General features: G+C 54.4%; 4 protein-coding genes across 8 annotated transcripts in view; 1 reads left to right on the top strand and 3 right to left on the bottom strand.

The window, feature by feature from the left end:
• The first annotated feature begins 315 nt into the window (after nucleotides 1-315).
• On the top strand, nucleotides 316-17657 carry TMBIM6 (transmembrane BAX inhibitor motif containing 6). 2 transcript variants are annotated; one of them, XM_062203699.1, is made up of 10 exons: nucleotides 316-398; nucleotides 7172-7259; nucleotides 9746-9854; nucleotides 10950-11070; nucleotides 12873-12921; nucleotides 13003-13100; nucleotides 13263-13342; nucleotides 14183-14283; nucleotides 15013-15088; nucleotides 15925-17657. In XM_062203699.1, exons 2-10 carry the CDS (start codon nucleotides 7204-7206, stop codon nucleotides 15946-15948), a joined length of 714 nt encoding a protein of 237 aa, XP_062059683.1. In that variant the 5' UTR covers nucleotides 316-398; nucleotides 7172-7203; the 3' UTR covers nucleotides 15949-17657. The 2 variants fall into 2 exon arrangements, with proteins under 2 accessions (XP_062059683.1, XP_062059682.1); XM_062203698.1 differs by lacking the exon at nucleotides 316-398 and adding an exon at nucleotides 401-476.
• Nucleotides 17658-19767: 2110 nt separating this feature from the next.
• On the bottom strand, nucleotides 19768-59576 carry NCKAP5L (NCK associated protein 5 like). 4 transcript variants are annotated; one of them, XM_062203696.1, is made up of 13 exons: nucleotides 59480-59576; nucleotides 34710-34838; nucleotides 34299-34367; nucleotides 34148-34186; nucleotides 33478-33597; nucleotides 31357-31470; nucleotides 28097-30714; nucleotides 27271-27430; nucleotides 26951-27032; nucleotides 26464-26772; nucleotides 26238-26380; nucleotides 20324-20439; nucleotides 19768-19957 (listed from the first exon to the last, which is right to left on the bottom strand). In XM_062203696.1, the coding sequence occupies exons 1-12, from the start codon at nucleotides 59528-59530 to the stop codon at nucleotides 20371-20373; spliced, it is 3903 nt and encodes a 1300-aa protein (XP_062059680.1). In that variant the 5' UTR covers nucleotides 59531-59576; the 3' UTR covers nucleotides 19768-19957; nucleotides 20324-20370. The 4 variants fall into 4 exon arrangements, with proteins under 4 accessions (XP_062059680.1, XP_062059679.1, XP_062059681.1 ...); XM_062203697.1 differs by lacking the exons at nucleotides 19768-19957; nucleotides 20324-20439 and adding exons at nucleotides 25205-26044; nucleotides 36301-36362; XM_062203695.1 differs by lacking the exon at nucleotides 19768-19957 and having other exon boundaries at nucleotides 20198-20439.
• A 9944-nt stretch (nucleotides 59577-69520) lies between these two features.
• On the bottom strand, nucleotides 69521-74959 carry BCDIN3D (BCDIN3 domain containing RNA methyltransferase). The gene is made up of 2 exons (XM_062203693.1): nucleotides 74716-74959; nucleotides 69521-71112 (listed from the first exon to the last, which is right to left on the bottom strand). The coding sequence occupies exons 1-2, from the start codon at nucleotides 74950-74952 to the stop codon at nucleotides 70546-70548; spliced, it is 804 nt and encodes a 267-aa protein (XP_062059677.1). The 5' UTR covers nucleotides 74953-74959; the 3' UTR covers nucleotides 69521-70545.
• A 24180-nt stretch (nucleotides 74960-99139) lies between these two features.
• FAIM2 (Fas apoptotic inhibitory molecule 2) overlaps nucleotides 99140-121896 on the bottom strand; it is a 23504-nt gene continuing 747 nt past the window's right edge. The window contains exons 2-12 of the mRNA XM_062202220.1: nucleotides 120361-120556; nucleotides 118519-118622; nucleotides 118030-118094; nucleotides 117688-117741; nucleotides 112890-112940; nucleotides 112674-112713; nucleotides 112168-112205; nucleotides 111600-111687; nucleotides 111246-111341; nucleotides 109661-109714; nucleotides 99140-99289 (exon numbers count right to left, since the gene is read on the bottom strand). Of these exons, the coding sequence (XP_062058204.1) occupies nucleotides 99140-99289; nucleotides 109661-109714; nucleotides 111246-111341; nucleotides 111600-111687; nucleotides 112168-112205; nucleotides 112674-112713; nucleotides 112890-112940; nucleotides 117688-117741; nucleotides 118030-118094; nucleotides 118519-118622; nucleotides 120361-120556 (936 nt within the window). The remainder of the gene's footprint in view (nucleotides 99290-109660; nucleotides 109715-111245; nucleotides 111342-111599; nucleotides 111688-112167; nucleotides 112206-112673; nucleotides 112714-112889; nucleotides 112941-117687; nucleotides 117742-118029; nucleotides 118095-118518; nucleotides 118623-120360; nucleotides 120557-121896) is intronic.

The raw sequence follows: 121896 nt of genomic DNA, 5'->3' as shown, positions 1-121896 counted from the left end.
GAGAAGCTACATGCATGTAGCGCTAGCCCACCGCGCGTCACGGGCCTGCCCTGCTTCACTTTCTCCACTAGAGGCAGTGGCGGACAGCAGGGCTTCTTTACTACCGCGGAAGAAGGCGGAGACCTTGCGCTACGACTCCGGTTGGTGGTCAGAGCCTTGATCGACAAGGGAGCTAGCTAATGACTCTGAGGTAAGCGGCCGTTGTTTATGCACGTACAGCCAATGGAAAGACAAAAATGTAGCCAACGGCCAATGAGAACCGGCCTCGAGGGGGGCGCGGGGCGGGGCTTCTGTCGAGGGGCGGATGCTGCGTAAAGAGTCTGGAGCCAACGCTGGGAGGGTCAGAGCACATCCGGTGTTAGAAGAGCTCGTAGGCTCCTGCGAGGCGGGTGGAGAAGGTACGGCCGAACTTAGCAGTGGGCAAGCCGGGCGCGAGAAACGGAAAAGGAGCTAGGGACGTCCGAGCGAAAGTGGGCGTAGGCTCTGTTTTGAGACTGCACGCTAAGGGAACGGGGGCGACGAGACTCGGGAGACCCGGGCGGGTAGGGGAGCGGGGGGGGGGGGGTGTAGCGCCGCGCATGCGCACCGGCGCGGGGGAGGGGCGCGCGCGAGGCCCCGGTTCCGCGCCGGGGCGCCGGCGGAGGCCCCTGGTCAGCGCGGCTGCTATCCGCGCTCTCCGAGTGCCGGCTCCTCCCCCGCCGGCCGAGTGTAGACGCCGGGGCGCCTCGGCCCGGGCTCCCCCCGCCCCTTCCTTCCGAAGGTGAGTGGAAGGGAAACGGCCCGTGGGCGCCCCGCCCCGCTGATGGCGCCTGGGGCCGAGGCCCGCGCTCGGGCCTGGTCCGGCAGGCTGCCTCGTCACGCTGGGCGGGTGATGTCACACTCGAGGCTGCGTGGTGACCGGTGGGGAGGGGACACTGGGGCTCGGCCTGGCTTCGCGGGCGCTCGGGGGCAGCCCTGGTCCGGCTGCTCACCTGTGGACAGGTGAGGTCTCGGGCGTCGTTGGGCGGGGGTTGCCTCTTACCCTCTCCGGTCCGGCTGCTCACCTGTGGACAGGTGAGGTCTCGGGCGTCGTTGGGCGGGGGTTGCCTCTTACCCTCTCCGGTCCGGCTGCTCACCTGTGGACAGATGAGGTCTCGGGCGTCGTTGGGCGGGGGTTGCCTCTTACCCTCTCCGGTCTGGCTGCTCACCTGTGGACAGGTGAGGTCCCGAGCCTCTCGGGCGGGGGTGGGGGTTGTTTTCCTTTGGGGGCTAGGGTGTTTCTGTGTGTTGCTGGGTATAGACCTGTGGTCAGCCGCTGCCGGCCCGGGTTTGCCTCTCACCCCACAGCGGCGGAACCCGCTTTCAACCTGCGACTGGGCTCTAGCAGAAGTTAGCTTGTGAATGAGTAACCCCGTGGAAGTGCTGACTCTGCCCGGAGCGGGGGCCAGGGTTTTAAGGTTAAAGGCTAATTGGCTTTTCTAGTTAGCGATTGACATTTATTTATAGTTTTTTCTTTCGGCCTCACTGTGTAGTTTTAAGAATTCAGTTCCAGAATGATAATCCACCTCTTATAACCGCGTTTCTTGCGGTCTCTGTAATTTTTAGATTTACTCTATTCCTCTTTGCCTAGTCTTTCGCTGTGGCTTCGAGAGTACGTTGATATTTAGATTTTGTCCTATTTCCTTGTAGTAAGAACGGCATGGCTAAGTCCTTGAGAAATGCAGTATGATCTGGATCTAGAGTTGCCCTGCTCCGTTATTCGTCTTGTGGGAACGTGACTCTGCCCTTTCTTCTTTTCTCTCTCTTCCCCACTAGTGATCTCAATGAAGTCTTACTGTTCGAAGAGCAGGAAAGGCCAAATTAACCCACGAACTTCGCATATCCAGGTGTCCCCCCCAACCCATTTGTGCTCATTGTCGAAATGAATGCTGAAAAATACTGCAGAGTGTAACAGGAGTCATGTGTTTCAGTTTTTTTGTTCGCTTGCTTTTAAGACAGTTGGGACTGTTTTAATGAGAGCTTCCTTTCCTGTTGAGTGGAGCAGTGGGAAAAAAGCACCAGACGTGGATGTTAGCAAGTCTGAAATCGCGTTCTGGTTCTGCTTTTTGAACTTGCCGGTGTTGTTCCCAGATTTTCGCTCAGGCATTCTGTAGAGCAGGTTTAATCATCGTGCTTATCTACCGAGGAGGAAGCGAATGACCTTAGATGAAGTGATTTTTCTCAAGGTTGTGTGGTAGGAGATGGCTGGACTTGTAGCACAGCTGGTGTTCTCGCCACTGTTACACTGCCTTTTTGAACTTAAAAAATAAATAATAAAACAGCACTCTAAAGTTTCCCTTTGCTGGTGGATAGATTTGAAGATTAAAGGGGATAAAGTATGTAACAGCACATTGAAAGTTGTAAAACTTTGTGTAGGTGCAGGCCGTGAGGTTATTGTAGGAGGGACCGCTGCTGGTCGGAAGGGTTTCATTTTGTTTCATAAACTTCCCAAGGGTATTGCCGTCCCCTGGGGAGACCGCCAAAGAGTCTTGCGATGCTCTGGCTCCTGAATTTTCCTTTGCTGATTGGACTTGGCTGCAGAAGCTGGTAGAAGTGCCTTCCACTTCACCCTGTTTTGTTCTGCCAGAGTTTCGTAACCAAATTTCAGAGCTAGTTTTTATATTATATACTTTGTTGTTTCCCAAAGATTGTGTTCAAGATCAAGGGAACAGAGAGTGGCTTTTAGGGTAGGTTCCACTCTGAGCCTGCATGCAAATGTTGATTGGTGGCTGCGGCACTGACAGTAGAGACTCTCCATGTGCCTGAGTCTGGGGGCGGCCAAGGGGAGTCAGAGGTAAGCTCCGCTCCCAAGGTGAGAAGTTCCTACAGGATTAACTGGACTCAACACACTTGAAGGGTGAGAGTGAGTGTGCTTCCTTATCCTCATCTGGGCTTGCTAATATTGGGCTCAGCAGTTGGGGAGGGATTACTGATGTACTGGAAGACGATTATGTATTTAGGGTATTGGAGCCACCTTGTGAGTCAGTCTGTCAAGCAGTTGTGAGTGTAGGGAGGGAGATTCAGCGTGTTAAATTTGGTACAAAGGGTAATTTATGGAAGGCAGTAGACATTCCATGTCAGTTTACTGGTTTGGTTTTGAGGAATGGATCCAGCGTCAGCTGATGCAGAGAATTTGGTCGGAGTTAAGGGCCAGGCAGGGACGTCTAGGGTCCTGGTATGGGATGATCAGAGCCCAGCCCCAGTAGACACAGAATTCCAGGGATTATTCTGAAGTGGAACTGACTGGGGGTGGCAGGGAAAGCGTCAAGCTAGTGACCACTTAGCTCATCAGATTCTCTGCCGGATCAGATTATCACTGAGGGGTTATTAGGCTGTCTCAAAACAGGAGATGCTGTGTAGGTGTGTCAAAGAGAGACACGCCATTTAAACAGAAGTACCTTTGGCTGGTAATAAGATGCTTAAAATTCCCTTAAATTTCAATTTATACTTTTCTTTGTTACCACCCCCCATTTAATTTTACTCTTTGATTTGGATGAATAATGAGTTTTTATGATGTGGTTAGCTGTGAGTTAGTGATTGAGTAATATTTTCTAAGAAATTTACAAGGCTTGTGTAAACGAGACCTGGGATAAACATTTTCTAAAACTAGGCTTTTAAAATGAAAAGAGGACGAGAGAGTAATGAGTATTGATATCAGGAATGCTGGTTCATGGTACTGAGTGCATCCTATTGTGAAGCGCTGTTCTGAGCACTTTATTATCTGTTACAAATGTATGTCACCCAGTTAAGGAAGTAACAGCCATCTATTACAACATAATAGATAATGTAAAAGATACAGATGTCTCCTGATAGTGACCCCCCTGCCAGCTTCTTCTGTATCTTCCTCCCTAAGCAAGAACAGACCACAGAAATACCTAACTTACAACATGGTTGCTTTTTTTCTTAGCAAAGCTATGCAGAAAGCTCTTAGCTCTGTTTTGTTTTGGGTGGCTCTGGCAGAGACTGCTGACCTGGGGAACGCAGAATGACCGACAGAACTTAGCAGTATGTGTGTGAGACATCCTGGTAGATTCTGACAAGTGTTGGAGTTACTGCTCTCCTGAGGGTGATGGCATAAACTGAGGCTGTGAACCAAGTTGTAGGAGTCGGGTTGTAATGAACACCTAAACATTGATTTCTCATTGGCAGATGCAGCATAATCCCGTTTCTCACATCCCTCCTCCCTCTTTAGTATTTAAGAAACGGGGAGTGGCAGAGGATCCAGTTTGTAGATTTCTGTGTGAATTGGGGTCCACAGGAAGCCAGATTAGTGCTATAATCATTTTGTAATAGGCTTAGGTATATGTTAGGACTGCTATATTGTATTTTAAAGCAATGTGTAAAATATACATAATAGCATTTTAATGTACTTTTTCTTAAACAGATTTTCCCTTAGCTGTCTCTCAGAATGTTAGCTGAGTTACTTAGTGGTTTTGAGTATATTCAGGCTCTAAGTGCCGTCAGTTTCTGAGCCTGAACATACTTTTGGTATGAGAGTTGCTATTTTTGAGTTGAGTGCAATTTAATCTTGTTAAGCTGAGTGTGCATATTAGCCATTGAAAATGTAGGTATCTTTGCCATGTGACATCTGAGCACAACTAGTTGAGGTTAAGATAGAAACCTAGTAAGTTTATGTGATAAAACTTGAGGAAACATTTGTAATTATATATTAGTTATCTGTACATTAGTTTTGTCTGTTTGGAACAGACCTAAAGCAAACTATCATATTCCTTGATTCTAGGACTTATTTATTCTGATGGGACAAAGCCATAAGCCTCAGCTATTTTAGGTGCTTGTTCCCCTGCCTTCTTTCAAGAGATCAGTTCCATCCCCATACCCTGTATTGTTCCCCACCCCACCCCCTGCATTCTTCCCCAGGTTTGGAGCCAGTGGGCCAAACTTGAAGAACCAGTATGGAGAAGTTCACTTCCGCCTACTGCCCCCCCTCCCCCAAGATATTAAAAGGACCCAGCCTGCTGGGGTCTAGGTCTGCCACTTGTTCCTTGTGAGCATGCTGGCTGCGAGTTTGTATTCCGTCTCCTCTCTGTTCTGTGCCTCTTTTCCTTATATTTTGGTGCCTTGTGTGAGGGGGCACCAATCTACACTCTTTTCCTAACATTTTCCCTTCAAATTTTAATTTTTCTGTAATAGATTGTCATATCTATTAAGTCTGTTTTATTATTTTTCCCCAAAGCTGTTATTAAAACGACTATCTCTTTGGCAGCTGTAAAACCTGGTAATTAACTGCTTCAGTGAAATGTGTGGTCTAGTTTTGTTTTTGTGTGTATAATTCTCAGCTGCTAGTGAGTCAGGGTGAAGTTAGAGTTGTGTATCTGCCTCTCCACCCTGGCAGCCTTTGGAGGACTTGACTTGCTCATGAACAGTTGTTAGAGCCCCAGAAAGAGGCAGGCAGTGCCGCCGGGAAGTGCCAGCAAGCACACAAGCCTGCAGTTGCACCCTGTGGGGTCTGTTGGGTAGGTGCTGCCCCTTTCTGACTAATGAGCCTCTGGGCATTTGAGGATGTCCTGCCACCTCCCTGGTCTGATTCTTGAAATGGGAAGCAAGAAGTACTGCACGCTGCTGCCGTGAATACTGAGAAACGTGGCTGTGAAGGTTGCTTCAGCGGTGTTGCGTGTTCTGTCTGGGGACGTCATTAAGGCCTTAATGGAAGCCTTAGCAAAGGTACTTTGCAGGTACTGGATTCCACCCTCTTGTCAGTGTGCTCTCTGGAGGGCGTGTGCATCATGGTGTGGTAGGCAGCGGTTGCCCTTGCAACAGCCTGCAATAGTTGCACCATCTAGATCAAGAGGGCCCACGACCCCGTGACTGGGGAGGGGAGCGGCTTTGGTGGCTTCCTCAGCTCCTCACTGCTTTCTCCCTAAGAACAGAACTAACGGAAGAAGTGAGGTGAGTGAGCCTGCTGGTGAGGGAAGGGAACGGGAAGTCAGGGCGAGCACGACAGCCGTCATGCTTGTTCCGTGTGTGGAGAAAGCCCCAGCACACCAGTGGGGGAGAGGCCTAGGGACTCAAGGGCGGCGTCTTGGGAGGGTGTAACTAATGTTTGAGAGAGAGAGCGATCTCAGGGACTGGCTCTCCCCTCCATATATCCTCGACCAAAAGTCAGGAGCCAGGAACGCTATCCGCAGGACGCTGGAGTCAGGTGTTGAACCCAGGCTCTGTGATGAGGAACTTGAGAATCAAAACCACCAGGCCAGATGCTGGCTCCTGGGGGTGGTGCCTTCTTTGCCCAGAGTGGGTGTGCTGATTGTTGGCTGGGTGCGAGCAGTGCATCTTTCAAACAGCTCATCCTTGGTGTTTGAATCCCTCGCCTCTTTTGGTAGATTCGAATGGGTGGGCATTATGGATCTAGTTTACATTTAGAAAAGATGAAAACTTTTGATTAAATGTTTAGTTCTATAGAAGGGACGTGTTTATTTTAGAATGTGTGTGACATAGGGGAGGGAGCAGAACTCGTGGTACTGACATAATGCAGCCTGGGTGTAGCCGGTTAAAATGCCATTTCTCACGTAGTGGACAGTTAGCAAAATCTGAATCAGGCTTATAGACTGTGTCAGTGTGAATTTCCTGCTTTTGATCATTGTTTTCAGGATATAAAACTCAAATATTTAGGGGCATACTGTCTGCGTGGAAAAGTATTTTCAGAGGATAAAGCAAATACAGTGAAATACTAACGTTCAGTAAGCCTGAGTGAAGCATATACGGGGCTTCTTTGTGCTGGTCCACTTTCCTGCAGAAGGGCTCTGAAGGTGTCAGACGTGCAAAACAGGCCAATGGGGACTTTCCCCTCCCAACTCTAACGTGTGAATCCCTCTTAGTTCCTTTGTAACACATACTGAGTAAGCAGTCTTCTACTTGTATCTAAGAGGCACATTTTCTTCTGAAAGAGTAGAAAGCAAAGGCAGTCACAAAAAAGTTTGGGAGAGAAGAAAATGGGTTTGTATCTTCTGTTCCCTTTAAAATGGTTGGTTGAGCAGGAATCTGGGCATGTTCTAGAAGACCATGCACAGGCCCTTCAAAAAGTTTCTGGAAAGTGCAATTAAGAGATCATTTTTTCAACCTTGTGTGTTGCTGTTGCTTGGAAGGACGTTGTGTCACTTTACATGTTTAAGCAGGTCTCTTATTGATTCTGCAGAGCCGAGGCTGTGTCCCACAGACTCTGGAACCATGAACGTGTTTGATCGGAAGATAAACTTTGACGCGCTCTTAAAATTTTCCCACATGTAAGTGTTTTCACCTTGACTGCAGTTTCACCTTTCTTACCTGGTTTCTTCCCTTTTCTTAGCGTATTAAGTTTTTTTTTTAAGATTTATTTATTTATTTGAAAGTCAGAGTTAGAGAGGTCTTCCATCCAATGGTTCACTCCCCATTTGGCTGCAACGGCTGGAGCTGGGCCTATCCAAAGCCAGGAGCTTCTTCTGGGTCTCCTACGTGGGTGCAGGGACTTAAGGACTTGGGCCATCTTCTACTGCTTTCCCAGGCCATAGCAGAGAGCTGGATCGGAAGTGGAGCAGCCAGGACTAGAACTGGTGCCCATATGGGATGCCAGTGCTTCAGGCCAGGGTATTAACCCTCTGCACCATAGCGCTGGCCCCGTATTAGCTTTTGAGTAGATAAAACTAGCAAATTAATTTGGGTAAAACCCAGAGGAGCTGATAAAAGTACCCAGATTCTAAGGACTGCTATGTAGTATTGGGTACTAGTTGTTAATTTGGGGCTTTTGGCTCTTTTCCAGCTTTTTTTTTTTTTTTTTTTTTTTTTTTAAGATTTATTTTAAGGCCGGCGCTGTGGCTTAACAGGCTAATCCTCCGCCTTGCGGCGCCGGCACACCGGGTTCTAGTCCCGGTCGGGGCACCGATCCTGTCCCGGTTGCCCCTCTTCCAGGCCAGCTCTCTGCTATGGCCCGGGAAGGCAGTGGAGGATGGCCCAGGTCCTTGGGCCCTGCACCCACATGGGAGACCAGGAGAAGCACCTGGCTCCTGGCTTTGGATCAGCGCAGTGCGCCGGCTGCAGCGGCCATTGGAGGGTGAACCAGCGGCAAAAAGGAAGACCTTTTTCTCTGTCTCTCTCTCTCACTATCCACTCTGCCTGTCAAAAAAAAAAAAAATTTATTTTATTTGAAGGAGTAAGAGAGGTAGAGACAGAAGGAGAGAGCGAGCGTCTTCCATCCACTCTCATTCATTCCCCAAATTGGTTCATTCCCCAAATGCCTGTGGCGGCCGATGCTGAGCCAGCCCAGAACCAATAGCTTCTTCTGGGTCTCCTGTGTGGTTTCAGGGGCTAAGGACTTGGGTCATCCTCCGTTGCTTCCCCAGGCACGTTAGCAGAGGGCTGGATTGGAAGTAGAACAGCCAGGACATCCAGTGCCTATATGGGATGCTGTCCCTCTCTTTGCTCCAATTTTTAAGATTCTGTTAGGGGCAGGTGTGTAGCCTAGCAGTTTTAAGGTGCTTGTCTCGCTTAGCAGAGTACCTGGGTTTAATACTTGGCTCCAGCTCCTGCTCATGCAGACACTGGGAGGCAATGGTGGAGGCTAGTGTTTGGGCCCCCACACGCATATGGGAAACCTGGGTTGAATTCTTGGCTCTCAGCTTTGGCCCAGCTTGTTCTCAACCATTGCAGGCCTTTAAGGAGTGAACCAGAGGGTGACAGCTTGTGCTCTCTCTGCCTCTCAAATAAATTAATTAACTTTTAAAAGGGGGTGCCAGTATTGTGGTGTAGTAGGTAAAACTGGCAACTATGATGCTGGCATTCCATATGGACACTGGTTTATGTCCTTGGCTGCTTGACTTTTTTTTTTTTTTTAATATTTATTTATTTGAGAGACCTAGTTACAGAGAGAGAAGTCTTCTGTCCTGTGGTTCACTCCCCAAATGGCTGCAACAGCTGGAACTGGGCCAATCCAAAGCCAGGAACCAGAAACTTCTTTTGGGTCTTCCACGTGGGTTCAGGGACCCAAGCACTTCAACCATTTTCTGCTGCTTTTCCCAGGATCATTAGCAGGGAGCTGGATTGAAAGTAGAGCAGCCAGAACTCGAACCATCACTAATACGAGATGCCGGTGCCACAGGTAGAGGCTTAACCTATCACGCCACAGTGTTGGCCTCTGTTCCGCTTCTGATCCAGCTCCCCGCTAATGGCCTGGGAAAAGCAGTGGAAGATGGCCTAAGTGTTTGGGCCTCTGCCACCTATGTGGGACACCCAGATGAAGAAGCTCCTGGCTTTGGCCTGGCCCAGCCCTGGCTGTTGTGGCCATCTGGGGGAGTGAACCAGTGGATGGAAAATCCCTCTCCCTGTAGCTCTTTCAAATAAATAAATATTTAAAAAAAAAAAAAAATTCAGAGGCTGGTGCTGTGGCTCAGTGGGTTAAAGCCCTAACCCGCAGCACCGGCATCCCTGCTAATGTGCCTGGGAAAGCAGCGGAGGATGGCCCAAGTCCTTGGGCCCCTGCACCCATGTGGGAGACCTGGAAGAAGCTCCTGGCTTCAGATCGGCTCAGCTCCAGCCGTTGTGGCCATTTGGGGAGTGAACCAGTGGATGGAAGACCTGTCTCTTTGTCTCTGCCTCTCTCTGTTTATTTCAAATAAGTAAATCTTTTTTTTTTAAATCCCATTAACCTATTTGAGGCAATTTTTATGTTATTATATAGTCTCAGGCTATTTCAGACTGTCTGTAATACAGCTTTCACACATTCTTCTTTGCCTCCCAGAACCCCCTCGACGCAGCAGCACCTGAAGAAGGTCTATGCCAGCTTCGCCCTCTGTATGTTTGTGGCGGCTGCAGGGGCCTACGTGCATGTGGTCACACACTTCATCCAGGTAAGAACAGGGTCCTGTGCTGGTTGCTGTGGCACAGAAGAAACCAGCTCAGCAGTGTGTGTTGTGAGCCTGTGCCCCTCCTTCATCTGGATCAGTAGTTTGGGCCCTGTAGAGCCATTTTCATTTTTAGATACTGAAAACACCCTGTGTGAACCTTTGCACTGAGTGCTGTGTTTCTGACCACCCTGTAAGAAACCTGCCCGCTGAGGAGAGCCATGAGCGGGTGCTAGGGTCCTTTCTTTCCTAAATGACTTAAGTGAGTCATTTCTCAGGAGATGCAGAGTTGGGACCTCCTAGCCACTGTTTACTACACTGTGGTGGGGTGAAAACCTTCAACCACTTGTTTTCCTGTGTTTCGGAAGAGTTTGGGGTTGGCCAGTAGGATCAGGAATAATAATGTTTGAAGTTCGCACTGACGAAGCACCATCCATTTTCAGTGTCTTTTTTTTTAGCGTCTGCTTAGAGCGTGCCTGTATTGGTGTTTACCACTGTGAAAGAAAAACTATCCTTGTTGTTGTTCTGAGTGATGAGAAAAGAGTCATTTCTGCTTGCCCTGCAGACGGAATGTGCTTCAAGCACATGGTGTGTTGGTTCTTCTGTTTCCGTCTAGACGGGACTGACTCATAGTTTGACTTGGGTGTTTGTGCTATAGTTGACGGACTTCTTAAACCAGAAGAGCCTCCAGCATCCACTGTGCTCCTGACCCTGGCCTTCAAGGCTCTGGTTTCTCTTCTTAGTCCCACCCTGAGAAAACACTGCCTTTTCCCCCATGTCTGTATTAGGAAGATCAAATGACTACACGAAACTCAGTAAGGTCTCTTGCAAAATAAATTGGGAACTTTGAACTACATGTTCCTTGAAGTAGTGAAATTACATAAAAATCCCAATAAATTCAGTATAAGTTGAAAGTATTGTAGATCAAAGAGCATTTAGTACACCTCACTTTCTGAACATCCGGACTTAGCACACTGTGGAAGATCCGTTGTTCACTCTCGCGAGAGTGTCAGAATGAATAGCACTAGCCTGGGATCCCTCTTGCCCCGTAGGGAAGTCAGGGGACCATCTGTGTATAATTACTGACTCTGGCTCTGACAGGCTGGCCTGCTGTCTGCTCTGGGCTCCCTGGGGTTGATGATGTGGCTGATGGCAACACCTCATAGTCATGAAACTGAGCAGAAGAGACTGGGGCTTCTTGCCGGATTCGCTTTCCTTACAGGTACAACAAGGGATTGGTCTGATTTTGAGGGAGGGAGGAAGGCTGTGGAAGCTGTGTTTTTAGTATCGCTAGACTAATGCCCAATATTTATTTATTTATTTTAAAGACTTATCTTTGAAAGAGGGGCAGAAAGAGATCATCTCTCTGCTGGTGTACTCCCCAGATGGCCACAACAGCCTGGGCTGGATCAAGCCAAAGCCAGGAGCTGGGAACTCCATTCGGGTCTGCTGCATGAGTGGCAGGAACCCAGGCACTGTGATGGGATCCAGGTGTCCCAGGGGGCAGCTTCCACTGCAGTCAAGTGCCTGCTCTGGGATCTGTTTATTATTTCTGATTTACTCCAACTGGCGGACTTTGTGTGCACAGTTCCCTCAGAAGATTTCTCTTTGTGGGGGCTTCTCTGAAGCGTCTCCCTCTATCCTGATGTCTCCCTCTTAGCATCGTACTGGCCAGTCTTGAGTGTTTTGTGCCTTGCGCAGCTCTTCTGTCTGGTATGTGCTCATCCTACTTCCTGATCCGTAGGGCGACTGACAGCTGTGGCTTCTACTGTGGTGCACTAAGCAGGCAGTGAGTGCCGGGCTGAAGCAAGCCCGGGAGCCGAGGTAGTGTAACTTGTCGGTGGCAGTCATGGTTCTGAACTGATTCTCAGTTCTCAGAGTGAGTTTGACCCGCACTGGCAGCCATCACATGAGCATCCGTCCTCAGCCTTGCAAACGGTTAAAGCCGTATGTTGAGATCCATTGTGCAGGACACTTTGCTGATTCTGGAGAAAAATAAAAGTGGAGCTCTTCTAGAATTACCATGAAAGGAAGTGGGACTTAAGCTACATAATAAAAATACTTGCAAAGCAACATTTGAATTAGTACAACTTGCTCCGAGTGACAGTAATCTGTACAGTGTTGAAGAACTTTTAGCAAGGAAGAGATTTAGGGATTAAGGTTTTTGATCAGGGAAAGCTTATTTTTGAAGGCATTGAGCGGTGGGATTACCAGCAGGAGAGAGGAGAGTAGCCAGAGTAGGAGAACAGCCGGGGCCAGAACAGGTTGTCTTCCTGCTGGCAACGTCCACCTGCAGAACCTGTCTCACCTTCTTCCCTGCGAGAGTCAGTCCTGCACGACTGCCAAGGTCGCCGTCCGACTTGCTCTTCTATTCTGATTCTGGGCCTGGCTGCATCCTCCTAGATAAAAGTACTTGACTTGCCTGCTTCATTTTTCCCCTAATTTCTGTTCCTCCTGAGGTCAGCCATGAGAGGAGAGTTTTGGAGCTCTGTCTATACATGCTCTTGAAAAACGAGTGAGGAGAGGGAGAAAGAGCCTTCCCTGCTTTGGTCCACATGTTTTGTTTGTTTTGGGGGAAGCACGATCATGTCTGTGCTCTTAGTGGTCAGCTTTTGGGCAATGTACCTTTTGAAGAGTTGATGTGGTGGTGGGGAGTCTCGGTGGTGGTGCAGTGTGTTAAGCTGCCTGTTGGGACACCCGAATTCTGGATCAGAGTGCTGGTTTGAGGTGCTGCTCCACTTCCAGTTCCACCTTCCTGTTGTTGCACACCTTGGGAGGCAGCAGGTGATGGCTCAGGTACTTAGGTCCCTGCCACCCACTTGGCAAGACTTAGATGGAGTTCTTGGTTCCTGGCTGCAGTCTGGCCCAGCCCCGACTGTTGTAGCATTTGAAGAATAAACAGATAGAAGATGTCTCTTCGTTCTGTGTCTCTGTATTTCAAAAAAACAAAGTTAGTACTTTCTAATTAAAAAAAAAAAAGTGATGGTAATACTGTTTTCTGGGATTATTTTTTTTATTTTCTAGGAGTTGGCCTGGGACCTGCCCTGGAATTGTGCATTGCCATCAACCCCAGGTAATTATTTTCACAGTGTCATGTCTTCTGCGTGTGGGCTGTGTGTGTGTTGCCTGAATCCAGTGGGCTTTGTCTTGACAGCATCCTTCCCACGGCCTTCCTGGGCACAGCCATGATCTTCACCTGCTTCACCCTGAGCGCACTCTACGCCAGGCGCCGTACCTACCTCTTCCTGGGAGGTGAGTCTGGGTGGGGAGTGGGGTTCTCTCTGGCCAGAATTCCTGTTAGGATTCCTTCCCTATCCCGCTCCCCTCATTTTGGGGAAAGTGAAAAATGGCTTTACTGAGAGTGCTTTGCTTTGCTGCGGCTTCTCTGAAGGTGGTTTTTTCCCTGTCTCCCAGGTATCTTGATGTCGGCCATGAGCCTGATGCTCTTGTCTTCCTTGGGTAACCTTTTCTTTGGATCCATTTGGCTTTTCCAGGTGAGATTTGGCAGAGAATTTCCCAGCAGCCATTTCTTTTCCTTGCTGCTTTTCTTGCTTAACCCTAGAGTAAGATGAGACTGACAATCGGGGATGCCCACTGTTTTGGGCACTTGGCTCCCGTTTTAGGTACCTTTTAGTTAAAACAGCTAGAGTACCTGAGGTGCTCCGTCAGCATAAAGAAGGTTTAGCCCAGCTTCCAGTGTTGCCGGTTCACAGTCCCGTGTTGGGGCCCCCATCGGCTTGGGCATCTGGTGAGGCCAGAGGATGGTGCCTTTGTGAGTGGGGCAGCAGGGACGGACACAGGAAGCCCGCTCCTGTTAGGTCTGGTCTCTTTACAAAGCCACCAAGTGAATCATGAGACGCCGCCCTGATAGCCCAGCCAGTCCAGTCACTTCCTGAAGGTCCTGCCTTCGGACACCATAACTGGACTAAGTCCCATTGCAATCCATGAACATAAAGACTGGGCATCAGGCCTCTAGCACGTGGACATGTGGGAGACCCCCAAGCTGTACTCCAAAGCGTAACACCAGCTCACCCTCAGGTGAAGGTACAGGCTGTGCGTGATTGGCCCTTGCTAAGGAGAAGGTGTTTTGCTTAGAGATCATTTGCCTAAGGCAGGTCCAGCAGTGGTTCTTTGTTAAAATGGTTGAAGCTCTTCAGTGACCTAAAAAAATTGAAAGCAGAATGGGTATAACATGTGCGTCACCGGCCCGCTGCCGTGAGTGTTGTGTCTGTAGGGTTAGCTTTTGGTGGACTTCGCCGTGACCAAGAGCCAGAGTGTGACTGTCTTCTCCGCCACATCTGCTGTACGGTGACTTCATTTCAATCTTGTGTTAGGCAAACCTGTACATGGGGCTGCTGGTCATGTGCGGCTTTGTCCTTTTTGATACTCAACTCATCATTGAGAAGGCTGAGAATGGAGATAAGGATTACATCTGGTAAGTGTGAGAAATGGTCTTTATTTTTCAGGATTATATATTTATTGGAAAGGCGGGGGTCACAGAGAGGGTTGGGGTAGAGAGAGAAAGAGAGGTACCCACCAACCACTACTTCACTCCCCAGATGGCCTCAAAAGCCAGAGCTGGTCTGGGCCAAAGCCGGGAGTCAGGAGCTCCATGCGAGTCTCCCACAGGGTGACAGAGGCTCCAGGACCTGGGCCGTCTTCTGCTCCCTTCCCAGGTGCATTAACAGGGAGCTGGATCAGAAGGGGAACTCTGGTGTGGGGTGCCAGTGTCCCCAAGTGGCAGCTTAGCCTGCTGTACCACAGCACCAGTCCCTCATGCAACCTTTAACAGAAAAAAAATACATTTTTAAAAGTTTTGTTTTGTTTTTAATTCAAATGCATTGTCTTGTCTTTTTGATGATTTTAACACATAGAATTGTTGCGTATTCATGAGGCACCGTGTGCAGTTTTATTGTCTATTTCTGTAATGTAGTCATCCTCTCCAAGTCTCCTAAATAGTGAGTGGTGGCTCAGGGTTCAGACGTGGGCCTGTGCAGGCCCAGGCTGTTTTCCAGCCCTTGTGGCTTCAGTGAGTTGAAGACCCCAGAGCTTTCTCCCTTATAGGGGTGTGGTGTTGGAGAAGCTGACTGGGGGGTGAGGGTGGGTTCTGCACGCTCGGGGGTCTGTGGGGGTGCAGTTGGTTCACCTGCTGCTGCTCTCACAGGCACTGCGTGGACCTCTTCCTGGATTTCATCACTCTCTTCAGGAAACTCATGATGATCCTGGCTATGAATGAGAAGGTGAGTGAACTATCGCCTCACAGGCTCTGCCCTGTGACACCTTGGGTTGGAAACCAGAGAAGGGAACAAATTGAAACAGGTCTTTGAAAAAACAGGCCTCTGAGGTAGTAATGAAGGGAGGTGAAAAAGGGCCTGCAGCCGACAGCGTGAAGACCGCAGAGGCCTGGCGAGGCGGGATCCTGGCAGCCAGCGTTGGTCCGTCTTGGAAGCATTTGCTTGTTTTCAGAAGGACATCTTGGGGAGGGTTAGTGAGTGACGCGCGGTCCAGTCCGACAGTGAGGAAGCGAGTGAACGTCACAGATGCTGCTCTGGAAGAGCAGGTGACTGCCCGGGACTGGGGCTCCGTTTGGACTGAGCACCGGCAGGAGTCCCCATTTCAGTCGGGGCCCCTCACTTTGGTTCCTGAAACACGTCAGGCTTCTGCCTGAGGTGGTAGGAAGAGGCCGGCGTCCAGATTCCCTCGGAGGGTCGGCCGAGCAATGGCTCACTCTGCCCTCCAGGCGGGCAGTTCCCTGGCCGATGGAAAGCTGCTGGTCGCGGCCGCTGGCTCCCTTCTTTCTCTCTCTGCGCCTCACCACGTGCTCACTCCTTCTGGGTCTCCAGACCGCAGCCTGCACTCGTCGGGATCTGAGCTGTGGTGGCCGTGAGCGGCCAGCTGGCCTCCGTTCAGGTGGGGACAGGTCAGGCAGGATGGTCAGGATTCGGTTTTGCTGAGCCAGAGGGCCCGTTTCTTGTTTTTATCGTCTGGCCCGCTGGGTTCCAACCAGAGGCCGCCTCAGGAGTTGCAGCGTGAATGTCTCATGCCAAAAACTAATGGGCGGTGTCTGCGTTCCCAGGACAAGAAGAAAGAGAAGAAGTGAGTGACCACGCAGCCTCCCAGCTCGGCTCCCTCCGCCCGCCTTCCCTCCTTGCACACATACAGGTGGCGTGCTCTGTGATAATGAAAAGCATCAGAAAAGCTTTTGTACTTGTGGTTTTCTCTATTTTGAATTTTTTGATCAACAAACTGATTAGCAGAATATAGTTTGGAGTTTGGCTTCGTATTCCTGGGGTTATTCTTCACTCCCTTCCGTCAGCCCCGCCCTTAGCCTCTTTCTCCACTCAGCGACTGGGCCACCCATGAGAAGAGAGGGAGCCAGCTCCGGGAGCCCGCCTGCCACCCGCTGCGCCTCACCACGTGCGCCTGAACTCCTGGGCGGAGCCAGCTCCCCCCCTCCGCTGGCTGGTGGATTGTTTGATTTGCTCACTGTTCCCAGGGACTGGGCAATGTGTTTTTTATTGGAAAGAAGTTCACCCCATTGTTCACTGAGGCTCTTAACATCTGAGGCATCAGCCCCTACAGAGAATCAAGACCACCTCCGGGTGGGTGTTGGTTGCTTCTGGGCTGCCCAGGCTGGTCTGGCAAGCACTTCCTGCCTTGCAGTCCCTGCAGGAGCCTGCCTTTCTGTGGCCCTCGCCGGACCTGGAGGGCACATGCCGGCTCTGCACCCCTGGGGCTGGTGGATTTCAGCACAAAGTGGAGACATTCACGGAGAGGCAGAGGATAGCTTCCAGTTTGATTAAGCATTGGTCGTTGCCTCTGTCGGGTGGCTGTGATTAGCTGTGGCAAGAGAGGGAGGCTAGGGAAGGGGAGCGGGTGACCTCTGGTGGGAATTGTAACTAAGTGTGCGGGACGTGTAGATAAGGACTTCTGGGGCAGGGCGGACAGAATCCGCGAACAGCATTCCTGACAGTTTGTCCCCAGCTAGATGCTAGAAGACAGAGTGATGTCCATTTTCCAGATGCACTTTAGGTCTTGACCCGGTCGCCTGTTTCCAGAAGTGGCCAGCCCTCTAGGCAGGAACCAGGTGGCCAGGCCTAGGAGAGCCCAGTCCCACCGGTGGCCCTGGTGGGGATCATGGGGATCACCTGCCTGTCTCCTGTGTGCCGCGGCTGCTCACAGAGCCTCAGTGTCGGGACCACACTGCGTGCTGAGGCCGTGGCAGTAGACGCCATTCAGGGCTCTCCCATGCGCTGCATGGACGCCGCAGCTGCTGGCTCCCTGTGTCCCCTGCGAGTGCTGTCCCATGAAACTTTATTCCTGGGCTGTCTGTTCCTGGAGGGCCGTGTTCCCCAGAAAGTTCGCTCTCACCGAGGTGCCGCCCTCCCATCCAGCTGCCGCCTTAGCCCTGGCTCGAGACCTTCCTGAAGGGACTTCCTTCCTACCAGGCCCCATTAGCAACTCAGAAAATCCGGGGTTCTTGGCCAGGCTGAGAATCCGAGTTCTATCTCCTGAAGCCAAACTCCACCTCTTGTGCTTTTTTGCTTGGGATAAAGAAATTTTCTTTAGAAACAGTGCCAAGAATGATGAGATATTTAAAAAAAAAAAAAAAACTACTTTTAAAGAAAACGCCTAACAGGTTTTTAATACAGTTACCACTGTAATTACCACTTTGTTTTCTAGTTCTTGGTTTTCAGCTCAGGCTGCATTCTCTTAACTCATACTGTGAAGACAGAGGTGTTTGATTCAGAAGTATATGGAATCGACATAGTCTTAATTTGTAAAAAATAAAGGAAATTCCTAACCTTTGCGGGTGTTTGTGTGTGTGTGGATTCCAGGGCACAGTGGGCGTGGGGCTGGCTTGCTGGGGAGGGCCAGGCCAGGCCAAGGCCACATCTTGTCAGACCCCAACCTGGGCTCCCACTCCAGCCACAGACACTGGGGTCTTCTGTCAGGCGCGCAGCCCAGAGCCTTCCCCGTGCTCTCTCCCTGCCCTCGCCTGGACTGCCCATGCATGTGGTCACGTGGAGTCGGTTCAGATGTGACCAAGCTTTGCAATTCAGGGATGCAGATGGAGAAGGAGGTCATAATGTACCCACTCTGCGAGTATTTGGTTCATGAACAGCGGCCAGACCCGGTTGTAGGTGCACCAGTGAGTGCAATATAAAATTTCCTGTCCTTATGATTAAACCGGCCCCTGGTGGTCAGGTTACTCAGCTCTGGCGTTTATCTTGGTGGTGGTCCTTGAAGACTGACCTTCCTCATGGAGCTCTCACAGGTTGGCCTGTTTGGGTTCTGGGGCCCCATGCGGCTGGCATAGCCACCTTACCCCTTAGCAGGCACCAAGTAGGCATTTTGTTTCTCTTGTGACTTCGAGGTAAGGGTGCGTAAATCCAACCTTGACCTTGGATTGGTGGGAGGCACAGGACGCGGAGTGCTTCGATGGGTCGTTCAGTCTTCCCACATTATGAAAGTCAGTTTTGTCCCAGGTTTTCCTGGCAGATCTCTGCAGAAGGCATCCAGGCCCTGCTGTCTGAAGCCCCTGCTCTTTGTTTGGTTTTGTTTTTTAATTATTTGGAAGAGTTAGGGAGGAAGGGAGTGAGCTTCCATCCACTGGTTCACTCCCAAGGTGGCCACGACGGACAGCAGGCCAAAGCCAGGAGCCTCATCTGGGTCTCCCATGTGGGTGGCAGGGATCCCAAAGTGTGGACCATCTTCTACTCTCAGGCCATTAGCAGGGAACTGGATCAGAAGTGGAGCAGTTGGGGCTTGAACTGGCGCCCATACTGGATGCCAGCATTGCAGGCAGCACTTGACCCACCACAAAACCTGGCCCAGCCCCTACTCTGAGCTTGTGTAGGTAACACCAAGGTTAGACCACCTGGTCTGAGGTCATCCTGGCAGTGACCCCAAGTCTTTGCAACTAACAAAGAGGGAGCCCCCTGCCAGCCACCCTCACTGGTCCCCAATTACAAATTGGGTAGCAAACCAAATGAGTCTAGAGGACCACAGGTCCTGTGGCCTTGTGGTGAGATGAGGAAGACACATCCTGCCTGAGGGTGATCAGGTGTGGAGTTGCATCTAAGGAGGTGAGCATAAGTAAGCTGGTCCCTGCTTTGCAGTCACCTCCAAGCACCTCGGGGAGACACTACATTGGGAGACAACAGAGAAACTGCTCAAGGGAGTGGCCACCCTGGTGCCTGGAGGCGAGCCCAGGAGTGGGGGGACAGTGGAAACCACCCTAATGTCAAGTGTACGCTCCCATCGCCCTCCCCAGGTACCAGAGTGCCCTGGGGAGGTGGTGCTGGGAAGTGTGCACCGAAAGGCGCAGGCTGAGCCTGGATGGAACGGTCTGCCAGAAGGTGAGGCTTGTGGGAGGTCTCTGTCTCTGCCGCTGATGTTTTCAAATAAAGTGAATTCAAAAATTTTTAAAAGTTAATTTAATTGAAAGAGTAACGGAGAGAGACAGATCTTCCTTCCTTTTGCTGGTTCACTCCCAACTATGCTACCACGCTGGCCCCTCCATGAACTTTTTGAAGTCACCCCAGGTCTTGCTGCTGGTGAGGTACAATGGCACAGCCTCCCTGGAAAGCAGTTTGTCAGTTTCTTATTAAAAAGTTAACCCTGTAACCCAGCCATCACACTGGTAGGTACTTATCCTAGAGAAAATTTGTGTTCATGCAAAAGCCTACTGATGAATATTCAGAGGAACCTCATTTTGTAATAGCCTCAAGTGGAAAACAACCCAAATATCCTTCAACAGATGAATGAATAAAACGGGGGTCCCTCCACACACCAGCATATCGCCCTGCAATAAGAACAAACTGTAGACAGAACAACTCAGCACTGTTACAGTTTTCATGAAACTTGGGGACCCCAAGAGCCACTTCATTTTAGAAGAGAATGGAACCTTACACACACACACACACACGTTATTTGAGAGGCAGTGCACCTGCTGGGGCTGGGCAAGGCCAAAGCCAGGAGCTGGGAACTTCATCCAGGACTCCAAGTGGTTGTCAAGAACCCAAGCGCTTGAGCCGGCCGTGCTGCTTCCCAGGGTGTGCTTTAGCAGGAAGCCGGAGTTGGGAGCCAGAGTTGCAGCTTGAACCCTGGTGCGGGACGCAGGAGTCTTAATCCCAGCCACCACCGTCCAGCTGTAGGCCCTCCTGAATCATCTGGAGAATCGTTGGGCCTCTCCAGTCCACTCTCCATACTATCTAACGGAGAACTTTCCAGGGGCTCATCCTTGCCATCAGGATAAAACCTAAACCTTCGAGCCTTCAGCTTACCAACTGTCCTCTCCATTCAGTGCCCCAGCCATAAGCTCATGTTTGTGCTAGAAGGTCCCCCTTGCTCTCTCGCTGCTGTGCATTGGTGTTTTTTGTTTTTGTTTTTTTTTCTATCCAGAACTTTCACCCAACCTGCTACGCCTGACTCAGTTGCACCCACACAGCAGCTCTTAGATTTGTTCTCACCATGAACCCTGGAGCCTGAACTAGAAGAGCTCCCTCCAAGGTGCTGGTCACAGCTTCACCTTTCCTGGATCCCTCTGGATGCCTGAGTGCACGGTGAACCACAACGAGGTGGTTGCCTGAGGAAATGAAGGGAAAAGAGAGGAAGGTCGCCCACAGTACCCTGCCTTCAGAAGGGTCGGGAAGAGAGAGGCAAGCAGCACCCAGAGTCCCTTCTGCAGCCCTGCCAATGCCATCCAAGACCTTGGGGCTGGCGGCAGGAGTAGCGACCCCACTGTCCCAGGCTGGGGTGCGGGGGGCTGCTTCCAGGGGAAAACCATACAGACAGGGAAGAGCGGCATATTCTCCAGACTTGGTCCTAAGCTTGTAGTGGGTGTGGGGGATGAATGAGAAGGAAGAGAGGAGGTCAGCATTTGGTGCCTGGGTCACAAGAGGGTGGAACGAGGGCGCCCTGTACTTCTTATTCTTACCACAGGGTGGCAGTGCAGACTGTAAACCTCTCCCATGGAAGCCGTCTCCATGGCACCATCTAGTGGCCACATAGATTCTCAACTGCTCTGTAAAAATTTTTTTTCCTACGTTTAAAGAAACATGCATATAAGTTGTATGACAAATTTAGATTTGCTATTTTTTAATTAGAAATTTATTCTTGGAATTTTAAAATTCTTTAAAAGTTTACTTTTTATTTTAAAGTGATACAGAGATGGCTCTTCCATCCACGGGTTAACTCCCCAATTGCCACAACAGCCCCTCACTCATATTAACAATGTTGTGGGGTTGGGTGGGGGGCTGGATCATATCTACCTAAAGGGTGTGGTTGTTATGAATAAAGGCCTCAAGGGCTTAGATCACTGAGCAGCGCACTGCACCTGTTACATACTTCAAAAAACTCATGTATGAAAAAAAATCACACATGGACTTCAATTTCCTTTGCACCAAAACAAACTGACCTTTTAATTCCATTTTTCTACTCCCCTAGTTCACTCCCCCAAATGCCTGCAATTGCCAAGGCTGGGCCAGGCTAAAGTTAGGAGCCAAGAAGTCCATCTGGGTCTCCCACATGGGTGGTCGAGCCCCGAGCACTTGAGCTTCCCAGAGTGCACTTGAATGGGAAGAGGAGCCAGCACCCAAACCCACACACAGGGGTCCCAGATGGCAGCTCACCTGCTGTGCTGCTGTGCCAAATGCCTGCCCCTCCCCGCCCCTTGGGCCACCGTGAGTTGTGGCGGGTGCCCCCCTTGGTCCTCTGGGGCGGCTCTTGGCCCCTCTTATGCCGTCCGCTCGCAGCTCTGAATCTCGCGCCGAGTAGCCGCATTACCCTGGGTGCCCCCTTGCCGCGGCTACTCCCCCATCCTCAGTGTCGCCGTCTCTGATGCTGAGTCTGTCCCCAGTTTGCAGGTGCATCCCAGGTCTCTCTGCCTGGGCTTCTCCTGCGTGTGTGCTTCCATCCAATGTCCCCCTTTTAGAAGGACACCCGTGGGATTGGATTAGGGCCCAGCCAGATGACCTCGTGTTAACTTGATTCTTTCTGTACAGACCCCATCTCCAGTAGAGGCCACATTCTGATAGTTGGGGGGGTTGGGGGATCCCAACACATTTGGCCCATAGCATCTGCATGCCCTGCGTCAGCCATCATTTCTTCCTAATCCATTTCCGCTGCGCTCTGTTGCCCAAGTTTTAATGAAGATTTTATTTATTTATTTGAGAGAGTTACAGAGGGGGAAATAGAGAAAAGTTTTCCATCCACTGGTTCACTCCCCAAATGTCCACAACAGGTGGAGCTGGGCTGATCTGAAGCTGGGAGCTTCTTCCGGGTCTCCCATGTGGACCAGCACCGTGGCTCACTTGGTTAATCCTCTGCCTGTGGCGCTGGCATCCCATATGGGCGCCGGGTTCTGGTCCCGGTTGCTCCTCTTCCAGTTCAGCTCTCTGCTGTGGCCTGGGAGTGCAGTGGAGGATAGCCCAAGTGCTTGGGCCCTGCATCTGCATGGGTGACCAGGAGAAAGCACCTGGCTCCTGGCTTCGGATCGGCGCAGCACCAGCCATAGCAGCCATTTGGGGGGTGAACCAATGGAAAAGGAAGACCTTTCTCTCTGTCTCTCTCACTGTCTAACTCTGTCAAAAAAAACAAAAAAAAAAAAAGTAAAATTCTGAAATCCAGGTGTAGTTTCTCATAATACTCATTTTGTCATGAACTTTTTATAAACGCCTCATAATTTTAGAATTTGTATGTCTTTTTACATTTTAACAGTTAAAAAAAAGTTTTTCGGCCACTCCAGGATCACAGAAACGCTCACCTGCGTTTACCTGGAATTCCTGTGGCTTGGAGGCTTGGATGCACTCACCCAGGCCACAGGCAGGGGGCGCTGCATGCACAGCGCGGTGGTTTCTTTTTTGAGACTTTTTTTGATAAAGAAAACAAAACATACTATTTGTAGAAAGTCTTAGAAAAAAGAGTAAAGAAGAAAATTAAAAAAAAAAAAAAACCACTGGCAACCAAGAGGAAACCTCAGTTTACATTTTTGGGACAACCTTGGGGTTGGAGGGGGTTGGGTGGTCTGGACACGGCGGCCTCCTGTGCTTGGGAGGCAGCAGACAGACAGGGTCTTGCACAAGCGGGAGGCAAGCCCACTCGCCCTCTGTCCACAGACACAGGCGTGACGTCACTTGAATGCTGCCTGCAGATGCTGCGAGCCCAAACACGAAGGGTCACGTGGGTTTTAGCCAAGCCCTTCCTTGAGTCCAAGACGAAATTGGTTTCCCAGGACTCTTGAGGCTTGCCTGAGTGTCCCCCTAACACCCCAGCCCAGCCCCCGAATTATTGCAGATGAGACATCAGCCTGCGTGTTGGGCACACACTTGTGTGGTTGTGGGATGGTGGTCCAGGTCCCCGAAGGGCTTTGGCTGCACACTGGGGAATCAGCACGTGTGTGTGTGTGTGCACACGCGCGCTACATTAGACCACTGTGCTGGAAGCCCAGGGTGTAGTACTTCACGTGTGCCAACACCAGAGGGCAGCACAGGGCAGCAGGTTGCTGGGAAGAGGGCAGCTGGGCCCTTGGGTCTCAGCCGGGATGAAGTGGAGTGAGAGTCAGTCCCCAGGCCCAACTCCTTCCCGGAAAGGCCACAGAATTATCCTGCAGGCAAACAATGCCCAGTAGGAAATGAGGTAATCCTGCAGGCCCGAGCAGAGCAAAGCGCTTGAGAAACTCCAAGTTAGGAGGACGCAGACTTCCCGGCAGCTTTTGGGAAACCAGTTTCTTCTTGGCCCAGAAATCCAAAGGGCCGAGAGAGAGAGAGAGAGAGAGAGAGAGAGAGAGAGAGAGAGAGAGAGAGAGAGAGACACAGAGAGTGAGCATGACTGAGCGCGAGAGCGACCTGGAAATAGAATGACCTGAGGAGATGAGATTGGGACCTCTCAACGAAACCAGGCTGCGAGGCCAAGACTCCTGACTTCAGGTCAGGCGAAGTCAAGCCCTGGCTCTCAGGAAAGCTCCCAGGGAGGGAGTTCAAGTCCAGGCAGAAGACAAGCCGGCACTGTGGTGCCACCTGCAGTGCTGGCATCGTATAGCCCCCGAGCGAGCGCTGGTTCAAGCTAATGCACCTGGGAAAGCAGCAGGAGATGGCCCGAGTGCTTGGGCCCCTGCCACCCAGGGGGGAGACCCGGATGACCGGAGCTCCTGACTCCAGGGTGCCCCAGACTGCGTTGTAATAACTATTTGGGAAGTGAACCAGCAAACGGAAGCTCTGTCTCTCCTTCGTCTCCCGTCTCCCTCCGTGTCACTCTGCCTTTCAAGTCAACCAATCCATGTTTTTAAATAAATACATAGCAGTGCAAAGCTCACAGGCAAACAGCACCCCGCTGGGCTCCACCACATCTCAGCCACGGGCAGGCACTCACTGAGTGCCCCGCGCTGCCCTGGTCTACTCTGCATGGACGAGTGCCTTGGGAACCGTGGGGCTGCTTGAATCAGGTGTTGGAGGAGCAGTGTGTGCTGTCTTGCTCTCGGGTGCCCTGGGGGTTGGAGAGGCACTGCTGGAACGAGCTGGTGTGAAAGGAAGACCCACCAGCTCTCTGGTTGGCCACAGCACAGGCCGGGCCAGAGTTCTGAGTGGGCCCAGCCATCCTCCCTGCCCAGGGAATCCCCAAGCTGGGTCATAGGCCTTCGGTACCAACATAAAGTAGGACGTGTTCCCACAGGGACAACCCCCCCCCCCCCATGTTGCACACAAACTGTCCAGAGCCCTAGCCACACATCCAGGGCCTCCCAGCTCTGTCCCAGTGGCCTCCAAGTCAGCAGGAGGTGACGTGCAACAGGCTTTGTCACACTGCCACACCTTGCAACCCGGCCAGGAAGGAGGTCTTCCCAGTCCAACCTGCTGGCTGTTGTGAGATGGGCGGGTTGTCACCTGGCCACCAGTAAACCATTGCAGGACAGAGGACTGGAAACCCACAGTTCCCTTGTGCCACGACAAGGAAGCTTGGGCCCTTCCCAATAGCCCAATTTCCGATCCTTTCTTCCCAAACTGAATTCTCATGCCAGGGAACTTCTAAGATCTGAGCTAGGAATGTGGGGTGTGAGCACCTGGGAGACTGAGCAGAGGCTTGGAGGAAGTAGTGGATGAGGCCCCACCGAGGGAGGCCACACACAGCTGACCTGGCCTGAGGCAGCTTGGCCCCGCCCCGCCCAGAGCCCCGGGGTCGCTTAGTAGGCCTAAGCCACCCCGCTTCCCCAGCTTCTGCCCCTCTGAGTGTAACTCCAGCCAGCTCCACTTGCTGGCCGAGCAGTACAAAGGGAGCCCAGGTCCTTGGCCGGTCACAGACTGGCGATGCCAGCTGGAAGGGAGACACCCACCCCTGACACCCCCTGCCAAGTCCTCCCACATGACAGCCCAGCCAGAGTGCGAGGGGCTCCAGGTTTTATTAGGGATCCGGCAGAAGCAGAGGCTGGGAGCAGAGCAGCCATGTTTTGTAACGACAGATAAATTAACCGCAGTGCGGGGCTGGGGGAGGGGACCGGGCCGGGCGCTTATATATATATATATATATAAAAAACAGACAGACAAATCGACCCCAAGGACATGGGGCAATGTGGGGGTGGGGTGGGGTGGGGGCAGCACCATCCAGACAGCAGGGAGGACCAGGGCGAGGCAGAAGGCAACTTGTCCCCCGCACCCCACACCCCACCAGTGAGGGGTACTGGGACGACCCCACAGGGCCTTCGGGGCAGGGAGCAGCCAGGTTGGGCAGAGATGGCACAGCTGGTGGGCCAGAAGCCCAGCACCACAAGATGGCTCAGCCCGACGTGGGGGCTGGGGGCTGGGCCACGGAAGCCCCCGGCCCCTGCAGGAAGAGCCTTACTCTGGGTGAGAAGGGGCCGGGGCTGGGGGGTCTCTCCCTGAGCTGAGCATGGGCGGTGGGCTGTGCTGGGGACCCCCGTCACCTTCTTCTGATGCACCTGCCGCCTTGCGGCGTCTCAGGGCAGCACGGAGAGTGCAGGGGGCCGGCCCTCAGCCCTGACTCCCGCAGGAGGAGAGCGAATCATACAGTGAGTCGCTGAGAGACTCCGAGGTCTCCAAGCCCGGAGGGCCCCCGCTGGCCGCCCTGCCTTCCTCGCCCACGTCCGACGTGCTAGGGGTGCGGCTGCCCCCAAAGGCAGGGCCTTGTGGCGGAGGGGACGGGCGGCTGGGCTCTAGGCTCCGCTTCCGGTCCACCGGCAGGGCCTGCGAAGGAGATGTAGCTGGAGGACAGCCCGCCCCTTGTGTACCTGCTCACCTGGCCACGGTGGACGTGGTGTGAGGAACCGTGGTGGCGGGCACGTGGCCCCAGCAGCTGCCAGCGGAAGCCTCCTCATCCTCACCCCCTGGAGACACTGGCCTCCCCATCAGCCCCTGCTCCCCCCGCCCCGCCTCTCACCAGGGGGGTCCTGGGCAGCCCCTCCAGCTGTCGGGGTGAGCACAGGAAAGGGTCCACAGAGCTGCCCGCTGCCCTCGTGTTGGGGAAGGTCCAGTTCTTGGCCAGCTGCACGGAGGGTGTTGGGCCTGGGTCTTCACAGGGATCTGAACAGGACAACGGGAAGGGGGATGCGGCCGGCCGGCTCCCGGAGCACTCCAGGACCCCTGGCCAGCCTGCTGACACTCACCCTCGGGACACTTCTGATGGCCACGGTGGCTCGGGGCGGCCGGGAGCAGCGCCGGGAAGGCTGGCAAGCTGGGGTGCCGCCCACTCACCAGGAGCTCCTCTAGGCCCGGTACCTCCCGCTCCAGGGTGTGGGCGCGGCGCGGGACTTTGGTGAGGGCAGGGGGCCGGGCTGGGGGCACCCCGGGAGGGGGCTCCAGCCGTGGAGGCTTGGTCTTGGGAAGATTCTTGCTGGGCGTCCCGCAGCTGCCGTGGTCTGGGGGTGGGAAGGTGCCGATGCCACTGTCCAAGGTTCGGGTCAAGGAACCACAGGCTGGGAGGAGAGAGAGGGCACGTCAGGGGGTGAGTTGCCCGTCCCTGGGCTTGGGGAGGACAGGGAAGGCATTGTGCCCACTGGCTGCTTCATACTCAGGGCCTGGGACCTGCTACATGACAGGAGGGAGTGAGGGGGGTGGGGGCAGATCCCATCCGCAGGCCCCTCCCCTGCTGACCTGTGAAGTGGGAGGCAGGCACTGCCTCGGCCAGGCTGTCCTCCGAGGGGGTCTCTTCCCGCCGCCCCGGCTCGCTGCTTGGCTGCATGGGTCCAAGGAGGTCGGGGTCTGTTCCTAATCCACCCGAGCCCCCCCCCCCCCCGAGGGTCCCCGCAGCCTGTCAGCCCTCAGGAAGCACCCTCTGCTCCCCAGCGCTCCCCCCAGGGACCAGGAACGCACCCAGCCCTCCCAGGCCCCAGCCTAAGCGGAACGCAACAAAGGGTGGGTGGACCTGGCAGCCCACAGAGCCATGCCCTCGGCCACGCTCCCAAAGGACGTACCTTCCCAGGAGGTTTCCCACAGCCCTGGAGTGGGCCCACAAGGCCATTGCGGGGCCCGCAGGCCGGCCAGGGGTTCTTGGGGTCGGAGGCCACCGGCTGGAAGTCGTACTCAGGCCTGGGGTCCCTCCAGCTCTTCGGCGGCAGCTCCTTGCCATCCACCCTAGGGGCAATGGTGCACATGCAGCCTTGTGCCCCCTCCAGGGTGGCACTCACTGCTACCCACGCAGGGAAGGGGGGGTGGCTGGCAGTTGCCCCTCCCCCCAGCTCCTCCTGACACTGGCCATGGGCAGAGATCCCCCCCCCCCCGCCCAGTTCCCCTCTCCCCACTTAGAGACCTGCAAGGGAAGGGGGCAACATGAGAGAACTCCCCCAGAGCTCCCCAGGGCAAGTGCAGAGGGTGCTCACAGCGTGGTGGTTGTTACAGGTGGATCTACAGGCTCCGTGTCATCATGGTCCAGTTGTTAACACCACTGCCTGCTCCAACTGAGCCTCAGACACACCTGCTGGCTCGGTCACACGCCCGACCTGGAGCCGCACTCCCATGCACTTCCTACCCCACTGGCCCAGACTAGGCGATGGACGGCCCTGTAAGGCCTTTGCCCACAACAGGGACCTGCGCTAACAGCCATTTGCTCCTGGACAGGCTGCCTCATCTTCCTGCTGACCCTTCTCAAGTGAGAACAGGGTCCCGGTGACCCTGCCATCAGCCAGCCAACAGAGGCAGGTGGGCCAGGGTGCAAATCCAAGGCTTCCGATCGAAGACCCTATCTGTCCGCGGCCGCTCTGGGGAGCCCCAGCTCCAGGGCAAGGGGCCCCAGGCCCTCACCTGTTGAGCAACTGTTGCATGAAGGTGTCTGCGCCCTGGTACATGCCAGCCAGCTGGCCCTGCACCTGCCCGAGCCCTGTGCCGGGCCCCGGGCTGGGGCCCCCGGGCCGTGGGCGGGCCCTGCTGCTCAGGTAGGCTTTCTCTTCCTCCAGCGCCCGCCGCAGGTCTTCGGCCTTGGCCATCAGCTTGGAGATGTTGAGACTCTCGGCTTCCAGCTTCCGCGCTTCCATCTTAACCTCCTTGCGGAGTGGGGAGCCCCCGCCGGCCCCCTCCTTGCCCTTGGGGGCCTCCGTGCGGCGGTTCAGGGCTGGCAGTTTGCTCTTCTTCAGGCCGAACCAGCTGGCGATGCTACTGGTGTTGCGATGCTTGACCTCGGGGCCCGGGGCCCGGTCCTGGCCTTGGAGCCGTAACACGTTCTCCTCGATACCCTTCATCACCTTCTCCTCGATGGCCGAGTGTGGGGCTGGCGCCTCGGGGCCCTGGCCCGGCTCAGCGGGGCCTGATGCCGGGGCTGTGCCGCCGCCGCCGCCACAGTCCGCCCAAGGCGGGCCCTTGCCCTTGTCAGGCTTCGGGGGCTCCTTGGCGACCGGGGAGGCCCCAGACCGGGGCACCGCCTTGGTGGGGGTCTTGGAAGGCAGCTTCGTAGGGCTGCTGTGAGGGCTCTTATTGGGCTTGCCCAGGCTGGGGGCTGAGGCTGGCACTTTGGCAGGGGTACGGGGGACCTGGGGGCAGAGGGCCCCTGCCAGCCGGCTCTTGGCCAGCTCCACTTTGGTGAGGCAGCTCCTAGGCGAGACAGGCTCCAGGTCCACCCGGGCCCCCATGGAGTGCGAGGAGTAGACGCGGGCTCCGGGCTCCGCCACGAGTCCGGGCTCCTGCTGTCTCAGGCTGCTTGTGCCTAAGGCCACTGCCCCCCGCAGGACCCCCTTAGCTTCTGGCTGCTCTGCAGGCCTGGGGGACACCACGTCTCCAATGCTCTCCCCTGTCCTCGCCGGCCCCCGGGCCTTCTCGGTGCCAGGCCGGGCCCCGTTCTTCTCTGTGCCCAGGGGTCCCTCGGGCCCCGTCTTCAGCTTCCCCAGGGCCGCCAGTCTGTCCCGCAGAGGGGGGTAGCCAGGATCCCCGGGCCGACGCCCTGACCCCTGGCCAGGCTTCCTGGCTGAGCCGCCTGGGGTCCTGCGGCCAGGATGTGGAGACTCCGAGCCTGCCTTGTCCAGATTTTTCTCCTGGGTGCTCCCACAGGGACAGGATTCTGGGAGGCAAGGGCTGGGTGGGCCTCCGGGGCTTCTGAGGCCCTCGGGGGCCTGGGGTACCTCCAGAGTGAGTTGCGAGTAGGTGGGCACCTGCAGGGGGGTTGGAGGAAGCTCTGGGGAAGACCCCCTGAAGGTGCTCCGAGAGAGGTCCAGAATGTTCTCATAGCAGGGAGACCCTGCTGCTCCCGGGGACAGGGTGGCGGACAAGGCTGGCGGGGGCGGTCTGAGCTGTGCAGAGTCTGGGGCTGTGGAGCAGGCCGAGGGGCTGGTGGGCAGGCCCTGCGCTCCCTCCGGGGACAGCTCTCCCGCGCCCAGGCCCCTGCGTGCCAGCAGTGGGGAGGGGCTGCCGTCCGAGCCACTGTTCCGGCAGGGGATACGGGAGCTGCGGGGCAGCTGGGGGCTGAGCTGGGGGCCGGCCGGGCTGGGGACCTTCTCTGAGGTGGGAGGCAGCTTTAGAAACTTGAGACCTCTGGCCGGAGAGGGAAGGAGGGGTACCTGGGCCTCCCCAGGGGAAGGGGGCCCAATTTGGAGCTTGCTTTTGACCTGAGATGAGGAGTGGGGGTGGCCAGACTGTGAGCCCAGTGGGGCATCCCCTGCGCCCGTGAACATGCTGAAGAAAGGGAGTGGCCCCCGGCTCTCTGAGGTAGCACCAAAGCCCGGCCTGTGGGCCTCTGGGCTACCCCCACCCCAGGCTGACCTGGGGGTGCCTTTGGACTTGGATGCCTGCGGGGGGCCCTGGTCTGGGGAGGGCGGCTGCCCAGGCCCGGGGTGGTCCCCGTTGAGCGGGCCCGTGGCCCCGGCCAGGAAGGCCTGTAGGTAAGACTCCGTGTCCTCTAGCAATCGGCCCAGGTTCAGCTGCTTGCGAGCCAGCGCCCCGAGCAGGGTGTCGGGGCTGGGCGCCTCGTTGGGCTCGCCCGTCTCATCAGATGAAGATGAGGAGCTGCTGCCAGGGACACAGTGTGGGCCAGCACTGGGGCCCTGGGCTTGGGGGGCACTCCTGCTAGGACCCCAGGGACGCCCAGCGCCCTCTTCCTCCCCGGGGCCCCCCAGGAGGCGCTCCCAGTGCAGCAGGTTTCCCAGGCTGCCGGGGCCTGGCAGTAAGTAGGGAGCCCAGTGCGAGGGCTCAGGCTGAGGGGGGCCGCAGAGTTCACCATTGATGGGCTCTGGGGAGCCGGACCCCTGACCTGGAGGCCGCCAGGGGCTGGCAGGCGAGCAAAGAAGCAAGGGGTCCGTCTCTTCCAGGGCTCTCAGCACCTCCAGTATCTGGGCTTTCTTCCGAAGGAATGGGGACAGAGCATCCAGGGCTGGGGGCGGGGGCGGTGCGGCGGGGGGGCCCGGGCCTCCTGGCCGTAGCTGCTGCTCCCAGCACACCTGGAGGGGAGGAATGGTGTAAGGAGACAGTGCAGCTGGGATCTTGTTCCAGGCCCTTAGCTGAGGAATGCCAGGCACACGACCGGTCTGGACATGGCTGTCCCCACGGAATTCACAGCTCCTGGGACCGGAAGGCCCAGCGTCCTCCAAGGTGACTGAGGCGTGGTTAGCCCAGTTCGTCTGTCTGGTGCACTTGGGATGGGGTGGGCAGTCTCCATCCCCTTCCCCCTCTCGGCTAGTCCACTGTTAGCAGGGCCGACCACTGACAACTGACGCCTGTGCTCATCCCAGGGGAGGACAGGAAGGCCCGTCCACTTTTCAGCCTCCAGAAAGAACACGGAAATTCAAGAAGGGGCCGCGCTCCGTCACTGCCAGCCAGCCATGGCCTCCCCAGGGCAGACAGCCGAGCAGGAGCAGGGGACTGAGATGACCACGCAGCCCTCCCCTGCTGTGATCCAGAACCTTCTCACAGACAGGATAGTCTTGCAGACTGGCTACCTCTGCAGTCAGCCCATGGAAGTTTAGCTCCCAGGCCCCCGAGGGCTCCTGCGCCTGCGTCCAGCGTGGTCGCTGTGCTGGGAGCATTCCCCCCGCCCCAGCACTTGGGACAGAGCAGCTCCCCACCATGCCCGGCCCTCCTACCTCTCTCTGGCCAGTGCAGTGTCCCAGGGGCAGCGAGGTGGTTGGTTCTTCGGCGGAGCTTAGGGCCGGGGAGGCTGGGGGCTCGGCTGGCGGCCGGAGCGGAGTGAGAGGTATCTGTGGGGTGGGAGAGGCAGAGTTTAGCACAGCAGCTGCCTGGGAGCGGCGCCCAGCTCCCAAGAGACTTCTCTTGCTGGAGTGGGTGTGGCCAAGCTGCTGTGTCCCCACACACTGGCAAGAGGAGCCTCAAACCCATGGCACAGCTGGAACACAGTGCAAACCGGGGGCAGAGGGGGCACCCACTGCCGGTGGGCTTTGGAGAAAGAGAAGTGCCCTGTTGAGGGGCAGACGGCAGCCTTAACCCGGGGTACCCTTTCAGCTCTCGGCCTGCTTCACTTTCCTGTGGGGCTTCCTCCCCTTCTCCAAAGAGGCTACCTCCAAGGTCTCTTCCTGTTCCGGCCCCACCCACAGGGGGTCTGAGGATGGTGGGGATGGCTGAGTCTTAGAGAAGGGACCAGCAGGAGTCATCACTCGGTCTCTGCTCCCCCAGTCTCAGGGGAAACATCCACTCTGGGGACTGCACAAGTGCGATTTAAACCTGGGCCACTTCTCTCTCAGGCCCTGAGAACGCCAAGTTCCTTCTCCCTGGCATCTCCACCAGCTGTGAGTCGGCTTTCCCTGGGCCTCGCCCTGGGTCTCGACCCTGCAGCCCAGGGCTCCCCTTTGGGCACCTGCAGCAGCTCCTTTGGGCCAGATCTCCCTACCTCGGGCTCAGCATTTCCTTTGGTCTCCTAGACCCGGCTGGGAGGCCTTTTGCTCGCCACACACCAGGCAGCCTATATGACCCTGTCTCTTTGCTCTTCCTAGGGTACCTTTGAGCTCAAGTGCTTCCTTGGCCTGCCCACCAAACATGGAAACAAGGCCAGACTCCTTTGTGGGTGCAGCCAGCTCTTCTCTTGGCACTGTCCCTGGCTCCATCTCACCCACACATCCTCTGCTCCAGCCAAGCCTCTCTGCACTGGTGCCTTTCCTATGCGGTTGTCCACAGGGAATCCACTCTTCTTAAATCTCCCACCCATCAAGGCCCAGGTCCAAGTCATCTCTTTCAGGGCATCTTCCCCAGCCCGTCTCTGCTGGCCTCTCCCCACCCTGGGCAGCAGAGTCACCTCAGCTCCAGCAGCCCCAGATTTAGATAAAGAAGGAGCTGTAATTTGCAAAGCTGAACAATTTCCCCAAGGTCCCACAACTAGATAGATCCATCCCCTTGGGCCCCAAGAGGCCCTGAAATTCATTTAGGTAACAGAACAAGTGAATTAGCAGGCTGAGCTCCTCCGTGACCAGCGGTCACCAGCAAGGGTGTGGCGGCGAGGTTAGGCCTCTGAGAGTCCAAGGTGAAGCCCTGGGCAGCGGGCACAGACGTGGCGTAAGGGGCTGCTGTCACCACCGCCAACTCAGACCAGCACCGCACCAGCTCGGTGAGACGCGGGCTCCGGAAGCCATACGCCAAGGGGCATCCTGGGGGCCTGGCTCCATCAGACAGACACAAACTCACACGCATACACGGAAAGCGCCTCTCGTCTCTCCCAAGGAAGGGAAGGAGCTGGCTGCCCTCAGAAGTAGCCCTGGGCTCAGTGCAGGCACCTGCTCCTCCTGCTCCTTCCAGAAGCCACGTCTCACCTCCTCCTTGGGGGGTTCCCAATAGAGTGACCTCAAGTGACATCTTAGCTCAGGCCAGGATTCAGCCTCTGGGCCGAGGCAGGAATCAGAGCCAGCTGCAGGGACGACAGTCTGTGCATACAAGTGCGCTGGTGGTGGGTGCGCGCGCAGCGCACTGCCCACACATACACAGCAACTGGGAGTGAAGGGCCTGACCTCTCAGTGACACCCAGCCCTGGGCTGCCTTCTTCCCGGCCGCGCCCCTGGCCCTGGCCAAGAAGAGGCCATGTCAGTGGCCCAGTGGTCTCTTGGGAACTTGAAATAATTGCGTTCGCAGCTCCACCCATCTCCCAACACGGACAGGAGCGGCGAGAAGGGAGGCCAGCTGGGTGAGGGGCACTGCAAGGCAGGGACAGGCCTTGCCGGGATGGTCAGTCCCCAGCATGGAGCGGGAGGCGCTGTGCCCACCTGCGGGAGGGAGCCTGTGGTGAGCTGCAGTCTCTGCTGGAACAGGCTGCTCAGCAGCTGGTTCTGCCGTTCCAGGTCAAACACCCGCTTCTTCAGCTTGATGCATTCTTCCCGCAGGTCCTAGGGGCAGGACAGAGAGAGTGGAATGAGCAGCTCCCCCGGCCATGGAGCGGCCAGGGGACACCCATCTCCTGCGCCCTCCTCTGGCGAGGCACGGGACTGCCCGCACGTGCAGCGCTGGCATCTCTGGGGTTGGCAAGGCTTCCAGAGCTCCCCAGCCCTGCCCGGAGCAAGTCCCTTCTCTTTTTGCCACCTTTCCTTCTGACCCTGGGGTCAGAGTGGCCCCTGCAGGTGGGAGCGGACAGTGGGATGCCACTTAGGCTTCAGGGGGGCATCACAACCCAGGGGAACCGGCTGGGGCCAAAGCAAAGAGAACATTCGAGCCCAAGTCCTGGTTCCCACCGCTACAGGACCTGGTCCTCCCTAAGCCCCTCCCTGCCCCGCCTCCAGGTAGAACTGCAGGAATCTGCCCCAGGCCCACAGGGGCATCAAGCCCCTCCTCTACCTCTCGCCCTAGGGAAAGCTTAGCTGAGCAGGTGCAGGGGCCCCAGGAGGGCTCTCCCGAGGCATCTGGGCTTGGGGTGAGAACCCGTCTCCTCTGGCCGCTCACCTTCTGGTTCAACAGGGCCTGTACCACGTGGTTTGCAACCTGGAACAGAAAGCCCCCACTGTCAGACCACCCAGCTTCTGCGGGCAGCAGCCACGGCCCCCACCCTGCCCCCTTGCTCTCAGCCCAGCCCCCCGCTGACGATCCTGCAAACCTCATCCAGACAGCGCTCATAGGTCTCCCGCTGGTTCTCGTTGGCCTGGGCAAGCGCCGAGTTCTCTGCCTACAAGAGCAAAGGAGGAAGAAGGCAAGAGCTTGTCCCCCTCCCCTGGGCACGTTTCATCCCGGGCTTGGGTGGCAAGGAATCTTCTAGAACATCAGGAAGGCAGGGCTGAGACAGGCAGGGTTTCTGACCCACATAATTTACACCGCTCAACTCCTGGGCTCCAGGTCATCCGACCCCTTCCACCCTCGGGACCAGCGAGGAAAGAGGGCTTTCTCAGAATTCTGCTGAATTCTCTGGGTTGGCCAAGCAGGCAGAGAGGACAGGCTGCCCGCCCCCACCAGGCCCCCACTGAGCCCAGAGGGAAGGGACACTGCCCCCCACCCCCGCCCTGGGCCGCACCTCCAACTCCCGCAGGCGGTGCAGCAGCTCCTGACAGGTGCCTGACTCCATGCTGCCATCACCACTCTCTTCTGGCCTTGGGTTTCCAGGGCCTGTGGCCAGCTGCTCCATGGCCTCCGATGTCAGGCCCTGGGGAAAAGCAAGAGAGGCCCTGGAAGACTACTCCGGGGCAGGGGAGAAGGACACAGATGAAACTCTTTAGGGTCCTGGGACTTTAGATCTGCTGACACAGGGACCACGGACATTGTAACAAGTCAGGGACAGGCTGGGAAGCTCCAGGCACAGGACACACACACACACACACACACACAGAGAGAGAGAGAGAGAGAGAGAGAGAGAGAGAAAGAAACTGCCCTGACTTCTCTGCTGGGGTTGGCCTCCAAGGCCTGCAGGTGGCTGTGGGCCTCCCCCAAGCATCACCCAATCTCACTCAACGTTTTGCACACAGACTCTGTATGCAAAAGTGATTTGGAAAAATTTGAAAAAAATTACTTAAGGGGCCAGAGCTATGGCACAGTGGGGTAAAGCCTTGGCCTGCAGCTCTGGCACCCCATATGGGCACCGGTTCGAGTCCTGGCTGCTCCACTTCCAATCCAGTTCCCTGCTAACGTGCCTGGGAAAGCAGCAGAAAATGGCCCAAGTGCTTGGGTCCTCGCACCCGCATGGGAGACCCGGCAGAAGCTCCTGGCTTCGGATCAGCCCAGCTCCAGCAGCTGTGGCCATTTGGGAAATGAATCAGTGGATGAAGACCTCTCCCACTCTCTGTGCGTGTGTCTACCTCTCTTTCAAATAAATAAAATGCATCTTGAAAAAAATAAAAATTACTTAAGACACAAGACTATTACTGTTCAAGCAGTAGGAATAGCTGAAACCCACTGGGATTCCGTGCTGATGACCTGTGGTCCCTGCCTTGGCCAGGGGCACTATTTAAGTGGTGGAGGCAAACAGACAAAGCCCTGGCTCTGCACCGAGCCTCGGCCTGGCTGTCTGCAGGGAGCTCAGCGGACAGAGGAAAGGCTGCCTGGCTAGTTCATTCACTCACTCAGTCAACCAACCGGTCCTCGGTTTCCCAATTCTGAGAAATGGGCAGAAGGAGTCTTACTACCCAGGGAGGCGTGGCCACCTGCAGGAGAGCGCCCTGCAAACCGGCAGCTCAAGTGCTGTTGCTGTGACTCGCGCATGTGTAGAGCTGTGGCTGAGGCCTGCTTCCCATGCTCCCTTGCTGCCCGCAGCTCAGGACACAGCCCCTCCCCCGCCTCCTGGGCCTCATCTCGCCCTGTATATACTGGACCCCTCTCTGTGCATGGAGTCTCTGTGCTGGAGTCTCAGACACCACCCTTCCTCCTTGATAGCTGGCCCCTGTGTATCTCTCAGGGCTCCAGGTCAAGGGTGGGTCAGGGGCGGCTCCCTGCCACCTGCCCCCACTAGACAGAGCTTCTGGACCACGGGAAAGGTGGGCCCCAAGCAGCTGATGGCTCAGATCTGAACACGCACTGCTCAGACTCCATAGAGGGGTGCAGGGGATGCCTCCCCCACCCCCACCCTCTCTCCAGCCCCTGCCACCAGCACGCATGGGCCCGAAGCCCCTCACCTGTCTCTGCCCCCTGCCCCAGGCTGACGTGCTCACTCCCACAGCCGGAACAGTCACCTGGCCTGCGGAGACACAGAGGGGGATGACATCAGGCAGGCATTGCACAGGCACTGACCTGGCTCCTGCCGAGCCAAGCGCTGGGACATGGGGTCAACAAGACAGAGAGAGAGAGAGAGAGAGAGAGAGAGAGAGAGCGCGCGCGAGCCTTGCCTTTACGAGGCTTCTACTCCATTGTGCAAGGCAGACAAACCCTCAGCTGTGAAGTGACAATTAGGCAGAGGTGATGTCCTGGTGAAATCCCGTAATTAGAAAAGCAGGCAGAGCCAGCGCTGTGGTATAGTGGGTAAAGCTGCTGCCTGCAGTACCGGCATCCCACATGGGCACCGGTTCAAGTCCCGGCTGCTCCACTTCCAATCCAGCTCTCTGCTGTGGCCTGGGAACGTAGTAGAAGATGGCCCAAGGACCCAGATGGCCCACCCATGTGGGAGACCAGGAAAAAGCTCCTGGTTCCTGATCAGCCCAGCTCTGGCCGTTGTGGCCATCTGGGGAGTGGCAGTGGATGGAAGACATCTCTCTGTCTCTGCCTCTGCCTCTCTGTAACTCTTTCAGATAAATAAATAAATTCTTAAAAAAAAAAAAAAGAGTCCGGTGCCGTGGCTCAATAGGCTAATCCTCTGCCTTGCGGTGCCGGCACGCCAGGTTCTAGTCCCGGTTGGGGCGCCGGATTCTGTCCTGGTTGCCCCTCTTCCAGGCCAGCTCTCTGCTGTGGCCGGGGAGTGCAGTGGAGGATGGCCCAAGTGCTTGGGCCCTGCACCCGCATGGGAGACCAGGAGAAGCACCTGGCTCCTGGCTTCAGATCAGCGAGATACGCCGGCTGCAGCGGCCATTGGAGGGTGAACCAACGGCAAAAAAAAAGAAAAAAAAAAAGAAAAAAGAAAACCAGGCAAGGCAGAGAAAGCCAGCCCAGCCCGGAGCCAACAGGGTACAGATGAGAATGTAGTCTCCCAGCCACAGATGCAAAGGCCAACGTCCACATCCTGCACGAGGAAACAGAGGAACAGGAAGCTGCCTCTCCCACACAACGGCCGTGTCCCGAGTGCACTTTCTTCCTCTCCATCGCGTCCAACTCTCCTCTAACACCCTTGGAAAGGGGAGCCCTGGCCTGGGTGAAGAGCAGACCCGAGAGGCAAAAGACACTGCTCCAGTCCCAGGATGGGATCACTCAGCACACTGGACAGGCCCGGCTGTCCCCCTGCCCCGTGCGCGGTGAGCTCCGTGTGCTCCAGAGCCCGGGCGCAGGCTCCCCGGAGCTTTGCAGGTGGACCGGTCAGGGTTAGAATCCCGCTTCTCTTTCCTTGACTCTGAAGTTAGGGATTAGAATACGTAGTGCAGAGCGCCGCGGAAGGATGAAGCGAGATGATCGGAGCCCTGTCGCACGAGCACAAGCGGCCACAGACTCAGAGCCTGCGGAGTGGGTGCGGCGAGCCTGCCATCGCTGGCTCTGCTCATGCGCAGGTGGACTATGCGTCGGGCCCTCTCACCTGCAGGGGTCTCACGCCTTCAGCTGCAAGGGGTCTCGCTGCAGGGGCGGCTGAGGATCTCAGCGTGCGCCCCACCTGCTCTGTCCTGGCAGCACCCCCCAACTCCCCAGCTCCCAGGGCCAACCCCAGCCTTCTCTGCCCTCTGCCTCCCACCCTACGGGGTGGGGGTGGGGGGTGCAGCAGCTGGAGATCCTGAGACCAGAGGTGACAAAGGGGGAGCACTTCTTCCCGGTGTGAGGAGCACGGTGGCATGGGGTGGGGGTTCTGAAAACAATCGTTGGAGGAGACACTGTGCGAGGCTGACTTTTACCACTCCACAACAATCCAAAGTCCGTTGTTATTTTAACATCATAAAAATGTGTCATGCCCAACTTGGTGTGTGTTCACAACCTGATCGTGTTTGACACGTTTAGAAATGCACAGGCCTGGAAAATGAACTCATTGAAGAAATATCCTCCTTCCTTGAGGCCAGCGCTGTGGCGCAGTGGGTTAAAGCCCCAGCCTGCAGCGCTAGCATCCCATATGGGCGCCAGATCGTGTCCTGGCTGCTCCACTTCCGATCCAGCTCTCTGCTATTGGCCTGGGAAAGCAGTAGAAGACGGACCAAGTCCTTGGGCCCCTGTACCCGCGTAGGAGACCCGGAAAAAGCTCCTGGCTCCTAGCTTTGGATTGGTTCAGCTCTGACCATTTGGGGAGTGAACCAACGGAATGGAAGACCTCTTTCTCTGTCTCTACCTCTCTCTGTAACTCTGTCTTTCAAATAAATAAAATAAATCTTTAAAAAAATTCTCCTTCCAACACACAAATAGGGGTTAAACCAAAAGTGGCTTTAGGTTACCTCCCCACACTTAGCCAGCTCCCCGCCACCATCGGCACCCTAAACTCTGACCTCTGCGTGCTGCCATCACCCTAACCCCTGCCGGGGCTTCCCCGGCCCCCTGCCCGGGCAGCGGCTGCCCCTGTTGACCACTAGCTTTCCCCTCAATCCCTCAACATTTATTTCCCTAATGGAAACTTCCAGGGAGGGAAGGAGGTGGCCGGGGTGAGGTGTGTGGGGGGTGCTGTGGAGGAGGGGGAGGAAAAAGCTGGAGGGCAGGGTCTGGGATGAGCAGCACAAGGTGCATGGCCAAGAGCAGGACCAAGATAAAGATGGAGGCCGGCGCCATGGCTTAACAGGCTAATCCTCCGCCTTGCGGTGCCAGCACGCCAGGTTCTAGTCCCGGTCGGGGCGCCGGATTCTGTCCCGGTTGCCCCTCTTACAGGCCAGCTCTCTGCTATGGCCCGGGAGTGCAGTGGAGGATGGCCCAAGTCCTTGGGCCCTGCACCCGCATGGGAGACCAGGAGAAGCACCTGGCTCCTGGCTTCAGATCAGTGAGATGCGCCGGCCGCAGCGGCCATTGGAGGGTGAACCAACGGCAAAAAGGAAGATCTTTCTCTCTCTCTCTCTCTCACTATCCACTCTGCCTGGCAAAAAAAAAAAAAAGATAAAGATGGGGAGAGGGTGTGAGTGGGTAGGGGAAGCGGTGGCGGCGGGCTAGGGGAGGGGGAAGCAGGACTGGTGGTTAAGGCGCCCCATCCCACATCCTAGTGCCTGGGTTTGAGTCCCAGCCCTGGCACCGGATTCCAGCCTCCTATTCATCTGCACCCCAGGAGGCAGCAGTGAGGCTCAGGTCACTGTGTTCCTTCTCCTAGGTCCTGGCTCAGTCCAACCCTGACTGTTGGGGGCACGCGGGGAGTGAACCCTCCCTCTCTGTCTGGCTCTTAAATAAATAAACAGAAATTTGGAGAAACATTACATACACACACACACACACATATAAAGGTAGGGGGAGCCCGAGGTTCTGTGTTCTTCACTCAAAACCAGAAAGAAAAAAAAAGTGTGAGCATGGTTTAAAAATAATTTTAAGAAATGGCAAGGCATCCAGTTGGGAGGGAGGCCTGGACCCTGAGGCCTGGCAGGGACCACGGATGTTGCTCGGAGCGGTTCTGTGTTGAGGATGGAAGCCCACACTGGCGCCCTGACATGCAGAACCCCACAACTAGGGGAGCCCCTCCGGGCGGAGCCTGCTGAGGGAAAGCTGTGACTCAGGCCCTCGCCCTGCCTGTGTGTGCAGCGCTGCCCCCGGCCGGCAGCCTGGGCTCACAGGAGAGAGGCGGGGCCCGAGGGTGGGCTCCTGGTGGCTCAAAGACAACTTCCTGGGTCCTCCTCCAGGGAGCACCCACAGCCAGGACACCGCCCCTTGGAGCTCCAGACCCGACCCCAGCGGGAATCTGGCCCTTCCCTGGCTGGGAGCCGGCAGCCCCAGGCCAGGTGCACCACGGCTGTCCTGACGGATGTGGGCACCCCTCCCAGGCCCAGCACCCTCTTCCTCCCCGGGGACCCCCAACTCCTCCTACTCACAGTCTCCGTGCTCGGCAGACCCCGGGCTCCAGGAGTCTGCCCTGCACACCTCACACGTTGGGTCTGAAACACAGGACCCCAGACAGGGTGCGCAGGGCTGAGGGGCTACAGGGCTCCCCTTGCCTGGAAGCTTCTCCCAGCCACAGCGCCGCGGGGCCCCTCCCCCGCCAAGGCCTGATTCACAGGGAGGTGACCTCAGTGCTGAGGGGACCTTCAGGCCGCCCTCAGTTCGCCGGGTCAGGCCCCGCTGCCCCTCCCCCTTAAGCCAGGAAGGGACAGAAGCTTCCAGGGTCTCAGGCAGCCAGCTGAGAAAGAGGGGGTCTGCAGCTCCATCCCCCCAGCCAGGGCACAGGCAAGACCCCTCCCTGAAACAAGAGTCCAGGGACACAACAGCCAGTAAGTCTGTCCCCTGCCATCGCCCCCTCCCAGCTCCTCCGGCCCCTTAGGAGCCCCACTCACCAGCTGTTCTCCCTAGAGTTTCCTAGGGGCAGGGGTGGGGGAGGGACGGGCAGCTGTGGAAGGCAGCCCCAGCCCCTCCTCTCCCCTCCCCTCCCCTCCCCTCCCCAGCTGCCTTCTGGAATCTCTGCTCCCGTCCAGGTCCCAGGGTTGTCACACCCAGGAGTGCACTTGTAAACAGCAACTTCTGCGCCCACATCCAACTTCGTAGCCAGGAGCAGCCCTGGGCTTGCGGGGAGGGGTGCAAAGGCTCCCAGGGCCTGGGAGCGGCCCAGCCACTCAATCCCTGGCCCAGGGCATCCCAGCAGCCCTAAGCATTCCAGCTGTCTCCACCCCACAGGGAGGGAGGGCCGTGGATAATCTCCTTCCTTCCAGCAGGCCCTGGGAGACACAATAGCCCCTCTGAGAGAGGCAGGGGTCTTGGGGAAGGGGCCAGCTGCACACTCCTGCAACTTCCTCTTTGCGGGCACTCCAGGAACCTGGGTTACTGCGGTGTGGGTTTGTCCCAACCCGCAAAGACCTGTCCCCTGCCCTTCTGGGCTGTGGCTGTGCCCCTAGAGCCTTCCAGGTTTCCAGGTCCCCTCGCTAAGCCCTCCCATTCCCTGTCCACAGCATGATCCAACCACAAACATAGCAGCTGCTGGGGTGGGGAGAGGGGAAGGGCTCTGATACAATGGGTTTATTTATAGGGCCCCACACCAGGGGCTCTGCAGCCCAGCCGCCCAGCCAGCCCATCTTAGCCCAGCCTAGGGGACTGAGAAGGCAGAGGCCCTAGCATCTAAGTCCTAACTGCCATCTGTCGCGACTGGTGTGACTTCCGGCCCATGGCTCAGTCCCTTCAGGCTCTGACCAAGGGGGAGGCTGGTCTGGAACCACGTTTCCCAAAGTGGGGCCCAAATGATCGGCCTTGTGCATCAATGCACAGAGGCTGTGTTTTGTGACAACACAAGTAGCAATACAGAAGCAAACGCCAGAATCCAGCCGGCCACCTTCTGCTCAGTCAGACAGGGAAGATTTGCAAAAATGAAAAGCAAAAAATGAAAAGCAGTGTGGCCTACGCTGTGGCGCGGTGGGCTAAAGCCCTAGCCTGCGGTGCCAGCATCCCATGTGGGCACTAGTTCTCCACTTTGAATCCAGCTCCCCGCTAATGCACCTGGGAAAGCAGTAGAAGATGGCCCAAGTCCTTGGGCCCCTGCACCCACGTGGGAGACCCGGAGGAAGCTCCTGGCTACTGGCTTGGGATCAGGTCAGCTCAGCTCTAGCCATTGTGGCCATCTGGGGAGTGAACAAGAAGATGGAAGACCTCTCTCTCTCTCTCTCCCTGTAACTCTTTCAAATAAATAAAATAAATCCTAAAAACAACAACAAAATGAAGAGTAGTGATGGTCTTCTCACGTCTTCATTTTGGTTTTGGAAAATACATGTATATATTTACTTATATAAAATCTATATTATAGGTATTTATTTGAAAGGCAGAGAGACAGAAAGCAAAGGTCTCCTATCTACTGGTTCAGTCCCCAAATGGCCACAACAGCCAAGGCTGGGCCAGGCTGAAGCCAGGAGCCAGGAACTCCAGCCAGGTCTCCCACGTGGGTGCAGGGACCCAAGACTTGAATCTGTTGCCTTGTCCACGGTGCGCATTAGCAGGAAGCTGGAATTGGGAGTGGAGCCGGGACTCAAACCCAAGCGCTCTGATTTGGGACGCAGGTATTCCTTCCTTGCTATGCCAAACACCTATCCCGGAAAATAAATATGCTTTTCATAAAATGTGTTAAAGTGCAACGGGCCTTTTGATTGGTACTTTTAAACGAATTTACTAGTTGTTGGAAACTCTTCAGTTCCAGCTTAGGTCTGTAAGTCTGAGACACGGAAACAAAGTTTAAGAATTGCTCTTCTAGAACAGGGCTGTCCACGGAACTTTCTGTGCTGATGAAGCGTGTGGTCTCTGGCCGGTGTGGCGGCCAGGGGCTACACGTGGCTACTGAGCACCTGGAATGTGGCTAGTCTAAGCGGGGACTGAGCTCTGGAAAGCCACATGCAGCTGTCTACACCGAACTGGGCTGAACACTGCTTCTCACTCTCTTCTGCACCAGGGGAAAGGCCCCACCCCACCCCGCCCACCTGGCTCCCATGGCTTTCTGTGACAGTGGCTCTCTTGCACCCTTCTCCACTGTCCTCAAACTTCCCAGAGCCCTTCCTGCTTCCCCCAGAGGTACATGGCCAGTTGATGGGAACCCCTCCAGCCTCCTGCCACCATCCCCAACCCTCCACGGGCCCTCTACCCCTCGCTCATCTCTCATGACTGCAGGGAGTTGCCCTTGCCGCAGCCAAGGCCAGCTCCTCTGCCCCAGACCTCCCTTCTCCACGGAGGTCTCCACCCCGAGAAGGGGTCTCTGCCATTCGCCGTAACTTCTCAGGCATCTCTCACCTTGAAAGCAGTCATCCTGGGGCCGGCGCTGTGGCGCAGCGGGTAAAGCCGCCGCCTGCAGTGCCGGCATCCCATATGGGTGCTGGTTCGAGTCCCAGCTGTTCTATTTCCAATCCAGTTATCTGCTATGGCCTGGGAAAGCAGTAGAAGATGGCCCAAGTCCTTGGGCCCCTGCACCCACATGGGAGAACCGAAGAAGCTCCTGGCTCCTGGCTTCAGATCAGCATAGCTCTAGCCATTGTGGCCAATTGGGGAGTGAACCCGCGGATGCAAGACCTCTCTCTCTCTCTCTCTCTCTCTCTACGTTTAACTCTGAGTTTCAAATAAATAAATCTTTTTAAAAAATCATCCTGTGACGTTTCTCTAGATACTGTCGTCTTCTGTCCTCCAAAGACAAACTCCTCTGGATTTTTTTAAAACCATTTTTTAAAAAGATTTACTTTATTTATTTGAAAGACAGAGTTACAAAGAGAGGAAGAGCCAGAAAGAGAGGTCTTCCATCCGCTGGTTCACTCCCCAGATGGCCGCAATCCATTGGCTGTGCCAATCCAAAGCCAGGAGCCAGAAGCCTCCTCCAGGTCTCCCACATGGGTGCAGGGGCCCAAGGACTTGGGCCATCTTCTGCTTTCTTAGGCCATAGCAGAGAGCTGGATCAGAAGAGGAGCAGCTGGGACTAGAACCGGCGCCCATATGGGATGCCGGTGCTTCAGGCCATGGCTTTAACCCACTGCACCACAGCACGGCCCCTTAAAACCATTTTTAAATGAATTAATTTATTTGAGAGGCAGAGCTAGGGGACAGGCAGAGAACTTCCTTCCACTGGCTCACTTCCCAAATGCCCCCCAAGAATTAATTGGCGCTGGGCTGGGCTGAAGCTGGGAGCCACGAACTCGATCCAGGCTCTCACGCAGGCGGTAAACCCAAGCAATAGCTTTCTGTTCTCAGGCGTTAAGTGGCCACTGTATCGTGGACTGTGCAGAAAGCCTTGCAATATAGCTAACAATGCAGACAATTCTCCCATCTGAAGCCAACAGTTCAGTTCAGGGGGTTTGAGTGTCAATGGAAATACACATGCACAACAACATCACCATAGTCAACTTCAGGAGTGAAGTACTCCATTGGGTCTCCCACGTGGGTGCAGGGGCCCAAGCACTCGGGCCCATCTTCTGCTGTCTTCCTATGTGCACTAGTGGGGAGCTGGATCAGAAGCAGAGTAGCCTGGTCTCAAACCAGTGCTCTGATATGAAGTACTGGTGTGGCAAGTGCCAGCTTAACCCACTGCGCCATGACACCAACCCCTATTTGCCTGGTTTTCTGATTCCAGGCACCCCAGTAAGTGCCAAGTGGCATTTCACTGCGGGGTTACTGGTTCTGATGACCCAGGATGTTGAGCAAATAATGGATCTATATCCCTTGGAGGTGTCTACCCAAACATCACCCTTCTGTATACACACACACATGCACACACTTGAAGGAACACAGTAGCATGTCCTTCTCCCTGTTCTACATCTTTCTTTAGCAGAACCATTTTTAGAAAATGAAGCCATAGACTTTATTTGGATCTTAGCAGCTTTTTCCACTGAAGTTCTGTTCCAAGATCCAGGATGCCACATTGTACGGTCCCCAGGTCTCCTTGGTCTCCTAACATGAATTCATGACAGTCCCCCAACTCTCTCGACGTCCATCAACTTGATGCTGCTGGAGGGAACTTGTTGGCATTTTGGAGAATGTGGTCCAGTTCAAGTCTGAGGTTATGGATTCTGGGGGCAGGAAGGGGGGACTAGCACGGAGGTGAAGCGGTGCCCTTCCCCCTCCCTCTCCGGGGACACCCATGATGTCAAGACAGCGGATTACCGGTGATCCTTGTTGGGAGGTGTCTCCCATGGGGTTGGCCATTGTCAAGTTTACTGTTTTTCCTTCTGTAACTAACACATATTTTGAGGGGCAATACTTTGAGACCGTGCAGGTATCTTGCTTCTCCAATTTCTACCCGCTAATTTTAGGATTCATCCGTGGATCTTGCTGGTGGCAACTACCGTCAGTGTGCTAATGATAATTTTCCATTTCCCCCATTCCTTTTACATTTGCAAACTGGAAGTTTTCTGTAAGGAAGAATTGTGCCTCGACCTCTGTCCATTTGATTAGACATTCATATTAGCATGGACTCACTGGATATGGATTCTGTTGATAACCCAATGTTGTCATCACTTATTTCATGGCCTGAATTCCAGCTGTGGCCACTGGGAATTTGTTCAGATCGGTTCCGTGCGCTTCTCAGGCATCTCCACTGTCGCCTGAGTGCGTCCTTACTTTCTTTTCTTTAAGATTTATTTTATTTATTTGAAAGACAGAGTTACAGAGAGAGGTAGAGACAGAGAGAGGGCTTCTATCCGCTGGTTCACTCCCCAAATGGCCACAATGGCCAGAGCTGGGCTGATCAGAAGCCAGGAGTCAGGAGCTTCTTCCGGGTCTCCCATGCAGATGCAAGTACTTGGGCCATCTTCCACTGCTTTCCCAGGTACATTAGCAGGGAGCTGGATTGGAAGTGGAGCAGCCGGGACTTGAACCGGCGCCCTTATGAGATGCCAGTACTGCAGGCTGGGGCTTTAACGCGCTGACCCCTAGTCCTTGCTTTCTGACACCATAAGATATTCCATGCTTAGCTTGTGTTTTCTCTGCCATAACCACTCTACCAAGGAGTGTTACCAGAGCACACTTCTAAAACTATTGATCTGATTGTGTCCCTCTGACTTCAATCATCTGAGACCTCCTACTGTTTGGGAGTGACCAAGAAGTCTCACTGTGGTCTGACCCCAGAACGATTCTTTCACAAAAGCTTTCCTGGACTCAGGCAAAGCACACAGATCTCTCCTCTCCAAGTGCCTGTAGGACCTGCGTTTCAAAGCGGAAGGCATGCTATATGGGAGCTCCATGAAAAACGCCGTCTGTATTTTCGGATGCACTGTGCCAGCCAGTGCACCAGTCCTGACAAGGAGGCTGAGGCCCAGAGATCCCTGCCCCGCGTCCCTCTTCCCCTGCCCCGCGTCCCTCTTCCCCTGCCCCGCCCAGAGATGGGTGATCTGCTTTCATTCAAGCCAGAAAAAAAAAAACAAACAAACAGGAAGACGGGACAGCTAAGAGGACACAGTGGGCTCACGGGGCCCTCCTAGAGGTCCCCAGTCATCCCCCCATGACGACCAGGCTGAGGGACGGGCACGGGACATTTTCAGACCTGTCATTGACACTGAGATGGCCTTCTTGAAGCTGTTCACCCACTCCCACACCTTGCTGACCGTCCTGTGGTGTCTCCTAGATAGGCAAAGAGGACTAATTTACCCATTCTACAAATATTCCTGGACAAACAGCCCATATGAGCTACAATGCTGGGTGTTGGTGCAGGGAGCAATTCAGCGAAGGGGCAGCTCTTTTTTGGTTTCTTGGAGCTTTCAGTCTAGTAAGGGACTAAGACAGGCAGGTACAAAAAAAATCAGTAGTATTTCAGTGCAGGCATCTGAGCCAGTGTTGAGACATTGTTTGGGACACCCATATCCGCTGCCGGAGTGTCTGAGTTACAGTACTGGCTCCCGCTGAGGATTCTAGCTTCTTGTTAATGCAGACTCTGGGAGGCAGCTGCGAGGGCTCAAGTAACTGGGTTGCTGAGTTCCTGGCTCCTGGCCCTGGCCCAGCCCCCCCAACCCCAACCACTGCGGGCCTTTGGAGAGTGAACCAATAGATGAGAGTGAAGCAGTAGATGAGAGCTTTGTCTCCCCCCACCCCCGAGTGAACCAGTGGATGAGAGCTTTCTCTCTCTAATTTTTTTTAATTTGGAAAGAGAAAAGAATCAGTAGCATTCCCTATACATTAGCAATGAACTATTCAAAAAGCAATTAAGGGCCGGCACCTTGGCTTAACAGGCTAATCCTCCGCCTTGCGGCTCCGGCACACCAGGTTCTAGTCCCAGTTGGGGCGCCGGATTCTATCCCGGTTGCCGCTCTTCCAGGCCAGCTCTCTGCTATGGCCCGGGAAGGCAGTGGAGGATGACCCAAGTCCTTGGGCCCTGCACCCGCATGGGAGACCAGGAGAAGCACCTGGCTCCTGGCTTCGGATCAGCGAGATACGCCGGCCGCAGCGGCCATTGGAGGGTGAAACAACGGCAAAAAGGAAGACCTTTCTCTCTCTCTCTCTCTCACTATCCACTCTGCCTGTCCAAAAAAAAAAAAAAAAAAAAGCAATTAAGAAAATTCCATATAAAATAGCTACAAAGTAATAGTAAACTGAGAAATAAATTTAACCTAGGAGGCAAAAAATCTCAACATTGAAAACTGTAACAGAATGATGAAAGAAATTGGACAGGACACAAAGAAAGAAAGATATCCCATCTTCATGGATTAGAAAACTTATTATTGTTAAAATACTCATGCTATCCAAAGCAATCTACAGATTCAATTCAGGTTGTGTCAAAAGTCCCATGACATTTTTCACAGAAATGGAAAAAACAATTCCTAAAAATTTATACGGAATGGGGCTGGTGTTGGGACATAATGGGTTAAGCCTGTGAGGTCAGCATCCCATATGGGTTCTGGATCGTTTTCTGGCCACCCCACCTCCAATTCAGCTCTCTGCTTACACACTTGGGAAAGCAGCAGAAGGTAGCCCAAGTCCTTGGGCTCCTGCATCCACGTGGGAAACCCAGAAGAAGTTCCTGGCTCCTGGCTTTGGCCTGGCCTACACCTAATCCTTGGGCCACTTGGTGCAAACCAGCATATGGAAGATCTCTCTCTCTCTCTCTCTCTCTCTCTCTCTCCCTGTCTCCTCCTCTTTGTAATTCTGCCTTTCAAATAAATAAATAAATAAATCTTTTTTAAAAAAAATTCATAAGAACCATAAGAGACCCCAAACAGCTAAAGTAATCTTGAGCAAAAACAACAAAGTTGGAGGCATCATACTATTTGATTTGAAGTCTCGTACAAAGCTACAGTATCAAAGCAACATGGTGCTGGCATAAAAACAGACAAGGCAAATGAAAAAGAGTACAGAAGGCCGGTGCTGTGGCTCAATAGGCTAATCCTCCGCCTGTGGCGCCAGCACACTGGGTTCTAGTCCCGGTCGGGGCGCCGGATTCTATCCCGGTCCCTCCTCTTCCTGTCCAGCTCTCTGCTGTGGCCCGGGAGTGCAGTGGAGGATGGCCCAAGTGCTTGGGCCCTGCACCCGCATGGGAGACCAGGAGGAAGCACCTGGCTCCTGGCTTCAAATCAGCGCGGTGAGCCGGCCGTAGCAGCCATTGGGGGGTGAACCAATGGAAAAAATGGAAGACCTTTCTCTCTGTCTCTCTCATTGTCCACTCTGTCCAAAAAAAAAAAAAAAAAAAAGAGTACAGAACACACATCTACATTCAACTGATCTTGAACAGAAATGTCGAGAATACACAATGGGGAAAGAACCGTCTCTTCTACAAACAGTGCTGGGGGTGGGAGCATCTGGTGTAGCAGTTAAGTCACCACCTGGGATGCCCTTATCTCACGTGAGGGAGAGCCTGGATGTGAGTCCTGGTTCAGTTCCTGATTCCCGCTTCCTGCTAACTGTCACCCTGGGAGGCAGCAAGTGAGGGCTAGGTCCCTGCTACCTACAGGGAAGATCCTGACTCCTGGCTTTGGCCTGGCCCGGCCCTGGCTGTTGTGGACTTATGGGGAGTGAACCAGCAGATGGGAGATCTCTCTGTCTCTGTCTCTCTGTCTTTCAAATACATAAAAATAAAGTGTTGGTAAAACTGGATACCCAGATGCAAAAAACGAATTCAAAATGGATTAAAGACTTAAGAATAAGACTTGATACTGTAAAACTACTAGAAGAAGATATAGGAGAAATATTCCATGATACTGGCATGACCCCCAAAACACAGGCACTAAGCAAAAATAGACCAGTGGGATTATCTCAAACCAAACAGCTTTTTTCACAGCAAAGGAAACAATCAATAAGGTGAAGAGACAACCTGTGGAATGGGAGAAAATATTTGCAAGCCACACATCTGATAAACGGTTAACAGTCAACATTATATAAGGAACTCAACTCAATAGCAATAAATCAAATGACCCAATTTAAAAAATGGGCAAAGAACCTGAACTATAGACATTTCTCAAAAGACAACAAACAGGGCTTGCATTGTGGTAAAGCTGTCGCTTGGGAGGCTGACAACCCATACGGATGCTGGTTTGAGTCCCGGCTACTCCACTTCCTATCCAGCTCCCTGCTAATGCACCTGGGAAAGCAGCTGACGATGGCCCAAGTGCTTTTGCCCTTGCACCCACATGGGAGAACTGGAGGAAGTTCCTGGCTCCTGGATTCAGCCTGGTACAGCCCAGGCCATCGCAGTCAACTGGGGAGTGAACCAGTGGATAGAAGATATCTCTCTCTCTCCCTCTCTCTTCCCCTTTCAAATAAATAAAGTAAATTTTAAAAAAGAGAAAAACACAACAAATAGCCAACAGCTGTAAGAAAAAAAAAAGCTCAACATGCCTAATCACTAGAGAAATCAATTACAACCACAATGAGACATCACCTCCCACCTGTTTGAAGAGCTATCAACAAAAAGACAAAAGATAATTGTTGGCAAGAATGTGGAGAAAAGGGAACGCTTGCACATGGTTATTGGGAATGTAAATTAAAGCAGCCATTATGGGAAAAAATATGGAAGCTCCTCAGAACATATGACTCAGCAACCCCATTACTGGGTATACATCCAAAGGAATTGGAATCAGTACGTCAAAGAGATATCTACAGTCCCATGTTCAAGGCAGCATCATTCACACCACGGGAACCAACCTAAGTGCCTCCTGACAGAAGATGGAGAAAGAAAATGTGGTATACATGTCTCAGAGAATACTGGTCAGCTTTTAAAAAGAAGGCAATCCTGTCCTTTGTGACAGCATAGATAAAAAAGAAAATAAGACAAATACTGGTTACACGATCTCACTTACATATCCACGAAAGCCCAATTCAGCCTCAGAAGAGAGCAGAGTGACAGTCAGTCGCCAGAGGCTGGCAGTCAGATGGGGGAGACATTGGTCAAAGGCCACAAACTTTCAATTGGAGGTAAGTTCAAGAGATGCAACGCACAGCATGGTGAGCACAGTGAATGTGGAAGACACTTGAAAATTGCCAACAAACAAATTTTCCCTATTCTCACCACAAAAAAGTATATGAGAGAATAGATGTTATTATGTGGATTAGCTTGATTTAGCCATTGTACGATACACACATACATTTATATCAAAATATCAACATATATATGTAAATATACACAATGTTTGTCAATTTAAGAAAAAAAGGACATGTAAGTAAAGAGCTGTACTGTAAGGGAAGTTCTACAAAGGCAGGCATTGGGAGGATTTTTTAAATCGGGAAGGAAACAGAGCCCTTACAGAAAGACAGGGTTTAGATCTTTGTGCGAGAAAGCGGAAGGGGCCACTCCAGACAGAAGGAAAGGCAGACACAGAAAAAGGAGGCAGAAACCACGGGTTGTCATGGAAACACAGTGACTCAGGACAGCGGGATCTGAGGGCATTTCAAGGTGAGTGCTTCCTGCTCCATGGCTGGAGCCAGTATTCCTTCCTCTCCTATCCCCTGGTGGAGTCAGGGCTCCCACAACTTCTCCACGTTCTAGGTATAACCAGGGCTAGCTGCTGGGTCCCACGGTAGAGTCTGGGCAGAGGGTCTGTAGAGGCCGGACGGGAGAGGCGTCGGCTGGAGCTTCAGCTACCTGCTCTCAGAGCTGAGATCCAAAAAGGGCCTGTGGCCTGTCGGGCTGCACCTGCAGGCTCAGATCTGGGCAGATACTCTCCTAGTCCCCAACGCCTGCTCCCAGTACCCACTCCTCCAAGCTTCTCTCCCGCCAGGGTGCAGAGCCCAGCGGAGCCAATGGAGAGGAGCTCCTGGCTTTGATGCTGCCTTTCACACAAGGCCTGCAGGCTTCCCAGGAAGCCAGTGGGGGAGGAGAGAGGAAGGGACAGCGAAGCCAAGAGCCTTAGCCTTCTTCTCTCGCCTGGGGACAGGAAGTGAGGTGCAGTCTACAGGGGAAATGAGAAGCCAGCACTCTCCCCCAACTTCCCTTCGGTGGAGTGGAGAGCAAGGCTCCAGCTTCAGGAGGAGGTCCCAGGCCCGGAAGGCAGTACGGTGGGGGTGGGGGTGGGGGTTAGGGCGAAGGCATTATTAGCTGCCCTGGGGCAGAGAAAGGTGGGGGTCCTCTTGTTTTAGATGCAATAAAACTCAAGACCCCCCCAGCACATCCCACAAACTGCAGGCGGGGTTGGGGGTTGGAGATGGGAGAGAAACCACTGAAATCAGGTTGAGGGGCTGGCGCTGTGGCATAGCCAATAAAGCCGCCGCCTGCAGTGCACCGGTTCGAGTCTAGGCTGCTTCACTTCCGATCCAGCTCTATGCTATGGCCTGGGAAAGCAGCAGAAGATGGCCCAAGTCTCCGTATGTATGAGAGACCAGAAGGAAGCACCTGGCTCCTGGCTTCGGATCGGCGCAGCTCCGGCCATTGCGGCCATTTGGGGAGTGAACCAGCGGATAAAGACCTCTCTGTCTCTCTCTCTTTCTCTCTCTGCCTCTCCTCTCTCTAATTCCGCCTTTCAAATTAAATCAATAAGTCTAAAAAAAGAAGTCAGGCTGAGAAACAGCAGCGTTCCAGGTCACGTGGCACTGTCGACTCCAGCCCCGAGCCCGGGTGCGCCGTGCCACGCGCCTCACATGTGCACATACCCTAGGTGGGGCAGCTTCTCAGAGCACTCATGCAGCACGTGTTCTTTCCTTGCGGCCCTATCACAGCTGCAGTTCTGAGCTGTCTAACTACTTGATTAGTGAGCGACCTTTTGGGTCACCATTATATCCCTAGAGACTGACACAGAAGAGATTCTTAAAAAAAAAAAAAAAAAAGATTTATTTTATTTACTTGAAACTCAGAGTTACACAGAGAGAGAAGGAGAGGCAGAGAAAGAAGTCTTCCATCCACTGGTTCACTCCCCAGTTGGCCGCAACGGCTAGAGCTGTGTCGATCCGAAGCCAGGAGCCAGGAGCTTCTTCCAGGTCTCCCAAGTGGGTGCAGGGGCCCAAGGACTTGGGCCATCTTCCACTGTTTTCCCAGGCCACAGCAGAGAGCTGGATCGGAAGTGGAGCAGCCACGACTCGAACTGGCGCCCATATGGGATGCTGGCACTGCAGGCGGCTTTACCCGCTATGCCACAGTGCCAGCCCCACATAGGAGATTCTTTTTCTTTTCTTTTCTTTTCTTTTCTTTTCTTTTTTTTTTTTTTTTTTTGTGTGTGTGTGTGTGAAGATTTATTTATTTATTGGGATCAGCTTGGGGAGTCTGGGGACAGGTGGTGAGTCTGGCGTCATGGTCTGAATGCATCTGCCCCCCCAAAACTCATATGGGAAGTGACTGGATCGTGGGGACGGCGCCCTGCCCATCCATGAATGAAATCTGTGCCCGAGAGACCCTCACTCCTTCCGTCAGAGGAGGCCAGTGAACCAGCTCTGGCACCTGTCTGTGAGCCATCACGGACATCCAAGCTGCCCGTGCCTTCATCTTGGGACTTCTCCTCCTTCAAAACTGTGAGAAATCAGTGTCGGCTGTTTAGAAGCCACCGATTTATGGTATTTTGTTACGGCGGCTTGAAAAGAAGACAGCCAGAAACCGGAGACTTGACAGGGGCTGCGGAAAAGATCCGTGCACAGCTGGGTGCTGCCAACAGACAGGCGACAGACTGTGTGGTGCTTTGGATAGACTAGGAGAAAAAGAGTCCATAGCTGTATTTGTTTGGCTTTGTGTAAAGAAACTGGAGGGACACAGAAGAAAACAATAAGTGGTTAGCGATGGGGATGGGGAGGATGTTGGTGGGAATGTGTTTCTCAGTGCATGCCTTTTGATATCATTTTAATTTCTGCACTATGTTAAAGAATCTAAAAAATGATCCAGTGGAAAAAAATATAAAACCTTAAAGAAATTAAACCACCCAACCCGGAGATTTGGAAGGCTCCCAGCTGTGGATGTCCATCCTCTTCCTACAAGAGGTGGTGGGGACAGGGCCCTGGGACAAGAGAGCCGTTGAGGGGGTGTGGCCAGAGGCACATAGCTTCCAACCAGGGGGACACCGCCACCATCTCCACTCCGGTTCTTCCCTGAGACCTCACCCCGGGCTGAGAGTGAAGCCCTGCTACCCCCACGCTGTGGTGTGGGCCTCACCACTAGTCAGGAGTGGGTCGGAGTGGCTTCTGCCGGGGTGACAGCTGGGGTCCCTCTACCTCCCTGGGGACGGGGACCAAGTTAAGGGCAGAGGCGGAAGGGGGATGGTAGGGGCGGGTAGGGGTGAGGCAGGGTGAATGACTCCTGCAAGTGCCTGCGGCTGCTGTGGACAGGTTCTAGGGGTGTCTCAGCAGACAGTTGCACAAAAGGCCCAATTACAGGCCCCACATCAAGCTGGATGGGCAGGGGGTGGGGACCAGACCCTGGGAGCTGCAGCTGTTAAACCCCTGGGCCACACTCCAGGAGTTCCAGGGGCCCCTCACAGCCCTGTCTAGGAAAATTTCACCCCCTACCCGGAGGGCCCCTGGGGCCACAGAGCTACAGGAGAGTGAGAGCTGAAGCCCAGGCCCCTACCCCTGCAGGCCGCAGCAGATGCAGCGGCCAGGGCTTCTGTCTCTTTAAAATCTCTATACATTTTTGTCTAACAGCACGGTGAGTGCCGGAGCACTCCAAAGAGTGCAAGGACTGGCGTGAAGGTTCAGGGTGCTGTGGCCGACTGGCTTCTTCCCAGCAGCTGCTGGGTTTTCAGAAATCAGTAATAACAGCAATGATAATTCACCTTAATAACAGCCTGGCCTCCCCAGGCCTCTTTCATCTGCGTAACTCCCAGAGCTGAGAAAACCGTAATTACTGAGTGGCTGCCACACCCCAGTGATGTGAGCATTGGCTGGGAAACTGAGGCCCGGGGGGGAAGCAGTTCCCCTCACACGGATCTAAGGCTATGAGTGCCAAGGGCTGCCGGGCAGTGGGAACCCCAAGGGACCGGCTCCACACTTGCTGTGTGTTGGGAAGATGTTGATGACAGGGATACACGCTCCAGAGCCATCCAGACCTGGGCTTGGGGAGAAGGTGAGGAGAGGCTCCACATATGTGTCCCAAGCCTCCTTCCCAGGCTGCGGCAATCGGGCTGGGAGTTCTTGAGCTCACGCACCCAGGTCCCAAGGGGTTGCACAGCAGCTGCCTGGGCAGGCCTCAGTCTCCACTGTGTGCTCAGGAGCCCAGGCAAGGGAGGACTCAGCCCTTCAAGCAGCGCCATGCCACAGGCACAGTCCATGAGTGGGGGGACTGTGGGGGGCCCTTGCAGCCAGGTAGGTGGCTCAGATCAAGAAAAAAGTCGGGGGTGGGGGGGCGGCAGGGTGGAAGGACTGCTGTCATGGTGCAGCGGGTTAAGCTGCTGCTTACAATGCTGGTTGATTCCTGGCTGTTCCGATTCCGATCCAGCTCCTTGCTAATGTGCCTGAGAAGGCAGCAGAGGATGGCCCAAATGCTGGCGACCCTGACACCTACGTGGGAGGCTCAGACGGAGTTCCTGGCTCCTGGCTTCAGCCTGGCCCAGCCCTGGGCCATTTGAGGAAAGATCCACCCTCCCTGCCCCATCACTCTGCCTTTCTAATAAATGAATACATCTTTTTTTTTTTTTTTGACAGGCAGAGTGGATAGTGAGAGAGACAGAGAGAAAGGTCTTCCTTTTTGCCGTTGGTTCACCCTCCAATGGCCACCGCGGTAGGCGCGCTGCGGCCGGCGCACCGTGCTGATCCAATGGCAGGAGCCAGGTGCTTCTCCTGGTCTCCCATGGGGTGCAGGGCCCAAGGACTTGGGCCATCCTCCACTGCACTCCCTGGCCACAGTAGAGAGCTGGCCTGGAAGAGGGGCAACCGGGACAGGATCGGTGCCCCGACCGGGACTAGAACCCGGTGTGCCGGCGCCGCAAGGCGGAGGATTAGCCTACTGAGCCACGGCGCCGGCTAATAAATGAATACATCTTAAAAAAAAAAAAAAGTGGGGAAGGGGTGGCCATTTAACCTGTAGTCAGGACACCTGGGTCCCATATCAGATGGCCTGGGTCGATGTCCAGTTCCATCCAGACTCCAGCTTCTTGCTAATGCAGAATCTGAGAGGTAGTGGTTCCTGCTACCCAAGTGGGAGATCTGGAGTGACCTGGCTCCCAGCTTCAGCCCTGGGCCAGGGGCATTGTGGGTATTTGAGGAAAGAACACTCCTCTTTCTCTCTCGTAAATTTCTTTTTAAAAATTTAATTAAGAAAAAAAGACCTGGAAGACTGCTTCTTGGAGACCCCAGCCTGTCTTTGCAAACCTCTTCTATCCTTGGCACTGATCCTAGAATCATGAGATCCTTCTCCTGTCTGGTCACTCCTGCAGGAGGCCCGGCTGGCCGATATCCCCAGAGAGGGCTGGCCATGATAGGCACAGAGTCGCAGGAGGCGAGAGATCTTTCGCCACTGTGGCCACACAGGAGCAGCGGGTGGAGGCGCTGAAGTGCAGATCCACCCGAGACCTACCATGCGCCTGGTTCTGTGACAGATGGTGGGGACAGACACATGCTCAGCCCTGGGGAACCCTAAGGGCCAAACCAGGCAGCAAAGCAATGACCTTGGCCTTCATACTTGTCTGGGGCAAATATGAAGGGTCTTGTCCTAAGGGATTTGAAGTTGGTTTCCTCGAGCATGTTAGACAGCTGACAGCGCTCCTGGGGGCCCTGGGAAACACTCTGACCCTCCAAGAGCTCAGCTCTCTGCAACTGCAGACTGTGCATTCGGCCAAACCTCCCCCATGAATGAAAACTTAAGGCAGACTGGCACCACGTGAAACTACAGGCCGCAGTCAGCAGTCCTGCCTCCGACGCTCACTGCTGTGTGAATCACTTCCCTCTCTGGCCTGCAGCGCCTCCATTCTTAGCACAAGGGCGGTAGAGTCTGTCTCCAGGATCCCTTCCAGCCTGTGGCTCGAGGTTGTTCTGATGTAGTGGCAGATCCCAGACTGATTTACATAAATTTGCATGTTCAATCAGAAATCCCAAGCTCCGAGGATAGAAAATCCAATCAGTCCATTAGTGCAGCCAGACTGAGGGCTGGAGGAGCCTGCTGGGTAGGGGTGACGGCCGGCTGGTGGTACTGGTGGTGGACTGGGGTAGGGGCTGGGAGAAACAGGAGCAAGAAAGGACATGCCATCCATGCAAGGAGAGACAGCTCCAACGATCCAGGAGTGACGGGGCCAGGAACCCCGCTCCAGCTGTCAGGCGAGAGTCCTTTCTCCTCTTGCTTCTAATGGGGCTTCTGGCTGGCTAGCCTCAGGGCCACACCCCAGCAGGGAACGGCAGCTCTGCCTAGCAACAGGTGATCCTCCACCATTAACTACTTTCTGGGAGCTTCCATTATCCACCCTGAGAGCTCACAGCTGTGAGGGCCGCTTCCTTGGGTCTAACCTACACACCCCCATAGGCAGCAGGCCTTCCCCCAAAGAGCCAATAGAGGAAAAGGTAACCAACCCCGGGGCCTCTCTAACCACCTCCCCCCTCACCTGCGGGACCAAGGATGCAAACAAAGCAGTGAAGGTCTTTGGCTCCTGGGCTGGAAAGCAAGTCCCAGCCTGCAGGAAGCAGGCTGGCACAGGAGGGGCAGGGGCCGCTTCTCCTGGCTGCGGTGGGGCTGCAGTACCTAGCAGGCCGGCCGGCCTGGGTGAGGGCCCCTGGCCTGGGCGCTGGGGCTGTGAGTGCAGAGGTGAGCTGGGTAGGGCCAGGGTGTGGGATGGGCAAGAGCAGTGGGGCCCTCCTTTCCTAAGAGGGTGGATGAGTGTGCTATGTTCCCTGGCCCAGATCCTAAAACAAGTCCCAACAGCTGAGATGCAGACTGTCTCCTGGGAATCTGCTTACCCTGCTGGCCCCTGGCTGCCTCCTCCTCTCTCAACCCCTCCCCAAAGGCCCAATTCAAAGACTGGCTGGGTCAGGATGTCTCTCCAGGGCCTTGATGGGTGGGCTAAACCTTAGCCAGCAGTTCATATCCCAAGGCACCAGGCTAGAGTAGGACAGCGAGTGTTCTCGGGCAGGGGCAGAGTCTCCCCAAGTTCTCATTCCAACTGTGATTTCAGATGCATGCACGTCACCCAACACCCCAATCCCTCCGAGGGGAGCCACCGTTCCAGAAGACTTTTCTCACCCCTGCATCCAACCATCAGGGCGGCCATTCAACGCCAAGGTGTGGAAGGGAGGTGCTTTCTAGTCCAGATGCTGTTTTTTTTGTTTTGTTTTGTTTTTTGACAGGCAGAGAGAGAGAAAGAGAGAAAGGTCTTCCTTTTCCCGTTGGTTCACCCCCCAAATGGCTGCTACGGCCAGCGCGCTGTGCTGATCCGAAGCCAGGAGCCAGGTACTTCCTCCCGGTCTCCCATGTGGGCGCAGGGGCCCAAGCACTTGGGCCATCCTCCACTGCCTTCCCGGGCCACAGCAGAGAGCTGGACTGGAAGAGGAGCTGCCGGGACAGAATCTGGTGCCCCAACCGGGACTAGAACCCAGGGTGTGAGCGCCACAGGTGGAGGATTAGCCTAGTGAGCCACAGCGCCAGTAAGATGCTGGGTTTTAACAATGAACGCAACTGAGCCCCAGAGAGGGAGACCGTGGTGGCTAAGTCACACAGCAAGCTCGGGCTCCTGACTCAGCCTGAACTGACAGCAGCTTTGTACCCAAACACGTGCGTTTCCGCCTGCCTCTGCGGAGTCGTGCTGCTGAGAAACAGAGCCTTAGCGCCTGCAGCCCAGGGCAGGGGCCTCTTGGTCTTCCCCTGTCTCCCAGGAAGCACTGAACTTCAGGACACTGGGAGGGCTGAAGCCACCCCAGACGCAGACCACAGACTTGGAAAACAAACTTGAACTACACAGGACAGTATCCATCTCCCCAGACAGGAATGCACTTGGTTTTCTTCTGGGGGTTAAGAAACCACTAATCCCAAACTGTGGAGGGGAGGGCGGGAAAGTGGGAGAAGGGATCTTCCTGCCGGAAAAGGGGTCTACACACACAAAAAAAAAAAAAAAAAAAAAAAAGAAAAAGAAAAAAAAGGAGGGGGGAGCCAGTAGGCGTTAACACCTACAAGTCACGGTCTGTCTGCAGCCAAGTACCGGCATTAGATTCATTTTCCCCAAAGAACTGGTCACACAATGGTTAGACGCTGACCCCGTCACTGCCTCTCCCGGACCTCTTGCTGCAAACCACTTCCTCTGGCTGGCAGGGAGGACCCACCCCGGGCTGGGGGCTGAGTAGCGAGGCGAGAACACAGAGATCGCCTCTCCAGCCAGGGGACCCTGGTTCCCCAGGCAGGCCGGCCGGCCTCTAGCAAGCAGCAGCGTCCAGGCTTGGGTGGGTTCAGTGATGCAGGCCTGAGCACCCTGGAAAACCAGGCCCGTGGGAGGTGAGGGCGCTCTGTGCCCTTGGGGCAGTGCCAGGGCTTTGGGGAAGGAGAGGGGAGCTGGGGTCGATTTCCTAGCGGGGCTGAGCCAAGGCAGTGCCGGGCACAGATACATTCTCTGCATTCTTCCAGCAAGGCAGCCAGGACCTGAGGGCCTGTTTTCCAGGCGCTGCCCCGTCCCTGCCTGCCTCCCTCCCTCAGCTTCTCTTCGGCGTGCAGCCCCGCAAAACCTCGGCAGGGTTACGCGTGGACTCCCGGTCTCTCCGCCTCTCTCCGCCTCCCCCACGCCCTACCGCCCCAGGCCACGGGGACTGGAAGGAGTGCGAAGAGGAGCCCCAGGCTCGCTCCCGCGCCTGCGCTTTGGGGACAGCACCTCCCCACCCGCGTACACACACACACACACGCACACACACGCGCGCGCACACGCACAACCCGGCTCCGCTAAGCGGTACCGGACGGTGGGATGCGGGTGGGGCGCGGTGCGCGGCTGGGGCAAGGTCAGTCTTTCACAGAGGGAGGGCGGCCGGCCCCCGGAACATCCCCCACTCCCGAAAGTTTCCCTTCCGGGGCCACGGAGTGTGCGCGAGGATAGCGCGGGGGGCGGGCGGGGGTGGGGTGGGGGCGGACGAGTCGCAGCGGGGACCCCCCCCCCGACCCGGGCGGGAGGAGAGCGCGGCGGGAGGGAGGGGCGCGCAGCGAGGTGCGAGCAGAAAGCCGTGGCGCCCCCTCGGACCCACGGCTGCCGCCAGAGCCTCACCCTCCACACCCCCAGGCTCCGCCCGGAGCTTACAGACCGCCCCCCCTCCCCCCGCCACCGCCCCATCGTCGCCCTTTAAATCCCAAGTCGGCCCGGAACTCACAGAAATCAGATGTCCAGCGGGGCCAGGGCAGGCCGGATCCGCCGGGTCCATGGCCGCGGCTCGGGGGCGGGGGGCAGAGAAGGGGGTGCCGGAGCCGCCTCTTGATGTCAAGGCTTTAAAGGGGCCAGTGAGCCCCGCCCCTCGCCCTGGCCCCGCCTCCCTCCTCCAGCGCAGCCAATCCGCGCCCGCCCCGGGTGCGCGCCCCTCCCAGCCCGCTCCAGATGTTCCCAGGACGAGAGTGAAGTCTGCCCGGCTGGCGCAAGGCGCTTCCGCCCGGGCGGGAAGGACCTCCCCTCCCCCTGTGGAGAAGCGCTCCCGTCCGGCCTGGCGGGGCCTGGGGCACCTCCTCGGCTGGGGGAGGGGACGCAGAGCGGGGGCGCAACGGGGGCGTCCAGAGCAAAGCAAACTAAGTCGGGGCGGGTGGGCACGCAGGCATGCGCGTCTGCCTCTGTGGGGCTGGGCGTGCACGTGTGTCTGTAGTGTTGGTAATTTGCCTTCCTGCATACGTGTTGGGTGTAAATCCTGGGGAAGAGGTTGGAGTGCCTCCTTGGCCTTAAACGCTCCCGCCTCCTTGTTCCGCTGCGAGGATTGGGTCTTCCCGGAGTAATGTGGAAAACGGGGCGCTAGGATCAGGCTCCGCTCTTCCGAGAGCTCTGCTGGCCGTGTCCTCGCTGCTTTGGGGGGGGAGGGCTGGGCAGAAAAAGGATGCAGCCTTGTTTCTATAGCAGTGGGGGACCAGTCCCAACCACCTGCAGAAAACCAGAAGCGCACGAAGGCCCCTTTCGGAGGCCCCCTGCATCCCATTCTCATTTGTTCCTAAGCATCTTTGGATACCATAATGTCCCGACCGACATGCAGTGTACCTACAGGTTAGGCAGTGCAGGTTCTGAACTGGGTTCCACAGGAAAATACAAGGGATCCCTGGGCACGGTCTGCCCATTGTATTAAACTTGCTTCTGTTGCGGGTGTTCACGGGATGTGATTTAAAGTGTGTTCGTCCGCAGAGGGAACACAGAAACTCAGGGAACATAAGGTGTTCAGACTGGCTAGGGTTGGTTAAGTTTGTCTCTGAAGGAGGCTTCTTATTTAAAATGGGGTTTGAAGGTCAGAGAGGATTCAGGCAGAGTGAGGACACAAAGAGACTCAAGCAGGAAAGAACAGATTATTGCTATTGGTATGGGACGGTGAACAAATCACCCTTGAGGGCTGGGAAGCAGAAGTTAATGGGAGATTTTGTGTGGAGATGAGGATGAAGGCAGTAGAGGATGCCCCAACTGCTTGGTTCCCTGCCATCCACATGGGAGGCCCAGGGTGAAGTTCCTGACTCCTGGCTTCAACCTGGCCCAGCCCTGGCTGTTGTAGGCACTTGAGGAATGAACCAATGGGTAGATCTCTCTCGCTGTCTCTGTCTCTGTCTCTTTCTCTGTGTCTCTCTCTCACTGCCTTTCAAATACATAAAAGTGAGTAAGTAAACACTTTTAAAAATGATGACACCATCAGGAGACAATGTAAGATTGTAAAGACAGGACCATTATTTGAGATAAGAAGATGAGTCTATTAAGAAAGAAACAAATTGAGAGGCAGAGAGACAAAGAGAAAGCACCCATCACTAGTTTACTCCTAAAATGCCTGTGACAGCTGGGGCTGGGCCAGGCCAAAGCCAGGAGCCAGGAACTCAAACCAGTTTTCCCACGTGGGTGGCAGGAACCCAACTGCTTGAGCCATCACCACTGTCTCCTAGAGTGTGCTAATGCAAGAAGGCTTCCATCAGGAGCCAGAGCCGGGCACTGCCTCAGGCGCTCTGATACGGGTGCAGGCATCTTAACCATTAGGCCAAGTGCCCACCCCTGGTGGAAATCATTTACGTTTCCATTTCTCTTCCCCCCACCCCATATTTCCTAATGACAGTGGCATCTCCAAAAGCCTACAGCATTGATACTTGTTCATTCGATCATTCTGATTCGTGGAGTAGGAATCAGTGGCCCAGTCCTGGGGTTATGACAAAAATTACACAATTTCCTCAGAAGGTTTGGAAGACCAATACCACTTCATTGCAGCTGTTGCACCCCCCCAGGCCTTGGGGTGGAAAAGCCTTACAAGTCTGCTAGGCATTTAACTATTTTGGGGTATTTTCCAATAACAGGTCTTTTGAAGCACACAGAACATTGGGTATTTTTTTTTTTTTAACTTTTCATTCATGTTTAGCCTTGGTTAACAAACATAGCCGGGATCTCTGCACTAGGCTCTTGCACACTTGCTGGCTTAGGCATTTAGATTTCTGGCAGATTCTCTATGCTCCACGACCTTCATCCTCACTGGCACGAGGTGAAAGAAGTGTAGTTACCATTGCTCCCCAGCTCCTCTTCTGTCTCAGAGGAGGCTTCATTCCCAGTGCTAGTATTCTCTTAAGTCATTAAAACTTCCGCACAAGTCCCCGAGTTGAATCTCCACCCTTGTGCATACCACAAATCATACATTGTTCTTCACTTGAACTGTCTCTGCTGTTACAATACCAGTGAGGCCTCTTAGATGTTTGGTAGCTGCAAGCTATTGGTAGCGAGCCAGTACTGTACATGTAGCGCTGGTGAGTGACAGGTGGATGAGCTCAGAGAACCACCCCCACACGGCTCACATCAGTGCATCCAGACTATGGGGTCATTCATACAGTTTGAGGCATCTTCATTCCTCAGAGGCTGACCCTGTAGCCACTGTGTTTACACTGGTGGATCGACTGACTCAAAGTTGGAACTCCTGAATCAGATATTAAAGATGGTAACTGGACTCTTAAAACATTTTACTAATCCCCAGGTGGGATTAAAAAAAGATTTTAAAAATTCATTTATTTGAAACACAGAGTGACAGAGTGAGAGGGAGACAGAAATCAAGGTTTTCCATCTGCTGGTTCACTCCCCAAATGGCCACAACAGCCATCTCTGGGCCAGGCTGAAGCCAGGAGCCAGGAATTCCATCCTGGTCTCCCACATGGGTGGGTGGCAGAGGCCCAAGTACTTGGGCTATCCTCTGCTGCCTTCGGACCAGAAGTGGAACAGCCAGGACTCAATCCAGCACTCCAAAATGAGATCCTGGGGTGGCAAGGAGCAGCTTTACCCACCACGCCACAGCGCCGGCCCCTGGATTGAGTCATGAGTGAAGTCCTGATGCCTTCCATGCTCCAGAAGAGGAGGAAAGGAGCTGGTTAATTTTTTTTTTTTTAATCTTTAGAGATTTATTTTATTTATTTGAATGACAAAGTTACAAAGAGAGGTAGACAGACAGACAGACAGACACACACACACACACACAGGTCTTCCATCCACTGGTTCTCTCCCCAGTTGGCCGCAATGGCCGGTGCTGTACTGATCTGAAGCCAGGAGCCAGGAACTTCTTCCGGTTCTCCTACATGGGTGTAGGGGCCCAAGGACTTGGGCCATCTTCTACTGCTTTCCCAGGCTACAGCAGAGAGCTGGATCAGAAATAGAGCAGCTGGGTCTTGAACTGGCACCCATATGGGATGCTGGCACTGCAGGTGGTGGCTTAACTCACTATGGCACAGTGCCGGCCCTGGGGCTGGTTAATGTTTGATCTGTTTGCTGAATGAGAACCGATCCTTGCCCCCACTGCTTGAGTCTACATGGGATGGCCATGTTCCTTGGATTCTGACAGCACTGCCAACACGTGCTCTGAAAACCCCTACGTGGGCACAAACACAATGGATCTGCTCAACTCCTTGAAACCCCCCCCCCCTTTAAATTCCCTTTCCATCATCTACATTTTACTGAGTGTTACCCAGGGCACTGCACTCAGTGTGGAGCTCACCTGGGGTAGGCTGAGCAGTGACTGGAAAGGTCAGCAGTGGGAAGATCATATTGCACATGACTGCAGGGACTTTGGGTGGTTTTAAGCAGGCGGGTGGCATACTCGTATTTTCATTTTACAGACTGCTGTGGTTGCAGTATGGAGAAAAGAAAGAGCAGGATTGACGTCAGTTTTTGCAGCAACTAAGGGCGAAAAGGAGAAACTATGTGGTCTGGTAAATGGAGAAGGGATGACTTCATGATATAAATAAGAGTAGAGGGGCTGGTGCTGTGGTGTAGCAGGTAAAGCTGCCTCCTGCAGTGCCGGTATCCCATATGGGCGCCAGTTCAAATCCCAGCAGCTCCAGTTCCTATCCATGTCTCTGCTATGGCCTGGGAAAGCAGTGGAAGATGGCCCAAGTCCTTGCGCCTCTTTGCCCACGTGGGAGACACGGAAGAAGTTCCTGGTTCCTGACTTCAGATCAGCCCAGCTCTGGCCATTGCAGCCATCTGGAGAGTGAACCAGCAGATGGAAGATCTCTTTGTTTCTCTTTCTCTCTCTGCCTCTGCCTCTCTGTAACTCTGCCTTTCAAATAAATAACTCTTTAAAAAAAATAAAAAGTAGAGACAACAGATCTTGGGATAAGAAGTGGAGGAAAGCAGAGGCCTGAGACAGTAGGACTACTCACTGAAATAGAAAACCACTGGAGGAAGTGACGCGCTACCTTCTTAACATGTTCACACTGAGATGCCCAGAGGGCATCCGGGCAGAAAGAGGTCAGAGCTCCCCAACTGTTGTGCCCAGGGCGGTCACAGCTGTGCCCACTGCTTATCAGCCCTTTCAGTTCTCAGGGCAGTGCGTGCTCCCTAGGAAACACGGCAGCCTTGGTTCCGCTGGACTGCCTCCTGCGGTACAGCAAACGTCATCGTTTTCTGCGCGCAGGGGGTGGAAATGCATGGTGTAGGTGAAGGCTGGGTTAGAGAGAAGTGTTGGGTGAGTCGTCAGAGCACTGGTGCTCACAGAAGCCAGGCAGTGGTTATCATCATTCATGGAGACAAGGAAAAGGACTGGAACAGTCCAAGGAGCACCAACTCTGGAGAAAGAAAAGGAAACGCTGTCACCAAAGACTGGGAAAGACCAAGTAGACCAAAAGGACTAGCTAGTTCCCAGTGCTGCTGAGGTCCAGCTGGACCAGCACAAGGATGTCCCTGCTGACTGTGGCCACACATCACGGGAGGCTGTGGCAAAACCCGATTCTGAAGGATTGTGAGAAAGAGGTACAAAGCAGATTGGAGCATTCCATCCGGGTCTCCCATTGGGGTAGGGCTACGTGAGCGATCACCAGCCTCCCAGGGTGTGTCTTAGCAGGAAGCTGGAATCCCGAGTGGAGTTGAGACTTGAACCCAGCCACTCTGATATGGGATGCGGGCATTCCAAGCAGCATCTGAACGCTGTGCCAAATTCCTGATCCCATTCTAACTTTTTGATTTATCCTTTGATATTGCCAGATATGTTTATACTCTCAATTCTTTGGGGTTTTTTTAGCTGTTTTATTACCATCTATGTATATTTTTATTTTTATTTTTTTAAATTAATTTACTTTATTTGAAATGTGTTGGGGGGAGAGAGGGATAGAAACAGAGCTCTCCCATTCACTGGTCTACTCCCAAAATGCCTGCCCAGAACACCATCCGGGTCTCCTACATGGGTAGCAGGAGCCCAAGTACTTGGGCCATCTTCTGCCGTCTTCCCGGGCCATTAGCAGGAATATTGGATCACAAGTGGAGGTGCTGGGGCCCAAACTGACACTCTGATAAAGGATGCCAACGTCGCAAACAGCAGCTTAACCACCACACCAGCACTGACACAAGCATCTTAACTGCTAGGCTAACTGCCCATCACTACAGTATACATTTCGATGAGTACTGGCAAATGACCTTTCAAAACAGCCATACTAATTTACATTCCCACTAACAAGGTACAAGAATATCTATTTTCCTGTATTCTCGTCACCAATTTAGAAACAATTCATTAATTTGCAAAGCAGAGAGAGACAGAGAGAACTTCCATTTGCTGGTTCACTCTCCAAATGCGTGCAGAGCTGGGGCTAGGCCAGGCTGAAGGTAGGAGTGTAGCGCTTAATCCAGGTCTTCCATGTGGATGGCAGGGACCCAAGCATTTGCACTATCACCTGCTGCTTCCCAGAGAGGGCATTAGCAGACAGCTGGGATCAGATGTAGAGCCAGGGGCCGGCGCTGTGGCGCAGCAGGTTAATCCTCCACCTGCAGTGCTGGCATCCCATATGGATGCCGGTTCGAGTCCTGGCTGCTCCTCTTCTAATCCAGCGCTCTGCTGTGGCCTGGGAAAGTAGTAGATGATGGTTCAAGTCCTTGGGGCCCTGCACCTGCTTGGGAGACAAGGAAGAAGCACCTGGCTCCTGGCTTTGGATCGGCACAGCTCCGGCCATTGTGGCCATCTGGGGAGTGAACCAATGGATGGAAGACCTTTCTCTCTGTCTCTCCCTCTCACTGTCTGTAACTCTACCTCTCAAATAAATAAATAAAATCTTTAAAAAAAAAAAAAAAGTAGAAGCAGAACTCAAAGCTAGGCACCACAATATGGGATGCAGCATCTCATCTTAACCACTGTACTAGTCTGCCCTCACCCATCATTACTGTTGAAGTAATCTATGAATACTGAATTAAGTGATGAAATGCTTTCATTATTTTTATATGCGCGTAGTTAAGAAATAAGAAGAGACAACCTTTCAGGTGCTTATATGCCACTGGTTCCTGTGAATGTCTTCTTTTCTGATACTTTTATGAGTTTGTCTTTACTATGATGAAATTAGCCATTTTGTCACACGATTCACACACACTTTTTCTGGATGGCAGTCTGTCATGCAATTTCATTGGCTTTTGGTTGTTTTTCCTTGTGCAGTCAAAGTCATTTTTTTGTTTGTTTTTGCTTATCACTTTGGGCTTTTTTTTTTTTTTTTGCTTCCTTGGAAACTAGTCCATCTTAAAAAAATTACTTTTATTCTTTGGTCTGCTTATAGCTTCCTCTTTGCTGATAAATATCCTACTTAGAATCTACGTAAGTGGCAAAGTTCATCACTACTTCTCTTGCCCAGCATGAGGTCCTTGTTTTGGGCCAGCCACTGCTGACTGTTCTCAGTGTACAAAGCGTCCACGCCTACGTGCCTTGCCAACAGGTGCCTGGGCTCACAGGGATGCTCCATTCTTTTTCTCCACTGTTCCCAAAGCAACATTTCTTTTAGAGACAGCTTAAGGCCCACATCCCCCAAAACTCTTCCATGTCCACACAGACTGTTCTTTTTTGAGATTTATTTTTGAGGGGCAGAGTTACAGAGAGGGGGTGGTGAGAGATTGTCCATCCATTGGTTCACTCTCAAATGGCTGCAACAGCCAGGGCTGGGCTAGGCTGGAAGCCAGGAGCCAAGAACTCCATCTGGGTCTCCCACATGGGTGGCAGGGGCCCCAAGCACTTGCGTCATCTTCCACTGCTTTCACAGGTGCATTAACAGGGAGCTGAATTAAAAGTGGAACAGGTACTCATATGGGATGCCAGCATCACAGCTGGTGGCTTAACCTGCTGTGCCACAACACTGGCCAGGCTTTTTTTGAAAGCTCTTTTCCTCCTTAACATCTGAGTATTTGCTGAATAAGTCAAACACAACCTTCAGAAGTTTGGGGTTGTTTAATCTACCCTTCCCTTAACTCCCAAAGCTGCTAAAAGCATGCTGGGTATATGGAAGGCATTTGATAAAATGCTTCTTATTTATTTATTTGAAACACAGAGACATGATTGATTTTCCATCTTCTGGTCCACTCCCTGAATGCCTGAAACAGCCACGGTTGGCCCGGGCCAAAGCCAGCAGCTAGGGATTCCAGCTGGGTCTCCCACCTGGGTGGCAAAGGCCTAGCCACTTCAGCCATCCTCTGCTACTTTCTAGGAACGTTAGCAGGATGCTGGATTAAAGCAGAGGTGGGACTTTATTCCGGGCACACGGATATGGGATGCAGCTTTCTAAGTGGCAGCTTAAGCCACTGTACCATAACATCTACCCCTGACAAAATACTTCCTGATTCACTATCAAAATACATGCACAAAGCCAGCGCTGCGGCTCAATAGGCTAATCCTCCGCCTTGCGGCGCTGGCACATGGGGTTCTAGTCCCGGTCGGGGCGCCGGATTCTGTCCCGGTTGCCCCTCTTCCAGGCCAGCTCTCTGCTATGGCCCGGGAGTGCAGTGGAGGATGGCCCAAGTCCTTGGGCCCTGCACCCCATGGGAGACCAGGATAAGCACCTGGCTCCTGGCTTCAGATCAGCGCGGTGTGCCGGCCGCAGTGGCCATTGGAGGGTGAACCAACAGCAAAGGAAGACCTTTCTCTCTGTCTCTCTCTCTCACTATCCACTCTGCCTGTCAAAAAAAAAAATAAAATAAAATACATGCACGAGCCACATGAGCATCTAAAGTGTGGCTGCTCCAAGTTGAGATGAGCTCTAGGTGGAAAATGCAGACCTGGTAAGACTTAGCCTAAGAGAATAATTTTTATGCGTCATTTTTATATTGGCCATACATTGAAATGATAATATTTTGGATATATGTGGATTACATAAGGTATATTTTTTAAAAAGCTGACATATTTTCAGGACTATAATGCTTGGTTTGGCTCCTAAACAAGGCTGGTTTCAAGATAAGTAAGATGATCTTTGCTTGGAGCCAAAGATATTCTGTCTCCAAGGGCTCTCATGGGCCAGTGTGTGAGGGTTACTCATCTTCAGAATTAACTGTCGCAGACTTGGAAAGCGGCAGCTTTTCCCAACAGCTCAGGTAACTGCTCAGCCAATAGAATGCTACTAGGGAGCAGGTCAGGCTCCATACTGAATCATCTCTTAAAGCTGTTGGTGGCTAGAGATTTCTTGGTTAATCACACAGATGGAGCCCCTGAGTGTCTTTTGGTCACTGGGGGCCATTTTCTGCCAGGTATGTAGTTTGGCCTGAGCTCCTGTGTTTCCTGTTACAGCTGGAACAGAACACCACAAACCCAGGGGTGTTTCAAAGAGCACAGATCTATTCTCTGAAAGTTCTCAAGGTCAACCGTGTAAAGGCCAGGTGCTGTGTGCCTTCTGCGAGGTCCCAGGGGAGAATGCATTTCCTGTAACTTCCAGAAGCCTCCTGAACCCCTTGGCAAGCCACCCTTCCTCACATCACCCAGCCTCTTGCTTCTGTCTCCCATCTACTTCCGTGGCCAAATCTCCCTCTGTTGTCCTCTTCCAAGGTCACGTGTGATTGCAGTGAGGGTTCATCCAGGTTCATCTAACCATCCTCAATTCTTAATCCCATCAGCAGAGTCCAGTGTTGCTATTCAGGGTAACACTGACAGGTTCCTCGAGATTGGAATTGTAGATGCCTCGGGGCACTGGGATCCAGCCCAGTGCTTTGTCCACTGCCTTGGTGGCGGGTGACATTAGAATACACTCAGCAGGGTCACCAGGTCTCAACGTGTTCCTCCACTGAGATCCCCAGAGAGCCTACCTTTACTCTGTGACCTCTACGGTCACTCGTATGGCCTTAGGTTTGTTGAACACTCCACACTCTGCAAAACACCTTCACGTCTGTTAGCTCATTCAGACACGGAAACAGGAAGATGTTACTCCTTCAGCCACACAGATAAAAAAACACTGGGTGCAAGGCAGAGAAGGGACCGGATCCCTGGGACGTGATTGAAACCAATGGGGCTTACTTGTCATTGGTAGAAATCATTGGACTTTCTACTTCCATATGAGGAATATAAGTTAGAGTCAAGAGAGGGTTCCAGCCTGAACCAGGAGTGGATGCCATCAACTGAGATTTCGACTGGGTTTAGAATGAGGGTAATGAGTTTGCTATGGAGCTCTGCTGAAGCTGAGATGTCTAAAAAATTCTCGAGTGGCTAGGATTATAAAACAGGAAAAATATTAGTCTAAAATCATGAAGATGGGAATCCAAATTCATTTGGGGGGTCATTAGCATATAGCTACTGGTGACAGGCACGGGAGTGGAAGAACTCACCCAAGCAAGAGTATGGAGAGGCGCTGGGATGGAACCATCAGCCCTCAGTGTCTCCACTTCCGCCTATGCACCTGCGGTGCCTGGTGAATGCAGATTCCTCATTGTGAATGTACTTAATGCCACGGAATGACATACTGAAAAAATGATTAAAAATGGTCAACTTTATGTTTTCAACATTTTACGCCAGTAAAACAATATAAGCCCTACTCTGACCTGAAGCACTGTCTTTGGGTTCACAATTTAAATCTTTGGAATATCTTTTTATTTTTATTTATTTTTAAAAGATTTATTTATGTATCTGAAAGGTAGAGTTACAGAGAGGCAGAGGCAGAGAGAAAGGTCTTCCATCCACTGGTTCACTCCTCAGATGGCTGCAACGGCCAGAGCTGAGCCATTCCAAAGCCAGGAGCCTGCTCTGGGTCTCCCACATGGGTGCAGGAGCCCAAGCACTTGGACCATCTTCCACTGCTTTCCCAGGCCATAGCAGAGAGCTGGATCAGAAGTGGAGTAGCTGGGACTCGAACCAGCACCCATATGGGATGATGATGCTGCAGAGTGGGGCTTTAACCTGCTGCACTACAGAGCTGGCCCCTGGAATATCTTTTTAAATGCCAGTCAACGCACCTTGTCTACTGTCTGTAACTGCTGTGGCAAGCCTGGGTACGGGAGGGGCCTGACGACCTGCTCTAGAAAGATCAGACTCTTTTCCTACTAAACCCTGACTTCAGCCAGGCCATTGACCCTTTGTTCTAGGTTCCATTGTGAAGTTCTGCCCAAAGGTGGGCTTAGCAAATCCAGAACAGATCTAAGGAATCCAAGGAATGGATACGTTCTAAGGCTAGCCCTGCTCTGATCTTTATAAATAAGGAACCCCCAAAGCAGCGTCTTCCATATTCTACAACTAGGACCGCTTTCTGGGCTATCACAATCTAGATTTCCCAGCTCAGTGTCTCATGGATTCATCCTCCTCCATAGCAACAGGAACAGACCGATTCCTCTGATCAAAAAGACCTTCGAACTGCCGCCAAATCTTCTGCCAGGCTGCCTGACGGCTAAGGAGAGCGGCCACAATTCCCCGGATAAAAACTCTCTTGTCTCTGTCTTGGGTCTTCCTGCCCTCCCATCTTAGTGCTTCCAGAATCTCAATCTGTTCCTTTTCTCCCCCTTCTCCCGGACATCCTGGGTGGGATGAGTCTATGGTTTTGCCCGGAAGAGCAGGAGGCTGCGGTCCCAACTGGTGTTGCCGAAGCAGCATACCAACTCCATGCCGTGCTCCTGGGTCAGGATCTGCCCAATCTGCCCGGCCATGTCTCCTCGGATGGTGAGGGACTGGAAGTGGTCAAAGTCATGGAGTCCCAGCTTTCGCAGACGCCGCGCGGCGGCCCGGTAACACTTCCAGGGCTGCGGCTCCACAAGGAGGTAGCGGCAGAGGGAGGCGAGATGGGCCAGGAACTCCCTCAGGCCACGGTCCCCGTGATTCAGGTGAATCCACATGGTTACGGACATGCAGAAGCCGATGTCGAAAACCGAACGTCCAAACTGGCTTAAGAAAGAACTCAAGAGAGCCTTGCGGGTCCTCTGATTCATGAAGTCCAGGGTGACAAAGGTCAAGGCATCCGGGAAAGGACACTCCTTTTCAGCTCGCGCCACCAGCACCGGGTCTATGTCACAGCAGAGGAGACGGAGATCTCCTAAGGCATCTGAGCAGGTCTCCCCGTCACGCAAGGAAAGGAAGTGTTTGTACAGAGCCACACTCAGATCCTAGAGGAACCCAAAAGAGCTTTGTCATTGCAGTTTTCCACCAGCGACTGGAAGAGAAATCTCCATCTCTTCTTTTCCCAAGGAGGCTGCCATTTAACCTGGCTCTATGGCATACCAGCCTCCCAAACCATGACCTAAAGAGGGCGGGTCAATTTTCCAGCGCGGGCTCTTAGCGCCCTCCAGGGGCCACAGGCTGTAATGCATCCTGGATTTTTCCTGACTTTGGAAGATTGGGTTGTGTGTGTCTGGTTCAAAGTTACAGCCCAGAAGATGTAACCAATGAGCCTTAAGCAAGCAGTATCTTCCAGGTTAGGTGATACCATGGCCAATTCGCTATCTTTTTCTGGGTATCTCAAACCCCAAGGAGGATAGGGGTCCAGAGACATAGAGTGTCTGTGACCTGGAAGGTGAGGGACACAGCAGGCACTATCTTTACAAAAACCCATTTCTAAGTCCTTATTCAGACTTTACTCTCCAGCCACATTTTACTGCCTTTCACTTCACCCCCTTCTCCTGAGACTCCTTCTGCTTCTAAAGTCAAGCCACCATCTCCTTTGGCTGACTTGGATTTCCATAACCATTCAATCTCAAATTTGTTACCCTATAGTTTTGTCAAGAAATTTGCCCAATTACTTCCTCATCTGCTACTGTGTCAGGAATATATTTATGTCTTCTGTGCAGGTGAAGAACAGGCACAGCATGAAGAAATAAATGTGATACGGCCATTGAGACAGAGTATTAGATAGCAGTGGACAATGAAGGAATTCAGCCCAGTGCGAGAACATGGATGACTCATACAAATACATGACGCTGAGTAAAAAGCTAAGTCACAAAGAATAATGGATGGCAAGTTTCTACTTCAATGAAGTTTTAAAAATGAAAACTGACAGTTTATAGATTTAAAAAATAGTAAGCTATGAAGAAAAGGCAGGAAATATACAAGTCAGGCTACTTATTACCTCTGGGTGGAGAGGGGGTACTCTATGAACAGGAAAAAGCATATTGGGGGGCTTTCGGGGTGGGGACAATGTTTTATTCTTGACCTGCACAGTGCTCATAAAGGTGCTTGTAACTCCTAAAATGTAGATTTGTTTAATGCTCTTTTCTATATGTGTGGTGGTGTTCACAGAAAAACTCTATTTTAAAAATTACGGTAAAATTGGTTCCATAAAACTCTGAGACATTTGGCTCAGTGGTTAAGGTTCCGGTTGGGGTGTTTACAATTCATACTGGAGTGTCGGAGTTTGAGTCTTGGCTCTGCTTCTGATTCCAGCTCCCTGCTAATGTGCAACCTAGGAAGTAGATGGTGATGGCTCAAGTACTTGGGTGCCTGCCATCCACGTGGGAGACCTGGATTGAGTTCTCAGCTGCTGGCTTAGGCCTAGCCCAGCTCTGGTTGTTACAGGCATTTGGGGAATGAACAAGTGGGAAGATCTCTGTCTTTATCTTTCAAAATAAAGTGGAAATTGAAAAAAAAATGAAGATTTATTTATTTATCTGAAAAGTCAGAATTACACACAGAGAGAAACACAGAAAGATCTTCCATACACTGGTTTACAATGGCCAGATGGCTGCAATGGCCAGGCCAAAGCCAGGAGCCAGGAGCTTCATCCACGTGGGTGGCTGGGGCCCAAACACTTGGGCCATCTTTTGCTGCTTTCCCAGGCAGTTCGCAGGGAGCTGGACTGGAAGTGGAGCAGCTGGGACATGAACTGACACCCACATGGGATGCTGGGGTCAAAGGTGGGAGCTTTCGCCACTACGAGACAATGCAGCCCCCATCCCACCCCCCACCCCCACGACCATGGATAGCACCTGTGCTGTGCTGTCGCCACTTCTCTCTGAGTCTCTGTTTACTTCTTGGCCACCTTCCTCCCCTCTGGTCCTGGGTGTGGCCCAGCTCTGACGGGTCACTTCACATCAATCCCTCCTCCCCACATCCCTTCACCCTTTCCATCCTCAATTCCCCGAGATCCTGACTCAGTAGGTCTAGTGCGGGGGCCTCGGAGTTTTTACAATTTGAAAAAAAGTACCAACAAATTATAGCATGGCAGGGCCGGCGCTGTGGCATAGTGAATAATGCCATCGCCCACAGTGCTGGCATCCCATATGGGCACCGGTTCAAGTCCCAGCTGCTCCTCTTCCGATCCAGCTCTCTGCTGTGGCCTGGGATAGCAGTAGAAGATGGCCCAAGTCCTTGGGTCCCTGTACCCAAGTGAGAGACCTAGGAGAAGCTCCTGGCTCCTGGCTTCAGATCAGTCCAGCTCTGGCTGTTGCAGTCATTTGGAGAGTGAGCCAGCGGATGGAAGACCTCTCTCTCTCTGCCTCTGTAACTCGCCTTTCAAATAAATAAATAAATCTTTAAAAAAATTATAGCATGGCTATACAACACAATATTATGAAGCTGTTAAAGAATGCTGATATGCAAATGATTAAATAAAAAAACAAAGTGAAAAACTGTGTGCTAAACTGTTAAAACTAGAAGAGGGGATATTTACACATGCAGGGCGCATACCCAGAAACCACAGTGGGCCACTGTGTGGGGAAAAAGGAAGATTTACGGCTGCAAGTAGAGGCTTTACTTTCTACTATGTAACACTTTTGTATTTTGAATTTGTTTACTTTATCCAGGGCAAACTTTTTTTTGTTTTTGGTAATAGAAAATTGAGAGCTCTGTAAATACACAGGTCTGGGAAGCACTGCCTTGGTTAACTGGATTACTCATACGTTTCATCTCTCTGCTGGTATCTTCATGCCTTGCTAAGAAAACCCAAGCCTCCAGTTTATCTTCTGGAACCTTCCTCCTCTGGCTCCCTCCATCATCACAGTAGAGACATGTTTGCAGGGACCCCCTCCCCCCGGGGCACCCACCTATCAGCTCATCCCAGACTACAGCCACGTGTCTCTCAAGGTCTTGAACCTTTCGCTGAAGTCTCTCCTGCCAAAGGCCATCAACGTAGTAAAATTCTGCATACCTCCCCTCCGCTCCGGGGCTGGAAAGACGGAGCTTATAACAGCGCCTGCGTTCATAGGGCCAGGCTGCTCCGCTAGGGGATCCGCTGTGGTCAACAGCGGTGAACAGGTGTGAAAGAGACATTTCCTTATTTTGCATGTGGTTTGACTATAACCATTACAGGGCCAAGAACACTTTGCGGTAAGGGTGACAATGCCTCCCTGCGGTATTTTCCTTTTGGATCCTCTCCACCGTCCGTCCACTCACTGCTTTTTTTTTTTTAATAAATATGCACCTGACTCAGGGCTCCGTCCTGCACACACACACGTGTCTTTACGGCCGGCCTGATTCTGTCACCCCTGGTTCATCCCACCCGCCACGCAGTCCCCAAACGTGGGTCTCCGGAAGTCCTTTCCACCTGGGGTCTGGCCCCGAGGGGCGGCGAAGCAGGAATATAGAATGTGGTCGAGGATCCCCCCAACCCCCGCCCCAGCAGGAGTCCTAGGCGAGATGGTGGCCGGAGCCTGGTGACCACAGTCAGGCTTTGAGAAAGCTTCGGGGTGTGACGTCATGCCCAGGAGGGCCCACAGTGGACACGGAGGCAGTCAGCCACCAGGCTCCCGGAGCTCCGATCCCGCCCGCTCACTCACCCCGGAGTTACACCCCACGTCGAGCCCCAGGATCGCCCTCTTCTCGGGACCCTCGGGAGGAAAGAGCCGTCGAAGCAGCTCCGGGGGCAGGAGGCGGAGCCGTTGCTCCGGAGGGTGGAAGCGGGAATAATGAGGGAAGTTGCCGAACGGGGCGGCTCCGGGTTCCAGAACTCGTTCTTCCACCGTGCCCGCGGCTTCCCGAACGCCCCCTCCGGCCAGCTCCGCGGACGCCGCCATCAGTCCCGGGAGGCGGAACCGGAAGCCAGGCCCCCGCGGCCGGCGAGGGCCGTCGCGGCGCCAGTGCGCGTGCGCGTGCGCGTGCGCGCGCGGGGGGGGCGAGGTCGGCCGGGTGGGCGCGGCCTGTGTGCGCCTGCGCACTGCTGACGTGCGGGCCTGCCTCACCGAACCCTAGCCGCATCCCCAGCGGGTCGGTTTTTAGCGATGTCATTCACTTTTTTTTTTTTTTTTTTTTTTTAAGATTTATTTAAGGGGATGGGGGAGATCCATCTTCCATTCGCTGGTTCACTCCACAAATGGCCGCAAACACGGCCGAAGTTGGATCGGATATGGAGCAGCCGGGACTCGAACCAGTGTCCATACGGGATGACCAGCACTGGTTTACTCCCACAGCGCCGTCCCCTAGCATCCACTCTTTACCGGCAGGAAACAGGCGCTCAGAAGTTAAGATCTTGGTCAAACTGACGTAATTTGAAACATGAGGGTGTTAGGGTGTTTTTTCTTTTCTTTTTTTTTTTTTTTTTTAAGTTTTTAAAATAAACTTGAGCTCCTTGATCCCTGAACTAGGGATTTGTTGGGATCTTGGAAACCAATTTTAGGCCAGCTTCGTTTCTTCATAATCGTACAAAGCAAGACCCACGGAAGAGAAATTACTTATCCCCTGAGCGGGGGTGGGGTGGGCGGTGCCGCCTGGTGCATCTGTGGCATAGGAACTTGCTCCTGGTTCTGGAGGGTGGCCAGGAGCCACAGGTTACTTGAGGTGCCAGAAGATTCCATAGCCCTGCCTATCAGGAGAGGCCAGGTGGGCAGGGCAGCTGAGCGCTGTGCTCCTGCAGACGCAGGATCGGGAGTTGAGACTCCCCTGGTAGAGTGTTTGCTGCTCAGCTTCTAAGCCCCCGACGCTAACCCCGGGGAGGACAGGACTAGGATTACCACTCCTTGTTCAGGGCTGCACGTTGAGCCGTGACAGTGCTGGGATCCAAGCCCAGGCAGTTTGGCTGCCCCGGATGTGCTCGCAACACTGGGGATGAGTCTCAGCTTTGGGTCGGCACTTCCTTGCACGAAGGGGTTCCAGATATAAAACCCAGGTCTGCTGTGGGGGAAACTAAAAAGGGAGGGAGAAAGGGAGAGAGCTGAAACGGACAAGGTAGAAGGCAGCTAGGCAAGATGTGGGCTTAGCCAGAGGCTGGGAAAAATTGCTGATTAGGAGGGAAGCTGAGGAGTAGGTCTAGGCAGCAGGTTCGAGCAGAAGCCAGGACAGCCCAGCATATGAACCAGCAGATGGAATATTCTCTCTCTCTCTCTGTAACTCTGCTTTTCAAATACATAAACAAATCTTTAAAAAAAAAATTAGTGTGCTATAGATTTTAAAAAAATTCACCCGGGTACTAATGACCCCAAATCACAGTGGAATGGAGTGAACTCCAGTACTCTACCCTTCCAGAAAAGGGGGAATAGGGGAAGCCGCACCCCTTCCCTGTTTTGACATATTTTGGTGAGCTGCGCTTACTCCTTTTCGTCACTAAGTGGCGCCAGCGGACGCACTTAATAACCTGTCATTTTGAAGGTGCGAATCACCTTGCTTTTGTAAGCTCTTTTTGTTTGTTTGTTTAAACACAGGATGTTTTTCCCAGTTGGACATGGGCATGTTTTTGAGTTCTGGACACACCAGTCCCAGAAGAACAATGGGGCAGCAGACCCAGGCAGCAAATGGCAGGTTCTTGCTGATTGTGGGTTCTTTTTGGGAGCAAAGGTGTGGTCCTGGCCATGTTCCTGATGACCTAAGATGACCCCATTAAGAGGCGTTTTAATTTGATCCACTCTGGTGACTTTTCTAACCTGTGCCCATTTTTCAGAGCCTCATCAGCCCGGATGACCTGAAAATGTTCAGCTCTGGCCCTGTGGCCTAAGTGAGCGGCCGTGGCCACATAGCACACAGCCAGGGACAGCACCTGAGTGTTCACTCTGCAGTTCCATCAGCCAGGCTTTGTGGGGCTCAATGATCGCACAGTTCAGGGGTGGGGGACAATGGGAGGGAAAAAACCCCATCAAATGACAAATGCATGTGTATATTTTTATTTGTGTTCACCTACTTGAAAGGTAGAGCAACAGAGTGAGAGAAAGAGAGAGGGTGAGCTTCCATCCCGATTCACTCCCCAAATATCTGCAGCAGCCTGGGTTGAGCCAGCAGGTGGAAGCCAGGAGCCAGGAACTCTATTTGGGTCTCCCACTTGGGTGGCAGGGGCCCAGGTACTTAAGCCAACATCTGCTACCTCCTGGGATGCATTTGGAGGAAGCTGGATTGGAAGCAGAGTAGCCAGGACTGAAACTAGCGCTCCAGAAGGGGACCCGGGCACCCCCAAGCGGTAGCTTACCCTGCTGTGCCACAAATATGGAAATAGGTATGAAATAGAATTTTTAAAGTAGTAAGTTTCAAAAAACCCACAAAATTTAAAAACTGATATGTATCACAAACACAAAAATCCTCATGATAGTTTAATTAAATGACAGTCATACTTGAATATTATTTTTTCTCACACTTTTGACTGCATACTCTTTTTGCTTCTTCACTTGACCTTCGCCAAAGGCCAAGAAGCGATGTTTGCTTCTTCATCTGCCACTAACTTGATTACTGCTTTCGAGAGGAAATGTAGAAAAATAGCTCAGTCTCAAATTTGCCATTTATTATTTGATAGTTTTAAGTAGTTTCTTCCAGGTTCACAAGTTGTTATGGTCAATGTTATGTAAATTTTCAGGTTTGTTATCAAATTGGGGAAGAGCCTTATTCAAATTTCATTTATGAGCTGTAAGATTTCAGAGCTTCTCCAACTTTCTTTTTTTTTTTAAATTAATTTATTTGTTTGAAAGGCAGTTACAGAGAGAGAGAGAGAGAGAGAGAGAGAGAGGTCTTTCATCTGCTGATTCACTCCCAAGATGGCCGCACCGGCCAGATCTTCACTGATCCGAAGCCAGGAGCCAGGAGCTTCCTCCAGGTCTCCCACATGGGTGCAGGGGCCCAAGGACTTGGGCCATCTTCCACTGCTTTCCCAGGCCATAGCAGAGACCTGGATGGGAAGTGGAGCAGCCGGGACTCGAACTGGTGCCCATATGGGATGCTGGCACTGCAGGCAGCAGCCTTACCTGCTATGCCACAGCACTGGCCCCTCCAATTTTCTTATGCCATGACTGATCTGAGATCTTCTCTTACAACTGACTGTACTCATTAGCCAATTTGTCTTTGAAAGACTCATTACGAATGGTGAATTATGAGGTTTTTAAAAATTTTTTGCATTTGGTGTCAATTGTTTGTCAAGTCATCAAAAAATTTAAACATAAGAATTATATTTTGGACAATTCCCATCAAAAAAGAAAAAATCCGATGCATTTAATATATTTACATTTACATATAATTACAGATACTGTGTTACAGAGTAGGTTGCTCACAGGACAAAACTTGTTTTGACTGCTGTCAGTATGGGAGAGAATCTTCTGACAACTTTGCATGGCTGGAAGAATTATTTCAGGCTAAGTTCTGCCTTCATATTTTTTCTTTTCCTACATATATATACGATTTATTTATTTTACTTGAAAGGCAGAGTGACAGAGAGACAACAGACAGTTTGTCCATCCACTGGTTCACTCCCTAGATGGCCTCAATAGCCATTACTGGGCCAGGCAGGAGCCAGGAGCTTCTTCCAAGTCTCCCATTTGGGTGCAAGGGCTCAAGGACTTGGGTCTTCTTCTTCTTCTTCTTCTTCTTCTTCTTCTTCTTCTTCTTCTTCTTCTTCCTCTTCCTCTTCCTCTTCCTCTTCTTCCTCTTCTTCCTCTTCTTCCTCTTCTTCTTCTTCTTCTTCTTCGACAGGCAGAGTGGACAGTGAGAGAGAGAGACAGAGAGAAAGGTCTTCCTTTTGCCGTTGGTTCACCCTCCAATGGCCGCTGTGGCCGGCGCATCTCGCTGATCCGAAGCCAGGAGCCAGGTGCTTCTCCTGGTCTCCCATGGGGTGCAGGGCCCAAGGACTTGGGCCATCCTCCACTGCACTCCCAGGCCACAGCAGAGAGCTGGCCTGGAAGAGGGGCAACCGGGACAGAATCCGGTGCCCCGACCGGGACTAGAACCCAGGGTGCTGGCGCCGCTGCGGAGGATTAGCCTGTTGAGGCACGGTGTCAGCCTTGGGCCATCTTCTACTGCATTCCCCAGGGAGCATTATCAGGGAGCTGGATCAGAAGTGGAGCAGCTGGGTCTCGAACCAGCGTCCGTATGGGATGCCGGTGTCACAGGTGGTGGCCCTGTGGGCACATTTATATCTTATTTGAACTCTGGCCTTGCACCTATAGGCGCAGCAGCATGTGCTTCTGGAAGGTATTCCTGCACCTGGGTGGTGAGTGATCACTTCGTGGAGGTGACCGTAAACCATCGGAGCAGATCCCAGATGGAGTGTATTCCCAGCCGAAACTCCTTAGGTGGAGCCCAAAAATGCTCATGGCCACTGCAGTGCCATCTAACAGGAGAAATGCAGAGGAGGTCGTCAACCCACTGACGTGAAAACAGCTCACTTTTTCAAATTTTGCCAAAAGCCAGTGGCCTGTGAACACATTGCTAGGGCCTTGGGTGGGTCCTGCCTGGAAGGAAGGCAGGCCCTTGAACTTGGAGCTGCCTTAGCTTCACAGTAAATTCCACCTCTGCCCTTGCCTGGAGCTCCTGCCCGAGCACAGGTCAAGGGAAGGGGCAGTGACAGGAAGTGGAAATACCGACTTTAGAACGACTCGTAAGCAACAAGGGACTCAACCTTGAGGAGCACAACCCATCTATACCCAGGGAATTCTGTCTGTATTACAGTCGAGAAATTCTACGGTTAGTCCTTTTAGAGTCCGTTGTTAGAAAGGCAGAGTTGCGAGGTGGGTGGGTTGGGGGATCTTTCGTCCTCTGGTTTACTAATCAGCCACAGTGGTTGGCGCTGGGCCAGACCAGAGCCAGGAGCCTGGAACTCCATCCTGGCTTCCCACATGGGTGCCAAGGGATCCAAGCACTTGGCTCATATGCTGTGGATGTCCTCTGCCCTGCGGTTGTGGAGGGGTGTGTGTGTGTATGTGTGTTTATTTATTTGAAAGGCAGTTAGAGAGAGGCAGAGAGAGAGAGAGAGAGAGAGAGAGAGAGAGAGAGGTGTGTCTTCCATTGCTGGTGGTTCACTCTCCAAACAGCTGCAACAGCCAGAGCTGAGCTGATCCAAAGCCAGGAGCCAGGAGCTTCCTCCAGGTCTCCCACATGGGTGCAGGGGCCCAAGGACTTGGGCCATCTTCTGCTGCTTTCCCAGGCCGTAGTGGAGAGCTGGATGGGAAGTGGAGCAGCTGGGACTCGAACCGGCGTCCCTACAGGATGCCGGCACCGCAGGCGTTGGCTTTACCCGCTGCGCCCCAGACCCTGTTCCTAACCCCTCATTTTCTGATGAAGAAACGGAGACCTGGGAGGTAAGGCAGTTTTTCCATAAAACACGCATGGGCTAGGCGCACTACCAACCAACCCCCAAATCCCAGTGACTCCCGGGGAAAAGGCTTATTTCTTCCGGAGCCACAGGCCGTTGTGGCTAGGGCGGGGGCGTCCTGCTCCTCGGGGCTTCGCGAACTTTCGAAGGCCGCGCCCATCTCCCGGGCGCTCGCAGCGAGGCGGCGAAGCGTGCGCAGCCGCAGACGGGAGAGGAGAAGCCGGCGCGCGAGCGGGAAGGCCGCGCATGCGCCCTGGCGCCGGTGAGCCGGCGCGGTGCGGGCCCCGCGGGGCGGCGTCCAGCGGCGGGGAAGCCGGCAGGGCTGTGGGGGCGCCGCGGCCAGCGTCCGTGCGGGAAGCGGGAGAGGCGGCGGGGCGTGAACGTCGGGGAAAGCTGTGGTCGACGCCGCTCTCGGCGTGAGCCTCTGGTCGTGCCCGCGCTGCCGTTGTCCTTGCACGTTTCCCAGCCCCCAGCTCTGCAGTCCGTGTGCACCTGACGCTGAGGGTGCCGCCGGGGGATGAAAGGGCTTGGGCGGACTTTTTCCCGCCACGCTCCACAACCTGAACCCCCTTCCTGGTCCTTTTGATGTCCCCGAGGAATGAACCATGATCTCTGTCAATCTGCTTTGCAAGTAGATGGAAAATTATACTAAAGTTATTAAGTTATATGATTTAATACCAGCGCTGTGGCGTAGCGGGTAAAGCCGCCGCCTGCAGTGCTAATACCACAACACTGACCCCTACCATTAACTTACTGAAAGACATTTTGGTTGTTTCTGATTGGGGGATACTACAAAATGCTATGGTTTGATGTGCTTTGTCCCCTAAACGTTCATGTGCTGGAAGCTTGGTTCCCACTGTGCTGATGTTAAGAGGTGTGGGTGGGAGGTGGTTAGCTGCTTCCTCTCCAGACGCCCCTGCTCTTGCCATGCCTCCCAAAATCATGGCTAAGTGGGCCAGCGCTGTGGCATAAAGGGTAAAGCCGCCGCCTGCAGGGCCAGCATCCCATATGGGCGCCGGTTCGAGTCCCGGCTGCTCCACTTCTGATCCAGTTCTCTGCTATGGTCTGGGAAAGCAGTGGAGAATGGCCCAAGTCCTTAGGCCCCTGCACCCATGTGGGAGACCCAGAAGAAGCTCCTGACTCCTGGGTTTGGACCATTTGGGGAGTGAACCAGTGGATGAAAATCTCTCACTCTCTCTCTCTCTCTGTCTCTCTCTCTGCCTCTCCTCTCTGTGTGTAACTCTGACTTTCAAATAAAATAAATAAATCTTTAAAAAACTATTTATTTCTTTTATTGAAAGGTGGAGTTACAGAGGCAGAGACACAGAGAGAGGTCTTCCATCCACTGGTTCACTCCCCAGATGGCCGCAACAGCCAGAGCTGGGCTGATATGAAGCCTGGAGCTTCCTCCATGTCTCTCACGAGGGTGCAGGGGCCCAAGCACTTGGGTCAATTTCTGCAGGAAGCTGGATCAGAAGTGGAGCAGCCAGGACTTGAACTGGTGCCCATATGGGATGCTGGCCCTGCAGGCGGCGGCTTTACCCGCTATGCCACAGCGCTGGCCCACTTAGCCATGATTTTGGGAAGCATTGCAAGAGCAGGGGCGTCTGGAGAGGAAGCAGCTAACCACCTCCCACCCACACCTCTTAAAGGTCCCACCATCTCTTAACATCAGCACAGTGGGAACCAAGCTTCCAGCACATGAACGTTTAGGGGACAAAGCACATCAAACCATACATTTTGTAGTATCCCCCAATCAGAAACAACCAAAATGTCCTTCAGTAAGTTAATGGTAGAGGTCAGTGTTGTGGTATAGCAGGTTAAGCCGCTGCCTGTGATGCTGGCATCCCATATGGGCGCCAGTTCAAGTCCTGGCTTCTCCACTTCCAATCCAGCTCCCTGCTACTGCACCTGGGAAGGCAGCGGAAGATGGCCCATACCTGAACTAGCATTCAACAGTAAAAAGAAATGAATGAAATACTTATTTGTGCGACAGCTTGAATGGATCTCAGAGTCACTACATGGAGGCAAAAAAAAAAAAAAATCTCACAAGGATATACCGTATGATTCAATGTATATAACACTTAAAAACAGCGAAATAATAGGAAGTGAAAATATGCGTAGGGAGTTAGGTATGGTGGGGAGGTGGGTGTGACAGTGAAGAGGTGGCTCAGTGGAGATGATGGAACAATTTTGGATCTTAATTGTAGTGGCGACTACAAGAATCTGCCTGCGTGAGTCAGTGTCACAAAATTATACACACAGTGTAGCAATGGGAATTTCTCAGTTTGGGCAACACATGATAATTATATAAGATGTATCAAAGTGGGAAGGGTAAGAGAGAGCGGGGGATGGGGCTGTGGTGTAGCGAGTAAAGCCACTGCCTGCAGTGCCGGCATCCCACATGGGTGCCGGTTCAAGTCCTAACTGTTCCACTTCCAATCCAGCTCTCTGCTGTGGCCTGGGAAAGCAGTAGAAGATGGCCCAAGTCCTTGTGCCCCTGCACCCGCATGGGAGACTCAGAAGACATTCCTGGCACCTGGCTTCTGATCTGTGCAGCTCCAGTTGTTGCAGCCGACTGGAGAGTGAACCAGCGGAAGACCTTTCTCTCTCTCTCTCTCTGCCTCTCCTCTCTCTCTGTGTAACTCTGACTTTCGAATAAATAAATAATATTAAAAGAAAAAGATGAAGGACAGGTCCAAAATGCCTAAAAACCAGAAAGTCAGACCAGCAAACGCTACATAGAAGAAAACATAAAAAATCTTGAAATATTGATATTTCTTTGAAGAGATAATGCACCCATAGAAAGCTATACAAAGAACACTCACGGGGCCAATGCTTGGTCTACTGGTGGAGCCACCAGTTGAGCCACCCACATTCCACACAGGAGTACCCATGTTTGGTTTCAGGCTCTGGTTCCTGATTCCAGCTTCTTGCCAATGCAGACCCCAGGAGGTAGTGGTGATGGCTCAAGTCATTGGGTTCCTGCTACCCATGTGGGAGACCTGGATTGAGTTCCTGGCTCCCAGCTTCACCCCAGCCCAACCCCAGCTGGGGCGGCAAGCTTTTGGGGACCTTTCTCTTTTTCTTCCTGTTTCTGTCTTTCTCTGCTTCAAACACTCAATATGGTGTTTCCTGAAAAATTATTTCTATATATTTAGAAACCTTTCTAATAAATTATTGGGGGGAGGAGAACATTTACAGGAGAAAGGAAAAAAAACCCTACTGGGAATTAAAGACATAACAGAAAAGCAAAATGCTCCATGGAACAGCTGGAAGATAAGATTGAGATGATCTTCCATGATTTAAAGGAAACGAGGCAATGGCAGAGCCCAGCCTAGGAAGTCTGACAGTCCAGTCAGATTTCAGACAAAGGATGGAGGCCCATCACAGTGGTTGGTTGCTCAGGAGTCCCATGGGCAGCTGGAAGACCATGGAACAAGGCGCTGGAAATTCCAAAGGAAAAAGATGCCCCGTCTCTCATGCTATGCACAGCCACGTTTTTAGAAGACAGAAGAAGACCTTTCCAGACCTCCCGTGGGTGCTCTCTCAAGAAGGTTTCCCACCAAAAGGAAATAGAAAATCAAATCACAAAGCGGAAGTTCCTGGAAAGTAGGAAGTAGGCTTCCAGAAGAGGGGAGTGGCGAAGGGGGTCCCTGGGAAGGAGCTGCTGGGAGATTCCTGGGCATCTGCTGATGGCCAGATCTTCAGTGCAACTGGAACAGGTTAGAGCAGGGGAGGACGCCCAGGAGAGATGACCCTGATAGAAAATGTGTCTGGATATACGGAGAGGACATTTACCCACTTAGACGAGAGCTACATTTGAGCTAGCAATAAAGATGCAGACAATTAAGCAAACGAGTGAACAACAACAATAACAATTATCTTCCAGAAAAGCAAAGCATTGTGTGAGACACGGGGAGTATTCATGTATGGCTGCATAGTTCTGGGAGCAGCAGGGTTTAGAGTCTCGATAACATGCACCTCAAATATGGATCAATCCACAATCAGTAAGAAGAGGTTGGGGTGGTGGGAGGGAATGGGAAGATGTGTGTGTGCATGTGTGTGTATGTGTGTGCGCACACGTATGTGTCTGTGTATATGTGTGTGCATGCGTATGTGTCTGTGTATATGTGTGTGCACGCGTATATGTGCGTGCACACATGCATGTGTATACATGTGTGCATCTGTATCACGTGCATATATGTGTGCACATGCATGTATATGTGTTCATGCATACATGCATGTGCATATACGTGTGCATGTATGTATGTGCACACTGCGTGTATGTGTATGTGTGTGCATGTATGTATGTGCAGGTGCATATATGTGTGTGCATGTGTATATATGTGTGTATAAATGTGTGTATGTGTATATGTGTGTGCATGTATATGTGTGTGCATGTGTAGATATATGTGTTAGTGCCTGTGTGCATGTGTGTATATGTGCATGCATGCATGTGTATGCGTGTGTGAGTGTGTGCATGCGTGTGCACGTGTATATGTGTGCATGTAATATGTGTTCGTGCAGCATGTGCATGAGTATATGTGTATGCACACATACATTGTGTACATGTGTACATGTGTGTAATGTATGCATATGTATCTATGCATGTGTGTGCATGTGTATGTATGTGTGCACTGTATGCATGTGCATGGATGTGTGCATATATGTGAATGTGTATGTATGTGTGCAGATGTGTGCATGTGTATATGTGTGTATGTGTGCATGTATATACATGTTTGTGTGTGTGTATGCCCTTGATTTCCATTTCTCCCTCTCCTAGTTTGTTTTTAATCCTCTCTGATTTTTCTCCGGACTGCTCTTTGGTTTTCTTCTTTAGGTCAATGTGTTTTCCATATTTTCTATCATGTACATATACAGTTTTATAGTCAGAAAAACTCAGTCCAGGCTATCACAAAGAAAAGGTTGGGAGCCTGTCTCCAAGCACCCTCAGCTTCCCTTCCTAATCCACCAGGGATTTGGCACCTGTGAATTTTTCCAAATGTTACTCGAGCCTCCTTATGTTTGTAGCCTATGGCCTTGCTTGGCCATAATGGCTTCTACAAGGTCAGCTAAGCAAGTGTTTCGTGAGCCCACGGAACCTTACCGTTGCATAGATCCTAGTTAGCCCCTAAGGGCTCTCCTGCCTCAAATATTTTGAACAAGTGGAGAAGGCACTCCCTGCATGGTGGTTTATGAAACGAGGAAGCCTGTGAGAGCCAGTTCTTACTCTCCTCTGACTAGGGACTGAACATATGGTATGCAAAGTAATCAACTTGAACATAGAAACAGAACTCAGCAAGAGAGGGAGAGGGTCCAGCCCCTCTTGCTGAACTATTCTCTCCAGGATGGAAACAGCTTATGGTGCTGAGTGAGGACCAGTCTCCGGGCCCTGTCTGAACTTGGTAGGTTCTTTCTCTTCTCACTTAAGCTGTTATATTTTGAGTACCACAACTCCTTTTTTAGAAATCTATACTTCACTGAAGTTCTTTCTCCTGACTTTGTGTTATGTAAGGGAATGAAATAAATTATCATTAAGGGGAAATTCTTTTTCCAGAGGTGTGTTCAGGACTGTGTGAGCAAGGCAAGGTCTGGGAAGGGAGGCAGAGGGTGGAGGACTGGTGGAGGGGATGGTGGAGAAGCCAGGAGGAGGGTTCTGGGAGGAGTGGATGGAGATCAGCTCCTGGAGCACACAAACCATCTGTGGCTGCCTTCCCAGGTGCATTAGCAGGACGCTGGGGTGGGGGAACTGAGACTCAGAATGGCACCCCGATACGGGATGTGGGCACCCCAAGGAGCAACTTAACCCTCTGCATCACAATCGCAGACCTATGTCTGGTCTGCATCCCAGCATCTGAAGGCACAGCGCCTGGCGCCTGGCAACCAAATCGGTCCCACCTCAGGTTTAGTAGCTGCTGTCAAGAAAGCAGCTTCCTTTCATGAAGAAGGAATGCGCTCTCGATAAGTCACAGTTTTATGAGGGAGACAGAAATTAATACTCAGGAAAAGGACATTGCACTGCACAGGAGACAACCCAACCGCTGGCTCTTGTTCCATCTTCCTGCTCCTCCTCTCTGCCTGCCTTCTCTCCTCCCTTCACGTCTTGCTTTTTTCTCTACTTGTTTATTTTTTGAACTTACCTTTACAGCGTCTTCTATATATTATTCTATACAAGCAATATAACTTTTCAATATACAGAAATTAGTACATCTGGAGTGGCCAAAGGCAAAGATCTCCTTTTTGTCATCATCTTCAATAAACATAAGCAACATGATGGTGCCTGTCTATTTAGGTTTCTTTTCTATTCATTAGTTGATATAAAATATATGTGTGTATACATATATATGAACTTCAACATTAAATAGTGAGGCTGGCTCAGTGGCATAGCCAGTAAAGCTACCACCTACAGTGCTGGCATCCCATATGGGCACCGGTTCAAGACCCAGCTGCTCCACTTCTGATCTAGCTCTCTGCTAATGGCCTGGGAAAGCAATAGAAGGTGGCGCAAGGTCCTTGGAACCCTGCACACACATGGGAGACCAGGAAGAAGCTCCTGGCTCCTGGCTTCAGATTGGCCCAGCTCCTGCCATTGCAGCCATTTGGGGAGTGACCCAGCAGATGGAAGATCTTTCTCTGTCTCTGCCTCTCCTCTCTATAACTCTGCCTTTCAAATAAATTAAAAAAATGAATATTAAAAAATTAAACAAATTAAGGTTTTGGTATTATTCAAACACAGCTGTGGCAATGGCCTCCTCTGGGGATAGTAGCAGCAGCCGACCCTTCAGAACATTCTTCAGGAATGCAGACTGCTCAATCTGTAGAATATGCCTTGATTTAGTGTTGTGTAATGGTCCTTAGTGATGAGACTCGGCTTTGCAGTTTTTGGTAGAACTGCTAGCTAGGGAGATGTGCCCCCTTCTCAGCTCATCACACCGGAAGGTGCCCAGGGTTGATGTGTGGCCAGGTCTGTGGTGTTGACCTTGGCTTATGATTAAGGTGAACTCTGCCAGCTTTCTCTGCTGTAAAGGCATCATTTTTCTCCTTTGTAATGCAAAAGTAATCTGGGAAAAAAGTAACCTGTGCACATGAAAAAATACTAAACACGGTTACTGATTAAGGGAGTGCAAATCAAAACTATGGGGAGATTCCACCTCATAGCCCCAAGGATGGGAAGACATCAGAACCCTTATCCATGGCTGGTGGAAGTCTAAAATGGCAGTTCCTCAAAAAGTTAATCACAGCTACTTAGGATGCAACAATTATATTCCTGTGCAAACACCCAAGAGAAATGAGAACATGTCCACACAATAGCTCATACATGAATGTGTATGGCAGTATCATTCATAGTGACAACAATGGAAATAACCCAAAGGTCCACCCACTGCAGCATGGAGGGATAAACTGTGGAATATGATCTGGCAGGATAAAGAAATGAAGAACCTACGTGTGACAAGATGTGGATGATATGAAAACATGATGCTAAGTAAAAGGGGCTAGTTCCGGAAGACCACCTATTGCGTGATCCTGTTTCTAGGAGATGTTCAAGAGCAGGAAATCAGGAAAGCAGAAGTTAGATTAGCAGTTGCCAGAGGAGGTTACGGATGGCATAGATGAGGGGGGGAACCTTCTAGAATCAGACAGTGGTGGCACAGAGATGGGGCCAGGGAGCCCCACTAGAGTTAGACAGTGGTGGTGACTGCACAACCCTTTGAGCATGCTAAAGAAACTGGTGAATTGTGCATTTTAAATGGGCACGTTATCTGGTTTGTGACTTATATGTCAATAAAGCTGTTTACACAAAGAGAAAAAGGGTAATCCACATAGAGATAAGTTGAAACTATATAAACATTGTTTCCTGCTACACTTTCACCTGAAAGTTTCAGCATCCATTGAAAGTTCTTGACTGGCTAAATTATGGAGTATTGCAAAATGATAATTTTGGAATTATATAATTCTTTCTACATGTATGGCTTGGCACTTTACCATGAGGAAGAACCATAAAAATATTTTTAAAAAATAAAAATGAGATCACATGAGGCCAGTGTTGTGGTATAGTGGGTTAAGCCACTGCCTTCAGTGCCACATTTGGCTTCCTGCTAATGCACCTGGAAGAGCAGTGGATAATGGCCCAAGTACTGGCCCCTGACATCCACATGGGAGACCCAGATGGAGTTCTAGCTTCCTGCTTTGGCCTGGTCCAGACCTCATTGTTGCAACCATTTAGAAAATGAACCAGTGGTGGAAAGATTCTCTCTCTTTCTCTCTATCTCTCTCCCTCTCTCTCTCTGTCCCTTCCCTTCTCCCTTTGTTGCTCTGCCTTTCAAATAAATAAATCTTTTTTTTAAATCAAGACCACCCTCTATATAATCCTTTGTAATTTGCTTTTTACAAAATATTTATTGATCTTCATATACTTGAAAGTGAGAGAGAGAGAGAGAGAGAGAGAGAGCGCTCTTGAATCCATTGGCTCACTCCCCAAATGCTCACAACAGCTGGGTCTGGGCCAGGCCAAAGCCAGGAGCCCAGAACTCCATCTGGGGCTTCCACGTAGATGGCAGGGATCCAAAAACACTTGAACCACGAGCTTCTAGCTTCCAGGATGCATTAGCAGGAAGTTGGCTTGTAAGCAGAGGTGCCGTAACACAAACAAACTGGCACTTTGCTATGGGATGTAGGCATTCCATATGTCCGCTTAATCTGCTGTGCCCATCCCTATAATTTGATATTTAACTTAATATTATTCACTATTATGGTTCTTCATATAAATATTTACCCATATAATCACTTTAGTGGCTTCCAAATATTTAGTAGAAGCAATGTATCACAATGTGGCTAAACAATCCCTTATTGTTTAATATTTATTTTTCCCAGCTTCCACTCTTATGAACAATATCACAGTGAACGTCTTTGTATCCTTTTGGCATTTGTCCAGTGATTTACTTAGGATAAAGATCAAGAAATATGTTTTCTGGGCCAAAGGGTACAAGCCTGCAAGGCACTTGAGGAGCAGGCGTCTGCTTCAGCGGTTAAGAGGCAGCTTGAAAGCTTGCCTTCCCTATGGAGTTCAAGTCCCAGTTCACGACTTCAGCTTCTCGCTAATGTGCACCCTGGGAGGCAGTGGTGATGGCCCAAGTGGTTGAGTCCCACTCACCCATGTGGGAGACCTAGATGGAGTTCCTGGCTTCTGACCTAGCTCTAGCCATTGCAGACTTTGGGGGAGGGAACCAGCCAGTGGGAGATCTGGATCTGTCTGTCTTTCTGTGTGACTCTCCAATAAAAATAAATCATTTGGTAAATGCTGTCAACTCGGATGCCCGAGTTGTTCCTTGAACACAGATCCAACCTTGCCAAAGCTCTCTCTAATCCTCGTCACTGCTCCTGGCCACCCACAGAATCCAAATCCCACTCTGGCATGACGTGGCAGGTGCTCCCCTGTCTCCCATGGCGGCCTCCTCTCCCCCACTCCTCCCTTCTGCTCTGTGCTCCAGCTGCACCCAGCAACTTGCCACCCCAACAGTGGAACACCTCAACCACCCAGCCTTTTTCAATTTGCTCCCCTCTCTCGTCTCTGCTTGTGTGAAATCTGCTCATCAACTCAGAGTAAGCTTCAAGGTCTCTGAGCAGTCTCTCTCTCTCTCTTTTAAGATTTATTTATTTATTTGAAAGTCAGAGTTACACACAGAGAGAAGGAGAGGCAGAGAGAGAGAGGGAGAGAGAGAGGGAGAGAGAGAGGTCTTCCATCCGATGGTTCACTCCCTAATTAGCCACAACGGCCAGAACTGTGCCGATCTGAAGCCAGGAGCCAGGAACTTCTTCTGGGTCTTCCACGTGGGTGCAGGAGCCCAAGGACTTGGGCCATCTTCTACTGCTTTCCCGGGCCATAGCAGAGAGCTAGATGGGAAGTGGTGCAGCCGGGACTGAAACGGGCGGCCATATGGGATGCCGGCACTGCAAGCGGCATCTTTACCCACTACACCACAGCACTGGCCCCAGCAGTCTTCTCTATCCGCCCTCCCCACCTAGCTACACTAATGCAGTTCATGCCACATGACATGAGCTCCTCCCCTGACATGACATCCTCCCCTGACATCCTCCACATGACATCCTCCCCTGAGGCCTCCGGCCTCTCTGCTGGGTTTCTGGGGGATGAGGTCTCTGTCTTGGGGTGCTGGACACATGCTGTGTTTGCTCGCTTGGCACGTGTACCTTCCCCCTGGGAACCACATTCGTGAATCCCCTTTGGGGAAGCGTCTCTACCACCTGGCTCCTGCAGAGTGCAGCTGCCGAGGTGACCACAGCGACCCAGGACCAATCAGGTCAGTGCATCCACCTCAGGACCAGAGTGATTGGCCCAGGGGAGAGCTTCTGAAACAGAGTCCACCAGAACTTTGGCTGGAGTCGCAGGGCCAGGGAAGTCTTGGAACTCACACAGTATTACTTCCATCACATTCCACTGGTCAAAGAATTTTTGTGGTCCTTGGTTGAAACGGCCCCAGTCTGCTTTCCGGCCTCATGCACCAGCCTCAGACTTGAGGTCCACGGTCAAGGCTCCTTGGTTTGGCTGGGAGAGGGCTGCCCTCAATCTGAAGACTTCAGGGCTAGAGATGCGGTTTCTGCCCCCACTCCTTCCACCCACCCACCCACACACACACACACACACACCCAGCACCCGATGGTTGGGCAGACACAGGATCGCCACAATGGGTGCCCTTGTTGGAAGGAGAAGCAACAGGGAGTCCTGCTGCCAGTTCTTTGATCAGGGCCCCAGGTGCTCCCTGCAATGATTCTCTGCAGCTCTTGGTTCTGTCTTCCCAGCCTCCCTTGCTTTGCCACAGGAAATAGCTTATATTTTCAGCTGAGTCATTTCCCAACCCACTTTCTGCTCACCGAAGTCCCGGGACCTTTTCCCTTTGTACACTTCTGCTGCTTTCATTTGAAGCTGGTGGAGATTTTACCACCACAATTACTCTAAAAACTCGCTGTTTTTATTTTTTTTTCTATGAATCTTATTGAGGAATCATTCCATTAGACAAAAAACCACACTGATAATTCTCTTTATGACAAGACCTTAGTGGTTAAGATGGTGGCTGAGATGCCCACAACCCATATCAGAATACCTGGGCTCCATTCCCGACTCTGGCTCCTGACTCCAGATTCCTCCTAATACAGACTCTTGGAGGCAGCAGGGATGGCTCAAGTGGTTGGGTCCCTGCCACCCCCGTGGGAGACCTGGATTGAGTTCCCAGCCTGCCCCTGTCCTTACCATTGTGGGCATTTGGGGAGTGAACCAGTGGATGTGAGAGCTCTCTCTCTTTCACTTTCTCTCTCGCTCTCTCTGTCTCATCTCTCTTCCTCTCAAATAAATACAGAAATTTTACAAATCTATTACAAAACGAAAATATGAGATCTGTCTTGGGCTCCCCAGTGAGGCTGCTGCTGCTTGGGGAATTCTCTGATTCTAGAACAGTTATCCTGGGGCCGGCGTTGTGGTGCAGTGGGTAAAGCCACCGCCTGCAGTGTCGGCATCCCATATGGGCGTCGGTTCAAGTCCTGGCTGCTCCACTTCTGATCCAGCTCTCTGCTATGGCCTGGGAAAGCAACAGAAGATGGCCCAAGTCCCCAGCGCTGTGGCACAGTGGGTTAATGACTTGCCCTGAGGTGACAGCATCCCATATGGGTGCTGGTTCAAGTCCTGGCTGCTCCTCTTCCGATCGGCTCTCTGCTATGAACTGGAAAAGCAGTGGAAGATGGCCCAAGTCCTTGGGCCCCTGCACCCACGTGGAAGAACAGGAAGAAGCTCCTGGCTCCTGGCTTCAGATCGGCGGTGCAGCTCTGGCCATTGCGGCCAACTGGGGAGTGAACCATCATATGGAAGACCTCTCTCTCTCTCTCTCTCTCTCTCTCTCTGTGTGTGTGTGTGTGTGTGTGTCTTTCTCTCCCTGCCTCTGCATCCCTGTAACTCTGCCTTTCAAATAAATACATAAAACTTTTTTTAAAAAAATAAAAAAAAAGAAAGGTTGTCCTGGGCTTCTTTCTTGTTTAGCTTTTCTCTCACTATCTGTATCTTTTTTATACAAATCCAAAATAAACTAAGTGACACTTCCAACATACTGCCTGAAAATCTTCCTAACCAGCGCTAGCAGTTAATTAGATACTTTTTCATTTCTCACATTACTGTGGTATATAACAAGAGTCTGTGTTCCTCAAATTTCTAATAATGGGGCTGCCGCTGTGGTGTAGTGGGTGGGGCCTCCCCCTACGATGCTGGCATCCCATTTAGGTGCTGGTTTGAGTCCTGGCTGCTCCATTTCCCATCCATCTCCCTGCCGATGTGCCTGGGAAAGCAGCAGAAGATGGCCCAAATACTTGGGTTCCAGCAACCGGTTACGTGGGAGACATGGAAGAGGCTCCTGGCTCCTGGCTTTGGATCGGCCCAGCTCTGGCTGTTGTGGCCAATTGGTGAATGAACCAGCTGATAGAGGATCTCTTTCTTTCTCTCCTTCTCTCTCTCTCTCTCTCTCTCTCTCTCTCTCTCTCTCTCTCTGTAACTCTGCCTTTCCAATAAATAAATGAATCTTACAATGAAAAAAATTTACAATAACATTTTCTTTCTTTAAACAATGTTGAGAGAGAGAGAGAGTGAGTGAGAGAGAGCGAGAGAGAGCGAGCGCTCCCAGACACGGATTCATTCCTCGGCTGTCCGTAACAGCCAAGACTGGGCCAGGCCAAAGCCAGGTGAGACCCAATGCAGCTCCCCATACTTGAGTCATTGCTGCTGCTTTCCAGGGTCTACGTCAGCGGGAAGCTGGAGTCAGGAGTCAGAGCCAGGTCCTGAGATGTGGCTGTGACATTTTCAACTTCTCCCCAGTCTTCTCAAGTTTCCTCAAGGCCATTCCAACTTTCCCACCGTCTCATGGCAGGGTGTGTGTGTGTGTGTCTGTCACGTGTCTCCCATTCCCCAGGCCAGTGATAAATGTTTCAGGTGCCTCACTTCCGGGTACCAAATTCTGTTGCTGCTCAGTGAGCAACTTCCAAGTTGGTGGCGTCAAACCGCAACTGTCGCATTGTGTTCTTGGGGTCTGTGGATCAGGGAGTGGCACAGGGTGCAGAAGCGGTGCCTGTGTGCTTTGTGAGGTCTTGGACCGAGCGTGGGAACGCGCCAACGGCTGGGAGCTGGGACAGCTGAGTTCAGAGAATCTCTTTTGAGATGTCTTATTCCGCACAGGACTGCTGCCTTGGCGGGCAGGTGGGCATGGCTGACTGTGCACTTACCCAGGCACGGCAGCCCCAGGGTGGCTAACTCCTTACACAGTGGAAAAGCTAATGAAGGGGAACAGAAGTGGGGTACGACGGGACCAGGCTCAGTCCTCTCTGCAGGGAAGAAAGCAGAGCCCCTGGAGGAGGAGTGTCTTAGTCATCTGGGGGTGCACTGGGTGTGTGTATGGGGGCACACAGGTTTGCTGGGAGTAGCCAGATGTGAGCAGAGGCAGGTGGCAGGGTCGCTTGGCTCTGGAACCCTCCAGCCTCACTGGGGCCTGGGAATGGGAAGAAAGAGGTATGTGGAGGTCACCACCTGGGGTAGTAGCTGCCAGAAGGGAATGGATGGTGTCCTGGGTTGGACAGTGGCCCCCACCCCCTGTTCCTACAAAGAGATAAGTCTGAATGCTAAATCCTTGTATCTGTGAATGTGACCTCTTTGGGAAGCTAGGTCTTTTTTCCAAGTAAGGATTTTTTTTGTTGTTGTTAAAGATTTATTTATTTATTTGAAAGTCAGAGTTACACAGAAAGAGGAGAGGGAGAGGGAGAGGGGAAGAGATAGAGAAAGAGAGAGAGAGGTCTTCCATCTGCTGGTTCACTCCCTAGATGGCTGCAACTATCAGAGTTGGGCTGATCTGAAGCCTAGAGCTTCGTCCATGACTCCCACATGGGTACAGGGGCCCAAGGACTTGGGCCATCTTCCACTGCTTTCCCAGGCCATAGCAGAGAGCTGGATCGGAAGTAGAGCAGCTGGGATTCGAACCGGCGCCCATATGGGATGCCGGCACTGCAGGCAGCAGCTTTACCCGCTATGCCACAGCGCCAGCCCCCAATTAAGGATCTTGAGATGAGATCATCATGCTGGATTCATGGAGGGCCTTAAATACAGAGACAGGTAACCTCATAAGAGAAAGGAGAGGTAAATTCAAGACACAGAGGAAAAGGCGCAGGCAGCCGGAGGAGCAGGGCCCACCAGAAATCAACCTGCTGATGCCCCATTCCAGGCTCCCAGCCTCCCCCAACAGCGGCAGAATGAATTACCTGCTGTTTTAAATTCAACAGGTTGTGGGAAGTTGTTAGGGCAGCCCCAGCAAACTAACAGCAGTAGGCTGGGTGCGAGAGTGGGGAGGCTGAGGGGCTTCGGAGGCAGGGGGCTGCCACATCCCCTCCTTCCCCCCTGTCCTGCCCCTCCACGCTGATCCAGGGGCTTCCTCCTGCCATGGTGTCCATCCTGGTACTGCTTTTCTGCTGCAGCAGTATGGGGCAGTGTGGACCTGGGACACTCGCTGTGCAGCCTGGAGCCTCTGCACCTGCTTCCTGTCCTGGGACACGACCGGCATCTCCTACTCCCAGGTTTAAAGTTGGATGAGTCACTGCATCTTCTGCCACTTAGGTAAAAAGGAAAAGGGTTGGAGGAGATTCATCCGTTCATCCAGGGATTCCTCCATTCACTCCAAATTGCTTATTGAGACCATGCATCCTAAATCCAAGAGAGAAGTTGCCCGGCTTTGAAGTTGCTGTTCCAGGGGATCTGTCCAGGCAGGCGCAACACAGGCTTTCCTTTGAGAGAAAGCAAGGAAGAACTGGGCAGGCGTTTGAGTCTGGAGGTTAGGATGCTGGTTCCTGCATCCCACATTCAAGTTCCAGCTCTGGCTCCGGACTCCAGCTTCCTGCTAACTGCTTGGGAGGCAGCAGGGGGTGGCTCAGGCAGTTGGGTCCCTGCCACCCACATGGGTGACCTGGATTGAGTTCTTGTCTCCCGGGGCATTTGGGGAGTGAACCCGTTGATGGAGATCCCTCTCTTTCTTCCCATCTCCGTCTCTTTGCCTGTTAAATTAAAACAAAGACAAGGCAGAATCTTCTACCAGAGTTGTCCAAGAAATAGGCTTCCATGGAAAGGAGTGTGGTCCCTGTCCAGAGGAGCTTCTCTGGGGACTTTCCACACCCAGGATCCTAAAATCTCCATAAAGGGTTTATTGGGAAGGAGAGCCCTGTTGCTTTTTCTACAGAAAAAGGCAAACTTAGCTACAGTGGGTGGCAGCGCTGCGGTGGGAAAAAAGAAACAGGTTCAGGTGTGCTAAATGCTTTTATTCCTGTCTCCAGTGGGACAGGAACCCCCCGCCTCCCCGAATGGCGAGGCCCGAGGGAGCAGTCACCGGTCTCCGGGGACCTCGAAGCAGCGCAGGTCAGGACAGCAGCGGCGTCTGCACTGTGGCCCACGGGATCCCGGGGCGCGGGGGCGAACACAGGAAGGGGGGGCTCTGCCTCAGACCCTCAGGGCAGCCACCCAGGGGAGGGGGTGGCTCAGGGCTGGTGTCACTCAGGTGAACGGTGACTGAGAAGATTCGGCAATCCTTCCAACAAAGGGGACACAGCTGGGGCTGCTGGGAACTCAGGTCTAGGGCGGTCTCAGGAAAACTGCAACCAGATCCGGGCCCCCACCTCCAAGCCCCGCCCCCCGCCCCGCCCCTAGCCCTAAAGGCCCCTAGCCCTAAAGGCCCCTAGCCCTAAAGGCCCCCTCGGTTTCCCTCCCTCATAACCAGACCCTGCATTCTCTCAGGTAGCCGCGAAGGGGCAGCAGAGAGCCAGCCTGGCCCGCGCTCTCCGGGTCTGCGTGCGGGCCAAGGGCCGGTGTTCCCAGGGAGGCAGCCGCGGAACCCTTCGGAACAAAGGTGTCTGTCCCAGCCCCGACTCCCAGGGAGGTGGAAGAGCAGGATTCTTGGGGCTTCCCCAGGCGTACGGCAGGGGCCACGCATGTGCCTGGGAATTGGCGTCCAGGAGAGAGGAAAGGAGAGGAACTCCTAGCCACAGGGCATGAGCGGGTGACCTCTAGCTTTGGCCACAAGGCGTCAGGTTCCCGGCTGCCTCTGGTTTTCTCAAATCCAATCTACCACTTTACCGCCCCAGCCCCACCTAGGCCAAAAATGCAAGGGGCCAGCGGCCTCCTGTACACCTGCCTGGCTTCGGTTTCCTGTAATCCTGCATTCCCGTTCCCCCGCCCTTGCTCTGTCCAAGAGCATTGCAGGTGTTCTGGGTTTGCGGCTGCCTGGATGGGAGGTGGAAGGCGGGTGCTATGCCCTGGTCCTGCACAGCCCTGCAGGGCCAGAGCCTGCTCGGGACCCCTAGCTCCTGGCTGAGATCGTCCCAGCCCCCCGGGATTTTAACTCTCGGCCTTGGGCACTCTCTCAGTGGGCATGAATTATCCTAGGAAGAGGAGGACTTGGACGCTAGATGCGGAAGCAGGAGAAAGGCAGAGTTTTGAGTGGCAGGACAGTGGGGGTTGGTAACAACTGAGGCCAGGGCCCCGCGCTGTGGTGTAGCAGGCAAAGCCACCGTCTGCAGTGCCGGCATCCCATAAGGGTGCCGGTTCAAGTCCCAGCTGCTCTACTTTCCAATCCAGTTCTCTGCTGAGGCCTGGGAAGGCAGTAGAAGATGGCTCAAGTCCTTGGGCCCCTGCACCTGTGTGGGAGACCTGGAAGAAGCTCCTGGCTCCTGGCTTCGGATCTGCGCAGCTCCGGCCATTGTGGCCAATTGGGGAAATAAGCCAGTGGGTGGAAGACGTCTTTCTCTCTCCCTTTCTATGTCTGCAACTCTGTCTCTCAAGTAAATAAATACATCTTTAAACAAACAAACAAAAAAATGGAGGCCAGAGATGGGGCAAGGAACCCCTGGGTCACAGCTGGGTGAGGCAGTCAGTGGACAGAAGAGATTTCAAAAAAGTTCGTGGAAAATGGAATTAAACGATATTTATTTCAGGGCAAAAAAAAATTTCCAGATCCATGGAGTTGTTGTCATAATACACATTTTCCTCGAACCTTCTGAAGATCCTTAGAAGTGTTCAGGTGCCACTTCTCACCCCCCCATCCCAACATGGCCATGGGCAGGAAAACCGAACCCCAGGCAGCAACAAGCAGATGCCTAAGAGCAGCGAGGCTGGCATGGTGCAGACACACACACACACACACACACCGCCTGCTGGCTCCCGGCTCCTTTTCTGCTCACAACCCAAGATGGAACAAAACTGCAAAGGCTTCTGCAATGTTTCTTGGAAACTCGAAGCAGGAGGGTGCGGAGGGCTGGGTGGGGGATGGAGATAACATCTCTGAGGCCTTCCAGGGGTGAACGGAGCACACCCCCCCCCCAGGCAGAAGGGAAGAGAAGCCCCTGGAGGGAGAGGCGAAAGGAGGGCCGAGCCATCCACTCCAGGCCTCCCTGCCTCCAGCCGGTAACTTTCCACTGGCCCCGAGCTGGCCATGCGCACATGCCAGCTGCACGTTCCCCAGGTGTGGCCCCCCAGCCCCCTCCCCTGGCCGAGCTTGGGTGACCCAACGCACACCCTGCCTGAGATCCCAGCCGCCTGGAGGCTGATAAGGGAGCCCTGGCCTCAGCGCATGGGGCCAGCTGGAGGGCCTGGCCCTGGCTGTCAGATCGGGGCTGGACAACTTGCAAAGGAGATGCAGTGATAAGGGGTGGGGGCGGGGGCTGGGGGCTGTGGGCCTGAGGGGAAGGGACGTGGCATTGCCAACACCACTAAGGCCTTAGGAGGCCCGGTGGGGGGGGGGGGGGAGGCTAGCAAAGGGGAACAGGTGGGGGAGGGCTCTGGAAACAGGTACAGAGGGGACTTGGTGGGGCAGGACAAGGCTCCCTCCAGAGGGGGTGGCCCAGCTGCTGCAGCCACTGCCTCTTCCCCAGGGCCTCCTGCCTGAGGGCCTGCACACCTCTCTCCAAGCCTCAGGCCCCGGCTAGAAATCCAGAGAAGGGAGGCAGAGGGGAGGTGTAGGACTTGGCTCCACACCCCCAACACCTCCCCTGTGGACACAGCCGAGGGTCACGTACTGCAGAGCCACTCACGTACTGCAGAGATGGTCAGGTACTGTAGAGGGTCACTCCCTGCTCTCCAGGGGGCCCAGGACGGGCCTTTTTCAGGAGAAGCCCCCTTCCCCCAACCATGTCCAACCTCCTGCCCCAACAGAGCTCCGTCACACCCAGGAGGGGAAACCAAGGCAAGCAGCAGAGGCACCGGCTTCCTGCCTCTCCCCTGCAGCCCTGGGCCCCTGGGCCCAAGCCCCTAGAGCAAGCTGCTGGTGGGAGGCCCTCCACTTCATCTCCCACCTGTGAGCACCCCCGCTTCCTTCCAAAGTGACAGTGCCGACACGGTGGCAGCTCCAGGCGTCCTGGGAAATCCTGCCAGGTCCTTCTCACCTGTCCCTTGGATCCCCAAACTCAGAGGGGCCTTCGAGTGTGACTGTCCCAATCTGGAAGATGTCATTGGAAAGGTTCTCCATGGGGCCCTGATGGTAAATGCGCATGCGACATCTTAGGGGCCGGGCGGGGCGCATGAGCCACGCGTGGGCTGGCGGGCAGCTAGTTTTATGTCTGGTCTTGGGGGAGCAAGGGGAGGGGGCGTTCTGAGGCGGAGGCAGGGGTGGGGGCGGGGGCGGGGCTCCTCAATCCCGGTTGGTGCCAAAAAGCTGCAGGAAGAAGGTGAAGATGTAGATGATATCCAGGTAGATGTTAAGGGCTCCAAAAATATACTCCTCGGGGCTCAGCGAGTGGCGACGGTTACCCATCAGCAACTGGGTGTCAAATGCCAGGAACTGCAGAGAGGGAAGAGAGAGAGACAAGTCAGAGCCTGGTTAGAGTGACACTGCCTGCCACAGCCCAGCCACCCCACCCAGGTCACACCCCCTCCCACCCTTTTAATCCCTTCACCTGCTGCTTGGCTGCTCAGTGCCCCGCTCCCCACATCCCCTGCGACAGCCTGGAATCTGGAACCTTCCTGACACCTCCCATCTCTGTTCCTAGTCAACACCTGCTTACTGGGCACCTACTACGTGTCAGGGGGAAAGACACAGCAGAGACACAGGATCTCTGCTGTCGAAGAGCTCAGGGAAGACCAAGAGTACAATCCAGGAAAATACAAAGCTCCCCCCGGGTGCCGGAACCTGACCCTTGGAATCGGACCCATGAGTGGGCGTGGGGAGTTAGGGAAGGCTTCCTGGAGGAGGGGACCTTCTTCCAAGTCTTCATGCTGTGCCCTCAGGACCCTGCTCTCAGAGGCTAAACAAATGTTTCAGGGAGCAGTGAGCAGGGATCGAGTGCCTGTGATGTGCTCTGGGGACATGTTTAGCCTTCTCAGTTTTCTTAACATCTCAATCCATCAGGGAGTGTATTATTCCAGGGGAAACTGACATAACGTGTTTGCCCAAGGTTCCACAGCTGGGAAGTGGCAAAGCCAGGATTTGAACCTGATTATCCCGGCTGTCATTCTACCCCGCTGCTCTCCTGGATGTGGGGTGGGGGCTTGCTTGGCCTGATGGGCTGGGAACAGCTCCTCTCTGTCCCCACCCCTGCAGCCCCCACCCAGCCATCCCACTGTCCACGGTGACACCGGTGACACTGCCTCCTCCTCCTCCCTGCCCCTTACATAGTTTTTTTTTTACCCCTCCTTGGGTACCAGCCCAGGGAGCAGAACCCTCCGGAGACAGCGTATGACATGACAGGTACACAGCCTGTTTCCCTGGGGGGAGGAGGCCAGCGGCTCCAAGGTTATGAAACCACTGGTCCACACGGGATCAGAATCCTTGAAATTGACTCACATTCTTGTGAACTGGGCTGTGCCCAGTGCTTCCGTCACTTCGTGTAGAAAGCTCTGTGTTCCCCAAGCCCCTGAAACTTGTTCATTATACTACAAACCTGTATTGCGGCACCGGCTGTGGGGATGTGGGGGGACTCTCAGAGGGCTGGAGAGACCACAAGGGGCCCTAAAGCCAAGCCTGGCTTCCGGGAAGCCCTCAGATTGGCGGGGGGTGGCAGGGCCACTGGCAAGTGCCCAGAAGCTGGCCTGATGCTGTCATGAGGGCTGTGGAGGGGGCAGACAGGTGACATTGCACCTGCAGCTCAAAGATGAGACCTATAGGAGCCCTGGGGACCTGCGGGCCACCGTGTGAAGAGGGCGGGGCTTACTGTAGCAGGGGCGATGGGGGGAAGGGAGAGAGGACAACGGGGACCGTGGCGTTGCCCTCGAAGCTTGCACTTTGCCCTACTGCTGCTGGGTGCGTGCCCAGGCCCCCTCGCCTGCACCCAACCTGAGTCCCAGGATCCAGAGGTGGCGGTGGATGTGGGTTTTACCGTCAGCTTCGCCAGGACAAGAGCCTTGCGACCAAGACTCAGATGTCTCCTGTGTCTCTGCAGGGAGGCAGGCGGGTCCCCCCGGGGAAGGCGGTGTGGCCTTAACAGTAGGAAAATGGGGAGCCACCATCAGGATGGAGGCGCCTGCAGGGGTATGCAGAGATACAAGCTTTGTTGTAGGATGAATGAGTTTCAGGGGCCTGAGTAACACGGAGCTTCCACACGCAAGTGACAGAGGAGCTGGGCACAGCCCGGGTCAGGTGCACAAGTGCATACACGGTGAGGGTGTTACTACTGTCCCATTTTGTAGATGAGCACAACTGAGGCTGAGGGGCTGACTCCACCACTGGGGGATGGAGGCAGGACTCAAACCCAGGCACCTGCTCCTCTGATTCTGTAGCCTCACCGCACTCCATTCCACCCTGTTCCTTCTGAATCTGACTTGGATTCCCAAGGATTCGCAAGGAGCGAGAAGAGGAACCCTCTGAAATGCTACAGCCTGCTCAGTGGTCAGAGTCGCTGGCGTCAGTTAATAAATGGCTGGTCTGACTTATCAGTCAGTAGCTTGCCTGGTTGATCTCCCAGAGCCTGGTCACCCCTGGGTGAACTAATGACATGGAATCTCTCCACCTAGCAGGCTTGGACTTGACCAGGTCTGGGGGAGGGGAGCCCATCTAAGGAGTGTCCACCCAAGAGGCCTCCTAGAATGGCCAGCTGGCTCTCTCCTGAAGACAAATCTCAGTGATTCCTGCTCCTGCCCTTGGCCTTGGGTCACTACTATTTCACACATGGCACAAGAAATCGGGGGTGGGGATGGTGACTGAGGTGCTGATGGGTGGGGCAGGGTGGGTGTGCAGGGAGGGAGGGGCCCAGCACGGAGGGGCAGGTTCACCCTGCAGCTACACTCTCAGCCGGGCCCTGTGTGGCCCTAGAGGTGGGGCTGACTATGGAAAGGCTAGGCCAGCCCGGAGCTACCAAGAGAAAGGCACTAAATACCAAGAGAAAGGGTCTGCAGCATAGAGAGGAGCCGGTGCAGCCAGTCCGGCCGAAAGAAATCCCATGTGTGTGTGCCGGGTGCACACCCCACCCGGCCTGTCCAATGCTGAGGTGCTCCTTGGCGGTGAAATGCTAGAAATAACCAGAACTCTGTGTCCAGGGGTACCAGACAACAGGGACTTCCCTGGTGCATTCAATTGCAAAGGAAAAGTGGCAGAACAAGCCACATCCTACACTCCCATGGGACTGCACAGGTCCTAGGGGCCTAGGTAGCAAATGCCCACTCGCATAGAGAAAGATTCTGCAAGGAGAGACAGCTGGCCAGTGGCTATTGCTGGGGAAGGCAGCAAGGGACACCGTCAAAGCCACGTTTGCTTTATCTGTGTAACATTTATGATTAAAAAAAAAAGAAAGATCGGGGCTGGCGCTGTGGCATAGCAGGTAAAGCCACTGCCTGCAGTGTCAGCATCCCATGTGGGCACCGGTTTGAGTCCTGGCTGCCCCACTTTCGATCCAGCTCCCTGCTGTGGCCAGGGAAGCAGAGCTCATGGCCACCTGAGTGGGAGACCTGGAGGAAGCTCCTGGCTCCTGGCTTTGGATTGGCACAGCTCCAGCCACTGTGGCCAACTGGGGAGTGAACCAGTGGATGGAAGACCTCTCTCTTTCTCTCTCCCTCTCTCTCTCTCTGCCTCTCCTTTCCCTGTGTAACTCTGACTTTCAAATAAATAAATAAATCTTGGAAAAAAAAGGAAAGATACGAACAAATGTACGCCTATACTATGTCTTTAGAAATTAAAAAACAAAAACAACTACAACAAAAAACCCAGAAGGGTTTAAATGACCCTGTTCATCCAAAGCTCATGCTCAGCTTCTGACAGGTGCAGCGGCAGCAGCGTGAGCCGGGAGGGCAGGCTGAGCCTCCTGACACCTAATCCCACTCCCTGCCCACCATGTGCCGCTGCACAAGTGCACACGCATGTGTCTCTGCATGCACCTACTTGTGTCCATGTGGAGGACAGAGGAGGGGAGAAGGGAAGAAGAGCTCATGGCCACAAGCAACACAGACTTCTTGTGGGGGACGCTCTCTGAGCCATGGGGTGAGTGAGCTTGGGCTGTGTGATGCTTCGCTGAGGCTGGGCTGCAGGACAGGGGGAGGCATGGGCGAGGGCAGTAGGAGTCTGGGCTCCAGGTCATCCTGATGCCAACAGAAGCTACTCTGTGTCATTGGACTGGGTACTAAACATTCAAATGGTACAGGTGGACCATGGATGGACAAAATCTGCCCTGGAGGCCCATGCCAGGCTGAAAGGAGAGCAGTGTGTACAGGCGTGTGGAAGAGCCCATGTGTGTGGTTTGAGGGATGGTGTGAGTGCTACACACTCAAGAATACCGGCTAGGGGCCGGCGTCATGGTGCAGTAGATTAAGCCACTGCCTGCAGTGCCATCATCCCACAGAAAAAGCAGTTTTGAGTCCTGGCTGCTCCACTTCTGACCCAGCTACCTGCTAACATGCCTGGGAAAGCAGCAGAAGATGGTCTGGGTGCCTGAGCCCCTGCCACCCAGGTGGGAGACCCAGATGAAGCTCCAAGCTCCTGGCTTGAGCTTGGCCCTGCCCTGGCTGTTGTGGCCATTTGGGGAGTACACCAATGGGTAGAAGGTCTTTCTCTAACCCTGCCCCCCTTCAAATCAATCAATCAATATTCTAACAAAAGTGTTGGTAATATCCTTAGGGGAAAAAAAAAAAAAAAAAAAAAGAACCCAGGTAGGGGAGTCCCACAGACCTGGGTTTCAATCCCGACTCTGACCTAATGCAATTCTTTGCTACCCACAGGTGAGCGTTGCTGGTCATGGATATGCCACGTGCTGTCGGAGCACTTGAAAGTCACAACCACCCCAAGGTGGGAGCGATCACAACGCCCCTTGTACACAAGACGACACGGAAACACAGCTATGACACAATCGATCCGTTCACGCACCTGCTACAGAGATCCCTGTGAAAGAAGAATGAACCCCTTCCCGGAGTTACTGAGATGAGATGCCCGGGGCTCAGCTTCCGCTGCACCCCAGAGGCTATGCTCAGCGTGCGGTGCTTCCCAGGATTGAGAGAGATCCCTTCCCATCCTCCAGTTCTCTCTCTCCACCAGCAAGGGCTGGACCAGGGCTGAAGCCAGGAGCTTCCAAAACTGCAGAGCTACAGCCCATCACTGGCAGGAATTCCACATCCTCCCCCAGTCTCATTTTCAAGAATAACCAATGTGCTGCCATTAAAATTGCTGTTCCACATATTAATACATCTTGATATAGTAAGTTACACCCCCATAAATCAATCGAGTGTTTCTATCGGGATCTTACTTGGGACATAACTGGGATGCTGCAGAGAAGGGCTTCGGCCGCAGGTCCCCTGGCTGTAAGCTTTGGTGTCTGCTACGTCACCACCTACATTTGCAACGCAAGCAGAAGCCCCGTGTGCCAGGTGCTGGGCTGCACCTTCACGCATTCTCTTATCCGGCCACCCCACCGCGACAGCCTTCAAGTGTTAGTGGCCCCGTTTGCAAGATGAGACGGTTGAGGTACAGAGAGGTCAAATAGCTAGGCCAAGGTCACAGTGTGCTGAGGGGATGAGCAAGGTGGTAGTTTGATGGGGGTGCCCTGGGGCGGCCTGAGGGCTTCCTCCCTCTCCACACACGGTGGTAGTGGGGGGGCTGCTTCTGTCCTGGCTGAGAGCACAGTGGTGCCTGCCCTGGCCGCCCCCTCTTGGTCAGCCCCCTCTGCAGTCCCCGCCCCCAGGCTGGGCAGCTTCTTGGTGGGGGACAGGGAATCAAGCGGGAGCAGGGCTTTAGCAAGCGCAAGGTGAGCCCAAGGCGAGGCGTGGCCAGGAAGGAGACTCCGCCCAGGAGCCATCACCAGCGAGACCACCGAGCCCCCGAGCACCCACAGGAACCCACTCAACTTCCACAGGGGGAGTGGCACACAGGGGGAGCGGCACACGGGGGAGCAGCACACAGGGGGAGCGGCGGAGCACCAGGGGCGGAGGCAGAGAAGGCTCCGGAAAGGGAAGAAGGCAGGGGCTTCTGCTTTCGTTGCAAATGTAGACGGTGACGTAGGGGCAGGGGCGCTAAAGCTTGCAGCCAGAGGCAGTGAAGTTTAGCTGAGTCCAGGGTAAAATCACACCCTGGCCTGGGGTGTGTGCATCCGCGCTGCCTTCCCCAGGGTTTTCCTAACAGAGGAAGGCGGGGCATATATCGGGCGGGGTGAGGGGTGTAGTGGAGGGGCACTGGAGTATTTTTCTTCAATTCCCTCAGATGCTGTGGGGCTGGCCTAGGCAGTTGTGGTCTTACAAGTGACGGGGGCTGAGGCGGCCTCTCTGGGCTTCCACTGGAGCACGTCTTTGGGCCTCTACTTTCCCATCTGTGAAGTGGGCAGGGAGACGGAACGGAAAGACCGCTGAACGAGCGTTCGGAAAGCCGGGCTTTGGTGCGGTGTGATGTGTGCCTGTGTGCACGTCTGCGTGTATGTGTCTGGGTCTAACCGTGCTCTCTCCAGGCCTCAGCACTCGCTCCTCGGGGAGGTCCCTGCCAGCCGTGACAGGTGGCTGTGTGTGTCCACAGCCAGGGGTCAGCAGCACCTGGCACTGGAGGCTGAGCGGCCTTTTAAAGCATCTTCCTGCCCCAGCTCTACTTATCCAAATGCCATCAGGCCCAGCGGCATCCAGCCCTGACCACCGCCTTCTCCCTGCCACCCCGTCCAGACCCCGGGACCCTGTGGGGGCCCCCTGAGCAGTCTCCCAGCCTCTGGCCCGGCCACTCGTGCCTCTCAGTAATCTTCCTATGACCAGCAGTGGCTCCCAGCATCCTCAAGCTGGCCAAACAGGACAGGGAAGGGAGAGTGCTGTTCCCATGGGACCCGCTGCCTGATTTCTAAAATCTTACACCTGCTTTCTTCTCTAGGTCTCTGGGACTGGCTTTCCAATTTGGTGTTTTGGAGGCATCAGCTTCCCCAAAGGAGGACCAAGGAAGGACCAACTCTGGGATGCAGCAACCTGCCCAGCATCGCATGGGCCCTGGAGGCTCAGCCCAGCTAGAAGCCAGTGGCCAGGCCCGGGGCCACACCACTCTCCTGTCCTGGCCCGGCCCCTCAACCCAGCCCAGCCCATGAGTGTCTACAGGAAAGCACCCAAGGAGAGGACCCTGGAGGGGAGAGGAGACAGGGTCACCCAAGCCCATTCAGCTGACTCACTCACTTCCGCCTGTATTTGGATCCTGGTATCTAGTGGCGAGTATGGGGTAGGGAGGGAGGAGACCAAAACCCCAAGGCTGCCTGAGACCGCCCCAGGGCTGTGTGGGTGAGGCCTGGGAGACCTCGGCCCCCACCTGCTCCCTGCCCTCCAAGACAGCAGGGCCCCTCAGGGGGGAGACAATCACTGGACTCTCACAGGGTCCCACCAGGGGGCTGGGAGCCCTGTCACCCGTCTCTCCCCCACCCTTCGTGTGCAGGCCCCCAGTGAGGCAGCACTGGGGGAGCCCTGAGTGCACCTGCTCTTCTCGCCTGGGCCATGCGGAGGACCCCCCCAGATCAGGGTGGGGGATCACAGAGGGGCCGACAACGGAGAGGCCAGGGACTGTGGGCCGCAACTGGGAGACCCCAAGCTCCACAGGACAGAGGTAATTCTGGGAAGCTGGTCAGAGCAAGGTGGCCTGCGATGCCCTGGTATCCCATACAGGCTCTGGTTTGAGTCCCAACTGCTCCACTTCTAATCCAGCTCCCTGCTAATGTGTCTGGGAAAGCAACAGGAGATGACCCGAGTGCTTGGGCCCCTGCCACCCGCATGGGAGACCCTGATGGAGATCCTGGCCCCTGGCTTCAGCCTGGCCCAGTCCTGGCCATTGTGGCCACTTGGGGAGTGAACCAGTGGATTGAAGACTTCTCTCTCTCTCTCTCTCTATATATATATAATTGCCTTTCAAATACATAAATAAAGGCCCCCAGCATGTTGGTGTCCTCCTACTGAGACACTGATGGGTAACTGGGCACCGGCTCCTCCTCCTCCTCCCTTGAGACTCACAAGACACTGACAGCCAGCGCCCAATTCCACTGGGCAACCGCAGCTCCGACAGGACGTCGGCGGCCTGGCCCTGCCCCCGGGACCACACTCCCCAAGCATCCGTCCATTCCCTACAAGCCTGCGGAAGCACATTTCTGCGTGCCAGGCACCAGGGCCGCAGCAATGACCAAGTCAGACAAAAACCTCCACTCTCCAGGCTCTTAGGTTCTGCTGGACGAGGGAGACAAGATTGCGTGGCAAGGACAAGAAGCGCTACGGGGAGAGATGAAGCAGAGAGCCGTGCCTCAGTGCTCAGGCACACAGGACTGACCAGAAAGCACAAGCCAAGAGCAGCTCCCAGGGAGTGAGCTTCCCAGGGGCAGCAAGGAGGCCAGCATGGCGGCGGCGGCGGAGTGGGTGGGAAGAGATCAGAAAAGGGACACGAGGCAGAGCAAAGTCCTGACCTCACTCAGAGCAGCTGCAGGCTGTGGGGGCCAGCAGGGGCAGCCTGCAGGAGGCAATGGTGACCTGGATCTGGGAGAATCTAGGAAGCAGCTCAGATTCTGGGCGGCAGGGAGGATCCCAGGGGTGTGGGGGAAGGGGAGACGTTGTGAGAGTGTTGCCAAGGTGACAGGGAGAGGGGAATGCAATGGGAGAAGCAGGCACCCAGGGAGAGAGCAGGAGGTTGGTTTTGTGCTGTGCCTGGCAGACTTCTAAGCGGGACGCCGACTACCTGGAATCCAAGAGAGTCACGCATGGGCCAGCTATGCGCATTTTAGAATCAAACACGGCATCAAACATGGCATTCGAAGGTCTGAGGGTAGAAGGGGGGATGACAGCAGGCAGTGTAGTGAGGAAGGCGGAAGAGAAATGTGGAGGGGCGTGGCCTGGGTGCCAAGGGGCAAGGCAAGCTGAGGGCTGGCAAACTGGATGAGAATTCTTCTGTGAGGGTTACGCATGGGTGGGAGGAGACGGGGGTAGACTAGTGAGCGCACATCCGATGGGGGGGGGACTTTTGCTCCGTGGGGAGCATGGGGTAAGGTCAGAGCTCCAGGGGTCCAGGGTTTTGCAGGAGTTTCTCACAGTGGGAGCATTTGTGTGCCCATAGGAACTACGTGGGACCCCCAAGGGCAAGCTGCTGCAGAGGCCCCCGCCCCGGCCCACAGGAGCTGTCTTCTTTGATGGGGACCCCAGGGGTGCCGGGTCCTGGTTCCCTGTCTGCCCGCTCTCTGGCCATGACTTGCTAAGGCTCCAGAGGTGGAACGCCGTCTCCCTAAGAGCAGCGCGCTGTCGCCGCCTCCCTCCCTGGACTGAGCTGGAGAAGCAATGAGGTCACAGGTGTGAAAGTGTTTTTGCAAAATGTAACCAGTGGAACAGACGGTGGGGATTATTTTTATTATCTTAAAAAGGCAGAAGATTAATAAGCAGGTTTAGGGGATTAACGTTCGCCCAGCCCTGCTTGTGTGTGTATACCTGCCTCTCACATTGGCTGTGTGAGAAGCCAGGTACCCTGGCTGACGTTCCCTGTCCTCTGCCTGCATCAGCCCACGTGCCCTGGCCTGACTCGTGTGTCCCTGGCAGAGGTGGCCCTCGGAGGCCCACACATGCCCATGTCCAGCTTGCTGCCCGCCGTGGGGCCTTCTTCATTCCGCCCTCCTGACCCGACTTCTGACCCCGCCCTCGGAAACAAGACTCTTTCCAAGGTGTTGCCTGGAGGGAACAGCATAGGTCTGGGAGCCAGGAAAACTGTACGTAGGGGTGGCCCAGGACTCCCCAGGAAGTGGGACTTTCCATGCTGAGACTGGGAGAGCCCCAGGCACCCTGGACCTGGCCAAGACTGCTCTTACTGATTGGCCATGACCTTGCCAGGAAACCTGGGACTCATCCCTTAACTGCTGTGCAATCCGGAGTTCTCACCTATAAGAGGACGGCTTGGAGCTTCATGAGATCTCTTTACAGTCTCTCGCGCCCTGTATTCATCCCCAATGTTCCCCCTCGGGGGCCCGAGGGCCACGCCCAGCACCTCACACATAGTAGGTGCTCAGTTAAGGCTTTGAGAATGAGCCCACCTCACTGGCTTGAGGTCCAGCTGTTCCCACACCTCTGCTCATAGTCACGACCCCTATCAGTCACCCATGAGCCTCTGAACCCGTGGCTGAGGCAGGAACTCTGGCCACTGGGTTGGGCTGAACGTTGGTGCCTTCCTAGGCACAATGACCAGCGTAAGCCTGCCCACCTGAGCACTAGTGTCGGTGCCTGGCCACCTCTTGTCTCCTGGCCATTTGCTGGCGGCTGCTCTTGGCCAGAATGCTATATGACCTTGAGATCTCGGTTTCTGTATCTTAGTCAAATAGCAGTAAAATCGGTCTCACAGACGGCCGGTGAGGCTAGCGGGAAGCAGGTGTTTTGCCAGTATCCGTGCTATTGTTCCCCTAACCAGTCCCAGCCCCCACCACGCCCCAGCAGACAGCAAGCCCAGCCTTACCAGGCCACACAGAACCTGGTGACTTCCCAGCTTTCCAGGAAGCCTATACCCAGGACGATAGCTACTCACTCGGCCCCCAGAGCCAGGATACCCTACTTTCCCAGCTCCAGCGGCAGCAGAGAGAAGGCCTCCCTAATACCTCTGCCCACAGCCTGGATCCTGCTGGGATCCTCCCTGCCCCCCAGCTCAGAACCCCCTGAGCACAGCCCGGCCCACAGGTGCACCCAATGGGTTCAGGGAGGAAGACGGGGGTAGGGGAGGGACTTGGGGACATGGGGGAAAGGCTGAAAATGCCACGTGGGGGCCCAAACTCACCAACGTAAACACGCCCGCTCCCAGCACTGCGTAGATTGCATGGAGCCAGGGCACCTGCGGGCAGATGCAAAATGAGGTTAGGGACAGCCAGGAGGGGCAGCAGACCAAGTGGCCACGAGGAGGACTCTGCCCAGAGTCTGGAGGGCATGCGTAGACCAACCCCAGTTCTCCTTAAGTGCCCCAGGACAGAGAGGGGTCGATGGGTCCAGGGATCGTAGGTGGATCATAGAAGGAGCCCCCCACGGGGTGGCTTCTAAAGACCTGGCCCTCTCCCCACATACACCCCCCACCCCCAGCCCAGGCTCAGGCTGGAGGAGGAGGAGGAAGGGGTGGAGGAGGAGGAGGGAGGCTCATCCTCCCTCCCAGGTCTGGCTGCAGGTTGCTGCTGCCTCCCAGGGAGCACTCACCCCCAGATCAGAGTGTGGGTCTGTCTGTCTCTCTGGCTGGGAGCTCCCTGGCTCTGCCTTGGAGGCGAGGGGCCTACGTGGAAACGGCCCGAGACATGAACACAAGGATGGGGGGGGGCAGCTTTGCAAGATGGGCTTGTGTACAGAGGCAGCTACAGGGATCCCTAACCTCTGCTCCCCGCAGGCTCGCCCTGCCCAGGTCTCAAGGTCACTCAGCTGTGAGCCAGCCCCCTCCCCCAAGAGGAGTCACCCTGGCCTGCGCCCTCTGTGAGGCCCTCCCCCGGAAGATCCCTGGAAACAAAGCCATCCTATCAGCCTGGCCTCTGCAATAAAGGGCTCTTTGAAGTTGCCAGGGTGCCCCTTCCCGCAACCCCCTCCCCATCCTGGATACACAGAGGGCCCCCGGGCCAACTCCGGTTCCTCCTTTCGTCAACAGGATCTTGGGAAGAGCCAAAGAAATGCCAGAACCGATCCTGGACCGGGAGCCAAATGCCCCAGGCTGGGGCTGGGCAGGAGGGGAGGTGAAGGCTGAGGGCAGCAGTTCGGCTCCCAGCCCAGGCAGAAGCAGGACCAGACAGCATGGCCGAGGGGATGGTACAAGCACTGAGCCCCCAACGGGGCGCCAACAGGTTCATCTCCCCGGTTCCCAGGGTTCAGGCCTCAAGGCTCTCCTGGGATGTTCCCAAGCTGCCTCCTGCCCCATGTGCCGGAGCCTCAGCACCTACACAGTTCTGGGCAGACAGCTCTAGAAAAGCAGAAATGTGGCTGCCAGCTTGTGGGTGCTCGGGGGTGGGGGGCCTCTGCTCCAGTCCCACAATCCCACTCCCCACCTGCCTGGCAGATTCAGTCTCTTTGGACTTCCTCTGCAGCCCCGTGGAGCCCCAGTCCTTCTTCCCCTGCCCTGGGGTTTAAGTGCTCTGGGCGTCCACAGGGTCTCACCTTACCCTATGGGGAAGACAGGGGTGCCAGGAGGTGGGGGGGGGGGGGGGAGGTAAAGCCGGATGTGGCTCCTGGAGCTGGGCAGGTGTCCAGGCCTGCCAAGAAAAGCCTCCTTGTTTGCTTACACTGCCACAGGGCCCGGGGCAGGTGCCAGGGGCCTGGACAGGGTGGCAGGCTGTGGGGCTTGGGCTCCGGGCCAGCCCTGGAGGGCACAGGAGAGACAGGGCCCGCAGACTCACGTATTGGAAGGGCAGGAGGATGGCTAGGATGAGTCCACTGAACAGAAGGGTCATGAGCAGCACGAAGATCACGCCCTGGCAGGAGGTGAAGTCAAACTGTGGAGACAGCACAGCTGTCAGAGCCTGTGCGTGCGCACCCACCCGGCTGCACCTACATGGGCCACTCCGCCTTCCTGGGGTTCCCCCCCAGCAGCCACTGGGGCATTCACCCCGTTATACCTGCTGCTTCTCCCCTTTCCCCCAGGAGGCCTCCCCTGACCCAGCGCATCTCCCCTCTCCCCTCCTCCTCAACCCTGGATCCCAGCCCACTGTCTACCCTCCGCTCCACCTGAAACTGGGCCCCCTGAACCTGACCTTGGTCTGGAAGCTGAAGATGGTGACCGAGAGGCAGACGAGGGCTGTGATTCCCAGGCACAGCAGCACAGATGTGGTGTTGTAGTAGCTGCAGGTGTCAGGATGCATGGGGTCAGCCTCTGGCGCATGCGCATAGGGTGGAGGGGGTCTCTGTGCTCCCCCACTCCTCACAGGTCCCTCTGCCAGGACCTGACTGTGTGACCTCTGACCCAGCCCCACCCCCTCCCCTGATCCCTCCTGCCTCAGCTTCCCCAACTTTCCTACTGAACCATACTTAGACCCGGGGTCATGTTGGAAGAATCTGGGACAGGTGGGTGCGGGAAGGGGGAAGAGGTCTCTGTGGGTGCTGGCAAGTGGCTTTTTGGGGAGGCGGGCCTGCAGGGTCATGAGTCTGGGGTCTTTTCAGCTGCTGCTTGAGAGGACTCCCCCTTGCTCCCCACCATTCCCCACCCCCACCCAACAAGCCTGGATGGGCCCTTGGGGCCACTGGTCCACGGAGTGACAGAGGGGAGGAATTCCACCTGCTCCAAATGCCCTCATCAGGGTGGCCCTGCTCTGTTCACTTTACCTGGACAGCATCCCAGTGAGGTAGGCCATGGACAGGGTCTAGAAGGAGAAGCAGGGTGAAGGAATACTCGTGGCAACACTCAGACTTTGGGGGCCCTGAGCACCCTCCAGGTCAGCCTGGGCCTCTGCCCCATGCATGCTCCTGCCCGTGTCTACAATCGGGACTCAGCTGGCACAGGGGCATCCCAGAGGCCAGTGCACCTGCTGTTTTGTTCCTGGCAGCCTCATCCTTCCCGCCCTGCGAGGGTCCCCATGCTTCTATATAGCCCAGAGTTCCGGGTGCCCCCATAACAAACCTCTCAGACCAAAGCCACAAGGAAAAGGGGTGGGGGTGAGGGGAAGAGCAGCTCCTTGGACTGCCACAAGGAAAAGGGGTGGGGGTGAGGGGAAGAGACAGCAGAGGGCTCCATGGAAGAAGAGGGCTAAAATGGCCCCATCCCCGACCCCCGACCCAGGCTTCTCCCTCCTCCTCCATCCCCAGGCAGCACCTGGCCCCAGATCACTTACGAACACGGTCAGAAGAATCAGGTTCCATGGAAAGTGCCTCCTGCAAGCAAACCCAGGCTCAGAGGGGTTTGTGCCCAGCCCCTTCCCGCTCCTTGAGGTCTCCTGCTTCAGCCACATCTCCCTGTGCCCCTCATCTGTCTGTCTACCTCCCCCCCATATGAGAGGGAGGGGAGACCCCTTTTCCCACAAGCTGATCCCCGAGAGTCATTATTATACCTGGGTCCAGAGCAGCAAGCCAGGGTCAGATAGGTGACAAAGAACACAGCGCTGTGGACAGAAGGAATGGGAAACGGTGGGTCAGCCACAGCCTGGTGTTCATGAATGTGCACCCCTTCTCTAGGAAGTATGTTCTTCACAGCATAGGTGGCGTGAGGTCAGGGGACTTGTCCGGGGACCAGGGCCACGCAGCGAGCATGTTGCTTGCCATAGCTGGCTTTGAGCCCACGTGCCCTGGCTCCCCACGCTGCCTCATTCTGCCCTTCACAGCCCCCTTGTGACCTGTGACAACCTTGTGGGTCCCTAGACCGCCACAGACCTGTCCCCGCATTAGACTGCAAGTTCAACATGAGCAGGGCCTCCGTCCCGCCAGCCTGCACCTGGCACTTACTCAGTGAGTTCCTGGGTCAGGGGCCATGTGTGGTGGGGGATGGGCAGGTGCTCGGGGCAATGCAGAGGTGGCAATGGTGGGTCCAGCATCCTCTGGAGAGCAGTGAGGCACAGGCCAGTCCAACAGGCAGGAGACGAGGACTCGGGACCCAAGCGGGGGGCTTGCCCATGCCTACCGAGGTTAGTGCCACCACCGAGGCACAGTCCGCAGCCTCTAATGGACCTTCAACGTGGCACAGTCGTCCTCTCCCCATCTCCTCCCTGAGCTCCCTCCCGTATCCAAGCTGTCTTCTGCACGCACACACGCACGCAGGCACGCACGCACAAGCCTCCCAGCTGCCTCATCCCCTGTTGTGTCCCAGAAGGAGCTGTGACAGTGACAACGAGGTGGGGCTCCCTGGCTGCCATCACGTAGCCGTGCATCCTCCTGCTGTCTCTCCTCCCAGCTCTGGTCCCGCCCCCTCCACTGCCAAGCAATGTCTGAGAGGTAAGCCTTTCCACTGGACCCCCTGCCACTCGAGCTCCAATCCGACATCTTCTCTGCCTTCATCCGCCCTTGCAGCCTCTGGAAAGGGACCTCCACTCCCGGCATCCTCTCTCCATCTCCCGACCCAACAAACCCAGCCCCAACCCCAGTTAATGACAGCTGGCTTTGCCACATCGCGATGATCTTACTGAGTCCCACTGACACGCGCCAGCCTTTACCTTACCTGACTTCCCAGCATCCTCTCTTCCTGGCCACTCCTTCTCAGCCTGCTGCAGTTCCTTCAACACAGGCTCTGCTCCCGCCATGCTCTCCCGAGGCAGGTGCACCTGTCCACGTGACTCACACACCCCGTTTCTCCTCAGTTTTCCCTTTCTCAAACCCAGACTCAAATGTTCCACTGCCATCCGGGAAGGGGTGGGCACTCAGCCCTCCATCGTTGCCCGCTCCTGCTCCCGCAAAGGATGCTGCACGGGCAGAGCTCTGCTCTCCAAGCAGAGACGGCAGCATCATCCTTGGCTCTCACCTGGTCCCACCCAGCTAATCGCCTGCATCTGTGCATCCGCCTACTCAGGCAGTTCGCAAACCTGCTGTCTTCCCTCCTGTCCCACTAGCACCCCTGTAGGCTGTGCAACCTCTCAGCATCTGGCCAGACAAAGCTGTAGCAGCCCCTTTGGTGCCCCTGCCTTCCACAATCCAGGCTGCAGGTGAATGCCGTCACGTGACTCCTCAGTGGAGACTCCCCAGAGACCTGGCAGTGCCCCATCCGATCCACGCCCACCAGCCTCTCCAACCCGTCTCTCATCACATTCCGCCCCCTCCACACCCTTCTCATCACAACCTGCTCTGCACCCTGGAAATGCGCTTGCCCCTCTTGGCTCCTGCTGGCCAGGACACCTGAGGTTTCCTCTTCCAAGAAGACTTCTGCATTGCCCAAGTGAAGCCACACCTCCATCCACAGGTGCAGCATGGGGGGCCGGCCTGCCGTATACTCGTGTTGTATTGTTGTATTGTTGACTGGGGGCTCGGCACCTGCTGGGTGCTCCTTACATATTGCTGGGTGAAACACAGAAACACAACCAAGAAGCCAGAAACCTGGGGTTGCGGCAAGCCAATAGAATTGGGGGATGAGACCCCCTCCCGCTGCCTTAACTCTTTCCTGTTCTTCCCTGGTTCTCAAATAGCACAGAACTGTTGTCTGGGTGACAGGGTCCCCCTGGCAGGTGGTGTGAGGGTACCCTTTCTCCATCCTGTCCCAGTTGGGAAACAGCCACACCTGTCCTCTCTTGGCCACCTTTGAGTCATTCCTCTGTCACTTAACAACAGCGCCAGCAATAGCCCATCTGCGTGTGTCCTGGGTGTGGGCCCTGTCTTCCAGACCAGACCGGAAGCTTCCTGAGGGCAAGAGCCCACAGCTCCTCAACCCCTGGACAAGGGGAAAGGAAGACGGGCAGAGGGACCAACACCCCCGGGATCATGACGCAGCTGTGAGGCCTGATGCACGCCCGCCCGCCCACCTGCCCCAGCTCTGCCCCTGCATGTGTGCAGCCCTGTACAAGTTCCTTAACAGCCCAGGCCCGCTTCCTCCTCTGCAGATCAGAAACACTGAGCACTCACAGGCTGCTGGGAGGATGGAGGAGAGAACGCAGTCCCAGCAGCGCAGGGCTGAACACAGGGCAAGGACTCTGATGGGAGTTGCCATTATTATAATTAGACACCGGCTGATGGACAGCTCCCTCCGCCCCACCTCTGCTCTCTTCTGTTCTGCCTGCCTTTCTCCCAGACGCCCCGCTGCACAGACACGGGCGGCTCAGCGGGAGAAATCAGACAATAAGGCGAGAACCCACGGGGGAGACGCCTGGGGGCTGGGGTGGGGGAGCTGGCATCCCAGGGGGCAGAGGATGAGTCACAGAAGAGCGAGAGCACGGCAGGGCGGGCGCGCACGTCAGACGCTGAGCCCCAGGGCCTGGGCCGGTCTGCTCCCAGAGCGTCGAGACCAAATCCGGCACCTCCCCAACCTGGCCTGTTTTAGGATGCAGTCCTGCGTTCTATGGGGGCAGCAGGGCCTGGGTTTCGCCATCAGAAACACCTGCCTCTCCAGCCTGGCTGTGCTGCTTAGGAAGCAAGAACAGCTCTCTGAGCCTCGATGCTCTCATCTGCAGAATGGGGGCGAACAACAGCATCTGCTGGGATGAAGTGAGACGTCTATACGTGGGGCCCACTCGTAGAAAGAGTCGTGTTGTATTCCTCGTGCTATTTGGGTTGTTCTCAAAGGCAGAGGATGGAGCAGCCCTCGGGCGTGTTGGCGGAGTCGGGACCCTGTAGCCCTCAGACACCAGATGGGACTCGGGAAAAGGCAGGGCAGAACCCAGGCAGGCTTCCTGGAGGAAACATCATGGTGCCGAGAGCAACCCAACACCTTCGAGGTTTTGTGGCACCCGGTGAAGAACATGTGGTTCCCGTCCACCTCTGCCTGTCTGCCTGAGCTAGGATGTGGAAATGCCAAGGGCAGGCTCCCAGGCGCTCCTCCCCCACCCAGTGCTCCCCTCCCTATACCTGAGCTGTCCCCCCCACCCCCACCAATCTGCTCAGAACATCCCCCTCCCAGCCCACTGGCAGCAGAAGGCCCTGGGGGAGGGGCCCCAGGACTCCACTGTCCAGGCCTCGGGGCCCCCACTGCCAGCACTGCTGACGTGCCGGGAGCCATGCCAACCCGCCATGTGGGCTGGCCCGGGTGGCGGTCGCTGGGGCCTCATTAGTTCTCCCATCCAGGGCCTCCCAGTTCCCCCGGGCCCAGGCTGCCCGGCCTGGTCTGCAGACAGTGCTCTGCCCTGTGCCGCAGGAAACACTCTGCCTGGCAGTCTCCTTGCCCTGGCGGCGCCAGGCTGTCCCCTCATGGGGCTGGAATGAGTCTCCAGGCCCAACACTGAGGGCTGAGCCCCCTGCCCCACCAGACCCCTACCTGGGCACAGGTGTGCTGGGGAGGGGGAGGGGCAAACTCCTTGGTCAGCCCCATGGCTCCCCTGCATGGAGCCCAGCGTGCCTGTGCCACTCTTCCCATACAGCGCCTCAGTGGTCCCCGCCCCTCCTTGCAGGTGCACCTTGGGATATGCACAGGGCTCCCTTCTTCCCGCCTCTCTGCGGCTGCCTTGCGTCACCCCCATCTTCCCTAGCAGCCCCAGAACAGGGCTGGGCTCACAGTGGGAGCGGAGGGAGACCAAGACCAGTATATTTCTGCTTTTGGCCCCCCCGGAGGCTGCTGTGGCCTGAGTCACCTGGATGGAAAGGTGAAAGCAGCTACACTTCAAAGCCCTTCTCCAAGGGATCCGCACAGGAGCCAAGTGGCCCTAGGGTTGAGGCGAAGCTGCCAAGCAGAGGTATTAAGAGCACAAGCCTCAGCCTGAACCCTGGGTTTGAGTCCCAGCTCCACCACTGGCTAAAGCTGGGTGACCTTGGGCAAATGACTCAACCTCTCTGAGCCTTCGTTTTCTAAGGTCATCACACTAAGCAGATTTGAAGATCGGATGCAACATTGTACACCAAGTGCACAGAGGGACACCCAGCCCTTATTAGGCACTCTCTGAGTGGGAGCCATTATGATTAATGATTTCGCAAGCACTAATAACATCGTTAATAAGAGTAGCAACAGTATCATTATTGTGGGTCGAGGTGTTCCAGCCCCCCTCCCCCTTAAGGTCGAAGGTCTCCATCTTCCCAGCCCTATCCTAAGCAGCACCCACGCCATCTCTCCTCTGCCCCAACAGATCTGAGCTCCCTCCCCTCCTCCCAGCAAGATCCTACAGAAGGCAGTAGGGCCATGGGGAAGCCTCGGGCTTGGATCTGTCTGCACAGACACGGCAGCTCCCTCCTCCCACTCCTGGGTGTCTCTGGGAAGGGGCCCCGGGGGGGCCAGGGGGTACTCACTAGGACGCCCAGTACCAGCCCGGATTGGCTTGAACATAATCCTTCACAGGGTCACTGCGGAGAAGTGGAGAGAGTCAGGATGACCCCAAGTCTGCATTTGTACCCCTGCCCTGTGGCTGCCCTGCACGGCTCCCTGGGCACGGAGCAGTGGGTCCCTTGGGTGTGTGGCAGATGCCCTGGGGTGGCCGATGGCCCAGAAGGCTCCAGGTGCAGCCCATGCTCGACCAGAGGACAGCTCTCCCAGGCACCCTCTTGGGTTCCTCCCCGCATGGGGGAGGAGCCTCCAACCACATCCCGGGAGAGACCCTCCCAGGCCCACGTCCATGCATGTTGCCAACTCACCAGAAGGTAAAGAGAGCCACGACGCCCAAAGTCACCAGCAGCTGGATCAGCAGGATGGTGTAGACCTGGGGGAGGGAGGAGGGTCACACTCAGCCTGGGGCTGGGGGGTGGGGGTGCTGGGTGGGGCTGGGTGGACTCAGGCCCCCAGCCAGGCCCCAGGAGAGCCCGCCTTCCCCAGGGGACTCAACAAACTCTCCAAGCTCATGGCCTGGGTGCTCCACCCTGCTTCCTTGGGGTCACTGGGACGGGCCTGGGACACAGAGAAAGGAGAGTGCCGAGAGCGGACCCGCAGGAGAAGGGGTAGAAGAGATGACGCGTGCAGGGGTGGCGGGGAGCTGGGGTGAACCCTAAGATGGCCCTGCCCTATGGGTGCTGATGGCTGGGATCCCCCAGGAAGGGGGAGGAAAACTTCTATGGCCAAGGGCTGGGCTCTTCGGGGCTCCCCCAAGGAGGCCCCCAGTCCTAGAGAGTCGGGTAGAGGCAGCTAACCTTTCTGATAAAGACGCGGCGGACTTTCTGGTCGTCCCAGCTGAAGGTGGTGAAGAGTTCATGGTGTCCAGTGGAGAAACCGCGGTCATAGCTGGAGCTGCTGCCTGCGTGGGCAGGGGAAGGGCCGTGAGGGTCCCCGTGCGCATGGAGCTAATGCCGCCAGCTGCCCCCTGCCCAGGGGGCGCCATTCCACACCATGGGCTCTCTGCATCTGCTGAAGTCCTTCCTCCAGTCGCATCACCCAGCACCACACCCCTGCCCGCCCCTGTCACAGCTCGCTTTCCCTAGAATGAGCTGTCATCTCCCTCCCTGGCCCTACACCCTGGCAGAGCCCGGCTGGCTTCTGATGGCAGTGATGCTATCCACCTCCTGGGCACCAAACCAGCTAACAACAGAAGCCTGTGGCTCTGTGCCTGGTGGCAATGACACCACTGTCTCCCTAGTCCCCCCCCCACCCCAGGTTGTGGACACTCCCAAGTCCTCACATGGGGTCCCTGAGATCCCCTCCACTGCCACTCCCTCCCCGCCCTGCTAGTCACCTAGCATAGCCCCCGTCTTGGTCTTTCAAAGCTGCCATTCTACTTCCCTGCAGTGAGCTCTTTAGTGACTCCCCACTGCCCTCATTCAAGTTCAAGTTCCCTAACAAAGCCTGCACAGCCCTGGTGAGTGGGGCCACTGCCACTCCACTGCACATTCCTCCCTCCCACTCTTCCCATCAGCCTCATGCTCTCTTTGCCTCTGGGCCTCTGCACATTCTTTTCTTTTGGTCCTAAGCCCTCATCTCCCTGGCAGAGCCTGGGGCGGGGATACAGCATGGATACCCCTTCCTCCACGAAGCCTTCCTGGACTGCCAGGCAGGTTAGGTGTGCTGCCCAGGCCTCTCTCACTGCCTCTGGATCACTGTGTGATAGTCATCCCACTTATTCATCTCATGCAGCTAACTTTGTCAGGGCAGGGACCCTGGCATGGCTTGCAGATCAATGTGTCTCCCCAGATGAGCCCAGGGTGGCAGACCCTGCCTTGGAGCATGTTTAGCCAAGTGTTGGTCTTGTCACGCACTGGCCTGCCTTCCCGCCTCCACGGCTCCCATGGTAGTCACTTCCAGAACCGAGAAATGGGAAGCAAGACAGAGGACAGAGGTAGATCCACTGCAAACCCAGCCTGGGAGCTGGGCACCCTCAGCCTCTCATCTCTCCTTGTTCCTTTATGTTCTAAATACATCCCGGCCAAGATCCAAACGGCCAGGACCCAGCAAGGCGGGGGAGAGGGAGCAGGCATGATGTCCTGGGGCTGGCTGGGGGCGGGGCAAGGGGGCTCCACGCAAGCCAGACCTTCATGAACCTTCCAGTAGGTCACATTGGGGTGCGTCTTCAGGGCTCTGGCCCCGGAGGACGGGGAGTGGGAGGGTCGGCCCATGGCAGCCACTCCCTGTGAGCAGAGGCTCTGTCCAGGGGCATTGTCCTTGGATTCCTTCTAGAATTCTGCGGGCAGTGGGGGCGGGGTCGATCAGTGTTGAGGGGCTTCCCTACAGCCTATGGGAACTGTGTGTTCCTGGCAGCCAGGTGAGGCTCCTGAAGTGAGTGGCTCAACCCAGCCAAACACCCCCAACGGCTGCAGGTGTGTCGCCCCTGGTCACTTATCTGATGGCGAACACTGCCCCTTTTCTTTCTCACGGAGCCCTCCAAACAGTCCTCTGAAATCCTCAGCCTTTGATAACACAGCCTCGTGCAACACACACACAGTGCATCTCTTTCTGGGTAACTAACTTCCTCCTACCCGGCTTTCCCACCTGGGTCCGCCACTCCCCGTGATGTCCCAACTTCCGGGAGCTGGAAGACTTACTCGGGTCCACGTAGGCCCAGCTGGGGTGGAGAGGCACAGCCGTGGAGGTTGGGGGGAAGGACCCTGCCTTCAGCCCCTCCCCGGAGGTGGCCTCTTCGTAGGAGGGCGGGGCCGAGGGCACAGTCGGAGTCTCCTTCTTCTCCCCCTGTGCCTGCTGCTGCCCTTCGGTCCCGGGGGCCTTGTTAGCCACAGAGAGCTGTGGAGCAGAGCGGGGAGAGGCGGTCACCAGGGAGAGGGGGCTTCCACCTCCACGTCCCCAGCCCCTTGGTGCCTGGGGCTTCCTGGCAGGTTCTCACCTATGCCCAGAAGGCAGGCGTGTGCACCGAGCCTACCTATTGGGTAGCCAAGAACTCTGCTCCAGCAGAAGTGAGGAGGGAGGGGCTTCCCCGAAGAGCTCACCACTGCTGGTCACTGTCCCTGGGGCAGGGACCGGGTCTCCCTCGGGCCCAGGAAAGGGCTGGCACAGAGGAGCCCCTCAGTAGTGTCACTGATGGAGTGTTCTGCCATTTTGCGGGCTATATGCTGCCTCGGGATCAGAGAGGAAGTGACTTGACCAAGGTCATAGGGCCACATGTGGCCCGCCCAGCTGCAGGGCCCGGGCAGTGGCCCCTGGGACTGGCTTCCTTGGGCTGGGCTGGTAATGGCACAGGAGCGTGAGAGGGGAAATAAAGAAGGTGGGGAGCGAGGAGAAGAGAAGTGGCTGCAGGGTGCAGAAAGGGCAAGGGGTCCCCACGAAGGGCCCCGTTCTGGCCTCATCCTGTTGGGACCTCAGCATCTCCCCCAGCCAGAACACTTCCCGCTGGCTGGGGCCTCAGAAGGCATGCAGTTTAGCTCCTACCTTCACTCAACAAATGGGGAAACTGAGGTCCAGGGGCCAAAGTGTTCCCAAGTCCACTTACGCACCACTCTGCCCTCTGCCTTACAACATACACATTGAGCCGTGCTGAGGGGATACGAGCTGTGAGGGCTGGAACACTGCAGCCAGACGAGGAGAGGCTGCTGTGAAGGGAGTGGGGTGTGGAAAACACAGCGACACCAGGCCCTGGGCAAAGGGGAATCGTTCAGTGCAAAGCCTACCCCAGAAGGAAGGCTGTGGGCTCCTTAGCGGGGAAACCCGCTGCGGGTGGCCCAAGGACAGGAAAGGGCCAGGAGGCTTTGAGTACCCATCCGGTCCCCAGGACCCCTCGCCTGGAGAAGTCTTTTCCACCCCCTCCCACTCCCCTGAATGGAGAATGCAAGAGGGCCGGGGTGGAACAAGAGGCTCAGTGGAGGGGATTCACCTGCTTTTCACAGCCCTCAATCCTCACCAGGCCTCCTCGGTGAGGGTCCTCAGAGCCCAGGCCCGTGAGAATGCTTCCCTCCCGTTCCTCAAGCCCTGTCACTGGCCCCCAAGACCAGAGGGGACACCCAGAACTCCCACTGCAGCACCCGCCCTGCCACACAGCCCCCAGAGCCTCCTGGGCCCTGCCCACCCCCTGCCCCGATGGCATTCCCAAATGAGGGCTGGCCAATGGCGGGGGTGGCATCACCCAGTGA

The sequence above is a fragment of the Lepus europaeus genome, chromosome 10 (assembly GCF_033115175.1).
Source record: "Lepus europaeus isolate LE1 chromosome 10, mLepTim1.pri, whole genome shotgun sequence".
Lineage (NCBI taxonomy): Eukaryota > Metazoa > Chordata > Mammalia > Lagomorpha > Leporidae > Lepus > Lepus europaeus.
Note: the sequence above shows the minus strand (reverse complement) of the source record. Positions and strands in the feature narration are given on the sequence as shown.

Bases quoted from the DNA above. Each gene is read 5' to 3' on its own strand.
- TMBIM6 (XM_062203699.1), top strand. From the start codon at position 7,204: ATGAACGTGTTTGATCGGAAGATAAACTTTGACGCGCTCTTAAAATTT. The intron at 7,260-9,745 runs GTAAGTGTTTTC...TTTGCCTCCCAG, and splicing joins CTCTTAAAATTTTCCCACAT to AACCCCCTCGACGCAGCAGC. The intron at 12,922-13,002 runs GTAATTATTTTC...TTGTCTTGACAG, and splicing joins TGCATTGCCATCAACCCCAG to CATCCTTCCCACGGCCTTCC.
- NCKAP5L (XM_062203694.1), bottom strand. From the start codon at position 59,530: ATGGACCCGGCGGATCCGGCCTGCCCTGGCCCCGCTGGACATCTGATT. The intron at 31,471-33,477 runs GTGGGCACAGCG...CCCACCCCACAG, and splicing joins CCACAGGCTCCCTCCCGCAG to ATACCTCTCACTCCGCTCCG. The intron at 27,431-28,096 runs GTGAGGGCCTGG...CATTGCCCCTAG, and splicing joins ATGCAACAGTTGCTCAACAG to GGTGGATGGCAAGGAGCTGC.
- BCDIN3D (XM_062203693.1), bottom strand. From the start codon at position 74,952: ATGGCGGCGTCCGCGGAGCTGGCCGGAGGGGGCGTTCGGGAAGCCGCG. The intron at 71,113-74,715 runs GTGAGTGAGCGG...GGGTTCCTCTAG, and splicing joins ACGTGGGGTGTAACTCCGGG to GATCTGAGTGTGGCTCTGTA.